Genomic DNA, 144,179 nt, shown 5'->3' with positions numbered 1-144,179 from the left:
GAATGCCTACAATATAGCTTTTAGAGCAGTTTGTGGTCAGTGGTCAAGCCCACTAGGGAAAAGGTAATTCTGGATTGGGCGTTGTGTAATGAACCAGATTTGATTAGGAAACTTAAGATAAATAAACTCTTAGGGGGCAGTGATCATAATATGATTTTATTCACCCTACAGTTTGAGAGAAGGGAAGCTAAAATTGAATGTATCAGTATTACAGTTAAGTAAAAGTAACTACAGAGGTGTGTAAGAGGAGCTGGCCAAAGTTGATTAAAAGGGGCACCAGCAGGGATTTATTTATTTATTTGTTGGGGTACAGCATGAAATAGGCCCTTCCGACCCTTCAAGCTAAACTGCCTAATTTAACCTTAACCTAATCATGGGACAGTTTACAATAACCAATTAACCTACTAACCGGTACATCTTTGGACTGAGAGAGGTGTTACGTACCCCGTAACTGGGTCACTTAGCAGCAAAGATAGAGAGGTCCATTGAAGTCTGATGGTACTATTTTTAACAGTATTTATTGATAAAATACACAAAAATAATATCAATGCAAACATACAGATAATATACGTCGTCAATACTAAATCTAAAAGCGCGGGTATAATAATAATCAATAAGAAATAGCTCTATCGTTGTCTAGGGGATAATGTATTGTCCAATGGAAATATAAAAGTCACTCAAGTTCATTCAAGCTGCAGCTTTTGGTTGGAGAGAGAGACGGAGGTTTAGAACTTGCCCGGTTTTCCGTTTTATGATGTCGATCCTTCGAAATGGCGTCGGTGGTGATCTCTTCCTTAGCTAAGCCACCTTCCGTGGTAGGGCCTCAATCCCGGGGCAACGGGAAAGGACACACATGGGCCTTCCACCGGCTATTGCTATTAAACGCTGTCACGGAACTTCTAGCGTTTCTCCTGGTGCGTGTGTAGGGCTGTTCCCCAGTCCCTCTTTTATCCTGACTCACAGGGTCTCAGATGTCAATCAGGGTGGAATGATGCCATCCCCCCAACCAGCCCACGTTGCCTGAGGGCTTTCCATGACGTACAGTACTCAATACACAATTCCATCTCCAAAAGACAATGACCTGTTCCGTGGCTTTGTATCGCCGGGGCCAGGACATTCCAAACATCTCTCTCTCATTTCCTGGGTCTCCTGACCTGACTTAATAGCGATCTTGCGATTCTCAAAAAGGAGGGGGGGGGGGGGGGCACAGGCGTAACAGAGGAAACTGTGGCATCCAGAGGAAACCCACACATTCCTCAGGGAGGATGTACAAACTCCTTACAGAAGATCCTGGGATTGAACTCCAAACTCCAAAACCCCAAGTTGTAATAGCATTGTGCTAACTGCTACGCCACCATGGCACCCACCAATGACTGCAGAACAGTAATAGCTGACATTTTGTGGGAGTAATTCAGAAAATGCAAATTAGTTTATCCCAGAGAAGCAGCATTCTAAAGGAAGGATGGGAAGACAAGGGAAGTCAAAGCATAAAGGCAAAAGAGTGGGCATTCAGTATAGCAAAATTTAAAGGATTGTGAAGCTTTTAAAAACCAACAGAAGACAACTAAAAGAAATGGGAGAAAAAATATAATATAAAGGTAAGCTAGTCAATAATATAAAACAAAATGCCAAAAAATTTTCAGACATAGAAGGAGTAAAAGAGAAACAAGAGTAGATGTTGGGCCGCTGAAAAATGACGCTGGAGAGGTAGTAATGGGGGCAAAGAAACGGCATATGAACTGAATAAGTATTTTGTATCAGTCTTCACTGTGGACGACATCAGCAGCACGTCAGAAATTTGAGAGTGTCAGGGGAAGAAGTGAGTGTAGTTGCTATTACTAGGGAGAAGGTGCTTGGAATGCTGAAAGGTCTGAAGGTAGGTAAGTCTCCTGGGCCAAGTGGACTACAGCTCGGGATACTGAAAGAGGTAACTGAAGAGATTTTGGAGGTATTCTGGAATCACTAGATTCTGGAATGTTTCTGGAGGCTGGTAAATGACAAACGTTGCCCCACTCTTTAAGAAGAGAAGAAGGCATAAGACAGGAAATTGTAGGCCAGTTAGACTGACTTTCGTGGCTGACAAATGTTAGAGTCTATTATTAAGGATGGTACTTAAAGGCACATGATAAAATAGGCTGAAGTCAGCATGGTTTCCTGAAGGGACATTCTTGCCTGACAAACCTGTTAAAATTCTTTGAGGAACTAACAGGCAGGATTGACAATGGACAGTCAGTGGATGTTGTTTACTTGGCCTTTGATAAGGTGCTGAACACGAGGCTGCTAAACAAGGTAAGCGTTCCTGTGTTACAGGAAAACTACTAGCAAGGACAGAAGATTGACTGACTGGCAGAAGACACAGAGTGGGAATAAAGAGATCCTATTCTGGTTGGCTGCGAGTGACTAGTGGTGTTCCACAGGGATCATTGTCAGGTCTGTTATTTTTCATGTTATATGTTAATAATCTGAATGTAGAATTGATGGCTTTGTGGCTAAGTTTGTAGATGATAACAAGATAGGTAGAGCAGCAGGTAATGTTGAGGAAGCAGGGAGTTTACAGAAGGACTTGAGCAGATTAGGAGAATGGGCAAAGAAGTGGCAGGTAGAATACAGCAGAAGGAAGTGTATAGTCCTGCATTTTAGTTGAAGGAATAAAGGTGTAAAGTGTTTTCTAAATGTAGAGTGAATTCAGAAATCAGAGGTATAAACTGATTTGGAGTCCTAGTGTAGGATTCCCTGAAGGCTAACTTGCAGGTTAAATTAGTAGTATGGAAGGCAAATGCTATGTTCACATTCATTTCAAGAGGACTAAAATATAAAAACAGGCATGTAATGCGGTGACTTTATAAGACATTGGTCAGAACACATTTGGAGTGCTATAAGTAGACTTGGGCACCATAATCAAAGAAAAGATGTGCTGGCATTAGAGTATAGTTATGAGAATGATCCAGGGAATGAAGTGGTTAATATCTGGAGTGTTTGATGGTTCTGTGCCTGCACTGACTGAGATTAGGAGACTGGGGGGTGGCAGGGGGGGTGGGGGGGGGGGGGGAGATCTCATTGAAACCTGCCAAATATTGGAAGACCTAGATAGAGTGGACGTAGAAAGGTTGTTTCAAATAGTGGGAAAGTCTAGGAACAAAGAGCACAGGCTCAAAATAGAAGAATGTCCCTTAAGAATAGAGATGAAGAGAAATTTCTTTAGCCATGGAATGGTGAATCTGTGGAGTTCATTGCCACAGATGGCTATGGAGGCTAAAGCATTTAAAGTAAATTTGATACTTTGACAAACCTCTAGATGTGTGGTGGAGAGTATATTGACTGGTTGCATCACATACTGGTATGGAAACACCAATGACCTTGAATGGAAAATCCCACAGAAAGTAGTGGATACAGCCTTGTCCATCATGTCCCAGCCCAATTAAGCTCATCTACACAGAGCACTATCACAGAAAAGCAGCAACATGGACTCCCATAACCCAGGTCATTATCTCTTCTTGCTACTGCCATCAGGAAGAAGGTACGGAAACCTTAGGACTCACACGACCAGGTCCAGGAACAGTTATCACCCCTCAACCATCAAGGTTTTGAACCAGTGTGGATAGCTTCATTCAACTTCACTTGTCCAATCACTGAACTGTTCCCACAATCTATGGACTCACTTTCAAGAACTCTTCAGCTCATGTTCTCAATATTTATTGCTTATTTAATATAGTATTATTATATTTTCTCTTTTGTTTGTTGACTTTTCCACTTTGGTTGTTTGTTCATCCTTTTGGATGAGGTCTTCCATTGTTTCTATTATGGTTCTTGGATGCACTGAGCATGCCCACAAGAAAACAAATCTCATGGTTGTGTGACGACATATATGTACTTTGATAATAAATTAACTCTGAACTTTCATGTTATAAAATTCACAATATATATGTGTTGCCTCTGAGAGTTATTTGAATGTGTATACTGTTCAAGAAAAGTAATTTGAAACTGTACTGCAATGTTATTTTATTGCTGTAATGTAATTTCTAGTTATCATGGAGCATGAAACAACAGTCATCATGGCCACCATCAGTTGATGACCAATCAGAATATTCCCATTGGTCCATCACTATACTTCAAATCATTGATCCAACAATAAAATTGAAATCTACTGAATTGTCAATTTGTCATTATCTGCAAAGAACTGTATGTCAGTCACAAAAGTCAAGTTTAATAATAACCTATGAAATTTGTTGATAGCATCACAAACATTGATTTGACTTATTGTTATTGAATTTGTTGGAGAATTTAAATTGATCACAACAGTCAGAAACTGGTTGAGAGATGAGCAATAATCCTTTGCGGTGTGTGAGATCTCAATCTATGCATTGGAATATTTGATAAATTAAATGGTTATGATTTCTTACTATTTCTATGTTTTAAAAATTTCAAATGAAGGTGAAACAGGAGAAACAATTCTTGTCTCAAAATGTGAATAATAAGCAAATTGGAAACTCAAAGATGAAAAGCTAAATAGGTTCATAGTCTGTCATCAAATTAATTGTCAATGCACCATATACCATAAATAAATCTTGTCTTGTGATGCCATGACTAAGACTATTCTGTGTTAGAAGCACGGGTAGAAAAACATCTTGCTGTGTATCTTCAGCAAGTTTTTCTCAAGTGATCAAAAGCCTACACTTATGAGGAGTCTTGAAGAAGAGTCTCAGCTAAAACCCTCAACTATTTATTCATTTCCATAGATGCTGCCTGACCTGCTGAGTTCTTCTAGCATTATATGTGTGTTGCTTTCGATTTCCAGCATTTGCAGACTTCCTCATGTTTATGAGAGGCAAGTTGGCAGTTGTTAATTCGGAAACTAATTGAAAGTATTTGACAGTAGAAAGGTAATTTCCACCATTTAAAGTAATAGTACTTGATTTGCAATACATATGTTCTTTTAAAACATAAAAAGCAACAGGAAACATGGACCAGTTATGGATTAGTGCAAGGGTGCCAAAAAAAGCAGGAAATCTGAGGAGTGGGGGACATTTTGGATACTTGCAATCTCAAGAAAATGATAATGAAAGTTAAAATACATTATCCGGAGTAAACTAGTAAGAAACTTGGAGATTCATTCAGTCTGTAAAAGGAAAATCACTGTTAAGGACACAATTGAGTTCCTTACAGAAATGAAATTATTTATAGTAGGAAATAAGAAAATGCCAGAGGTACTATCAAGTTCAAGTTTATTGCCATTCAACAAGACACATGTATACAGCTAAATGGAACATCATTTCCTGGAGCAAAGGTGCAAAACACAGTATGTATAGTCACACACAATGCATATAGTTGCATGATTCTGTAATTTTTATTTAAAAGTTTTGTATGTGTATTCATGGAAGAAGTCACAAAAAGATTCCCAGAAATAATGGAGAAGGTAGAATCCATTTCAAGCAAGACATAAATGAGTATCATTAAACAAATATCATGGGAGAAGTTAATGATCTGGAAAAACAATTACATCCAAAGATCTGATAATCTGCAATTCAAAGTTTCAAAAGGATTGGCTACAGATAGAGTGAAAGTTTTGGTTAACAGCTTTCAAAATACTCTAGATTCTGAAATGGTTCCTATAGATTAAGATTTCAAGCATGAATCTATTGTTTCCACAGTCCTTCAGTAATGGATTAGATTCTTAATAGAGACTGATAGTTTTCTGGATATTAAAGAATTTGAGAGAAACGAGGATAGGACTACGAAAATATTAATTGAATTTGAAGATCAGCCATCTTACTGAATGGCCTACACCTGTTTCCTTATGTCCTTACGTTTTTCCAAGTCTTTGAATCAGGCTTGATTTTTTTTTGAGGAGTTTGTAAGATGTCCAAGGCACCATGCAACTTAAGAGCTGTAAATGAACTTTTCAGAGCTATCACTTAAATCTAAAATATTCAATATAAATAAAGCTTATAATTAAAAGTTGTTAATGAAACTATCTATTTTGCTGTTGTAAACAAGGACAAATCATTAGCACCATCTTACTGTAATAACTCTTGATTATTTTCACTTTCAGAGTATCGTTATCAGTTAGGTTGCACTAAGAAACACATTATTTTTGGTGTATTGCATCATTACATAATTGGCAATTAAGAGAGAATATTACCCATTTCAAGATAACACTTAAAAATGAAACTATTCTATGTAACTTTTTTTTTAAAAAGCCTAAGATTTTTCAAGGGAAATCAAGATTTATTCTCTGTCATGGAGTGGAAAATATCATAAAATAAACAAGGAAGCTTGGCCTGGGCTACATTTTTCCAGAAGAACAGAAGAGCTTCCGCTCTGAAATATGTGGGTATTTAACTCTCACAATGTTGATATATTTCCCATTCATGATGTTCTTTCTTTACCAAGCACAGTAGGTGATTAAGAAAGGCTACAGAGGTGTGGAAGGAAATGTATATAGTAAAAAGCATTAGAGTACTTATTTTGTCTCAGTAATAGTAATCACAAGATATAAGAACAGGATTAGACTATTTGGCCCATATAGTCTACTCCACCATTCCACCATAAAAGATTTACTATCCCTCTCAACCCCATTCTCCCACATTTTCTCTGTAACCTTTGATGCCCTGACTAGCCAAGAACCTATCAACCTCCGCTTCAAATTTACTCAATTACTTGGCCTCCACAGCCATCGGTGGCAATGAATTCCACCAATTTATCAACCTCTGACTAAAGAAATTGCACCATATTTCTGATCTAAATGCCCGTCCCTCTTTTCTGAGGCTGTGCCTTCTGGTCCTCAATTCACCTACTACAGGAAACATCTTCTCCACGGACACTCTGTCTTGGGTTTTCTATGTACGATAGTTTTCAAAGAGACTCTTCCCACCAACCCCCCATTCTCCTGCACTCCAGCGAGTACAGGCCCAGAGCCATCAAACACACCTCATATGTTGAGCCTTTCATTCCCAGAATCATTCTTGTGAACCTCCTCCAGACTCTTTCCAATGACAGCACATCTTTTTTTAGACAAAGGGCCCAAAACTGCTCACAATACATCAAATGATATCTGACCATAGCCTTTGCATTACATCTTTGCTCTTATATTCTAGTCCTCTCGAAATGAAAACTAACATTGCATTTTTGTCTTCCTGACCTTCTTTATCATGCATTTTGATTCTTGGATTCAGCCAGATACTTAGCAATAAATATTGTACTGACTCTCATAAAGTCATCAGTGCCCTTTTTAGGATTAACTAGTAAAGCTGAACCCGACAGAACATAAAAAACATAAAAATTATGATATTGTAGTTCAAAAAATGTCAAGTTCTCCTGATATATGGATCCCAGAATATGAGATTGACTTGGCATTGATTTTCAATTTTACATCGTTGTCACTATCAGAACCCATGATTTTAAATAATGTGGCCTGGTGAGACTGAGTGGTGCAAGCAAGCAGGGGCACATCTTCAAACTGCTTATTGAAGTTTCCTCACTGATAATTTTTAACTGAAAGACCAAAAGCTGCAGATATTCAAAACATATAAAGATGAATGTGCTCAGCAGATCAGGCAGCATACACAGAGAAAGGATCAAAGTAAAAGTGCTAGGTATAAAAACAGAAAATACTCAGCAAGTCAGGCAATATTTATGGTGATGGAATCAATGGTTATGCTTTAGGTATAAAAACAGTAAACACTGAAACATTCTGCATGTCAGGCAGCATCTATGGAAAGAGAAACAAAGTCAACTTTCCAAGTAAAAGACTTCATTGAGGTCAAGATTTTTCCATTCTGAAAAAGGATCTTCAATCTGAAGCATCAATTCTGGTTCTCTTTCCACAAGTACCATGTTGCCCACTGGGTGTTTCCAGCATTTTCTATTTTTACTTCAGATTGCCAGCACCTTCAGATATCTGATTTCAATTACATTTTTTAGACCATCCACTTGATATCCTTTAACTCATCATCAAATGTTGACCCTGTTTCTCTCTGCAGATATTTCATGTCTTACTGGCTATCCCCTACTTTTTTTAAACTGTAGTTCTTTGAATTGGGAAAATGGGCAGAATCTCATGAACACATGCAAACCAGCATCCTTGGAAGCCATTAGGATTTTGACCGAATTTTAGTGTGAAATGACAGAAGTTTGCCTTGTGGAGAATCTGCTAAAAATTTCAACTCAAGCTCAACATTGATGGCCACTTAAGGAGTTTTCAAAGAAAGCTCTAATTTACAGGTTTGGTTCTAAGATCCATGTGGATTGTTAACACAGTGTTCAGCTTCTGGTTTGCTGAAACTTGCCAGTTTGTTTTGAGTTAGATGAGGACAAACAGCAAAAGTCTCATCAGCAAACATAAGCAGTCGGTGATCTGATTAGTAGCTGATGAGCTGCTTGTAAGAGTCCAAGCAGAATATGACCAGGGTTCTGTAATATTAAAATTATAGACCACACAATAGGCCCTTTGGCTCTGGCAATATTAACCGTATTTACCAGCAGTTGGTTCATTGCCTACAATTCTTCCTCTAGATGCTTCCTAAATGAGGTGAGAGTACCAACCTCACCACCTTCTCAAGTAATAAGTTCCAAATTTAAACCATTCTCTTCCTCAGGTCCCCTCAAAGCCTCTTACTTTCACCTTAAACCTATGTCCTCTGGTCTTAGATGCCTCTGAATCAGTGAAATGCTTCTGATGATCTACCCATCTGTACTCATAGTTTTGTATAACTAGCAGCCATCAGCCTGTTTTACTATTAGTGAGGTGGTGTAATACATAGGCCATTCACATGCTTTTGCATGTAACCTGCAATGCATTATGTCAACAACATAGAATGCTTAATAAAGCAATATATTTACAATATTACTCAAACATGACTGAAATATTAAATACACAACACAATCCTCCCTCCCAACCCCCCCACATCCTACTCTGCTGCAAGGAAAACATACTCAACCTAAACAGCCTCCTCTCATAACTGAGGAATCCCCGATGAATGTTCTCTGCATCCTTTGCAGTGCAATCATGTCTTTTCGATACTGTGCGGACCAAAACTGCACATATTCCAGGCATAGACGAACCAATATTTTATAAAGTTCTTATAGTTTGTTCCCTGGCTAACAAATACAAGCATTTTATATGGGTACTTCATATGCTGCTACTATCCGGGATCTTTAAATTTGCTCACTAAGGTGCCTTTGATCCTCAATGCTTCTTTGAATCCTTCCATCCTTGGCATATTTCCCATCCAAAGGGCATCACCTCACACCAATCAGGTCTGAATTCCATCTGCCATTGCTGTGACTTCCTAGCTGATCGATATCAATGTCCTGTCTAAGACATTAAGAAGTACCCGATGAGGCGGATAGACAATAGGTGCAGGAGTAGGCCATTCGGTCCTTCGATTTGGTAGTTGTGAGATTTAGTCTTTCTGTTATTTTGCAGAGCTGTTGTGTAGGGTAGATGGTAGTGTAGTTGTTAATGTACTGGTATTACAGTGCCAATACCAGAGATTGGGGCTCAATTCCTGCCGCACTGTGCAGGGAGTTTGTATGTTCTCCCCATGACCGCATGGGTTTCCTCTGGGTGCTCCAGTTTTCTCCCACCTTCCAGAGGGGTTGGGTTAGAGTCAGTAAGTTGTGGGTATACAACTTGCAGGTTGCCCCCAGCTCATATGTAGACTGTGTTGGTCATTGATGCAAATGATGCATTTCACTGTATGGTGTGTTTCGATGTACATGTGACCAATAATCTGTAATCTTTCATCAAAAGATTAAAAAGTTACACTGAAGGTTTTCAGTCCTGTCCTGAGAGCTCTTTCTCCACTCTTAGTTGCGAAAGATCAGGATTACAAAGGGGAATGTTTAATTTTGTTTTAACATCTTGAATCATTTCTTGCATTTGCCTGATAACCTCTTCTCTGACAAAGTTGATGTCAAACTAGCAGTGTACAAAGCCTCTGAGGCTGATGGTCTGATTAAAATTTTGGGTATAATCCTGAGCAAATTCCACATATCTTGGTGATTTAAAGATGTATCTGGAAGCTTGTCTGTGAAATTGTTACACTTGTTTACTCTTTCCACTACTTATTTCCTTGTATTACACCTTTACAAATAAATGTCAGGGAATACTGATGCACCATCAATAACTCTCGGAGACTGGAAGTGAACGATAGGCTTTTATTAACAGCAAAAGGGAGCACGACATCTCGGAGACTGAGGGAAGAGCAGTGCTCCAATCGCCTTCATACAGGGGTCTGTGGGAGGAGCCACAGGAACACTCAGCAGAGGGGCGTGTCCAGACAGATATACATAGTTTACCACAGATACCAACACTGCTGAGAGTGTACTGTCAGAGTGGGAAAATGATGAAATAAAAATTACATTCTTACTGTGGGGATCTTTGGGAGGATATTCCTGACAGTGACTGGGTTGTCATCCCAGGAGTCTTCCAGTGGCCTAGAAAGAACATTGTCTCAGTCCTGCATGAAAGCTCATAGGTGAGTAGTGAACCAAAAGCTGGGCAGTCCTGAGATTCATTCTCCTGCTTAATCCTCAAAGCAGCAATGAAGTAGACAGGAAGGAATGTAGTGGTGACTTTTTATTTCATATAGGCCCTCAGTGCCACGTGCTAGTCAGAGTAGAAATAGGAGGATATTTCAGATGAATACGTGGCTTGAAAAATGGTGCGAGGGGGGAGGGATTCAAATTTCTGGGGCATTGGAACCAGTTCTGGGGGAGGTGGGACCGGTATAAACAGGACGGTCTGCACCTGGGCTGGACTGGAACCAATGTCCTAGGGGGAGCGTTTGCTACTGCTGTTCAGGAGGCTTTAAACTAATGTGGCAGGGGAATGGGAACAAGTGCAGAGAGACAGAGGGGTGTAAAATGAGGGTAGATGCAAAAAGTAGTAAGGTGAAAAGTGAAAATGGCAGGCAGGCAAATCCAGGGCAAAAAGCAAAAAGGGCCACTTTTCAACATAATTGTATAAGGGCTAAGAGTGTTGTAAAAACAAGCCTGAAGGTTTTGTGTGTCAATATGAGGAGCATTCGTAACAAAGTGGATGAATTGAATGTGCAGATAGTTATTAATGAATATGATATTGTTGGGATCACAGAGACATGGCTCCAGGGTGACCAAGGATGGGAGCTCAACATCCAGGGATATTCAATATTCAGGAGGGATAGATAGGAAAGAAAAGGAGGTGGGGTAGCATTGCTGGTTAGAGAGGAGATTAACGCAATAGAAAGGAAGGACATTAGCCTGGAGGATGTGGAATCGATATGGGTAGAGCTGCATAACACTAAGGGGCAGAAAACACTGGTGGGAGTTGTGTACAGGCCACCTAACAGTAGTAGTGAGGTTGGGGATGGCATTAAACAGGAAATTAGAAATGCGTGCAATAAAGGAACAGTAGTTTGTAATGGGTGACTTCAATCTACATATAGATTGGGTGAACCAAATTGGTAAGGGTGCTGAGGAAGAGGATTTCTTGGAATGTATGCAGGATGGTTTTCTGAACCAACATGTCGAGGAACCAACTAGAGAGCAGGCCATTCTAGATTGGGTATTGAGCAATGAGGAAGGGTTAGTTAGCAATCTTGTCGCGTGAGGCCCCTTGGGTAAGAGTGACCATAATATGGTGGAATTCTTCATTAAGATGGAGAGTGACATAGTTAATTCAGAAACAAAGGTTCTGAACTTAAAGATGGGTAACTTTGAAGGTATGAGACGTGAATTAGCTAAGATAGACTGGCTAATGATACTTAAAGGGTTGACAGTGGATATGCAATGGCAAGCATTTAAAGATCACATGGATGAACTACAACAATTGTTCATCCCAGTTTGGCAAAAGAATAAACCAGGGAAGGTAGTGCACTTGTGGCTGACAAGGGAAATTAGGGATAGTATCAAGTCCAAAGAAGAAACATATAAATTAGCAAAAAAAAGCAGCACACCTGAGGACTGGGAGAAATTCAGAGACCAGCAGAGGAGGACAAAGGGCTTAATTAGGAAAGGGAAGAAAGATTCTGAGAGAAAGCTGGCAGGGAACATAAAAACTGATTGTAAAAGCTTTTATAGATACGTGAAAAGAAAAAGATTGGTCAAGACAAATGTAGGTCCTTTACAGTCAGAAACAGGTGAATTGATCATAGGGAACAAAGACATGGCAGACCAATTGAATAACTACTTTGGTTCTGTCTTCACTAAGGAGGACATAAATAATCTTCCAGAAATAGTAAGGGACCGAGGGTCTAGTGAGATGGAGGAACTGAGGGAAATACATGTTAGTAGGGAAGTGGTGTTAGGTAAATTGAAGGGATTAAAGGCAGATAAATCCCCAGGGCCAGATGGTCTGCATCCCAGAGTGCTTAAGGAAGTAGCCCAAGAAATAGTGGATGCATTAGTGATATTTTTTCAAAACTCTTTAGATTCTGGATTAGTTCCTGAGGATTGGAGGGTGGCTAATGTAACCCCACTTTTTAAAAAAGGAGGGAGAGAGAAACCGGGGAATTATAGACCGGTTAGTCTGACATCGGTGGTGGCGAAAATGCTAGAGTCGGTTATCAAAGATGTGATAACAGCACATTTGGAAAGTGGTGAAATCATCGGACAAAGTCAGCATGGATTTGTGAAAGGAAAATCATGTCTGACGAATCTTATAGAATTTTATTGTAACCAGGAAGTTAGACAAGGGAGATCCAGTGGATGTAGTGTACCTCGATTTTCAGAAGGCATTTGATAAGGTCCCACATAGGAGACTGGTGGGTAAAATCAGAGCTCATGGCATTGGGGGGAAGATATTGACATGGATAGAAAACTGATTGGCAGATAGAAAGCAAAGGGTAACGGTGAATGGGTGTTTCTCAGAATGGCAGGTGGTGACTAGTGGGGTGCCACAGGGCTCAGTATTGGGAGCACAGCTGTTTACAATTTACATCAATGATTTAGATGAAGGCATTGATAATAACATCAGCAAGTTTGCTGATGATACTAAGCTGGGTGGCAGTGTGACATGTGATGAGGATTTTAGGAGAATTCAGGGTGACTTGGATAGGCTGGGTGAGTGGGCAGATACTTGGCAGATGACGTTTAATGTGAATAAGTGTGAGGTTATCCACTTTGGGAGTAAGAACAGGAAGGCAGGTTATTATCTGAACAGTGTAGAGTTAGGTAAGGGAGAAATACAAAGAGTTCTAGGAGTCCTTGTTCATCAGTCAATGAAGGTGAATGAGCAAGTGCAGCAGGCAGTGAAGAAGGCTAATGGAATGTTGGCCTTTATTACAAAGGGAATTGAGTACAAGAGCAAGGAAATCCTTTTGCATTTGTACAGGGCCCTGGTGAGACCACACCTGGAGCATTGTGTACAGTTTTGGTCTCCAGGGTTAAGGAAGGACACCCTGGCTATAGAGGAAGTGCAGCGTAGATTCACGAGGTTAATTCCTGGGATGTCTGGACTGTCTTACGCAGAGAGGTTTGAGAGACTAGGCTTGTACACGCTGGAATTAAGGAGATTGAGAGGGGATCGGATTGCAATTTATAAGATTATTAAGGGATTGGACACGATAGAGGCAGGAAATATGTTCCAGATGCTGGGAGAGTCCAGTACCCGAGGGCATGGTTTGAGAATAAGGGGTAGGTCATTTAGGACAGAGTTAAGGAAAAACTTCTTCTTCCAGAGAGTTGTGGGGGTCTAGAATGCACTGCCTCAGAAGGCAGCGGAGGCCAATTCTCTGGATGCTTTCAAGAAGGAGCTAGATAGGTATCTTATGGATAGGGGAATCAAGGGATATGGGGACAAGGCAGGAACCAGGTATTGATAGTAGATGATCAGCCATGATCTCAGAATGGTGGTGCAGGCTTGAAGGGCCGAATGGTCTACTTCTGCACCTATTGTCTATTGTCTATTATGAAGATGTAACTAGTAGAGTGGATGGGGAGAGCCAGTGGATGTGGTATATTTAGATTTTCAAAAGGCTTTTGACAAGGTCCCACACAGATTAGTGTGCAAAGTTAAAGCACACAGTATTGGGGGTATGGTATTGATGTGGATAGAGAATTGGTTGGCAGACAGGAAGCAAAGAGTGGGAGTAAACGGGACCTTTTCAGAATGGCAGGCAGTGACTAGTGGGGTACCGCAAGGCTCAGTGCTGGGACCCCAGTTGTTTACAATATATATTAATGATTTAGACTAGGGAATTAAATGCAGCATCTCCATGTTTGCGGATGACACAATGATGGGCGGCGGTGTTAGCTGTGAGGAGGATGCTAAGAGGGATGCAGGGTGACTTGGATAGGTTAGGTGAGTGGGCAAATTCATGGCAGATGCAATTTAATGTGGATAAATGTGAAGTTATCCACTTTGGTTGCAAGAACAGGAAAACAGATTATTATCTGAACGGTGGCCGATTAGGAAAAGGGGAGATGCAACGAGACCTGGGTGTCATTGTACGCCAATCATTGAAGGTGGGCATGCAGGTACAGCAGGTGGTGAAAAAGACAAATGGTATGTTGGCATTCATAGCAAAAGGATTTGAGTACAGGAGCAGGGAGGTTCTACTGCAGTTGTACAAGGCCTTGGTGAGACCGCACCTAGAAAATTGTGTGCAGTTTTGGTCCCCTAATCCGAGGAAAGACATTCTTGCCATAGAGGGAGTACAGAGAAGGTTCACCAGATTGATTCCTGGGATGGCAGGACTTTCATATGAAGAAAGTCTGGATCAGCTAGGATTATACTCGCTGGAATTTAGAAGATTGAGGGGGGATCTTATTGAAACGTATAAAATTCTAAAGGGATTGGACAGGCTAGATGCAGGAAGATTGTTTCCGATGTTGGGGAAGTCCAGAATGAGGGGTCACAGTTTAAGGATAAAGGGGAAGCCTTTTAGGACCGAGATGAGGAGAAACTTCTTCATACAGAGAGTGGTGAATCTGTGGAATTGTCTGCCACAGGAAACAGTTGAGGCCAGTTCATTGGCTATATTTAAGAGGGAGTTAGATATGGCCCTTGTGGCTAAAGGGATCGGGGGTATGGAGAGAAAGCAGGTACAGGGTTCTGAGTTGGATGATCAGCCATGATCATACTGAATGGCGGTGCAGGCTCGAAGGGCCAAATGGCCTACTCCTGCACCTATTTTCTATGTTTCTATGTTTCTCAGTAAAACTGCACTTCAATAATGGGGAGACTGACTCTTGCAGCAATTGACTGGGCAGCTGTTCAAATATATTAAAAAGTAGTTTGGGTATGTGCACATACACGTACACCAACACACACAGGCCTGGTTGCTGTGGCGACGGGGGGGTTTGATATTTTCCTGGCTCAGAGCTTGCCCAAGTTACATTCTGCTTTAAGATCAGTCTTGTAGCTTCTATGTTAAAGAAACCTGCAGTGGAGATTCAGAATGCTGCTGGGTTTCTGCAGCTGCAGCATATGAATCATACTGCAGTGATTTTGCTGTGTGACTCATACTGCAGTTGTGTGTAATTTCTTTTCACCAAGCATGGTCGTGTAAAAGGTTCCACATATTATGTAATTATTTTCCTTTGTGACAAAAGGGAACATTCTGATTTTCCAGAATGTTGTGAACAGATGCTGCTTATTTATTCTAGGCACAGTTCTAATGAAGGAGAAAATACAGAAGAGTTATGAATGGACAAAATTTTCTTTATGCTATGTGATAATTGAGATGGAAGATGACATGCTGTTAATACAGTGTGACTTCTGGCCAGACAACATTTCATTCTAGCATTCTATGAAGGGGGAAAAAAATTCATTGGGTTGAGTTTGGAAAATTAGCTGACAAGCTCACACTCAAACAATAAACTCTGTGGCTCAGCAAGCTAAAGCCTTGTTGGACTCAGTTGAGTGAACATGCTTATCTTGCAGACCCAGCATAACAACCATGGAAAAAGTAGTCTGTTTGGATATCGTAACAGAAAGCTTGCACAAAAGTTTGCTTCAGATCAATATCCTACATCACTGAAAGGATTATACAATTAAACCAATCACTATCTTATTGACATTAATAATAGATGTGATTACTATTAAATACAGCAGGAAGCCAGGCAAAGCACAAGAAACCAGGTTTGGTGGTACTGAGAGTTTATTAGGTTTGTGTGGTTGAAGGAAATTTGAGAGATAAAGCTGGTTACCATAATTAAGTTTACATATGAAGAAAGGATGTTCAACTTATCAGAAGATCGCGTTTAGGTTATGGATCATGTTTATCAAATGATCACTGGATTAACTGGTGACAAATGTTCGAGAAGGTTTCAATAACGGTCAGGTTGAAAGGAAATCATGCCTTACAGCGACATGCCATTTGATTACAGCAAATTGTTCTTAGACTAACACAGTAGGGATTGGAATAGGGCTGGAGATAATTGAAACACAAAGCAATGGTTTCAGATTTCCCATTGTTGAAATATTCTAAGACTGGAAAAAAGTTTGACAATTTTAAGAGTCATGGTGCAGTGAAGAGAAACTGTTTGCAAGTTCACCCAAATACCATTCTAATTACATTGCAGTCAACCCATGGGCAGAGCTTTAACTCCTCTGGGAGTGGGCAATCAAAACTTATTGGGAATTAAGTTTATGAAAATTGGAAGTACTTGAAAACCCAACAACTATCTGCGAGCTTCTGCATTCAACCCAGACATACCTGATTACAATAGGAAAGTCCTTTGGAATTTCAGTTGGGTGTGCAAGCATATTCCGTGCTTCCTGGAACTAGTTAGTGAAAGGAAGGGAAAAAAAATGTAGTGTCATTGGACAGAAATGAAATCAACCCCACAGCTGCTTACTTGATAGATTGAAGGGCTTCCTTCACTGAGATTATGTTAGGAAGCTAATTAAAAACCTCTGGAGAAATTTTGCTAGGTTCTTTTCAATTTGGAGCTAACCACTTGATCACTTTACTCATCTCTGCAGCTACATCATAATGGGTGCTGATGTAGGGGCACTCTGAATCAGAGTAACAGGGTTAAAAGCAGCCGTAAACACTTTGCATGCAGGCAGCTGAAAAAGAGATAGAATATTAACAAAGAAGTGAGAACTGTCATACAGAGTGTGATGAGGAAGCAATACAATGTCTAATGCCCTGGTTAAGATTACTATTGCTATACCATAAGGTATTTTATTTTAGCAGTTTGTTGTAAAGGCTGTGTACTATGGTAAGAGTGTTTTGGCTTTGGCTAAAGATAAGGGGGCATGTTATCCAATTTAGGAATGTTGTGTCAGCCAATCAGGAGTGGGATGGCATGGAACATTCTCAAGAGCCATACGGGAAAAGTTTTCTGAAGGACAGTAGTCTGGTTTGGTGTCTTTTGGCTGGAGGTGCGGAGAGAAGACCACCAGGGAAGACACTTGGAGGATCCCATCTGATGGGGAGAGCCTATTCCAATGAGTGTTTCATAGGACCGAGGACTCCAAGAAGGGAATTTCTACCTGTGCTTGACAAGGAGAACTCAGCGCATGAATAAAGCCTCTCCTAGATACTACAGAAAAAAGTTCCAACATTTATGTGCACCTTTAGACTGGTTTAACTGTAATGGGCCCTTCTATTTTTCTTTACCTTTCTCTGTTAACTGATAAAGTTGAAAATTGGTAAATATACTTCCTTTATAATTTTATGCTGGTGTATGATCTGTTATCTCTGGGCTACCGATAACTGTGAATGCGAGTATACACAGCATTCACTCGAAGTGAGGTTCCTTTAATCGGAACATCCTGACGTTCCTGTTTGGTTGAACCCCAGAACATACTGATCCTAGATGCGTTTATGAGAGCCGCCCCTCTCCCCACTGAGTCACATGGCTGTCAGCAGAGTCAGCTAACGAGCCAAGTTGGTGTCCGAGTCCCGGTGAGACGGTTGCAATTGCAATGCATGATAAATATAGAAAAATAAATGGAATTACAGTAAGTATATATATTAAGTAGTGCAAAAACAAATTAAAAAAGAATAGTGAGGTAGTGTTCATGGGTTCAATGTCCATTTGGAAATCAGATGGCAGAGGAGAAGAAGCTGTTCCTGAATTACTGAGTGTGTGCCTTCTGGCTTCTTTCTGTACCTCCTTCCTGATGGTAACAAAGAGAAGGTGGTATGTCCTGGGTCATGATGATGGAATCTACTTTTCTGAGGCATCACTCCTTGAAGATGTCTTGGATACTACGGAACCTGGTACCCATGATGGAGCTGACTAAATTTCCAATTCTCTGTGGCTTACTTCGATCCTGTGCAGTAGTACCCCTCCACCCCCATACCAGATGGTGATGTATCTGTAGAAGTTCTTGAGTGTTTTAAGTGACAAACCAAATCTCCTCAAATTCCTGATGAAATATAGATGCGGTCTTGCCTTCTTTATAACTGCATCAATATGTTGGTACCAGGTTAGATTCTCAGAGATCTTGGCACCCAGGAACTTGAAATTGCTCACTCTCTCTACTTTTGATTCCTCTATGAGAATTGGTTTGTGTTCCCTTGTCTTACCCTTCTGAAGTCCACAATCAGTTCTTGGGTCTTACTGACGTTGAGTGCTGCAACACTACTGGTATATCTCACTCCTGTGCGCCCTCTCGTCACCATCTGAGATTCTACCAACAATGGTTGTATCATCAACAAAGTTATAGATGGCACTTAAGCTAAAACCTAGCCACACAGTCATGTGTATACAGAGAGTAGAGCAGTGGGCTAAGCACACATCCCCGAGGTGCACCAGTGTTGATTGTCAGTGAGGAGATGTTATTACCAATCTGTGCAAATTGTGGCCTTACGTTTAGGACTCTTAAAATTGCCAAAACACTTAGCTACAGAAGCTTTGCATCAGATTAAAGTTGCAACATACTTAAGACCTCTTGTACTTTGTACACGAACTTAAGTAATGGTAGTCAAAGTGACCTTATCATTCATTTTTAGTTTGAATAGAAGTAAAGTTCAGGTTATAAAAGATACATTGTGAATTATGATGCTTAAGGGATATAACTTGTTTTATCATTTAAGCAGCAATGGTCTCACATCCTTCTTCCATATGCACAGACAGAAGACTGGCACAGTGCCATACATGGAGACACTTGGCTTAATTATTTGGTCCCTGACAAAATAACTGTGTCTCCTGTTTATCTGGTTCCTTCAAAAATAATCTGGCATTTTACATAAAATATGAAGAGGCACACTAGGATGTGCATTTACATTCTGGCCCCACACCTAGCTTTGACTTTCTTCTCAGGTTCACAGGAGGTTCAGCACTGAGTTTGACTCATAACCTCTCTCAAATCATTATATATTGAAAGTTCTTTTTGAAAGAAAGACTCGTGATGAGTAAACAGACAAATATTTCTTTTTTTTGTTTTTTTTTACTATTAATGGAGCATTAATTTTTTGTTAGAGTTCTGAAAGCATTGGGATAACACTGTTATTCAGCGTTCTGCATGATGAGCTGATGACATGAGTTTAAAGTCCATTATGATGCCTCGTGAATATAAATTCAATAAATTAATTATGAACAAGATACTATATTCATAGTGGTGACCATGAAACATCAGCCTGAAGTGCTGATTCATGAAGGACCTGGCCCTGAAATATTCTCATGGCTACCGTCAGGCAGCAACTGCAGAAACCTGAAGTTCCACAGCACCTTACTCGAGAACAGCTATTTCCCTTCAATAATTAAGTTCTGAACCAACCTGCACAACCCTAGTCACTGCCACAGTATATCAACACTATTGACCACTTTGCACGAGAATGAACTTCTTTTTGCTCTAATTGTACAAAGTGTACTTTTTATGGTAAAAGTTTGTATAATTTCCATTAAATTAATATTTTTCTTGTGAATTCACCTCTAATTCAGCGTTCTGTGCTGACTCAATGAACTAAAGACGTGTTTTTGTACCAGACCTCCCTATGATTTAATGTCGTCTCCCAGGATAAGGAACTCTAGTCTTCCTGTGTAGTCCACCCTCTATCTCGATCCTGACCAGTCACTATGGTTGGTTCTCAACTATCCTTGGACTTGGCCTCACCTATGGACGGACAACAAATGCCAGTTATGCCAGCAACATCCAAACTGCAAGTGCAGTACAATTGAATAAATGGCATACATAATGAGCTATACTGTAAATTAGCAGGAATAGGTGGTGAATTAACCATCAAAACTTGTTCAGGCACTGAATGGCTCAGTGTGTCTGATTATAATCTCAACTCTGCATCCCTGCCTACCCCTAGCTAATGCTTTTTTTAAATTATCATGTTATCAAGAATTTATATGCCTCTGCCTTAAAAAAAATTTAAAAGTAGTCTTCCTCTGCCCTTTGGTGAAAGAAGTTCCAAAGACTTATGATCCTTAGAGAAAATTTGCTGCATCTTTGAATTGAACTCAGCCCAATAAATCACAGGTATATACCTCCCCGCCATTGAGGTTACGTACATGAACCACAATAGGTGGTCAAAATCTGGAGTAACACACAGACAAAATGCCAGAGGAACTCAACAGGTCAGGGAGCATCTGTGGATGGGAACAAACAGTTAACATTTTGGGTGGCGACCCTTCATCAGGATTGGAAAGGAAGGGGGAAGGAGCCAAAATAAGAATGTGAGGAGAGGGGAAGGAGTACAAGCTGGCAGGTGATAGATGAAGCCACGAGAGGGGCAAAGTTGGGGAGGAGAGATGATGTGAGAAGCTGGGAGGGTAGGTGGAAGATATAAAGGGCTGATGAAAAAGAAACCTGATAGAAGAGGAGTTTGGGCCATAGGGGAAGGGGTACCAGAGGGAGTTAATGGGCAAGTGAGGAGAAGAGAAAAGCTATGAAGGGGAGCCAGAATGGGGCATAGAAAAATGAAAAGGGGAGGGAGAAATTACCAGAAATTATTAGAAATCAATCTTGATGGTGTCAGGTTGGAGGCGAACCAAGTGGAATATGAGCTATTGCTCCTCCAACCTGAGAATGGCCTCATCGAGGCAGGAGGGGAGCCCATGTACTTGAAGTCGCTAACATTCCAGCCAAACAATCTTCTCATGGAACCCCTCAGGCAGTAAGTACAGAAGCTTCAAGTCCCACAGCACCATGTTCCAGAACAGATATTGCCCTTCAACGATTCAGTTCTTGAACCAATTTGCACAAACCTAACCAATACCTCAGTATATATACGCTGTACATTATGACTATTTTGTACTACAATGGTCTTTTTTGCTTTAATTATGCTTTTTCTTGTATAATTTTGTATAATTTCCATCTAATTTATGCTTTTTTTGCTTGTGAGCATGCATCTGATTCAATTTTCTTGATAGTCTGTGCTAACTTGATGAACCAAAGTTTATGTTTCTATACTAGATCTCTTTAATTCATGTTTCTCTCATGTACATTGTGTCTCCAATGCTATGTGCCCATGATACTGTGCAAGTAAGCTGCATCTATGCTTACATGTACATGTGCATATGACAATAAACTGGTCTTGACTTGATTAAATGTTTGACACACTTAACCTTTTAAGCTGCGATCCTGGTTCTAAATTCTCATGTAAGGGGAAACAGCCTCCTCCATATCTGCCCAGTCAAGACCCCTCACAATTTTGTTTCAATCACATAACTTTTCACTCTTCTGAACACCAGCAGATACAAACCTAGCCTGTCCAGTGTTCCGTTTAAAGGTGACAAGCATGTTCCAGGTATCAGTCCAATTAACCTACCCTGAACATATTTGCACTATTTTCTTAAACAAGCAGACTGTACAAGAAACTCCAGGTCAGAGTTTTTTTTTTAATAGGACATCCTTGCTTCTGTTTGTATCACCTCTTGCATTGAAGGCCAACTTATCATTTGCCTTCTTAACTGCTTGCTGGGTCTGAATATTTCCATTCAGTGACTCAAAATCGAAAGTAAATGCATTATCAAAACATGCAAATGTGACCTTTTGCTACCTTGAGATTCATTTCCTCGCGGGCATTCACAGTAGAACACAGAAGTACAATAGAATTTTAAAAACCACTATGACTGACAAACAACCAACATGCAAAAGAAGATGAGAGAGACAGAGACAAAGAGAGAGAGAGAAAAGAAAAAAAACTGAGAGCATGAGTTGTAGAGTCCTGAAAGTGAGTTCATAGGTTGTGGAATCAGTTCAGCATTGAGGTGAGTGAAGTTATCCACACTAGTTCAGGACCTGATGGTTGAAGGGGGATAACTGTTCCTGAACCTGGGGGTGTGGGACTTAAGGTTCCTGTATCTCCTTCCCGATGATAGCAGCAAGAAGAGAGCATGGCCTGGATGGTGGGTGTCCTTGATAATGGAATCTGCTTTCTTGGTCCACTACTCCTTGTAGATGTGTTCAATGGTCGGGCCGTTATCCAGATTCCTTTGCACAACAATGTTTACTTACCTATCACTATTGCCGTAGTACTCTGCCTTTCTGTTTCTCCTATCAAAGTAGATAATGTCATATTTATCTATGTTATAATGTATTTGTCCACTCACATAACTTGTCTAAATCTATGAAGGCATCATTTGCATCTACCTCATGACCACTCACAGTTTAATTTTGTTGGAAACTTGGAAATACTTATTTAGGTTTGCAGCGTGAGGAGTTTATTTTTCTCCATTTTTGTTTAGAAGTTTTACATCCAGTTTTCTCACCCAAAATAGATATATTTTGTTAGTAGTTCTTCTTCAATGCATAGTGAATATTACCCTTAGTCCCATGTACTTTAAGTTTGTATTCTCTTATGTGGGACTTGTCGAAAGCCATCCAAAAATCTAAATCTCTGATTCTCCCTCATTTATTCGGCAGGGCCAATGGCCAATGGCCTAATCTTGCTCCTATATCTTATGGTCTCAAGAGCTGTCATGTGCTTATCAATATGACTTCACTTTCAAAATTGATATTGACTTGGTCTCTTCCTATTGATATTTTCCAAGCTCCTTGTTATACAGTATATCCCTTATAATAGACTATTACTGATGTCAGGCTGACCAGTCCATAGTATTGCATTTTCTCTCCCCTTTTTAAAATAAATATTGTGGTTACATTTGGCATCCACTATTCTGCAGGGACCATTGCCTAATTTATAGATGTTTGGAATATGTCAATCAATGTATCCATAGTCTCCTTACTATTTCTCTGAAATGCAGATGATCAGATCCCAGAAATTTATAAGATTTCATGCACAGGAGTAGAGTTGCATGTAAAGATTATTCTGCACATCTTTGGATTCTGGTTTAGACTTTATAATAAACAAAAATCCATTTTGCAATTTTTCATATCAATATCATGGTTTGCTTTGAATACCACAATTAGACCATAAGACCATAGGCTATAGGAGCAGAATTAGGACATTGTCATTTCATAATAGCTGATCCTTCCCCCTCTTGGTCCTCTTCTCTCCATATCCATTTATGCCCTCACTAATCAAGAAACTATCAATGTCTGCCTTAAGTATACCCAATGACATGGCTTCCAGCCACCTGTGGCAACAAATTCCACACATTCACTACTCTCTGGCTAAAAAAAAAAAAATTCCCCTCATCTCCATTCTAAATGGACGTCCCTTTATTCTGAGGCTGTGTCCACTGGTCTTAGACTCCCCCACCACAGGAAACATCCTCCCCACATCCACTCTATCAAAGCCTTTCAACATCCGATAGGTTTCAATGAAATCTCCCCTCATTCTTCTGGCATTTCAGCGAGTACAGGTCCAGAGCCATCAAACACTCCTCATATGATAAGCCTTTCAATCGTGGAAACATTTTCATGAATCTCCTTTGAACCCTCTCCAATATCAGCACATCCTTTCTTAGATACATTCGGATGACTATAGTACTTTTATATAGAGTTTGTGTTTTCTGAGAGGTGACTCAATTAGAATATTAAGCAGCTAACCCATATACCTTGGCAAGATTATTGTATTGATCGTTGGCCAACTTTGAGTTTGTTGAGCTCAGTGGACTGACAGCAAGATACTACAACTGATCAGCTTTAATTTTCCTTGACTGGAAGTGGGAGAAAATAGAGTAGTTCTCCATTCCCCATTGCTATACAGCAATCTTTGTTGAAAGTGTTTATGTTCAAACATTGTTTGAGGTCATTTTTGGGCTCAGCATTAATATCCTCATTGGTCAAATACTAAACTACTTGCATTATTAAGGATGGGTATGAATAATGGAAACAGGGATAGGAAAGTGGAGAATACCTCATGCTTGCAAATGTATATGTCAAAGGGTCACAATCCAAAAAATGTAACCAGGCATTATAACTACAGGGCAAAGCCATGGAAAATACAAGCGATCTCTTGTAAAGAATTATTTTTACCTTTATAATAGCTTTGATAAATTAATACGTATCTAATATGAATATTTATTTTTGAGGAGATCCTGCATCCAATATGTTGATGATGAAACCTTGAGAGGGAAGGGCCTTGCTGTGGTTTCTATCTTACCCTGACATACAAATTTCTAGCCATCTGGGGTTAAATTGTAATTATTTCCTCTGTACTGCAGCTACAGTACCTTAGTGGAAAAATGACATTTATGACCTTCAATAGTAGCAAATGTGCAGCAGAGATGTTATTCACAGAGTTTCTGCTTGTGATTTAAAACTCTTGAAAATGTTGCTATGAAGAAAGACTAGTATTAAAACCAAACTGTTTACTCAGAAAGCAAAAATAATGTTGAAAATGGATTCTAACTTAAGTATTAAGTTGCTGATTTGTTTTTGCAAGTGAAATTGGTTTAGCATGATAAAAGTGAAATATCTAAGTATGTTAAGGATCCTTTGAATTAAAAATAGTTTTACCCCATAGCTTGGAGAATAGCAATGTGTCATTTTGTTTTGTTGATCCTTATGCCTGGAGTAACAAAAGAAGCAGGAAGCAAATGCAAGACAAACTTACTGATTTGGATTAAACTTAATAATTAACATTAAAGGATAGATAGTTTTTTTTCTCAACCTTATTTTGTAAAATAAACATGAACTAATTTGCAGGAGGCAGTTTAAATGTTTCAGCACAAACTAGATGGGCCAAAGGGCCTGTTTCTGTGCTGTACTTTTCTATGACTAATTATGTTGACCAAGTATACACAAATTTCTTGAGTGTCATTATGCATTACAAAATTTAAAGTAAAATTATCTATCAGTTAACATTTTTGTTAAGTGGCGAATTGCTGCTATTCAGATAAATGTAAATCACTTCTCTAAATTTAAGGAGACTATTATATGTCCCTTCACATGCAGTTCAAACTGTTAAGAGTACTGCAGTCTTAATGTAACATTTGCATCTTGCACATTCACTTCAATCATGTTGGTGCTTTGGCATAGATTTCTGGTGTGTTCTGCTGCAGAGAGGGATGTAGCTGCAGTTACAAAAATGAGCACCTTGTTTATCTTCCTTTACATTTTAGAAAGTGGAAACAATTTCATTACCAGCGAGGCCACATATTGGTGGGTCACAGAGCAAGGGTAGCAGCTTGTGCACTAGCAGCTGGAGCATGAACCAGAAATCTCATTAAAGTAAGCTGCTTCTATTTTTGCCTTGTGATAGAGCTTTAGAGTCTGATCATTTTCACTAGGTCATTACAAATGCGGCGCTTTCTAACTTGTGCATTATCTCTGAGAAACAGAAAAATATAGTGGGACCTACACCTAAACAATTATATGTATTATTGATGTACCAGATAGCATTTGTTTCTATTCAAGCCGTTGTAAAATGCAGACTAGCAACATTACAGTGAAAACCTGTTATATTCAACTTGTTATTTTAAATTATTAAAATATTTGAGCAAACATTGACAGCGCTTGAAAAAGATGTTGACTGTTTCACGTAAGGATGACTGTCCTACAACTCCACCAGAAACTACTTGCTAAATTGTCTCTGGGTGCAGAAGATGCAGCGTTTGCAGATTTTGCAAATTTTCTACCCATTTTCAGGTATGCAACAAACACTATTAAGCAACTGTATCAGGATTTGTTACCTAGATAGCAGTGCTATATTTTGGATGGAAAACTTTTCAAATGGGAAGCAGAGTGCCAGAACAGTTAGTGGATGGGTTCTGAAGAGATGTTGCTAAGACCTCAGACAAAGTCAGTCAGGAACCAAAAGGTTGAGCAAGGTATGACTGATGTCCTGAGCTGCATACACTTCAATGCAAGAAGTATTGTAGGAAAGGGGGATGAGCTCAGGGATCAACACAATGATCATAGCCAGCAGTGAGACTTGGTTGCAGGAGAGGCAGGACTGGCAGCTCAATATTCTGAGGTTCCATTGTTTTAGACACGACAGAGCGGGAGGGATTAAAGGAGGAGGGGTGGCATTTCTAGTCAGGGAAAATGTCACGACAGTGCTTAGTCAGGACAGGCTGGAGAACGTGTCTAGTGAGGCGTTATGGGTGGAACTGAGTAATAAGAAAGGTATGACCACATTAATGGGGTTATATTACAGACCACCCAACAGCCAGAGGAACAAATTTGCAGAGAGATCAGAGACTATTGCAAGAAACAAATGTTGTCATAGTAGGTGATTTTAACTTACCACATATTGACTGGGAATCTGATATTGTAAAAAGGACTAGATGGGACAGAATTTGTCAAATGTGTTCAGGATAGTTTTCTTAATCAGTACGTAGAAGTCCCAATGACAGAGTATCCAATACTTGATCTGCTATTGGGGAATGAGACAGGGCAGGTGACAGGTTTGTGTTTGAGAGGACTTTGAATCTAGTGATCATAATGCCATTAGCTTCAAAGTAAATATGCAGAAAGATAGATCTGTTCCGAGGGTTGAGATTCTAAATTGGAAAAAAGGCCCATTTTGTTTGTATCAGAAAGGATCTGGCAAGTGTAGATTGGGAGAGGCTGTTTTCTGGCAGAAGTGTACTTTGTAAGTGGGAGGCCTTCAAAAGTGAAATTTTGAGAGTACAAAGCTTGTATGTGCCTGTCAGAATAAAAGGTAAAGATAAATAAAAGGTGTAAGGAATGTGGGTTTTAAAGAGAACGTGAGGACCTGGTTTTAAAAAAAAGAGGCGCATAACAGGCATAGGCAGGTAGGAACAAATGGGGTGCTTATGAAGTGTAAGAAATGCAAGAGAATGCTTAAGAAAGTCAGGAGGGCTAAAAGAAGGCATGAGGTTGCCCTAGCAGACAAACTCAAGGAGAATCCTAGGGATTCTACAGATATGTTAAGAGCAAAAGGACTGCAAGGGACAAAATTGGTCCTCTGGAAGATCAGAATGGTAATTCATCCATGGAGCCAAAACAGATGGGGGAGATTTTAAATAGATTTTTGTATCTGTATTCAACTGAAGAGACAGACACTAGAGTCTATAGAAGTGAGGCAAAGAGGCATCAACTTCGTGGATCCTATACAGATTACAGAGGTGGTGTTTGCTGTCCTGTAGAAATCAGGGTGGATAAATTCCCAGAGCCTGACAAGGTATTCCCTCGGACCCTGTGGCAGGCAAGTTGCTGGGGCCCAAGCGGAGATGTTTAAATCATCCTTAGTGACAGGCGAGGTACTAGAGGATTGGAGGACAGCCAATGTTGTTCTGCTGTTCAAGAAATACTCTAAAAATAAACCAGGAAATTATAGGCTGGTGAGCCCGACATCAGTAATAGGAAAGTAATTGGAAGGTATTCTGAGGCATCGGATCTATAATTCGTGGATTGATTAAAGATAGTCAGCATGGTAGGTCAAGTCTAACTAATCTTTGAGGAAGATACCAAGAAATTTGATAAGTCAAAGTGGTGGATGTTGTCTACATAGACTTTAGTAAGGTATTTGACAAGGTCCCACAGGGGAGGTTGGTCAGAAAGGTTCAGTTGCCCAGGGTTCAAGTTGAGGTAGTAAATTGGATTAGACATTGGCTTTGGGGAAGAAGCCAGAGAGTGGTAGTATATGATTGCCTCTCTGAATGGAGGCCTGTGACTCATGGAGAGCCACAGGGATCGGTGCTGAGTCTGTTGTTGCTTGTCATCTATATCAATGATCTGGATGATAACGTAGTTAACTGGATCAGCAAATTTGTCGATGACACCTAGATTAGGGGTGTAGTGGACAATGAGGAAGACTATCAGAGCTTGCAGTGGGATCTGGACCAGCTGTAAAAATAGGCTGAAAAATGGCAGATGGAATTTAATGCAAACAAGTGTGAGGCATCGGACTTTGGTAGGACCAATCAGATCTTACACGGTGAACTGAGGAGTGTGGTAGAACAAAGGGATCTGGGAATACAGGTCCACAATTCGTTGAAAGTGGTATCACAGGTAGATAGGGTTGTAAAGAAAGCTTTTGGCATATTGTCCTTCGTAAATCAATGTATTGAATAGAGGAGATGGGATGTTAAGTTGAAGTTGTATGAGACATTGGTGAGGCCTAGTTTGGAATATTGTGTGCAGTTTTGGTCACCTACCTGCAGGAGAAATGCAAATAAGTTTGCAAGAGTACAGAGAATATTTACAAGGATGTTGCTGGAACTTGAGGAGCTGAGTTTATAAGGAAAGACTGAATAGGTTAGGACAATGGTTCCCAACTTTTTTTTAGCCCAGTGCCCCCCTAGAGCACCTTCATACTTGCCAACGCTCCTCTTAGGCACAATATACTTCCTGGTGCTCCTTAGAGTAAAGACATATCTACCATAGGCTAGCATGAGAAAAATGATTCTGCTTTAAATTTTTTTTTTGCCTTTAAACTGTGCTTATGCAGTACCTGTGCACTGTGCAGCAGCTTAAATATCAATGTGATCCTTGAGCTAGATGGTTTTTAGCAAGAGTTGAAATATCTGGTTCAAGTTGTGACAGCAAAAGCCTTAACGTGTAACATGTCCAAGTGGTTTCTGTTTTTTGGGAGTTCGTGGTTCACTGCACTGAAGCCTCTTTCAACAAGGTAGGAGGATAGAAATGCAATGAAGAGCAGTTTGGCTCTTCTCTAAAGACTAGGAAACTTTGTATCACACACAAAATGCTGGAGTAACTCAGCAGGCCAGGCTGCATCTTTGGAAAAGAGTACAGTCGACTTTTCAGGCCAAGACCCTTCAGCAGTATGGGTGTGTGTTACTTGGATTTCCAGCATCTGCAGATTTCTCTTGTTTATGATAGGAAACTTTGTATGACACATATCACAAAAGCTGACATTTTTGAAAAACATTTTAGCTTCTTTTTCACTCTGAATTTTGCTATTTTCTTCCTGCAAGCTCTCTTCCTGTTCTTCCACCTTGCAAAGAAAATGATTAATTACCCAGTCTGGTATTTCCAGATCATTCAAATCCTTAAATCAATTCTGAAAATCCTTCTTCAGTGACTGCACGTGTGAGCAGTACTCTTGCAAATCACCATCTGTGAAAGACAGTGCCAAACTTTCCATGCAGGGAAACTGAGAGAACATTCTTCACCCAATGTTTGTTTATATATATTTCCAATCTTCTGATAAAAGTGGACACTGCACTTTTTGCCTGGATTAAACTGAAATTCTCACCCTTCAGTTTTGTATTTAGAATGTTCATTTTGTGATTCAGATCGGCTAGGTATGCCACATCTCCACATAGAAGTTCAATCTTGTTTCCTAAGCTCTTGTCGACTTTGAGCAAAAATTCAACTACTATGTTAAAAAGATCAAAGGAATGTTTTAAGCAGCAGCTTTTTGACAGACAAAGCACTTCAGTGTGAAGAAGCAAGCATTCAAACTCTTCATTGTTATCTTGGCATAACTGGCAAAATATTCTGCTATTTAATGAATGAGCTTTAATTTTGTTGATAGCAGATATTACAAGAGACGTCCCTGAAAAATCACTGGCTGAGGTTTTTGGCTACAAGATGTTGAGGATAAATTACACAATGGATTGCAAACAGACTTGGAATTTCATTTTTCATAAATGCCACTAAACCAGTATGGTGACCTGTCATATATGGTGGCCCATCTATTGCACAAAAAATCACATTCCTTATTGGAGCACTTTTATCCTCAATATACATTTTGAGCTTGTCATAGACTGATTCTCCGTTGATCTTTGCTTTCAACGTTTTACAAAAGAAAATCTCTTCATAAACTTTTCCATTTTTGATAACCCGTACATATGCCATTAGCAATACCTCATTGTCTCACACAGTTGACTCATCCAGTTGTATCCCAAGTTCCATTGATGCACTTTCTGTAGTTTCTGTTTCTTAGCAGGATTAGAATTCAAGGCATCATTGCCTTCAGACTCAGAGATCACATCTTCCGTATGTATCCATCAATACTGGGGTAAATTAAAACAAAAAATTAAAACAAACTGGGAATGTCTTTCAGATGTTGATGATGGCGATGAGTTGACATGGATGGAATGATGATAGCAGCACACAAAGGAACGGTGAGGTGAAGATGAAGACGATCATAATAGCGAAAGTTACATTAACAAGGATTCAGATTGGAATCTGAATGTTAGTTGGGATAGAGCTGGTGCTCGGAAAGCTACTTTTATACTATATCAGTTAGCACAATTGACCAGTCACGCAAGGTCTCATAATCCCCAAAAATGTTCCTTGACTGCACGTATGAAGCTGAGGTCACTTCAAATGCCTTAAGAGGAATCCTCGGGGTCGGCAGGTTTACCGATTGGCCCTGTATCACTGTTTAGTTCCAGCCAGCGCTGTATTGTTCTGCGACCTGTTTTCCATAGATCTATAGAGAATGTTGAGAGGGTGTACTTGACTTCTCAACAGTTAAATTGCATGAACTCCTTCCATGCCACAAGTCAAGGGGAACTGTTGAACACCCTGTTTGCTAATTTATGCATCCCCAATAGTGTCTGTCTGGTTGGTAAGGTTGGATGAGATTGCCAATTTCAGATGTGTTGTGGTGACAAGTGCTCACTGCCTGCAGAACTATGGTTCATCCTGAGTTCCAATGCTTCATCCTTTTTTTTTGGAAGTGCCTGCCCTACTAACGATAGGTCAGGTCTTGCACCTCTGGTTAGGGTGCCACTTACTACACCCCCTCAAGAATCTTGAATATCCTCCGATGACTTCTATTTCCCCTAAACCCCCCCTTAGGACACATAACCACAACTGTTGGGAATCACTGGGTTAGGACTTTATTCCTAGGAACATAGAAGATTGAGAGATTTAATAGAGGTATTCAAAATAATGGGAGATATAGATAGGGTAAATGCAAGCATGCTTTTTACACTGAGGTTGGGTGGGACTACAACCAAAGGTCATCGGTTAAAGGTAAAAGTTTAAGGGAAAACCTCTTCATTCAGAAGTTCGTTAGAGTGTGGAGCAAGCTTCCAGCACAAATGGTGCATGCAAATGTGATTTCAATGTTTTAGAGAAGTTTGGATAGGTACATGGATAGTAGGGATATGGAGGGCTATTATCCTGGTGCAGGTTGATGGGAGTAGGTAGTTTAAATGGTTCAGTACAGACTAGATAGGCTGAAAGGCCTGTTTTTGTGCTGTACTTTTCTATAATTCTCACTATTTTTATTTCTTGACATTTTTGTTGAATTTGGATATAGATCTGAAAGCACAAAGGAAAGCAAAAAATTAGCATATTAAATAAAATTAATTACATGAAAAGAGGAAAACCCAAGTAGAGAATAGCTGACAGGACAGAAAGAAAGTGATGTTTATGTGGTTGTGAATGTGCCAGGTTATCAGTGTTATCCCGAAAAGAAAGCATTACATATATATATTCCTTATTCTCAGAAATATCCCCATGATGTTCACAAGTATTGGATTATGCTGAAGTGATTGGCATGTTGTTATATGGACAAATGTTGCTGCTATGTCATACTTAGTGCAGATTGGCTGAATCCCAAGTAATCTGATTATATGGTGCTGGTTGAGGAATGTTGAACACAAAAATTTCTTCCTCTTTGGCTCAGACCCCAGAGGGGTGTCATGATGTGCCCTAGCAACGACTGAACCCAGGTGTGGAGGAAAGGCAGAGTCTACCACGGTGAGCTCTGGCAACAACTGAACCCAGGAGCAGAGGAACAGCAGACTCCATGTAGAAACAAGAGGTTATACTCAGGAATACCAACAGAGCATTGGTGGCACAGCCAAGCAACACTGCAAGACAGATCATTCTCAACAGAGTACTCCGTCACAGTGCTAAACAAGAAACCACTTTAAATGATCACAGAATGCGGAAAACCCGTGACAGTCACAATTAGCTTGACAAAGTTAAACAAAGGACTTAATGACTCTAGTCAAAACAGTAATTAGTAAATACCAGTTCTTGAGAAGCTGAGAAGCCTCAGAGGCCCGAAGGGCTCATGACAGTACCTCCCTCCCTAAGGCCAATACCTGACCACCCAGGGAGCCCTGAAGCTCTCTAGACAGGGCTGGACAATTCAAAACAGTGCATCTAGCTTGGGAGCTTTGAATACTATGGGAGACCTTACAAACTTTGTTGACACAGAGAACTTCTGAAAAAAATCTTGAACATAGTTTCAGTACACTTGGAATGTAAACTTGGGACAGATACCGAGTAAAGAAGGCATCCTTGCTTCCAGCCAACCAAAGTGCAAGCCCCTGTCGTACCTCCACTGGTTATATTGAAGGCAGGGTTCTTGCGTCACAGTGTGCACCGGCAACCATAAGACCCAAAGATACAGAAGCAGAATTAAACCATTTGGTCCATGGAATCTGCTCCACCATTTCATCTTGGCTGATACAATTTCCCTTTCAGCCTCAATCTCTTGCCTTCTCCCCATATCCCTTCATGCCCTGACCAATCAAGAATCTATCAATCTCTGCCTTAAATATACATAAAGACTTGACATCTACAGCAAAGAATTCCACAGATTCACCACTCTCTGGCTAAAGAAATTCCTCCTCACCTCCATTCCAAAAGGACGCCCCTCTATTCTGAGGCTGTGTCCTCTGGCGACCATAGGAAACATCCTCTCCACATCCACCCTATCAAGGCCTGTCACCATTTGATGTGTTTCAATGAGGTCACCCCTCATTCTTCTGTATTCTAGTGACTACAGACCCAAGACCATCAAACACTCTTCATATGACTTGCCATTCATTCTTGGAATCTTTTTTGTGAACCTCCCTTGAACCTTCTTCGGTTTCAGCACACCCTTTTTAAGATAAGCGCCCCAAAATTGCTCACAATACTCCAAGTGAGGCCTCACCAGTGCTTTATAAAGTCTTGGCATTTCTAGTCCTCTTGAAATAAATGCTAGCATTGCATTTGCCTTCCTTACTACTAACTCATCCTGCAAATTAACCTTTTGGGATTCCTTGCAGAAGGATTCCCAAATCCCTATGTGCCTCAGATTTTTGTATCCTTTATTTTCTTCTACCAAAGTGGATGATCATACACTTCCTGACACTGTAGTCCATCTGCCATTTCTTTGCCCATTCTCCTAATCTGTCTCAGTCCTTCTGTAGCCTCTCTACTTCCTCAAAACTACCTGCTCCTCCACCCATCTTCATATCATCTGCAAATTTTGGAAAACGCTAGTTGACCTCACCTCCATGTGCATGCTTTTATTTAATAGATATGTAGTTGTACAGGCAGAACAAATTGGTGATGAGTACGAACCTGAGTGTCAGTGAATATCAGCAACTGCACTGACAGTTACGAGATGACAGAATTTGGAGGAAGGGCGAGAGACAGCGAGAGGAAAGATTGAATCAGTACAGAGAAGGCCGTCATGGACGCCAACAAAGGGATGCGTGAACAAATTTACCTGGTACAGTGAGAAATGCACAACTGGCAAAGTTAAAGTGAAAATAATGTGATGATGGCCTTAGTCGGGAAAACTGATGAATTCGATAGTCCTAATAAGGATTGGGAATTGTATATTGAGAGGGTGCAACTGCATTGGAATTTGAATGGCGTGGATGCGGAAAAGTACAGTATCTAGGTTTCTTAGCTTAATGAGTGCTAAAACATAGTCTCTTACACAGCTTAATAACCCCTGCAAAGCCAGCAAGCAAGATCTTCAATAAAATTGTTGCAATTATACAAAACTCGAGTTCAGGGCTCAAATGATTACAAAATCACTTGAGCCCTAAGCTGCTAGTAATAGCAGAGAGATTTAGATTTCACAAAAGAAACCCATCAAAGGATGAAAGCATTTCTGAATACATTGCAGAACTATGCAAACTTTCCCAATACTGCGACTTTGGAGATGGACTTTCTGATGCATTAAAGGACAGGCTTGTATGTGGCATGAATAGACAAAGCACTCAAGAGGCTACTGACAGAAAGAGACCTAACCTTAGAACGGGCTTTGACCATTGCAATATCATTGGAGACAGCAGAAAATAATGTGTCAGAATTACAGAAAAAGTGTTTAGAATGTGAAACTCACACAATGTCCCTGAGTGGTGCAAAAAGCCATTATCGATGTGGCAAATCCTCTCGTGATGCAAATGACTGTTGGTTCGAAGAAGAAGTTTTCAGAAAGTGTCACAGATATGGTCACATGGAGTGTGTAAGTCAGACAAAAAGCACAACTAAAGAGAAAAAAAAGAGTGAAAAGATTCCAACACAAAACTAGACAAATGCACAAAGTGACTGAATTTGAAACTGAAACAGACAACACAGAGTCTGACAAAAGTGAGCTGTTGTGCCTAGAACTGCATTGCATTATTAAAGCAGATCACAAAATCATTCAGATCACACTAATTGTGCCTGATGTAAAACTGAAAATGGAGCTGGATACAGGATCAGCTTAGTCTGTAATTTCCGAGGCTGACTACAACACTGTTTTCTAAGCTACCATTAGAAAAAACCTAACTGATGCTAAAGAACTACACAATTAAGAGTTACACAAGTAAAAGAGTGTATCCCAAAGGCAAAGTGAAAGTAAATGTGATGTACAGAGGCAAAGCACAGCAGTTAGAGTTTTGTACAATGGACATTTACAAAATGGAGAAGATAACAGCATCTGTTAATCATAAGCTGGAACAATTTGATTCATACTGGGAAAAATGGTTTAACTACATAACGCCTCATAGGCCTGATTTTATTCTCACAAATCAATGAATATGTTGTAAAAAAAAAGATCACTCCTTACTTGTACATAGTTTTTCCCTTTTGCTTGTTTTTTTTCTTTCCACTCTTTTCTATAAGTGTATACCTTAGATAAATACTTTGTGGAGATTTGTGATATATATGATATGTATGTACAATGTCTGAAATACATCTTATGGAAATGTTTATTTGATGATGAACTTCAATAAAAAAATAAATTACAAAAAAAGAAAACTGGAGGGCCAGCACTGTTTGGATGTGATTGGTTGAGAAAAATCCAACTAGACTGGCACTCAAATAAAGCTCTCACTGTGGCATCAACAGGCATCGGCAGCCCAAATGGCAGCACTAACCAGAGACTGGCACAGCTGCTTAATGCTAATGAGAAGGTGTTTGAGAAGGGGATTGGTAAACTCAAAGGCATGAAGGACAGAATTGAACTGGATGAAGCAGCAACACTAAGGTTCCATAAAGCGTGTCCAGTGACTTATGCACTACATCCTAAAGTGGATGCTGAACATTAGAGCTTGGAGGCATCTGTCATCCTCTCCAATGTTGGGTGGAGCAAATTGGGCCACACCCATTGTCCCAATGATCAAGAAAAAGACTGGAGCTTCAAAGTGAGTATCAACACTGTGCTGCATACTCTGCAGTATCCCCTGCCACAAATTGAAGACGTTTTTCCATCTTTGACAGGCGGGGAGAGATTTTCAAAGATTGACTTGTCACAAGTCTATCTGCATATGGAGATTGTGGAGTCAAGCAGGAAGTTCCAATAATTAACAGTCACAAGGGACTTCCAGTTGAATTGTCTTGTCTTTGGTGTCACATCAGCTCCAGCAATTTGGCAAAAAGCAATGGACTAAGTGCTCTAAGATATTCCAGGAACAGAATGTTATCTTCATGATGTCATTGTGACTGGCAAGAATGATGAAGAGCACCTCCAGAGCCTTGGTAAAGTGCTTACCAGGCTGAGTGAGTGTGGTCTGAAAGACAGAGTAATGTCAGTTTTTCAAGAATGAAATCTCACATTGTGAACATATCACTGACAAGCAGGGCTACATAAGTCACAAGAGAAGACTGAAGCAGTGCTACAGGCACCCAAAATGGAAAATCTGTCACAACTCAAGTCATACTTGGGCCTTGTAAACTACTACCACCGGTTTCTCCCAAACATTGCTACAGTGCTGCACCCATTGAACACACTGTTCTGGACAGGAGCAAAGTGTGAATGGTCAGAAAGTTGTGAAAGAGCATTCAAAGAAACAGACTAATAACATCAGATGACCTGCTCACCCATTATGACCCATCACTGCCCATCAGACTGTGGGCAATGTGTCCCCTTATGGCATTGGAGCAGTTTTGTCACACATTATGAAAACTGGATCTGAATGCTTGATTACATTTGCTTCAAGATCACTGATGAGTACAGGACACAACTACGCACAGATCGACCAAGAGGCTGTTAGTCTAGTTTGGGGAGTAAAGAGTTCCACCACTACCTTTACAGACAAAAGTTTACTCCAGCGACAGATCAGCAATCCCTTATGTCTACTTTCAATCCCAGGTTTCCTAGGAGCCCACACTTAAGACAGAGTTCAAGTGTACCAAGCAACACAGCAATGCTGATGGGTTGGCACGTCTTCCACTGTTGACAACTGAAGAGAAAACACCTTCATACAGTGACCCAGCAGAAGTGATCCACACAGCACTGTTGCATCAGTTGCCAGTAACAAATTCAGAAATACAAAGAGAAACAAGGAATGACCCGACATTCTCAAAGGTTTATGACATCACCATGCAAGGATGGCCAGCTCATCCTATGGTTCCAGAGTTCTCAGTGAGACAAGACCAACTGTCAGTATGTCAATGAACCCTGATGTGTGGATCTCGTGTTGTGGTTCCCTCTAAACGGCACACCAGAGTGTTAGACAATCTGTATGAAGGATACCAGGGCACAGTCAAGATGAAGAGTCTCACCAGGAGCTACATGTGGTGGCTGGGAATATATTAGCAGATTGAAGACTTGACCAGAAGCTGTTTCGTATGCCATAAAGTTCAAAATGCACCCCTATAGGCACAGTTACATCTCTGGGACTGGCTGTCATCACCATGGCAAAGAGTGCATATTGACTTTTCTGGGCCATTCATGAACTCCATGTTTGTGATGCTCATTCGAAGTGCCCTGAGGTCATATCAATGACGTCAACCACTGTAGGAAAGTCAGTTTCTGCACTGAAGACCAACTTCTCCAGAAGTGGCTTACCAGAACAAATTGTCAGTGACCATGGACCACAATTCACGTCAGAAGAGTTCAAACTAATCATAAAGAAAAATGGCATCAGACATTTTGAGTCAGCCCCTCTCCACCCAGCGATGACTGGGTTAGCTGAAAGGTTTATCCAAACCTTCAAGAAGTCCATTAAAGCTAAGGAGATGGAGGTCACTTCTCCACTGCACAAGGTGGATAACTTCCTCTGTGTATCAGAACTCTCTTCATGTGACGACAAATCAAACACCTGCAATGCTATTCATGAGCAGGAATTTGAGAGCTTGTATAGACCTCCTGAAACCAGATCGGAGGAGGGAAGTGCAGAATAAACAGTTCAGCCAGTTGCCAAGTAAATCAACAAGGAGCTTTGTGGATGGACCAGAAGTTCTAACATGTGATTACTGAGAAGACAAGTAGACACACAATAGGATAGCTACAAGAACTGGACCTCTGATGTACACAATGTTGGAGATCATACTTGGAGACGTCATGTGGACCAGATAATGGATTCTCAGCTGAAGAACACACACAAGTCAACTGCATCCTATAAGATGGACACATTATAGTCATCAGAACTGCCTCTCAGTGATGATCATATCACTAACAGCAACATGACACCTGCAACAGAGGAAGTTGTCTTTGCCAAATCACCCCTACCAAACCTGATGCCACTCCACAGGTGCTATCCTGAAAGAAACAGAGCCTCACCCTCTTTTGAATCTTTAATATAATGAAGTTAATTATGGAATGTTATTGTGAAAAGCATGTTTACATGAATATGGTTTGTAAAAGGGAAATTGAATGTTTTGTTACATATACGGTTATGTTACATTAATCTAAAGTGGGAGGAAGAGTAATGGTTGGATCTATTTCTTTTAGAGCAATGACTCCGCTTAGCACTACTTACTGACCCGTGCACATTGATCTATTGTTCTCTCACTGCAAAGTGAATACACCAGTTAACCTCACCTCTGCATGTGTGCTTTTAGTTAATTGATATGTAGTGCTACGGACACAATAGTTCCCAACTCAGACCTCAGTGGAACACCACTAGTCTCAGGCAGCCAACCAAAAAAGGCTCTGTTTATTCCCGTTCTTTGTCGCCCGCCAATCAGCCACTGTTTTATCCATGCTAGAATCCTTCCTGTAATACCATGGTCTCATAGCTTGTTAAGTAGCCTCATGTGGCACTTTGTTAAAGGCCTCCTGAAGATCCAAAAACACATCGACCAATTCTCCTTTGTTTATCCTGCTTGTTATTTTTTCAAAGAATTCTGACAAATTTGTCAGGTAAGATTTTCCCTTGAAGAAACTATGCTGACTATGACCTATTTTATCATGTGCCTCCAAGTACCCTGAGATCTCATCCTTAATAATCAATTCCAACTACTTCCCAACCAATGCGGTCAAACTAACTGGCCTATAGTTTCCTTTCTTCTTTAAAGAGTCCACTTTAAATAATCATAGAATGTGAAAAGCCTGTCCCAATCACAATTGACTTGACAAGATTAAACAGGGAAAGCACCAGGGCTTAATAACTCTAGTTAAGACAATTAGTAAATACAGATGCTCGAGAATCCTAGCAGCCTACAGCAAGTTGCAGAGGCCTGCAGAGCTCATGACAATGGGGTGTTCATCATTTTATTTGAGTAGTGCCTCAACAACTTGAATATTCGGCTTATAAAAATTTTGAATTCTTTCCCTCAAAATTCCCTCAAAAGAAGCATTTCTTTCTAATAATACCCAAAAATAAATTTCTAGACAAAGGTATTTTCACTTTTAGCAAAGACTTTAATAATGGGTCTGCAGATATAACAAGGCATGAACGTATTTCATTTACTATAAAACTAATAAGATCAGAAGAAAGTTTACTTTGAACTTGCTATGATAATGAGTAGTTTAGGCAACTGAAATAAATGTTATTTAAAGCTAGGTAAGTATATTGGGGAGAAATGAATAAAATATTGTGCTGTTAGGATTTGGTGGAGGAGAGCAGTAAGACTTACTTGGAATAAAAATGAAGGCAGAGTTGTTTGGTTAAGTGACCTACCTGTTCTAGTGCTTTAACTACTATGTGGATGTATGATAGTAGAGAGCTAAAGAAATGAGGAGCCGTGGTATGATTGAATGGAGTAGCAAAACCTGGGGCCTGAATAGGTGCCGTTTTCCTAGTTAAACCATAAAAACAAAGAAACAATTTTAATCTCATGATAGATCTGAAGGATGGTGCTTCTGGTGATATTGCCATCATTCAATAAACCTATATTTTGCTCAAGCTCCAGCTCTTCTGAGGTAAATGTTCTGACCTAGAAACATAAGGAATAGCAAGAGAACTACTTGAAAAACACTATGGCCTGGAGCTCCCACGCGATTGCTTTGTTTTTCAATGCAGTTTGCAACAAATCACTCAAACCAATGCCAAAAAAATGCAGAATTACCAGTGCAAATTACAACCACCATAAATTGAGTCTCTGCAATCTTTTGCATTAATTTAAAGAGTTAGTCCTGTCAACAAGATTAGCTATGCCCCTAGATCAAATTAATCACCATTCTAAATTACTACTAATTGCACATGTTTCTGGTCTTTCAAGGACTCTTGATGATTCAGCTGTTCTATGCCTCCAAGCAGAGATGACATTAATATGTTTTTCCCCCCAAATATTTAAGTACTTAATAAATAGTTTACCAATAAACTGACAGAAGGGTTTCCTCAATTTACAAATGTTTGATTTATTAATTTTTGTTACAATTTTAGTAAGTCATGCAATACCTGTATTGTTTGCAGACTAAACTCAAATGTCTCTGAACAGTACTTTCAAAAGTAATTCCCACTTCGATAAAATCTGATTACTCATAGTAGGTAAAGAATTTGACTACAAAAGAAACTGATTTTTTTGTACTGAATCCAAATTATGTTGCACCATGTACCTCTCTTAAACATTTAATTAACTTTTAAAAAAAAAATAGAAATTGGTGATGCAAAACAGTTGAATGTGGAGATTTTAAGTTCTGCAATATTGAAATGAATGTGCAATCTTGCACAAATTTTATTTTGAAGTGTTGCAAAGATTCAATTTCTGATTATGCCTAACACAAACTTTATTCCGTAACTGTTAATTCATGAGTGATTGAGGCATTATATACTACAGTGTCTCCTGTATATAATGTCACACTGTTCATTAACAACATTGAGTACAAAAATAGGAGAAGCTATTTTATCGCTACTATGGCATCAGATAAAAAACATGAAATGTGAGGATTACCTTAAATCTGCTTTTGAATATAACATGCTGGCCTTTGATTGCCAGCTATTAATAATGCCCAATCCTTTAATTATTTCCCTGAGTGAATGTACTAGTTAATTAAAGTTTTGGATTAATAAAGCATTTGATATATACACAAATGTACAGTAACATCTTCAAAGATTTCATGCAGCCTCAAATGCATGGAAAATGGAAGGCAATGATAGTGTGATAGGAAACAAAAATGGGGCATTGGGTGCCCATGTGCTAAGAACTGTGTGGTATTAAAGACAAAAGACACACCATCACACTGTGATTAGAAACCAAACAGTTTAAATATGCTTCTTTAAACTGTCCTTCTAAACGACAGTTTGGTTGGGCAGATGGATTCATCTGGATTTAGCACTCCAATCAGAAAGTGCATCTGCACTGAGCAGTTAAAGATGCTGAAAGATCAGGCTGTAATAAATAATCTGCGTGTGCTTCCACTATCTGTCACATTTCCAGATGCAGCTCGGCATTCACAAAGATTGAATTTAGTGCTCTGCACCACCCTGATGGTAGTTAAAGTCCAAGGATAGATATCAATAATTGCTAGAGGAAGAGGATTTTTTCAAAGTACAGATGGGCTAAACCAGGTGAGGGTAGCTGGGATCCTCCAACCCCAGTGAGATAGGGATATGCCTACCCTAGCATGCGAAGCCATTTCCGGCAGACTGGGCAGATGAGATCAACTACAAGATCCAATAGCTAAGAAGGTGGTGTTGCAATATTTGTGGAGAGCGAAGGGCATGACAAGGTGCAGAAGGCATCATGGCTATCCACTGCAGCCAAGAAATCTCCAGTCGAGATAATTTTTCGTATCTGTGGACCAAACTTTTTGTGGCCAAGAGAGTGGAACTGCCCCAGAGTAACGGCTTTTTCACTATAAAACTCTTTCCGCACAGGTTTTTCTCCATGCAGCTCTTTTTCCAGATGAGCTGCACAGATAAACAAACAGAAATTATGGACAACCAACACATTTATCAAGCCAAGTTTCCATCAAACTCAATATATAAGTTTGCTGATGACACCGCAATTGTAGGCTGTATCTTGGGTAATGATGAGTCTGAGTACAGAGAGGAAATTAAGAACCTGGTGGCATGGTGCGAAGACAATAACCTATCCCTCAACGTCAGCAAGACGAAGGAATTGGTTGTTGACTTCAGAAGGAGTAGCAGACCGCACGACCCCATCTACAATGGTGGTGCGCAGGTGGAACAGGTCAAAAGCTTTAAGTTCCTCGGGGTGAATATCACAAATGACCTGACTTGGTCTAACCAAGCAGAGTCCACTGACAAGAAGGCCCACCAGCGCCTTTACTTCCTGAGAAAGCTGAAGAAATTCGGCCTGTCCCCTAAAACCCTCACTAATTTTTATAGGTGCACTGTAGAAAGCATTCTTCTAGGGTGCATCACAACCTGGTATGGAAGTTGTCCTGTCCAAGATCGGAAGAAGCTGCAGAAGATCGTGAACATAGCCCAACACATCACACAAACCAATCTTCCATCCTTGGACTCTCTTTACACCGCACGCTGTCGGAGCAGTGCTGCCAGGATAATCAAGGACACGACCCACCCAGCTAACACACTTTTTGTCCCTCTTCCCTCTGGGAGAAGGTTCAGGAGCTTGAAGATTTGTACGGCCAGATTTGGGAACAGCTTCTTTCCAACTGTGATAAGACTGCTGAACGGATCCTGACCCGGATCTGGGCCGTACCTTCCAAATATCCAGACCTGACTTGCACTACCTTACTTCCCCTTTTCTATTTTCTAATTATGATTTATAATTTAAATTGTTATTATATTTACTTCGATTTGTACTTCAGGGAGCGCGAAGCGCAGTATCAAATATTGCTGTGATATTTGTACGCTCTAGTATCAATTATTTGGTGGCAATGAAGTACAGTAAGTATGCAACCTTGACACTTGTTTTCTTGCAGCAGCGAAACAACGAAACACAACAGAAGCCATTAAAGACCCCACACACAGACAGTCAAACACTCAATGTGCAAAAGAAAGAATAAATAATTCAAACAATAAAAAGGTGAACAAATATCACTGTAGGGTCCCAGCCACGGAGCCCGTTCATCACCAAGCTCAGTGAAGCTGGTCCAGGAACCTGATGGCTTCAGGCCACAGCCGCAGAGTCAGTTCAGTGCTGAAGCGAGCAAACCTTGTGGAATAGTGAGCTGAACACCGGTCCATCCTTCGCCCTTGGCCTTGACACCTTGATCAAATCACACAAAATGGTTTAAAAAAATAAACCAAAACACATGGACCACAGCTGTGGAGCCCGTCCTGCACCTTCTGCCCGGCGGTAGCAGTGAGAAGCGAGGAAGCCCAGTCAAATGCAGCCAGACTGTGCTGAAAACCTGTTCACTTTCTGCTCGCAGCGTTGATGATTTTAATATTGCTCGATGCTTTAGCTGATGCTGAGTAATGGTGCCGACAATGGGCTTATCTTCTATCACCCCGTGATGGCTACACTCGAGAGTCTAGAGGGCCGATCCATCAGGAGATCGCAAAAGCACCAGATCACTTAGTCAGTTCAATAGAATATCCTTTAGAGGGAAATTACAGGCTGCAGCAATCTCAGTTCAGAAGTACATCTACTAGAGCTTCTAGTAGTTCTGGAGCTGTCTGCAAAGCATCACCGTTGGTTGCTGACACCATCATTATTTCAAATGTTTAAAAAATAATTTCCTCACCTTTTTGGTGGTAGTAACATCTACACCAGCAAAACCTTTTTCTGCCCTGGTACTTGCTTAACCAAAGATATTAAAACAAGGGGGCTAAAGTCTGCTTAGTTGGCTAACAATATACCTGATATTGTCCGAGGCTAGTTTTATTAGCTTGTCCACAATAATAATTGATTTCTACTTTGGTTCAATAAGCTTGTTCTCTGGGTGAACCTACTGGCATTTCAGAGTGAAAATGAGACCCCAGGAACTACTAACAAAAGAAAATCTACAGATGCTGGAAATCCAAACAACACACACAAAATACTGGAGGAAGTCCTGATGAAAGGTCTCGTCCGGAAACATCGACTGTACTCTTTTCCATAGATGCTCCCTGGCCTGCTGAGTTCTTCCAGCATTGTATGTTCCCCAGGAACTACTATATCTTTGACTATTTTTAATACAGATTAAATAATGCCAGAAATTAGTAGTAGGCACCAATTTGCAACATTCATGAATTTGAAGAAGTATTACAGAATACCTTTTGAAGACTGTTGTGTTGCCATGCTGTTCTTAAGGCAAAAGACGTTTACTGTACTGATACTAGAAATTGAATCAAATATATTTTTTAAAAAGTCAAGTTTAAGTTTGCTTGTCTAATTCAGAAATAAGTACATACATTTTTATATTTACTTATGATATGGTGAGACACCATTTATCCCAGAGTCAATGCCAGCTCTTGAAATGACCATCGAACCCATTCCACTGGTTATTTCATTATTCTCTCAGACATTCTCTCATTAAAAACACAGAAACATAGAAAACCTACAGCACAATACAGCCCCTTCAGCCCACAAAGCTGTGTTGAACAGGTCCTTATCTTAGAAATTACTAGGCTTACCTATAGCCCTCAGTTTAATAAGCTCCATGTACCTATCTAAAAGCCTTTTTAAAGACCCTATCATATCTGCCTCCACCACCGTTGCCGGCAGACCATTCCACATACTCACCACTCCCTGTGTAAAAAACTTACCCCTGACATCTCCTCTGTACCTACTCCCCAGCACCTTAAACTTGTGTCCTCTCGTGCTAGCCATTTCAGCCCTGGGAAGAAGCCTCTGACTATCCACATGATCAATGCCTCTCATAATCTTATACACCTCAATCAAGTTACCTCTCATCCTCCATTGCTCCAAGGAGAAAAGGCCGAGGTTCCTCAACCTGTTTTCATAAGGCATGCTCCCTAATCCAGGCAACGTCCTTCTAAATCTCCTCTGCACCCTTTCTATGGCTTCCAGATCCTTCCTGTAGTGAGGTGATCAGAATTGAGCACAGTCCTATATAGCTGCAATATTACCTCTCGGCTCTTAAACTCAATCCCACGATTGATGAAGGCCAATGCACCGTATGCCTTCTTAACCACAGAGTCAACCTGCGCAGCAGCTCTGAGTTCCTATGGACTCGGACCCCAAGATCCCTCAGATCCTCCACACTGCCAAGAGTCTTACCATTAATAGTATATTCTGCCATCATATTTGACCTACCAAAATGAACCATTTCACACTTATCTGGATTGAACTCCATCTGCCACTTCTCAGCCCAGTTTTGCATCCTATCAATGTCCCGCTGTAACCTCTGACAGCCCTTCACACTATCCACAACACCTCCAACTTTTGTGTCATCAGCAAACTTACTAATGCATCCCTCCACTTCCTCATCCAGGTCATTTATAAAAATCACGAAGAGTAAGGGTCCCAGGACAGATCCCTAAGGCATACCACTGGTCACCGACATCCATGCAGAATATGACCCGTCTACAACCACTCTTTGCTTTCTGTGGGCAAGCCAGTTTTGGATCCATAAGCAATGTCCCCTTGGATCCCATGCCTCCTTACTTTCTCAACAAGCCTTTCATGGGGTACCTTATCAAATGCCTTGCTGAAATCCATATACACAACATCTACTTCTCTTCTTTCATCAATGTGTTTAGTCACATTCTCAAAAAATTCAATCAGGCTCGTAAGGCACGACCTGCCCTTGACAAAGCTATGTTGACTATTCCTAATCATATTATGCCTCTCCAAATGTTCATAAATCCTGCCTCTCAGGATCTTCTCCATTAACTTACCAACCACTGAAGTAAGACTCACTGGTCTATCTCTACTCCCTTTCTTGAATAAAGGAACAACATCTGCAACCATCCAATCCTCCGGAACTTCTCCCATCCCCATTGATGATTCAATGATAATCACCAGAGGCTCTGCAATCTCCTCCCTCACCTCCCACATTAGCCTGGGGTACATCTCATCTGGTCCTGGTGACTTATCCAACTTGATGCTTTCCAAAAGCTCCAGCACATCCTCTTTCTTAATATCTACATGCTCAAGCTTTTCAGTCTACTGATCTTTTTCCATAGTGAATACTGCAGTAAAGTATTCATTAAGTACTGTACCTCTGCTATTTCCTCCGGTTCCATACACACTTGCCCACTGTCACACTTCATAGGTCCTATTCTTTCACGTCTTATCCTCTTGCTCTTCACATACTTGGGGTTTTCCTTAATCCTGCCACCAAGGCCTTCTCATGGCCCCCTCTGGCTCTCTTAATTCCCTTTTTAAGATCCTTCCTGTTAGCCTTATAATCTCCAACATTACCTAGCTCTCTGAACCTTATGATCACTATCTCCAAAATGCTCTCCCACTGAGAGATTTGACACCTGACCAGGTTCATTTCCCAATACTGTACCAAATCAAGTACAGTCTCTCCTCTTGTTGGCTTATCTACATATTGTGTCAAGAAACCTTCCTGAATACACCTAACAAACTCCACCCCATCTAAACCCCTTGCTCTAGGGAGATGCCAAATGATATTTGGGAAATTAAAATCTCCCATCATGACAACTCTTATTATTACACCTTTCCAGGATGTGTTTCCCTATCTGCTCTTCGATATCCCTGTTACTATTGAGCGGCCTATAAAAAAAACCCTGTAAAGTTATTGACCCCTTCTTGTTCCTAACCTTCACTCACAGAGACTATGTAGACAATCCCTTCATGACATCCACCTTTTCTGCAGCTGTAACACTATCTTTGATCAACAGTGTCACGCCCCCACCTCTTGCCTCCCTCCCTGTCCTTTCTGAAACATCTAAAACCTGGCACTTGAAGTAACCATTCCTGTCCCTAAGTCATCCAAGTCTCTGTAATGGCCACCACATCATAGCTCCAAGTACTGATTCACGCTCTAAGCTCATCCGCTTTGTTCACAATACTCCTTGCATTAAAATAGACAGATCTCAAACCGTTGGTCTGAGCGCATCCCTTCTCTATCACCTGCCTATCCTCCCTTTCACACTGTCTCCAAGCTTTCTCTATTTGTGAGCCAACTGCCTCTTCCCCAGTCTCTTCAGTTCGGTTCCCAACCCCCAACAATTCTAGTTTAAACTCTCCCCAGTAGCCTTAGCAAACCTCCCTGCCAGGATATTGGTCTCCCTGGGATTCAAGTGCAACCCGTTCTTTTTGTACAGGTCACACCTGCCCCAAAAGAGGTCCCAATGATCCAGAAATCTGAATCCCCGCCCCCCTGCTCCAATCCCTCAGCCACGCATTTATCCTCCACCTCATTCTATTCCTATACTCACTGTCGTGTGGCACAGGCAGTAATCCCGAGATTACTTCCTTTGAGGTCCTGCTTCTCAACTTCCTTCCTAACTCCCTGTTGTCTTTTTTCAGGACCTCTTCCCTTTTCCTACCTATGTCATTGGTACCAATATGTACCACGACCTCTGGCTGTTCTCCCCCGCACTGCAGGATATCTTGGACGTGATCTGAAGCATCGCGGACCCTGGCACCTGGGAGGCAAACTATCTGAGTTTCTTTCCTGTGTCCACAGAATCGCCTGTCTGACCCCCTGACTATAGAGTCCCCTATCACTGCTACCATCCTCTTCCATTCCCTACCCTTCTGAACCACAGGGCCAGACTCTATGCCAGAGGCGCGACCACTATTGTTTCCCCCAGGTAGGTCGCTCCCCACCAACAGTCCTGAAACAGGAGTACTTATTGTCAAGGGGTACAGCCACAGGGGTACTCTCTAGTACCTGACTCTTCCCCTTCCCTCTCCTGACTGTGACCCACTTGTCTGTCTCCCAGGGCCCCAGTGTGACTAACTGCCTGTAACTCCTCTCTATCACCTCCTCACTTTCCCTGACCAGATGAAGATCATCGAGCTGCATCTCCAGTTCCCTAACGCTGTCCCTTGGGAGCTGCAGCTCAACACAACTGGTGCAGATGTGGCCGTCCGGGAGGCTGGGTAAGAAAGAACTTCTAATATTGAATTCTTTCATATGTTTTCTTTTATATTGTAACAAAGCAGGGCCTTTCAAACAGCATCAGCATTCAGAATGTTTCCTTTGAATCAGCACTGGATAAAGTTGCTAAGTCCAAAAAGTTGCTTTTCTGTACATCATTGATAACATCAGGAGCTTCAATTTAAAGATTTGGCAAGTCTAAAATTATGGATCAGCAAATATTGAGGTTTGATTGTGTTTTCAAAGTGGTACTTAAAATGAACTATGTCCAGCCTTTGAGGTCACATCCCAAGATTTAAGCATGTTTTGAAGTTGATAGTTCAATACAATGCTGATCAATGTCTTGACACTAGACTTAGAAATTCCATCCATCCAGATGAATAATGGTCATGATCATGCTGTGTGGAAACCTGAAAACTTCTGCAGGCTCTAATACTTCTGAGGCAGTGGGCTTCATACTTGTCTCAGTGATAGCAGGTACACCCGAGGGAACTGGGAAAGCGGAGGAGGAGTGTAGTGGAGTGTCCAGCTTGCTGTAAGGTATTAATTGCTGTAAAGTCAGACATCATCTCAGACTCCAGGTCAAATCCAGTGAGTTCTCAGATGTGGTTCTTGTGTTAAACAGACTGCAGTGCTCGACAGTCCATCTTCAACGTCTAGATTTCTTGAAATAATTCATGCACTGCAAGGCATAACTGTCATAAGTATACAATAAATGTAATGAAGCACGTCACAAAATAACTCTTATGATGTATTCATTAAAGTTTCAACAAACCTTTGGAGAAATTTTGCCTGTGCTAGGATAGACTGGGTTCTACAATTAATGGGATCTATTTTTCCAGTTACTGACTGTGCCAAGGTCACATACTGCTTTCTGGGGTTGGAAGTAAAACAGAAGTATTCAAAAGGCAAGTCATTTGGTTGTACTAGTTATGTTTTTAAATGTTACATAATTCCATTCTGCAGATACACAGTACATTCTTTGTATTCAGAGCTTTTTTGCCTAATACTAGATGAAAATACTTTAATCTTAATTATTTTACCGTGCAGAAGGATGTATATATTTTATTTCCATTAGAGTGGAATAAATGTCAATCAGGACCTGATAAAGAGCCTCCGCCTGAAGCATTGACTGGTTCTCTCTTTCTATAGGTGTTGCCTGACCTGCTGAGTTCCTCCAGCATTTTGTGTGTGCTACAATAAATCATATGATGTACTGATTTAAGTTTTCAACAAATCTTCGTCATAACAAAAAAACTATTAACTGTGTCTCTGCTGGAGTGTAGAGTTCTATAAGGATATATTGTTCCATTTACAATCATATGCTGTTTTTTGCAGATGGAGGATGGGAACATTAAAAAGGAATATTGTGCCCCCAATGCTTCAATGTTAGTGTTTTCAAATATTTCCTTCATTTCCTTTTCACCTTCATTCCTATTTCACCCAACCCTTTCACCCCAGAGGCTCTAGTTCCCTGTGTCTCAGTGTTACACTAAGTAAGCTTAAAAGAAAAAAATACTGAATATTTAGAGTGTAACATTAAAATCTATATATTCCTTGAATGAATCTCTTATATCTCTGCTCCACAATAGTAACATTCATGTTCCATGATGAATATGTAATGCATTCTTAACAAGTTACACTGAATCCCAATAATAGACTTCTCTTTCAAACCCCTGTCCAAAATGTGAATATGCTATTCCAGGAGATTCTAGGTCAATAATTTTCCAATAACTATAATGGGAATTTGCTTGTAATACTGGCTTGTAATTATAGCACCTTTAAAATAGAAAATTATCCCTAAGGGTTATAGAAGTGTCATCAAGAAAGATTTTACCACTTAGTCACATTTAGTGCTATTCAGCAAATAATTAGAGAAATGGTCAAAGAGAGAAATTTTAAAAATGCATCACAAAAGAGGAAAGAGAAGTAGAAAGGTGAAAAGGTTTAAAGAGTGTGAGCTCAGGGCAGCTTAAGGAATAGCAAACAATTTGTATGCAGATTGAATTTGTAAAGAAGCCAGAAATAGAGCACAAACATAAAGAGAGGGAGGAGTTCAAGCCACAAAATGGCTTGAAAATAAGGGAGAATATTTTGGAAAGAATTCATTGTTTAATCAGGACCCAGTGTAGATCAGTGAGCATAGGAGGGCAGTCAATGTAAGTTAAGATAGAGGCACATTGGATAATTACAAGCTTACTTTAATAAAACAGTATTTTTTCCCAATAGACATTTTAATGGAGATATTTTCTTTATTATTAATATGTACCTAGCAAATATGTTGAAATTAACTTTTGTGAAATATAGGTATATGAGATGTGACAGGAAAGATGAGCTCCATTTAAAATTTCTGATTGTTTAATATGCAGTATTAAACAGACTGAAATTTCCTAACTTTTATCCTCAACTAACTAGAAATTAGTTAATTTTTTTTTCCTAGAAGATATAGGAACCCTGTAATTTGTCCTTGGGATAAGCCAGCATTCTCCTTTTCGATTGCCTTGTCAAGCAATCCTTCAGCAAAGTGCACATATTTAAGAACTGGACTGGGTCAACTGCAACGTTCTTCTCCACTTCCCTCACAGCTGTAACTTATTGCTGGCTCTCAAAACCTGAAGAATAACCAGCTGAACAAAATATCAGAGCTATGCCACCATCCCCTGGGGCATTGAGGCCAGCAGGACAATACACCAAGAAAAAATATTTTACTTATTCAAGGAGTACATTGAACATGCAAAGCCATAGAAGAAGTAAATAGCTACCATAATATATATTCCCAGCACACAACTTGGGGAATGGAACTGAATAACATGAACGTACGAAAAGAATACAAATATTACACAGAAACATAGAAAACCTACCGCACAATACAGGCCCTTCAGCCCTCTGCTGAACATGTCCTTACTTTAGAAATTACCTAGGGTTACCCATAGCCCTCTATTTTTAAATTGTATTTTTATATTGTAAAACAGAACAAAATTGCTGGTAATACTTGACAAGTTGGAGGCTGCTGTAAAGAGCAAAAAGAGTTAAGTTTTCATACTAACGTCCCGACGAAGGGTCGCGGACCAATATGTCGACTGCTTACTCATTTCCATAGATACTGCCTGGCTTGCTGAGTTCCTCCAGCATTTTGTGCGCGCTGCTCTGGATTTCCAGCTTCTGCAGATTTTCATGTTTGTAATTTACTAATGTTTGTAAGATACTAATCGTTTTGTATCTGAATTGCAAAATGTTTTAAACTACAAAGAAAGGGCGGGGGAGAAGGAAAAGAATAAGAGGGAAGATTTGAGATGGGTGGAAGGTACAAGATTAAATGCAATGATTGGAAACATGAAGGGTAACAAATTCTTTATTCAGATGATTGATTACTCTTTCATCAATATTTAGTAATCCCTTTCTTTCAGTAACTGACTCCTCATGGGATCTCAGTTCCCACAGGCAGCAGGTGCACTCAGATGTATTGCTATATGAAACATGCTCATCAGCAATTGAAGGCATCACTGCCGACTTGATTGTGACTAACTCAGCCAACATTAGCACAGACGCATGCTCAAAACAAGTGGAAGTTTTAACACAAGTTTTTTCCTTCCTAACCCAGTGATTGAAGCCAATTGTAATGTTCCTACTTCCATCCTGTTTGAGATACTAATCTGCAGTCCATTGAGAATAGACTGATGTTCCTGGCCCATTTAATATGGATGCTTACTATAATTAGGGAAACTTGAAAAATACCCTTGAAGTGTTCAGGATTTATTGCCCACGTAATCTGTAACCCCAGTTGTCTTTGACAGAAAATAAGTTACTACCAGCCGCAACTTACTTGAAATTTGCAATGTCATGAGCTATTAAATCTACAGTTGTTCATAATGTCCTTGAATGCATTACAGTTTTAACCTTCCTTTTTAATAATGTATACAAATTTAATTTTCCTTTGCCCTGAGTTTAGCTGATGTTAATTTACCAGTTTTCTTTCCTGAAATAACTGGTTCCATTTGCTGGTTGCTAAGGTTTGTGAAAGCACATCCCATTTTATGCAGAGAGAAAGATAACTTAGCTTCAGAATCAAGAGATAGTACTGTAAATAATAAAAGTATAGTCTTCAAATATGATGGGGGATTTAGTTTCTGCCTATCTTCTCTATCAATTCCTTTATTCATCTTACATGTCCTGTTAGAGCACTTTACTCAAGGGAATACAAATCTTGACTTTTCAATCTGTTCTCATAATGTAACCACAGTATTATATTCTGGTTAATCTGTGCTGGACCACCTCCAATGTTAATGTCCCCTTTGGAGTGCTGTAATTCTCGAGCTAAACAGTACTTTAAATGGGTCTGAGTGTTCCACAACTGTTGTATAACCTTTCAGCCCCTTACAGTTCAGTATTCATTGGCCTTTATAATCATATAATACTTGTTGCCAAGACTCTTAGTGATATTTCATTTTCCAGTCTTAAATCTCTGTTTCTTCTCAGTTCCCAGGTTCTCATGATTTGGGAAATACTATGATTTATTTCTCTTAGGTCTGAAGTCAACATCACCACCATTGCTTTTCAAAGCATTGTTATGGCACAGAAGCAGGGTGGGTGGGTGGGGGGCGGGGGGGAGGGAGTTGGAATTCAGCCCATTCAGCTAATGCCAGCTTTTAACAATCTAGTCAATCTTGTTCCCTGATGCTTTCCACATAGCCCACAAAATGATTTTCATTGAAGTGCCTTTCCAGTTCCCTTGAGAGCCCTGTTTGATACATTTTTCCTCTCCTTTATACAGGCAAATCTAGATCATAATTACACTCAGTACAATAAAAATGCTCTTGAATACTTTTCACTAATTTAAAAATCTATAGCCCACAGGTGCTTATGTGCTGATAGATACAGCCTCACTATTCTTCCCTAAACCAGCCATGATCAAATTTCCTCATCCTTTTATGGAAGAGCAAATTCAGAGGTCATGGAAGATCAACTAATACGTTATAATTCCTGATGAAAGTGCAGTCTCCTCTATGTTAGGGAGTCCAGAGGACGTGTGACTGCTTTGTGAAATATATTCATTCAGTCCAAGACTGTGACCTGATTACCAGTCATTTTCATTCTCCATCTCACTGCTGATTTAACATCTATCATGGCCTCCAACGATATCCAGTGAAGCTCAGTGCAAGGCTGAGCAAAAGGACTTCTGCTTAGAATTCATGCTTGAACGCATTAAATAACACTTTTTCAATACACCTCAGAAATTTCACCACCACTGAGCATTTTATGTTTAGGCAATCACAATTAATATTCGGGAAATAAAAATCCCCTTGTACAATAACCCTTTTTATTGTATTATTCTGGTATCTATATATCTTTCCTGTTGACTGTTGGGAAGTCTCTAATACACTGAGCAAAGTGACACTCTTTACTCCTAATCTTTATAGATATGACTTCGATGAAGGTGCTTTCCACAGCAACATCTCTCAATACTGAAGTACTGCTTCAGTTTAGAAAGGAGGATGCAAAAAGTTGGCATTGCATTGCATAGTGAAATGCCACCTTTTTTTTTTAAACATCCTCCTGTCTTGAGTATTTTATGCCTCATGACGTAGAGTTCAAAATTCAAATTCAAAGTACATTATCAAAAAACATACAAATTGTACACCTTGAGATTTGTCTGCTTACAGGCAGCCACAAAGAAACCCAAAGAATCCAACTGGAAAATAAAAAGGACAAGGACCACTGCGCAGAGAAAGAAAATGAAGAGCACAATCATACAAACAGTAGAAGCAAGCAACAAGATTCCAAACCAGACCGAGTCCCCAGAGCAGCCAGAGTCAGCCCAAGCCTTGGTCTCAGTAACACAGCAGGCAGAGCTGTCCACCGCTGAGAGATGAATGAGCATCAAGGGAGAGTAAGTGAAATCAACCCAACACTTGGGCTTTCCAGTCTATCTGGAACAATTTCTCAGTGATGGCAACAATGTCCTATTTAAATATAAACGGCATATTGAGTTCAAACTTACTAGTTAGACTTCATGCATTAAAATAAATGTAGATTATCTTTGAATTTTCCTGATATGCACTTGCAATTTCCTCATCATTCTTTTAAAGTATAAAAAAAATCAAATTTATAACCTGTATTTTGGGTCACATTATAAAATGCCTGACTGCTTTTTGCATTGCCCATGAAACCAATGCTGACTCAGAAACTAGGATTTAGTGACCATGTGCCAATCGTAATGTCATCTATTATTTAGAAGTTATTCCAAAATTATCGTGTCCTTTCATTTTATTTCCTGCTCATTGTACTGAAATGTGATCCCAGTGGAAGAAGAGGATCATTTATAAATAGAAAGATATTCTAGGAGGAATAAAATGGAATCTGTTGGCAAAACTGGAGAATTGTGATGTTTGCATTTGATAAAATGACTTTGGTATCTAGGTTACTGGAAAAGCAAAGTTTGGGTCCACTGTTCAAATGTTCATACAATACCAGCTCTAGCCTGAAGGAAAACAATGCAGTGAGGAAAATAAGCTCTTTAATGTTCACTAAGTGCATTTACTAAGTGACAAAGTCACTAAACCATTTGACATGGCAATACACTTAGTGGCTACTTTATTGGGTACACCTGCTCATTAATGCAAATATTTAATCAGCCAATCATGCAGCATCGACTCAATGCATGAAAGCATGCAGTCATGGTCAAGTGGTTTAGTTGTATTTTCAATCATGTAGAACTGAAATAAACTGCACTATGCAACCAAAATTCTGGACCCATAAACTCAATGAATTCATAGTTCTTATTTCTGTACTGTAATTAAATAATATGACAGGTGAACACAGAGAAATCTAATCCATATTCACTGACAATCCTGATGAAATATTTGCTGTCAATCTACTCTATTTTCCTCCCAAGGCTGTCTTAGGTTGAAACCAGAATTTTAAGAATAGTTATATTCAACTTGACTCAGAAGTTCACTTGTCCATACCAAACATCAGAATGGAGAATAAATGGGATCAAAGTGACTTTGAGCCTAGAATGATTGTGGGTGCCAGAGGGGGTGGTTTGAGTATCTCAGAAACTACTGATCTCCTGGGATTTTCAAGCACAATAGTCTCTAAAGTTTAGAGAGAATTATGCAAAATATTAAAAACATCAAGTGAACAGCAGTTCTGTGGGTGAAGACGCCTTGTTCATGAGAGGGGTCAGAGAATGGCCAGACTGGTTCAAGCTGACAGGAAGGCAACAGTAACTCAAATAACCACATGTTACAATGGTGGTGTGTAGAAGAACATAAGCGAACACAGTACATTGAGCCTTGAAGTGGATGGGCTACAGCACAGAAAATCAAGAACATACTTAGTGGCAACTTTATTAGGCACCTAATAAAGTGGCTACTGAGTACTTTTTCCACGTAATCCTAAACAATAATATGATTTACAGACTATGAAAGTTGGGGGTTGGGTGAAGCAGGAAGGGAATGGTTAAGAGAAAAAAATAGAAATGGAAAAAATTGACTCAGATGCTAAAGTTATACACATGGAAAGGGGCCATGAATGGATGTAATCACAAGAATGGAAATCTTAACATTGAAGTAGTGAGTTATCATGAGACAATGTTGATCAATGAAAGCAGATATATTCAAATATGATTTGGTATGTTGCAAGTGTCAGCAGGAGAAGTTTATTGAGAGCAGAATGCAAGGCCATCAAGGAAACTGATTCAATGATCATCTCCAGAGGTGGCAGAGGCATGATTGAGCACTTGGGTCATATTTGCATTGCAGGAAAGACTGAAGCAAGTTACCTTGCGGAAACAGCAGTAGCTCTCTGCAGTGCACAACACTGAGTCAAGATGAATATAATAATTTTTAAAAATCTGGCTTCAACTTATGACAACCATGGGGGGAAAATAGAGTTGATTGCTAGCAATTAGAGTTTGTCAGGATTGGCAGTGTATATGGATTAGCTTGCTCAGTGTTCACTAGTCATGTTATTTACAGTGTAGAAATAAGAATTATCAATTCATTGAGTTTAGACCAGAATTTTGGTTGCATACTGCAGTTTATTTTAGTACTGTATGATAGAAAATACACTAATTCAAGGCAGTAACAACTATTTATGGTTCATCTTGTATCATTCCAAATATTCAGCATTTTCAATGGTAAAGTGTATCGTGAGCTTCCAGTGCAATTCTTTGCTAGATCTCTACTGCTGTCCCACCAAGCTTGCATCCTTTCATAGCCAACTACCCACTCACACATGTTCCTAATCACCCAATGACTGACTGACCCAATGCAATGCCCCCCACCAACCCCATTGATTCTTTGGAAACTGGTCTTGTTTTACTGATATTCTACATGGGTGTGGGCATCAAGCCATGGTGTCACGGGAGTGGGGGCTGGTGCACATCAGGACTCTTATTCTGTGAATGGATTCTTGTGTACAACTCTTGGTAATATGTTTTAGCACCTTGATGCCCATAGTAACACTATCTCATTTGGCTGTATTCACAAGTATTAATGAATGGTTGAATGACAATTAAACTTGAATTGAATTACATAACCTGTTGAAGGATAAAATGAAGTATGCATTCAGTAGGGCCTACACTCTTGGTACATTGACCAAACCATATAACACACCAATAATGATGCACCAAAATCTCTAGGAGTTCTGGTCACCGAATTATAGGAAAGATATCAATAAATTAGAGAGAGTGCAGAGACGATTTACTAGGATGTTACCAGGGTTTCAGCACTTAAGTTACAGAGAAAGGTTGAACAAGTTAGGTCTCTATTCATTGGAGCGTAGAAGGTTGAGGGGGGATTTGATCGAGGTATTTAAAATGTTGAGAGGGATAGATAGAGTTGACGTGAATAGGCTGTTTCCATTGAGAGTAGGGGAGATTCAAACGAGAGGACATGATTTGAGAGTTAGGGGGCAAAAGTTTAAGGGAAACACGAGGGGGTATTTCTTTACTCAGAGAGTGATAGCTGTGTGGAATGAGCTTCCTGTAGAAGTAGTAGAGGCCAGATCAGTTGTGTCATTTAAGGTAAAATTGGATAGGTATATGGATAGGAAAGGAGTGGAGGGTTATGGGCTGAGTGCGGGTAGGTGGGACTAGGTGAGATTAAGAGTTCGGCACGGACTAGGAGGGCCGGAATGGCCTGTTTCCGTGCTGTGATTGTTATATGGTTATATTATTTTCAATGTATATTAACTTCATAACTGATCATTTCCATTTAATGCAGAATACACCTTCAAGAACAGTAACTCTAAAGTGGCAACAATACAATTTTTCACTATTAAAAATTCAATACAATACTACAAGTAATCATGAATTAAAATTTATGATGACCAAGTATAAGTTTACCAGGGTATTATATTTAAAGGTCTATCTATTTAGTTGTCCAGTCAACATTTAACATTTAGCAGATTCTTATCTATATAACATAACAAATACTTGGTGGAAAATGAACTTCTTCAGGAACCTTACCCTATTCATAGTTTTTTTTTAAAAATTAGTTAGTTTGGTGCAATCTGTCAAGGAACGTAGAGGAAGCTTGACCCAACCGCAGAGCAGCAGAGAATTTAGCAGTGAGCAATAACTTTAATAACCAACTGCAAAAAAAAAGCACAAAGGGCCATTAAACAAAAGGGAACAGATACTAAACTCAGACAACAAGGTAACTGAAGACTGGGAGTAACTGGTTGAGGCTGGTTGGTTCAGTAAGTGAACAAGGGCTGGGGATGAGAGCCAGGTTCAAATGGAAATGAGTGATAGGTGATTCCTGTTCACAGGGCTAGACGGGGAGATGTCTGCCTATGCAGGCCTGACACAATCTATTTGTACTTCATAGGAAAATGGAACAGCAAATGAACAATTTAAAAGGCAAGTCCATTAGCTTGGATACTGACAGATAGCAAAAAATGTAATCATGAGAAAGTCAATACATTAACCATTTATATCATTATAGGTAGAGCAGCTGTGGCTTTGAAATAATTATTCATTTGAAAGTGGTAAAAGATGTTCTTTCCTTTCATGTCATGCTAGTACTACATTATAGATCAGTTTATTGTGACCCTACCTTTTGAGTATTTGTTCATGAGCTACTTTTTAATAATCCCAGAGATTGCTCAGAAACAGTCCAGGCAGCAGCTCTTTACCATCTATTGTATCTGAGTACAATTACTGATCAGTCAGGACATTGAGTTTAGGAGTTGGGAAGTTATGTTTCTGTTACTGGTTTGAGGCAGCACGTGAAGTATTATGTACAGGTTTGGTCACCTTGTAATAGAAAATATGTTAGTAAACATAGAAATCTACAGTACCTTACAGGCCCTTTGGCCCACAACATTGTGCCAACCATGTAACCTACTCTAGAAACTGCCTAGGTTTTCCCTACTGCATAACCCTCTACTTTTCTAAGTTTCATGTACCTACCCAAGAGTCTCTTAAAGGACCCTATTGTATCTGCCTCAACCACCATTGCTGGCACTGCATTCCATGCACCCACCAGTGTGAGAAACTTACCTTTGCCATCTCCCTTGTACCTACTTCCAAGCACCTTAAAACTATGCCCCTTGTGTTAGCCACTTCAGACCTGGAAAAAGCCTCTGGCTATCTGCACAATCAATGCCTCTCATCATCTTCACACCTCTATCAGGTCACCTCTCATCCTCCGTCACTCCAAGGAGAAAAGGCAAAGTTCACTCAACCTATTCTCACAAGGTACACTCTCCAATCCAGGTAACATCCTTGTAAATCTCCTCTGCACTCTATAGTATCCATATCCTTCCTGTAATGAGGTGACTAGAACTGAGCACAGTACTCCAAGTGGAGTCTGACCAGGGTCCTATAAAGCTGTATCATTACCTCACAGCTCTTGAACTCAATCCCACAATTGATGAAATCCAACACACCATATGCTTTCTTAACAGCACTGTCAACCTGTGCAGCAGCTTCGACTGTCTTATGTACATAGAGCCCAAGAGTTTGCTGATCCTCCACACTGCCAAGAGTCTTACCATTGTCTTCAAATTTGACTTACCAAAATGAACCACTTCATACTTATCTGGGTTGAACTCCATCTGCCACTTCTCAGCCCAGTTCTGCATTCTATCAATGTCCCACTGTAACCTCTGACAACCCTCCAGACTACCCACAACATCCCCAACTTTTGTGTTATCAGCAGACTTACTAACCCACCTTTCTACTTCCTCATCCAGGTCATTTATAAAAATCACAAAGAGGTGTCCTGGAACAGATCCCTGCAGAACACCACTAGTCACTGATCTCCATGCAGAATACAAACCATCCACAACCACCCTTTGTCTTCTGAGTGCAAGCCAATTCCAGAGCACAAAGCAAGATCTCAGGATCCCATGCCTCCTTACTTTCTGAATGAGCCTTGCATGGGGAACCTTATCAAATGCCTTACTGAAATCCATATACACTACATCCACTGCTTCATCTTCATCAATGTTTTGTTACACCCTCAAAGAATTCAATCAGGCTTATAAGGCATGACCTTCCCTAGATAAACCCATGCTGACTATCCCTAATCAGATTATGTCTCTCCAAATGCTCACAAGTCCTGCCTTTCAGTATCTTCTCCAACAACTTATCTGCCACTGAAGTAAGACTCAATAGTTATAATTTCCTGGGTTATCTCTTCTCCCTTTCTTATACAAGGGAAAAACATCTGCAACCTTCCAATCCTATGGTACCTCTCTCGTCCCTGTTAGTGATGCAAAAATTATTGCCAGAGGCTCAGCAATCCCCTTCCTCACTTCCCACAGTAACCTGGGGTATATCTCCAGTCCTGGTGACTTATCTAACCTAATACCTTTCACAGGCTCATGCACATCCTCTTTCTTAATGTCTATAAGCTCAAGCATTTCAGTCTGCTCTAAGACATCCCCACAATTGCCAAGGTCCTTTTCCCTGGTGAATACTGAAGCAAAGTATTCATTAAGTACCTCCGCTACATCCTCTGGATCCATGCACACATTTCCACTAGACCAGATTCATTTCCCAATACCAGATCAAGTACAGCCTCTCCTCTAGTTGGTTTATCTACATATTGCATCAAGAAACCTTCCTGAACACACCTAACAAATTCCACCCCATCTAAACCCCTTGCTAAGGAGATGCCAATCAAGATAGGAAAGTTACAATCACCCATCACAACAACCTTATTATTATTACACCATTCCAGAATCTCCCTCCCTATTCACTCCTCACTGTCTGTTATTATTGAGGGGTCTATTAAAAAAAAAAACACCCAGTAGAGTTACTGCCCTCTTCCCATTTCTGACTGACACCCACAATGACTCAGTGGACAATCCCTCCATGACTTCCTCCTTTTCTGCAGCCATGATACTATCCCTGATTAGTAATGCCACTCCCCCACCTCTTTTGCCTTCTTCCTTGTCCTTTTTGAAATATCTAAAGCCCAGCACATTTAGCAGCCACTCCTGCCTCCAAGACTAAAAAAAAGTGCAGAAAAGACCTACCAGGATGTTGTCTGTACTTGGGGTCTTGAGTTACAAGTAGTTAGATTCAGACTTAACCCAGAAGTGTTACCCCCTACAGGGGTAACAGAGGAGAACCCAAGTGCAGGACACTGGCACATCAACTCAGTTGGGGAGGCTGGCATAGACCTGAACATAGAGCAGGAAACCAGAGGGATCTTGACAAGGAGACAGGATTCACAGGGACTCTTTAGAAACTAGAGCAGAACTTAGAACTAACAGTTCTGATCAAAACAGGGAACAAAGTATCACACAAGAATTGACCAACAAACTGGCAACCTGTGATAGTGTCATCCTCGTATTTATTTCCCAGTCTCTGATGAACGCCAGGTGTATGATTATTAGATAACTAGCAGCAATTGATTGAAATTGGGGCATGATCAGGGAGATAGAAGTGTTAAAGGGGAATGGCCAACCGGAACCATGACAAGAAGCCTAAGGGGTGAATTCATGGAGGTATATAAGATCATGAGACATATAGACAGGCTGAAAGCATATTGTCTTTTACCCTAGAAGTGGGCCAAAATAAAGGGCGTAGACATGATATCAGGAGTGAGAGCTGCTTCTTCACGCAAACTGTGGTTTGTATTTGGAATGAGCTGCCAGAAATAGAGGTGGAAGTGGACACATTTGCAACATTGAAAAGCTATCTAGATAAGGATACGGATAGGAAAGATTTGGAGGTCAATGACCCAAACGTGGATAGACCGGACAAGCTGGCTGGGCAACCCAGTCAGCATGGATGTGATGGGCTGAAGGGCCTGGTTCCATGGTATAGGACTCTCGGATTCTCAGCATTCTGAGCAGAATTAATTCACTTTAAAAATGTGGGGTGGGGGGGGGTTCTTTTCACTACAATGTTTAGCAAAATTAAATATTCTGTGAGATGCACAGTAGAAACATAAGAATGTGCTTTTGTTAGATACTAAAGACTGCAGGATTACATGAGGTATGAGGTATCTGATAATTATATGTAACTTGTCAACAATTTGAAAGAAAGCATTTGTGATGGCCTCGCCGGATAGTGTTTGTGCATTGTACCATGCTTCATTTTAGCCTGGTTTTCATTTACTTTGGATTCTGAGAAGACACTGTCCACTGAGTAATTCCATCCTATTAATCTCACTAAATCTGACTCCATTCTCCCTGCAGTAAAGTGACAAGAAGCTTTTGATTTCCCTGTCAAAATAAGCAAATCATCTTCTGCAATGTGAATGCTTGCAGTCAATTTATCAGTCCCATCTCCCAGAATTCAATCTAAACAAATACGGGTGTAAAAACATACAATAATCAGGAGATCTGAGTTATAATCCTGCTCTCAGTTGTCATTCTTTTTTTCAGCCTTTTTCCTCTCTCCTCTATTGCAACCAGCAGCTCATAAAACAATCTGAAAATAGGTCATTAAAAAAACTCCAGCCATTGGTTTATTCTTTAGTTCTGCAGCTGAAAAGGTGGTAAACGAAAATAAATAAAATAAAAAATGTAAGGTTGCAAAGAAAGAAAATGCATTGACAAACATTGACTGAAAGAAGTCTAGGTTGACACTGTGAAACAGTCAATAGAGCAGCAACCTCACAATGTCAGCAACTGTGTTCAATTCTGACCTCCAGTGCCCATCTGTGCGGAGTCTGCATGTTTTAGCATTTCCTTTGGGTGCTCTGGTTTCATTCCACATCACAAAGCCACACGAATTAGTAGTTTAATTCACCCCCCCACCCCCATCTGTAAGTGAGTGGTAGAGTTTGGAAGAAGTTGCGAGGAATGAAAGCAGAATAAATGGAATGAGTTCGGAAGAAAGTAATTTGGTGCTTGCTGGTCAATGTAAACTCAATGGTTTGAAGGGTCTGTTTCCATTATCTATTTCTCCGTCTCTTCCCCTCCTTTCCCCTCCCCTCTCCCCATCCCTCTTTCCCTCTCCCTTTCTCTCTTCCTTTCCTCCTTCTCAATGACAATTTCACCTTCTCAATTTCAATCTCAATTTCAGTCTCATGTCTCTCTCCCCATCTTCTTTTCTCTTTCTTATTCTCCCTCACTCACTTTTATATGTTGATGTCTACAAAGTATTTCTAAACTGTGCAAAATGTCATTAGTATTACAAATCATAAGTATTTGTCTGAAGAATAATGCCCACAGAGAATGCCCAGACAGCTGATACATGAGCACAAAGGTAGACTAAAACTAATGTAATTTGTGTTCATGCCGTCTCTCAAAACAGACTGAATTTTACATTACAGGTACAAAGAGTGACGGACCATTGGGATTTAGATGTAAGAATTATGTGGAAACTGAACTTCTTTAACTCAAAATTTTACTTTAAATCTGAAACAGTCATCTGGAATTTATTTCAACCGCACATCTTCGGATTCATAGAATCTTAGAAAAGTACAGCCCTCCGGCCCATCTAGCCCTTGCCAAAAACATTAAAATTGCTTACTCCCATTGATCTGCACCAGAACCATAGCCCTCCATATCCCTACTATCCGTGTAGCTATCCAAACTTTGCTTAACGTTAAAATCGAGCTTGCATGCACCACTTGATGTTGGCAGCTCATTCTGCACTGCCACGACCCTCTGAATGAAGAAGTTTCCCCTCATGTTCCCCTTAAGCTTTTCATCTTTCACCCTTAACCCATCACCTCTGGTTGTGGTCCCACACAACCTCAGTGCTTGCATTTACCCTATCTATACCCCTCATAACTTTGTATATATCTATCAAATTTCCTGTCAGTCTTCTATGTTCCAAGAAATACACTCCTAACCTATTCAATTTTTCCTTATAACTCAGGTCCTCTAGACCTGGAAATATCCTTGTAAATTTTTTCTGTACGCTTTCAACCTTGCTTACATTGTTCCTGCAGGTCGGTAACCAAAACTGCACACAACACTCCAAATTAGGCCTCACCAATGTCTTATACAACTTCAACAAAACATCCCATCTTTGATACTCAGCACTTTGATTTATGAAGACCAATGTGCCAAATGTTTTCTTTATGAAACTGTCTACCTGTGACATCACTTTTAATGAATTAGGGACCTGTATTTCCAGATCCCTTTGTTCTACCACACTAATCTGTGCCCTACCATTCACTGTGTGAGACATGCCATCCATGGTTGGTCCTACCAACGTGCAAAACCTCACACTTGTCTGCATTAATTTCCATCTGCCATTTTTAGCCCATTTTCCCAGCTGATTCAGATCCCTCTGAAAGCCATGATAGCCTTCCTCATAGTCCATTACACCCCCCAATCTTGGTGTCATCTGCAAATTTGCTGATCTAGTGAATCATGTTATCATCCAGACCATTCATATAACTGACAAACAAAGGAGCCAGCTCCAACACCACTAGTCACTGGTCTCCAGTCAGAGAAGTAACCATCTACTCGCACTCTCTAGCTTCTCCCACAAAATGTCTTGTCCAATTTACTACCTCATCTTGAAAGCTGAGCGACTGAACCTCCTTGACCATGCAGGCCCTTGTCAAATGCCTTGCTAAAGTCCATGTAGACAACATCAACTGCCCTGCCTTCATCTATTTTCCTGTTCACTTCCTCGAAAAACTCTATAAGATTGGTTAGACATTACCTACCACACATAAAGCCATGTGAACTATCCTTAATCAGTTTATGCCTATCCAAATACTTATATATCTGGTCCCTTATAATACTGTCCAATAACTTTCCCACAGGTGATGTCAGACTCACCGGCCTATAATTTCCTAGTTTATGTTTAGAGCCTTTTTTAAGTAGCGGAGCAGCTTTGGATATCTCCAATCCTCTGGTACCTCTCCTGTCACCAAGGATGATTGAAATATTTCCGCTAGGCCCATGGCAATTTCTGCACTTGTCTCACATAGGTCCAAGGAAACATCTTGTTAGGCCCTGAAAAGTTATCCACCCTGATTTTCCCCAGGACACCCATACCCCCTCCTGTGTAATCTGTATAGGGCCCATGAGGTTGATTCCGCTTTGCCTAACTTCCAGAGACTCTGTGTCCATCTCTTGAGTCAATACAGATGTAAAATAATTACTTAACATCTCTCCATCTCTTTTGGCTCCACACATGGATTGCCACTCTGATCTTCCAGAGGACCAATCTTGTCCCTTGCAATCCTTTTGCTCTTAACATATCTGTAGAATCCCTTAAGATTCTCCTCCACGTTGTCTGCTAGGGCAACCTCATGCCTTATTTTAGTCTCCTGACTTCTTAAGTATAATCTTGCATTTCTTTTACTCCATAAGCACCTCATTTGTTCCTACCTGCCTATACCTGCTATGCACCCCCTTTTTTTCTTAACAAGGGGCTCAATGTTACTTGAAAACTGACATTCTCTGCATCTGTTATCTTTACCTTTTATTCTGACAGACACATACAAACTTTGTACCCTGAAAATTTCACTTCCCATTTACCAAGTACACCTTTACCAGAAAACAGCCAGTCCCAATGCACACTTGTCTGATCATTTCTGAAACCATCAAAATTGGCCTTTCTCCAATTTAGAATCTCAGCCCACTTTCCTTTATACAAATTGACTTTCAAACAATGGCATTACAATCACTAGATGCACAGTGTTCCCCTACAGAAACTTCTGTCACCTGCCCTGCCTCATTCCCTAATAGCAGATCAAGTACTGCCCACTGTCTCATTGGGACTTCTATGAGCTGATTAAGGAAACTTTCCTGAACACATTTGACAAATTCTATTCCATCTAGTCCTTTTACAGAATAGGAGTCGCAGTCAATTTGTGGAAAGTTAAAATCACTTACTATAACAACCTTGAAACTGTCTGCGATCTCTGCAAATTTGTTCCTCAAACTCATTTGGAATGGTGGTCTGTAATATAGCCCTATTTATGTGGACATACCTTTCTTATTTCTCAGTTCCACCCCTAATGTCTCACTAGATGAGTTTTCCAACCTGTCTTGACTGAGCACTGCCGTGATATTTTCCCTGACTTGTTACACTACCCCCTCCTTTAATGCCTCCCTCTCTGTCGTGCCTAAAACAATGGAACCATGGAATACTGAGCTGCCAGTCCTGCCCCTCCTGCATCCAAGTCTCACTAATATCATAATTCCAGGTGTTGAACCATGCCCTGAGCTCTTCCACCTGTCCTATGTTACTTCCTGCATTGAAATATACACTGCTCGGAACACCAGTCGCACCATGCTGAACCTTTTGATTCCTGGCTTTGTCCACGGTCTTACCAACATCAGTCTTCACAACCTCTCCACTAAATGTTCTTACACTCTGCTTCCCATCCCCTGGAACTCTAGGATTGTATTATGTTAGTGGGTTTTCAGATGTTGAGAATGTATAAAAATCTTGCTTTCTTATTATATTTAATTATTTACAAACCCTTTATACTTTTATCCCCACTGCCATTCCAGCAGAGAGAAAATACACATGCTCATAACTAACCCTCTTATTATTTTCTTTTGGTTTGCCACTACCCAAAACTAAACATATGATTTATTTATCCCACCTCAGTGACTATAGGACAACCTTCTAACGCTATTGCATTGAAATAAACTAAGTTCATTGTCCAGTTCTTCTACCAGCTGGGAAGATTTCAGGGGAACAAATAACACCACTTGCAATGTTTTGTCTACACTAAACGTGCAAAATAAATCCAAGTTGTTTGGTGAGTGAAAATCCCAAAATGTGACAAGTGTGAAATTAATTGTTTTCTAGATGTTTGGCTTCCTCTGAAGTCAAGCTTATCTCTGTGCCTGTGAATCAGAAGACTTCTGTGTTGAGGTCCCACTGCAGTGACTTGAACAAGTAACGGTGGCTAAAGCTTCCATCTGTCATTGGTCAGAGTACATTGCGCTATCAGAGATACCGCTTTTTAGGTGAGATGTTAAACCAGCTTGTCCTTGGCACAGGTTGAAGAAGACCGATGTCAAGGCCAATGTCAGCCAACACTATTATAACAAGTTTGTAGGCTTTTATTTCGTTACCATTTGCGTGATCTTGCTGTGAGTAAAGTGGCTTTTGTATGTCCTTACATAACCCGAGATATCCTGTTAAGAAAGTCGCCCAATCAAATATTTTTAAATGTTATTTCTTCATTCATGTCCCCTGTTCCTCACATGTAGTCCTGTTTACCCCAACCCCTCAATACTTCTGTTTCTCATCTTGTCCAGCCTTTAACTAATTGAAACCTACAAGCATCACCCTTTTCTAAAAACTACCTTTGTTGACGATTGGTGTTAGGTCATTTTAGCAGAACCAACCCCACTCTGTCACACCAGGTGCCCTGCTACAGAACATTGAGTCCTGACGAAGGGTCTCGGCCCGAAACGTCGACAGTGCTTCTCCCTATAGATGCTGCCTGGCCTGCTGTGTTCCACCAGCATTTTGTGTGTGTGTTGTTGACAAAACATTCAGTATTGCTTCTCAGTGACTTGAGTGCAGAGTGCAAATAGGAAACCCGACCCATGTTTCTCACCTGCCAGGCAGGGGAATAATTATACTCTGTCTCTACTGTAGCACTTTTTTCAAGGACCATGAATGTATAATTGTCTCACATTTCATCACTGTGATTCTCCTGGCCAGTGCCTGTCCTGATCACATTACTGAGACTGCCCTAGACAAGGTCACCAATAACATTTTATATGATGTACTTAGCTTGTATTTCTCTTTGACTTTTATGGTGCATAACAGCATCTAATCCTTATATTTGTATTTATATCTCTCATGCTTCCATTTTATCTGTTCCAGTGACAGAAGCTCCAAGTTATTCAAATGGCAAAAGCATCTCATTGCACAAAAATGTTATAAAACAAGAAGAAAGAGAGCCAAGTTACGCTGGTTGCAGACTGGATGTCAAAGTGTTCAGTTATTCACAATGAGATATCCTGGATATACAGGTTGTGCATCACAAGTTCAGGACTTGCAGAATGACTGCTCTCACTTTCATTGTCACCATGTTCCACTGCTGGACTCCAGGCTATCTGAGTCTCTCCAGCAAGCTTCTGAGGAACAGCTTCTCTTATCCAGGCAACACACACAAAATTCAGGAGGAACTCAGCAGGCCAGGCAGCATCTATAGAAAAATATAGAGTCGACATTTCGGGCCGAGACCTACATTCTGTGCAAGTTTACATCGGCAAAAGGATTAGAGACCCCACTTTTTTAAATTGTAACATTAGATACGCCAAATAGGAAAAGGTTTATTCTATTTGATTATTTGGTTATTTTTGTCTTGCTTTATTTACTTATGTATACTAATAAGATTTGTTTTTCCAAGAAGTAATTAAAAAATAAAATTATATTTTTCAAAGGTCTTTGAATACAAGATGAGCTCCTCCTCTGGCTTTGTGTTTTGTCAAACCTTGTTAAGACATTTACGGGGAAGGAATCTCAGGACTAAGATTATCTTGCACAGTACTGTATTTGTCAATGAGGAGTGGAGAGTGCATTTGTAAATCTGGTGGGAGCAAAGGGTGTTGGGAATGGTGAGGGTAGAGCACTGCTGGAGGAGTGTGGGACAGGAAAGAGTGCCAAGGGTCGGGGGGGGGTGGGGGGTAGCATGAGTGTAGACACACCCAGCCCTGAGACAACTGGCAACTTCACTTTATTGCAAACAAGTGGTTTATTGATCATTACCGAATGTCTTTCTAGTGCTTCCCACTCCCTTCCCCTTTTACCAACCACGATTCCCCTCTCCCTGCCCCTTTCCCACGCTCAGACCACAATGGAGGCCCATATCAGAATCAGGTTTATCACTGCTCACACATGATGAAACTTGTATTTATTTTGCACCAGTGCATAAGTAGAAGCGTTGGTGAACTTCCTTGACTGTCTAGGATGTGTTCTGGGACCAAGAGAGGTTGTGAGTGATGTACACTCACAGGAGTCTGAAACTATTCACAGTTTCCACTGCTGTGCCGCCTATGTACAATAAAGGGGAGGGGGTGAGTAGTGTGAATTCTTCTGAGGCCGGAAACTATTTCATTTGTCTGGTTGATATTAAAGAAGGTGTTATTTGCCTGGCATTAGACCTTGAGCTCTTCCACCTCCTCATCACTGTTGGTGATGACTCCACTGTTGTCGTGTCATCAATGAATTTGACGATGGGATTGCTTGAGTGTTTGGCGTTGTAATCACGTGTGAGCAGAATTTACAGTAATGGGCTCGGCACACAGTCCTGGGGGCACCGTGTTGAGGATGATGGGGAGGGAGGAGTGGTTGTGCACCCTGATTATCTGAGGTCTGTTGGTCAGGAAGTCCGACACCCAGTTGCACAGTGGTGCATTTAGACTGAGGAATAGGAGTTTGTTCACCAAGGTCTGTGGGACCGTGGTGATGAATGTGAAACTGAAATGCAGAAACGGCATTCTGACATAGTGTCCTTGTTGTCTAGGTGTGTCAGACTCAGGTAAATGACAGACGCTACGTCATCTGTCATAGAGCAGTTCTGTCAGTAAACATATCGGTAAGTATCCACTGTGGCAGGAATGGAGTTCTTGTTATATGTCATTATCAGCCATTCAAAGCACTTCGTGATGAATGTCATCAGTGCCACTGGGCGGTGGTCATTTATTTCTGAAGGTATAGAGTTCTTCATTACAGGGATGATGGTGGCTGATTTGAAGCATCTGGGGACAGCAGCCTTGATGAGTGAAGTGTTGAAGTTACCCGTGAAGATATCAGTGAGCTGGTGTTCAAACTCCCTGGGTACTCAGCCTGGGATGTTGTCTAGTCTGGCAGCCTTAAAGGGGTTGACTCTGTACAGAGTCCTTCTCACTTCTGCTGCTGTTAAGACAGTGGCTGCCCACCGGGAAGGGGGGTAGCTTTCACGGCTGGCATTGTTCATGTCTCAAAGCATGGATAAATGTTGTTTAGAGCATGGGGGGGGGGGGGGGGCAGGGTGGTATTATTGGTATGGTTGATGCTGCTTTTCCTTGATACCCAGCCACATACAACAGAATGCTGTCACAGGGAGGCAGCTTCCATCATCGAGGACACCCACTACCCAGGCCATTCTCTGTTTTAGCTGCTGCCATCAGGGCAAAGGTACAGGATGCTCAGGACCCACACCACCAGGTTCAGGGATGGTTATTAACCCTTGACCATCAGGTCTTGAACCAGAGGAATAACTTCACTCAACTTCACTTGCCCAGTCACTGAAATGTTCTCACAACCTATGGACTCACTTTCAAGGACTCTTCATCCCTAATTCTCAATTATTAATGCTTATTTATTATTGTTATTATTACTACTTATTGTATTTGCGCAATTTATTGTCCTTTGCACACTGGTTTGTGCGCCCTGTTTTGGCGCAGTCTTTCACTGATTCCATTGTGTTTCCTGGATTTACTGTGAATGCCTGCAAGAAAATGAATCTCAGGATTTTATATGGTGACTTTTGTGTACTTTGATAATATATATATTTATTTGAACTTTGAACTTCAGAGATGTTCCCAATTTGTGCTTAGGCAGTTTTTCCCCTCTTGATACCGAAGGTGAGGTTCTCCTGTCTACTCTGAGAGCTGTTCTGTCATTGGACTTCAAGGCAGTGTCCTGGGCTTTTAGTAGGGAGCTTAGTCAAGGCTTCTGGCTGGACTGTGAGATGACCGTCCCTGAGGTACCAATCTTGTCTAAGCACTCACTGATGTAGCCGATGACAGATGAGGCATAGATCTGTACCTACCCCATTTGTGGCAGTCTCCTTTAACATCTGCCTGTTGGTCTGTTCAAAACAGTCTTGAAGCATATTGGGTGCCTCATTAGGCAATAAAGTCTTCTTGTCTGCTTTTTCCGGGAGACACCAAACAAATTCTGTAAGATTTTGTTTAAATCTTACCAGAATATAGACGATTCTGTCTCCATCCAATAGCCCATCAACATTCCTCCCTGTCAATGAGAGTTGAACCCAGTGATATATAATCTTGGTATTCCGATGTCCATGGAACCGGTCGTACAGCCTACTTTGGTTTATGAGAAAGATAACCTTCCTCCACCCCCAGAGCATTGTTTCAAGCTTGCTTAGCAGTATGCAGTGCATAGAGGATCAATCAATTATTATTCTCAGATTAAGGTTAATTAAAATGGATATGCAATTATAGCAATTTATTTAATGATTGTCAAACTAGATGTTTCACAAACATTCACAATAGAGCATAATTTAGGTTTACATTTTAAATATAGTCAGGCTTCAGGCAGCTAACTTGCCAAGAGTCCGTGCCAGCCTGCTCTGCTTTGGGGGGTCACTCCTCACTAGCATTAGGCGTTTTGGGCCTGTGTTACCAAGCCAAGTCCAGACCCTGTCGATACAGTGTGATCTGGCCAGATTCCAGCCCAAGAGAAGTCCGGTGGGAGGATCACATTCCCAGACCCACACAAATTCAAATTTTCTAGGCTTGGGCTGTTGAAACTGTGCAGTGTTAGCATGGTGCATGCTATGCCATTACTGTTCTGGAATAGCAATTAGGCTCCTCTGTGCATGTACTAAGATCATGATTTGCATTTTAAAAGGTACTACAGCATGACTTGGATTTGATCCTCTCTTACACATCTGGATACCACTGGCATGAGCAGGGATGTGCAATTATCTCTGGGCTGAAGGCCACAGAGTTTTACTTTGAATACAAAGTCTGCTATTTTACAAATGTTTTGATCAGTCTTAGGTTCTTATGAAACACACACAAAACGCTGGAAGAACTCAACAGGTCAGGCAGTATCTATAGAAATGAATAGACAGTTGACGTTTCGGAATGAAACACTTCTTCTGGGCTGAGAAGGATTGGAGAAGATGTCAGAACAAAAAGTTGGAGGGGTGGGAGGGGAAAGAGGTTAGCTGGAAGGTGATAGGTGAAGCCAGGTGGGTGGGAAAGGTCAAGTGCTGGAGAAGAAAGAATCTGATAAGGAGAGGAGAGTGGGCATAGGAGAAAGGGTTCTTATGTTTCTTTATAAATACTTATCATAGAAATTGCAAGTAGAATGAAAGGAATGGAAATGCTAGAATTGCTCAGCAGTCCAGGCAGCCTGGAGAGAGAAAGAGTCAATTTTTCATTTCACTTTATTTCAGATCTCCAGCATTCACAAGCTTTTTGATATTGTACGTAACAAATGTACTTCAATTGAGGTAAAAACTTGAAACGTTACCCAACTCTCAAATGTTATGCCATCGGCCCCCTCCTTTGTGAGAATCTCAAGAACCCTAGTCAGGGGGGGGGTCAGCTGACCCAAAAGAGGAAGAGACGTGCTGAATAGACACAGGAAAATGGGAGAGAGAGAGAGAGAGACCACGTTCTCCCAAGAAGCAGAATAAAGGTGACATTGACTATTGTCTCATGGAGACCACGTGAAAAGCCCTCGGGCAAAGTGGGCTGGTTGAGAGAGAGATCGCATTACCTGCAACTTGATTGACACTTGCGATCTCGTGAAGAAGTATAAAGGAGGGTCTGAGGGGGGGAAACCCTCAGACGCACCCAGGAGACACCAAGGAAGCACGATACCGATTCCCGTGGGAGCGGGGAGCCATTTTGAAGGAAGCCACGTGCGTTAGATTCCGAATTTTGAATCTGTGGCTAGAACCAATGAAAGACTGCTTTTAATTAACAACGGGGAAGTCTGCTCCCCTGATTCCAAGGATTTGCTCTGCAAAGACAACGGGCAAGTGTTCATCTTTTCTAAATCATCTCTTTCTCTCTACAACATGAAAACCCCAGCGGTTCCCAAAAGGGAAAAGCCTGCAAACTTCTGAGTGACTCTTTATATTTCAATTGGACTCAGTATTACCCCTAGACAACTATAGAGCTTATTTCTGATTGATTATTATTACACCGGTGTTTTAGATTGAGTTTTGACGATGTATATGATCTGAATGTTTTGTATTAACCATACGTTTGTGCCCTTTTTGAATAAAACATTTGAAAATAGTAGCATCCGACTCAGCTGATCCATCTATCTTTGCTGGTAAGTTACCTGGTTACGGGGTTACGTAACACAAACAACTGTAATAATTTTGAACGGTCAGTAAGCTAAAGTTTATTTAGATGGTTTGACATACAGTATAGTACATTAGATGTTGGAAGCACTATTTTACGTGTCAAATAAAAATAAAAGATGATGTAAATGCTCAGGTCAGTAAGCTTATTAGGAAGAAAAATATACAAAACTGCTCATTAGCCAATTAATGCTTAAATATTTAATAAGCATGACCAAATGATATTTCTGATGACTTTCAAACAACCAATGAGCAAGTCAAGAAAGAAACTAACAAAGGTGCCCAGAGATATTGTTAGATGATCCAAAGTTTTCCTTCATTTCCGTATCTTGATTTATTCATCAATGATTTTTCTGTGAGTCCGTGTAATAGATAAATAGATAGATACTTTATTGATCCCAAAGGAAATTACACTGTCACAGTAGCATTACAAGTGCACAGGTATACAAATATTAGAAGAATTTATTAGAACATTTATTAAATAATTTAATAAATTGATTAGAACAGTTGGGATCTTGGGCTTCATATGCAGAGGCATGGAGTACAAATGCAGGGAGATTTTACTGGAACTTCATAAAGCACTGGTTAGCCACAGATGAAGCATTGTATCCAATTCATTTCATCATAATTTAGGAAAGTTTGGCGTATCTGAGAAATAGTTGCAGGAATGAAGGATGTCAGCTTTAAGATTAGACCGGAGAAGATTCAGTTGGACTTTTCTTCTGTGTACAAAAAAAGAATGGGAGGAAATTTCAAACACAATAATGTCTGCAGATGCTGGAAATCCAGAGCAACACATGCAAAATGCTGGAGGAACTCAGCAGGCCAGGCAGCATCTATGGAAGAGAGTAAACAGTCAACATTTCAGGCTGAGACCCTTCTTCAGGACACTTCAGGGAGGAAATGTGACTGAAGATCACAACTAATTTTGATGGACTTAAGCAGAAAAAAACTTTACCCATTAGTTGCTGGATCAAGAGTGAGGTGATCGGTAAATATTAGGGGAGTTGGCAGGGATCTGTGGTGATGCATTATTTAATGCAGACAATGATTATGACCTGGGCTTGATTATGTGTCAAAGCAATAGAAAGGGAATCAAACAGTGCTCTTGAGGGAATTGGTTAGGGAATTGCATGACAGAGTGGGGGAATGAAACTAACTAGATTGCCCAACAAAGAGCCAACATGAACTTCTAACAAACAAAAAAAAACAAGTGACCTCTTACTGTGCCATAATGATCATATATCCTGCTCTAAATGCTCAGAGTGAAGCAGCATAAAAATGCATTGGCCAATTGCAATTAACTCTACCCAATTATTTTATCAGTGTTATTTTGACAAAAATGTTATGTGAAATGTTTATGAAAGGTCTGAAATATTCATGCACTTCACATTTAAAGTTCAAAGTTCAAAGTTCAAAGTACCTTTATTATCAAAATATGTATATTTTATACTACCTTGAAATTTGGTCTCCTTACAGACAGCCAGAAAACAAAGAACCCAAATAGAACCCATTAAAAATAAAAGAAAGCCATTGAAGAGAGAGAAAAGAAAAACAGATCATACGGACAATAAAGCTAGCCAACATCATTCAGAACTGAAGTTCACAACGCCAGGCATCACTGCAGCTGATTCAGAAATTTGCAGAAGCTGATTCTGAAGGCCTCAATCCATCACAGAGTCAAGCAAAGCCCGTGGAGCAGTGAGTAGAACTGGCCCATCTCTCGCCTGCGACCCCAAAACCCAGACCACTTCAATCTGGCCCTGTGCTTAAATCATCTAAACCTCGTATTGTTCTTCGCCCTTAGGCTCGGGCTCCAGTCAGTTTCCAACCTTTCCATTTCAGCTCGGCTCTTAAATCGATCAACTTAGTACTAAAAGTTGATCATTCATCAAGTCATTGTGTCATTACTTGATATAGATTGGAAAATTTGCATTATTTTGTGACTTAGAATCTCAGGTGAGAAGAAACTCTTTAATGCCATGCCTGTGCCCAGTCTTTGAAAGAGCTCTCAAAATATCCCACAAAACCCTGAAAGTTAGTTCCCTTCTGTGGTGAACTAGATATACCTGTCTGGACTGCTCCTGTGGCTCCTCCCACAGACCCCTGTATAAAGGCGACTGTGGCCTGTTGCTCTGCCTCATTCCCCAGGATGTAGTGTTGTTCATTCTTCCAGTCAATAAAAGCCGATACCTCGCTTCCTACGTCTCAGCGTCAGTTATTGATGGTGCATCAATTTTATTGACTGGAAGTTAAAGCATGGAAACCATTTTATGCCCGGAACGTTTGGATTTGGACCCCCAGGACCCTGAAGCAGCTCTTGCCTTTGAACTCTGGCTTGCATGCTTCCAATCATACTTGGAGGAGGTTCGTGCAACTGACCCCGCTGTTAGGCACAGACTTCTCCTCTCGAGAGTCGCCCCAAAAGTTTATTCATTCATCAGGGACCTCTCGACCTACAAAGGGGCGCTTGACGCTCTCAAAAGACAGTACCTGCGGCCGGTGAACGCAGTCTATGCCAGACATCGCTTGGTCACCCGAAAACAGCGGCCTATGGAGTCGACTGCTGAATTTCTCCGAGCTCTACAGGCACTCGTGCGGACTTGTGACTGCAAAACACTCACAACGGAACAGCATGCGGAACTCTTGGTCCGAGACGCCTTTGTGACTGGAATTAGGTCAGTGTATGTGCGCCAGTGGCTGCTGGAAAATGCTGATCTGACCTTACGCCCAGCTGATACGTTGGAGGCTGCTCAGCTCTACGCCGATGCGGTCCAGCCGCGCGATTCCCCGGTTCCTGCGAGCGAATTCGCCAACACCGCTGCCAGTCACGGTATCACGAACTCCCCGACCTCGTCAGGCAGTAAACTTTGTTACTTTTGTGGGCTTCGGAAACATTCTAGAAACAGTTGTCCAGCTGCGGGAAAAAGGGCCATTTCGCCAAGGTCTGTAAGTCTAAACCGCATGCGGGGTCGAGCAGCGCTGCGTCTGAGACCTGGGGGACGCCATCTTGCATGCCCGGATGTGAACAACCATCTTTGCCAACGTCACCATGCCCCGCCCCTACCTACCCGTGTGCGACCTGGGAGCCACCATCTTGCATGCCCGGATGTGAGTGGCCATCTTTGCCGGCGTCACCATGCCCCACCCCCGACTCGCCCCGTTCAACTTTGGCCACTGTAACCCTCGACCAAAGCGCTCCGCACCAGCTCGCAAGGTCGATGATGGACATCCTGGTGGAGGGACACAGGACTAGCTGCCTGTTTGACACAGGCAGCACTGAGAGTTTTATTGACCCAGACACAGTGCAACGCTGTGGACTCGTGACACGGCCGGTATGTCAGAAGATCTCCTTGGCTTCTGGGTCACATTCCACAGACATCCGGGTGGGTTGTGTAGCGACATTGGTGGTGCAGGGCACAGAATATCGGAACTTTGAGTTCCTGGTCATGCCTCGACTGTGCGCACCTGTGCTGTTGGGGCTCGACTTCCAGAGCCATCTCGAAAGTGTGACTATGGCATATGACGGGCCCCTCTCACCACTCACTGTCAGGAATCCTCAGTTTGGTGGGACTTCGCCATATACTCCGTTACCACACGCACATACACACCGAGCCACACATCCCACCCAGCACCATGCCGATAGTTGTGCTACTGACACTACTTGCAGCCTCTCCACCCTCAAGATCCCTCCCCCATCGCTGTTCACCAACCTGACCCCCGACTGTAAACCGGTGGCGACTAAAAGCAGGAGGTACAGCGCAGGGGACAGGGCCTTCATTCATTCAGAGGTGCAGCGGCTGCTCGGGGAGGGGATCATTGAGCCAAGCACAAGCCCTTGGCGGTCCCAGGTGGTTGTTGTTCGGACTGGGCAGAAAAATAGGATGGTTGTGGACTATAGTCTGACCATCAATAGGTTCACGCAGCAGACCACTACCCCGTACACTCCACGGTAACTATGAACCCTGTACCCGAGGTGACACCGTGCACACCGTGCCACACCCAGACTCCTCACGACGCTCATGTACCGGGCATCTCGTACGCGTCTATTCCGGGGGCCTCACACACACGCGAGGGATCCCTGACACCTCCAGTTGGGTCAGAACCAGCCCACTCTCCGTCTCCGGTGCAATCACCACCTCCGGCACCTGTGCCATCACCACCTCCGGCACCTGTGCAATTGCAGCCGGAGCTACGTAGATCGCAGCGAAAGATTCGACCACCTGATAGACTTAACCTGTAAATATACTTGGGGACTCTTTTTAATACAAAGGGGGGGTGAATGTGGTGACCCTGCTGACTGCTCCTGTGGCTCCTCCCACAGACCCCTGTATAAAGGCGACTGTGGCCTGTTGCTCTGCCTCATTCCCCAGGATGTAGTGTTGTTCATTCTTCCAGTCAATAAAAGCCGATATCTCGCTTCCTACGTCTCAGCGTCAGTTATTGATGGTGCATCACCTTCAAAGATACATTCAATTTTCTTCCAATAGTTAAAAAAAAGTTTAATTACCATTTCAAGTAGTATATGTGTTTGAGTTTTAATAAGCGTCCATTAAAAAAAATTCTCCTTTGGCATTTTTGGCATTAAGTCTCCTCTTACCCTATTTTAGCTATTAAGGAGGAAGTGGGAGGAAAAGTGTTTTGCACAGAAAGCATGCAGGAATGACCTGGATATAATGTTATTAAAAGTTTAAGAACCTCAACTGAGTGATCAAAGTTGCTGAACAGAACAGTCATCTATGTCCTAACAGTGTCACGGTCCCGACCATTAATTCCCCATTTTCTCCTCATTCCTTTTGATTGTGCCATGGTTCTGACTGCTAATTCCCCACTTTCTCCTAATTCCCTTTGATTTGAGGCACACCTGGTTTTCATCAAGACCTGCAGTGTAAGAACCCTGGCTTTGCACCCACTAGTTGCCAGATCGTTGGTTTTGCCAGTGTGGTAATTAACGTTTCCCGGCCGCTTAGGATTGTCTGTACTAAGTTTTGCTTCAGTATCAAGATTTACCTGTGCAACTAAGTCTCTCCGAGTCAAGATAAGTTTTCTAAGTTCAACTCCATTTCCGAGGTTTATCTGTGAAACTCTGTCTCTCCGTGTCAAGAAAAGTTTTCTAAGTTCAACAGTTCGGTGGTTTACCTGTGAAACTCCATCCCTCCATGCTAAGAACAGTTTTGTCTGCCATTTCCCTTTCTACGTTCCATATCAAGATAAGTTCTGCCTGCCTCCTGCTTCCCTGCACTCCCTCCTGTTTGCTGTTCAACGCTCACGCCTACATCTGCATCCTACAATCTCCATGCCTGTGTCCTGCGTTTGGTTTCACCTTGTTGATGCAACAGAACAATCTAGCCACCATGGACCCAGCGGACACAAATACCCTTCAACAAGCCCTCGTCAGCCAGGGTACCTTACTGGGACAGCACGACCAACTCCTCCAGGAGGCCATGGAGCCCCTCCGTTCGCTGTCTTCTCACGACTCGCAGATCGGTGACCAGGTGGACCGTGTATTCACTCATTTTACACCATCCACTCCTGGAACCCTGTCTAACCAGCCCAGACAGCCTGTAGCGGCAACCCCCTACGTGTCAGCAACACCCCCACCAAGAGAGCTGACATACCTGAACTGGAGTACTATGCTGAGGATTTGGGGAAGTGCCAGGCCTTCCTTCTTCAGTGCTCCTTGGTGTTCGAACAACAGTCATTCACGTACTCCACGGATAAGTCAAAGATTGCTTATATCATGGGGAAGTGCCTTAGCGTGGGCCACAGTTGTTTAGAATAATCAACCAGAGATCTGCTCTTCTTTCACCACCTTCATTGCGGAAATGTGAAAGATCTTTGACTACCCCGTCCATGGTAAGGAAGCCGCCAAGCATTTACTCACTCTCCGTCAGGGTTCACGCAGTGTTGCTGAATTTTCCGTGGAGTTCCGGACGTTAGCGGCCAACTCAGGGCGGAAATACCTCCAAGGGGTATTTCAGAATGGTCTTAGCGACATGGTGAAAGATGAGTTGGCGGCAAGAGACGACACTGACAGCTTGGATTCCTTGATCTCCCTAGCCACCAGATAGGACAATCATCTCCGAGAACATTATAGAGAAAGAATTGGTCGTCCACCGCCTTTGGCCACTCCACGGCACTCATTACCACCTCCCGCCAGAACAAGCCTCTCTCCTCCTCCTGCTCCTAGAGTAGCTCCCAGCCCGGCCGTTTTCACCGCTCCGGGAGAGGAACCCATGCGGTTGGGACGGAACCGCCTTTCCCCCACAAAACGACTCCTGAGACTGAGAGTGGGTGAGTGTCTATATTGTGGCCAGTCCGGCCACTGCCGTTCTACCTGTACCCTTCAACCAAAAGGGAAGGCTCACCAGTAGAAAGGGGGACCTGGTGAGCCAGACAACATTCCCTTCCGTTCCCCGAACCTGGATGCAGCTTCAAGCCACTTTGCGTTACAACCAACAGTCCCTGCCTCTGTTAGCACTAGTGGACACCAGCACTGAGGGAAACATTTTGGATGAAAACCTAGCTTTCCAAACTGGAATTCCATGTGAGCCGTTGAGTACCTCCTGGGAAGCCCGGGCACTGGACAATAGACTATTAGCCTGAGTCACACACTGCACAGAACCCCTGCCTTTTCTCCTCTCCGGAAACCATCGGGAACAGGTACGATTCATTTTAATTTCCTCTCCTCAAGCTCCTACAGTTCTTGGTTACCCCTGGTTAAGCCGTGATAACACCCACATTGACTGGTCCACCTGGAAGATAGTCAGCTGGAGTTTGTTCTGCCATTCCACTTAGATAGATAGATAGATAGATAGATAGATAGATACTTTATTCATCCCCATGGGGAAATTCAACTTTTTTCCAATGTCCCATACACTTGTTGTAGCAAAACTAATTACATACAATACTTAACTCAGTAAAAAAAATATGATATACATCTAAATCACTATCTCAAAAAGCATTAATAATAGCTTTTAAAAAGTTCTTAAGTCCTGGCGGTAGAATTGTAAAGCCTAATGGCATTGGGGAGTATTGACCTCTTCATCCTGTCTGAGGAGCATTGCATCAATAGTAACCTGTCGCTGAAACTGCTTCACTGTCTCTGGATGGTGCTATGTAGAGGATGTTCAGAGTTATCCATAATTGACCGTAGCCTACTCAGCGCCCTTCGCTCAGCTACTGATGTTAAACTCTCCAGTACTTTGCCCACAACAGAGCCCGCCTTCCTTACCAGCTTATTAAGACTTGAGGCGTCCCTCTTCTTGTCTACAATCAGCCCTTTCCCCAGTGGAGGTCACCGCGACCTCGTCCGCCTCTGAACCCCCTGACTTATCCAAGGTTCCAGTAGAGTATCACGATCTGGGAGAAGTGGTTAGCAAACAACGGGCTCTTTCCCTGTCTCCACATCACCCTTACAATTGTGCTATTGACCTTCTCTCCGGAGCCTCTCTACTCACCAGTCGGCTGTACAACCTGTCCTGGCCAGAAAGGGAAGCAATGGAGGCTTACCTAAATGACTGTCTCACAGCTGGCATTATCCGACCCTCATCTTCCCCTGTAGCCACAGGTTTCTTCTTTGTGGGGAAGAAAGACGGCTCACTGTGCCCCTGCATTGACCACTGTGGCCTGAACAGCATCACCATAAAGAATAAGTATCCACTGCCCCTTATCAACTCGGCTTTCAAGCCCCTTCATGGAGCCACAATTTTCTCTAAGTTGGACCTACGGAATGCCTATCACCTGGCCAGGATAAGCGAGGGAGATGAATGGAAAACAGCTTTTAACACCCCCTGGGTCATTTCAAATATCTGGTCATGCCATTCGGTCTCACCAATGCCCCTGCCGTCTTCCAAGCCCTGGTGAACGACATCCTTAGGGACCATATTAACCGTTTCATTTTCATTTATTTGGACGACATCCTAATCTTCTCCTGCAGTCTTCAGGAACACACCCACCATGTCCGTCAGGTTCTTCAGAGGCTTTTGGAGAACAAACTATTCGTTAAGGCAGAGAAGTGCGAGTTCCCTGCCTGTTCCGCCAATTTCCGGGGGTACATCACTGAGAGCGGGCAAGTGAGAGTGTGTCTCAAAAAGATCTGGGTGGTGGCAGAGTGGCCAAAACCCATGACTCTCAAGCAACTCCAGCGATTTCTGGAGTTCACAAACTTCTACCGTCGCTTCATCAGGGATTACAGCCGGGCGGCAGCGCCTCTTACTCGACTCACCTCTCCTGCAACCCCTTTTCACTGGACCCCGAAGTGGGCTCAGCCTTCTTGGAGTTGAAGAGGCGTTTCACCTCCGTTCCCATCCTGGTCCAACCTGACCCCTCTTGCCAATTCATTGTGGAAGTTGACGCTTCTCACTCTGGGGTAGGAGCGGTCCTCTCCCAACGCTCCGGCCCAGACCAAAAGCTCCATCCCTGCGTCTTCTTCTCTCACTGTCTATCCCTCGCCGAATGGAACTACGACGTTGGGAACGGGGAGTTGCTGGCCGTCAAGCTCGCTTTGGAGGAGTGGAGGCACTGGCTGGAGGGAGCTGAGCATCCATTCATCGTCTGGATGGACCAGAAGAACCTCAAATACATCCAAACCGCTAAATGCCTTAATTCCTGCCAATCCCATTGGGCATTATTTTTTGGCTGTTTCAAATTCACCCTCACTTATTGTCCCGGTTCCAAAAACAGGAAGCCAGATGCTCTCTCTCATCACTATCTCTCCAAGGAGGGCCTTCCCAACCCCGAGACCATCCTTCCACCATCCTGTGTGGTGGCTGCCCTCACCTGGGAGATCGAATCCATAGTCAGAGAGGCCCAACAGACTCAACCGGACCCAGGCAATGGACCCCCCAATCACCTTTTTGTGCCTGGCTCTGTTCGGTCTCAGGTTCTCCAGTGGGGGCACACTTCTCGTTTCGCCTGTCATCCTGGAATCGACCGAACTCTGTCCTTTCTGAAGCAACGTTTCTCGTGGCCCACCATGGAGGCTGACACTCGCTCCTTCGTCTCTGCCTGTACTGTGTGTGCCGGCAGAAAAGCCTCCCATCGACAACCTGCTGGGCTGCTTCATCCCCTGCCTGTCCCTGGCCACCCTTGGTCCCACATAGCTCTGCATTTCGTTATTGGACTACCCCCTTCACATGGGAACACTCACCGTGGTGGACCACTTCTCCAAAGCCATGCACTTTGTAGCCCTTCCCAAACTCCCTACAGCCCATGAAACAGCCGACCTCCTTATCCTTCCCGTCTTCCACCTTCATGGAATTCCCTCTGACATCGTCTCTGACCGGGGTCCCCAATTCATCTCTCAAGTCTGGAGATCCTTCTGTCAAGCCCATGGAGCCTCAGTAAGTCTGTCTTCCGGTTTTCACAGACTAACGGTCAAACGGAATGAGCAAAACCAGGATTTGGAAGGAACACTGCACTGCATATCCACCAACGACCCATCATCCTGGAGCACCCATCTCACTTGGGTGGAGTACACCCACAACTCCCTGGTCAGCACCGCCACCGGAATGTCTCCCTTCGGATGTTCCCTGCACTATCAACCCCCTCTGTTTCCTGCCCACGAAGACGACATCGCTGCGCCTTCAGTTCAGGCCCATCTCCACCGATGCTGCAAGGTCTGGAAGGATGCACGCGCGGACCTGCTCCGCTCCGCTGACCGCAACCAGAGGATTGCTGATCGCCATTGAATTCCTGCACCCAACTGTCGACCTGGTCAGAAGGTTTGGCTCTCTTCAAAAGACATCCCCCTCAAGCATGAACCCAAAAAACTCGCCCCTCGTTACCTGGGACCATTTGAAATTGAGAGCATCATCAACCCCTCGGTGGTCAGACTCAACCTGCCCAGATCCATGCGCATTCATCCCACGTTCCTTGTCTCCCAACTGAAACCTGTATGTCAGCCTTTTGTGCCCTCCTGCTGGACCTCCGCCACCCGCCCGGATCATTGACGACTACCCAGCTTACACCGTCCAGCGAATACTGGATGTGCGCCGCTGAGGCAGGGGTCTCCAGTACCGAGTCGATTGGGAGGGATATGGTCTTGAGAACTGCAGCTGGATTCCCCGCTTCTTCATCTTGGACCCTTCCCTCATCCAAGATTTCCATCGCGACAATCTGGACAAGCCTGATGGTTCGCCTGGAGGCTCCCGTTGTGGGGGGGGGGGGGGGGGTGCTGTCATGGTTCCAACGTTAATTCCCCATTTTTTCCTAATTACTTTTGACGACGGTACACCTGGTTTTCATCAAGACCTGCAGTGTAAGAACCCTGGCTTTGCACCCACTAGTTGCCAGATCGTTGGTTTTGCCAGTGTGGTAATTAACGTTTCCCGGCCACTTAGGATTGTGTGTTCTAAGTTTTGCTTCAGTACTGAGATTTACCTGTGCAACTCAGTCTCTCTGAGTGAAGATAAGTTTTCTAAGTTCAACAGTTCTGAGGATTACCTGTGAAACTCATTTTCTCCGAGTCAAGATAAGTTTTCTAAGTTCAACTCCAGTTCCGAGGTTTACCTGTGAAACTCTGTCTCTCCGTGTCAAGATAAGTTTTTTTAATTCAACTCCAGTTCCGAGGTTTTCCTGTGTAACTCTGTCTCTCTGTGTCAAGATAAGGAATCCAAGTTTACTCCGGTACCAAGGCTTACCTGTGTAACTCCGTCTCTCCGTGCTAAGAAAAGTTTTGTCTACCGTTTCACTTTCTATGCTTCGCGTCAAGGTAAGTTCTGTCTGCCTTCTGCTTTCCTGCACTCCCTATTGTTTGCCGTTCAACGCTCATGCCTACATCTGCATCCTATCTCAACCTCCGTGCCTGTGTCCTGCGTTTGGTTTTGCCTCGTTTGATGCAATGAACAGTGCTGTTACACATAGATCACTCATCAAACAGCAATATTCATCAGCCACCGTTTTATATAATGACTTCAGACTCTGTCACAAATAAATCTGCTGCAACATTTACCAGCATTGAAGTCTGAATTGGAAATTCAAATGTACAGGAACACAAGAAGCTTCAGGGAGTTGTGGACTTAAGCCATTATGTTCCAGGCACATCCTTCCCATCATCGGTAGTATATACAGGAGGCACTGCCTCAAGTAGATAATACTCACTATCCAAGATAATTACCATCCAGGCCATGCCATCTTCTCATAGCTACCATTAGGTAGGAGGTGCAGAGGTGTGGAGCCCTGCACCAGCAGATAAAAGAACAGCTACTTCCCTTCAACCATTCGGTTCCTAAGCCAACTGGCGCAACCCTAAACACTCCAATTTAGCAACACTATGGCCAGTTTCATCACTTTGCACCAAAATGGATTCTGTATTTTTGTTCTAATTATGTTCTTTCTTGTGAAATTGTGTTTTTATGTTTACATTTGTTTCAGGTGAATGTTGCAAGTACATTTTTCATTGCCGTTGTGACCTATGTGCCTACCTGTACATACGGCAATAAACATTGACTTTGATTGATACATGCATGCTTTTAATTATTAGTAACAACAGGATTATCACTTCTACAAATTGACATATGCACCCTAATAGACACCTGCTCACAGTCATGTTGGAGGCCCAGGAAGGCCACAGCAAAATTTCTCAAATTATTTGAGGCAACAAGGTTCAAGTGACTTCAAACTTCCACAGCAAGGTGAAAAAAATAGGCTGCTGCATAGTCCTTCCAATTGACTTTAAAAACTGAGGATGCCTTTAAAAAGCAGCTGGGTGGGAGAGATCAGTCATTTCCCCTCGCTGTTCAAACTAGATTTCTTGTTCATGCTTAACAGTGCATTATCTGCAATGACCGAGCCCAGTGTTGCAGGGTTAACCTCAAGCCATAATTACACGTGGTACAAGTAAGCCTCTGGCCTGCTCCATATATTACTGATCTGCAAGGGTATGCTCGTAGGCTGTGCAATTCACAGACGCATTCCAATTGGGCAATTGTGATTCATATATCAGTACTTGAAGTGCAGAGAAGAATGTCATACCAGTATCCAATTCCTAAGTCCATTCTCCAAACTCTCTACATAACTCTCACTTGCTCTTATCCTGATGAATATCTTCTTCGGGTTTTAACACCCTGCTTAAGATATAGGCCTAAATTAATCCAGCTGATCATGGTTTAGCTAAACATCCTTGTTTTTACATTCCATGCCTCTGGCTGCCTAGTTGCATATTCACATAGCAGGAAAGAAATTAAGCTGCCATTGAGTTTTACAGTGTGCTGGTAAGTAAGTGCATAATGCTTTGGTATGAATAGGTTAACTTGGCAATGTTAGTGATATAACCATCGCCCCTGCATACACTTTCTAAATTACTACCATGGTTCTCCTGCTCTCCCAAACATTTCTGAAATTATGCCAAACTCTTGCCAGTAGCATTCAGATTACTTTGCCTCTCCATGTTGTTTCACCCAAGCTGCTATTATTCCATGTTAGCTATATTAAATTGCCATTTTGTCTGCTCATTTCACTAGTCCATTTATATCCTCCTGAAGTTCATTACAGCCCAGTCAATTTTGTTATGTTGTCAGGTTATGAATCATTCATGAACTTTTGCATTTTACTTCCTACACCAAGTCATTTGTGCATGAGTGCAATAGTTGATCCTACTGTATACCATCCTCTGTTAAAAACAGATATCCAGTCGCCACCATTCTCTCAAAATCAACTTTAATATGACCGGCATGTGTCACAAGATTTATTGACTTTGCAGCAGCAGTACAATGCAATACATAATAGAGAAAAAACTGTGCATTACAGTATTGAATAGTTAAATAAGCGGTGCAAAAAAAATTAGTGTGGTAGTGTTCATGGGTTCAGTGTCCATTCAGAAATTGGATGGCAGAGGGGAAGTGTGCCTTCTCACTTTCGTACCTCCTTCCTGATGGTTGCAATGAGGACAAGACATGCCATGGGTGATGGGGTCCTCAATGATGGACACCACCTTTTTGAGGCATCCCTCCTTGAGGATGTCCTGGAAACTACAGAGGCTGGTGCCTATGATGGAACTGACTAAGTTTACAACTCTCTGCAGCTTACAGTACTTCGATCCCTGTCTCCATTCTCTTCTTGCTATCTCTATTATCTTTCCAACTTTATTACTTTTATTTCTTTAATTATGTGCGCCTCTATTTCATGGATTAGTTTGACATATAACACTTCACTAAGTAGTCATCAAACCCCATGTGTTCCATATTGTCCCACGCTGTATAATTACACACATATTAATTCCATTTATATTCTTACCGAGTGAAGATTACCATGTACGCTGAGGAAGAACACACATTGAATTTGAGATACTTTATTAATACACTAATTCTTGATTAATTCTTATTGATGTTGAAAATAATTTGCATATTTAGAGGTCAATGAATTTTTTTGGTTAGTTTTATTTAATTGTATAATCTACACACTTATGTTTATTTCAGGAATATCCAATGTCAAGTTAATTTCATAAAATTCCCTGAAATTATAACATTATAAATAGTCTTTTGCCAAAATAATACAGTCCCATGATATTGTAGATGATATACTGTATATCGACATAAACTGGGTCACTAAACAAAGACAATGGAACTTGCCTGGTCCAAACATGAGCACTTTAATTTATGGTTTTGAGTACCTGTTTGTATTTGGAAAAGAATGAGGTCTTGTTAAAATGTTCAAATATAACTTTTTTGGACTTATTAGAATATTTTGGCAGAGTCAAATTTTTCATAAAAATACCAGAGAAATATTCCATCTGATTCAAACTAAGGTGATTATCGACCAGGATTGGAGGGCTTGAGTTATATGGAGAGACTGGATAGGCTGGCCTTTGTCCCCAGAATGTAGGCGACTGAGGGGTGATCTTCAAGAAGTATATAAAATCATGAAAAGATAAATAATGTGAATGGTTACAAACTTTGTCTCAGGTTAGCAGAGTCTAAAATTAGAGGGGCAGCTTTTCTACACAAAAGGTGGTAAATATATGGAACAAAATGCCAGATGAAACTGTGGAGGCAGGTGCAATTACAGTATTTAAAAGATTTCAGTTAGGTACCTAGATAGGAAATGATTAGAGGGATATGGTCCAAAAGCAGCAAATGGTACTAGCTCAGACAACCTTGGGCAGAATGGCCTGCTTCTGTGCAGTATAATTCTATTTACTTTACACCTTTGTCACTTCCCACACCTATATAACCATATAACAATTACAGAACGGAAACAGGCTATCTCGGCCCTTCTAGACCATGCCGAACGCTTACTTTCACCTAGTCCCACTGACCTGCACTCAGCCCATAACCTTCCATTCCTTTCCTGTCCATATACCGATCCAATTTTACTTTAAATGACAATATCGAACCTGCCTCTACCACTTCTACTGGAAGCTCGTTCCACACAGCTACCACTCTCTGAGTAAAGAAATTCCCCCTCGTGTTACCCTTAAACTTTTTGTCCTATAACTCTCAACTCATGTCCTCTTGTTTGAATCTCTCCTACTCTCAATGGAAAAAGCCTATCCACATCAACTCGATCTATCCCACTCATAATTTTAAATACCTCTATCGAGTCCTCCCTCAACCTTCTACGCTCCAAAGAATAAAGACCTAACTTGTTCAACCTTTCTCTGTAACTTAGTTGCTGAAACCCAGGTAACATTCTAGTAAATCTTCTCTGTACTCTCTCTATTTTGTTGACATCCTTCCTATAACTCGGTGATGAGAACTGTACAGAATACTCCAAATTTGGCCTTACCTAATACTTTCTCCCTGTCTTCCAGTTAACATTGCGACGTCTGAAATAAAAGCATCTGCATAGGGAGTCCAGCATCCGGCAAGTGAATGATATGTTTTCCTTAACGTAGCCTACGCAGAGTAACTTTGAGCTCAGAACTAGAGATGTTGGTCTTGTAGAGGGTATTTACATTGATTTGAGTGGACTTGGAGGATTTTGCTGAGTCAATATTGGTGGTTCCTTTTCAATGGCTTGAGGTGTCTGCAGTCGATAGCCTAGACCTCCGAAGTACGTAGTGGGACAGCAGTCACTGCTGTCGGGGAGACCATGAATTTTGTGCTAACTTTCAGGTGTTGATTTTCAAATATCCTTTCATGGCGCTAAAAGGCAAGGATGGGGGCAAACCCCTCAGTGCCTCCTTGAAAGAATGAACTCTAAAGCTCTGCTGGTGAAAAGAGTGCAGCCCCTCGAAGATCACCCACACCCCCTACCCATCGGATCCCTTCTGCCACAACTCCAGACGAGTCTACATTTCTCTCACTGACCTCATCAGACACCTCTGATCCCTTAAATCAGAGTGAGAGCAAATCATGTTCGACCCACAGGGGCTGCCCCGGATAGAGATAGCTCAAATTATTCTGTGAAGATATAGGTGAATGGAAGCAAATTAAGATTAATCTTTGCATCAGAAGGCTACAAACTTTCAAACTGAGGTCCAGCTGTGTAATCCAGTGAGATTAAATTCAGGAATACAAAGGATAATTACTAAAGTCACAGACTTCTGTTCTCTGCCCTGCGAGGTTGCTGATCATAGCCCTAGAATCAGCCGGAGGTAGATGCAGTACAAAAACTAGAAGGCCATACATTGTTTTACAAAGGGCTTCCTAGCAAGTTAGTAACTGTACTTTCTGAGTGTGCATTAGAAAATATTTCATTAGAATTAATTTGTAAGGTGTCTCAAACCTTTCCATTTGTTATTATTGACACACAGACTACATGAATGTCATTTCACTTTATGCTCCTATGGAGAGTCATTCAAAATTAAATATAAGTGAGCTGTGGATTGTGAACAGATTAATTATTGAAGATATACTGGAAGATGGTGTAACAAAGTGGTTCATGTAAATACAGCAGCTCTCATTTGAAGGTTGAGATCAAATAACTAAAATGTTTACTTTCCCTTTGGAATGTTTAATTAAAAATTTCTGAAACTGATGTTGTTCCATCTGTAATTTTTAGTTACATTTATATAATTATTTATTTCGGCAAAAACGTGCAATTTTGCTGAAAGGGTGATAAAAGCACATTCTATAACATGTTCCGGAATAGAATTAGCTAAATACTTTGAAATAAAAATTTGGAAGAATGTACAGGGAAAGAGCAAGTTTGCTTCTAATCAGCTATTTTTTTTCAGAGAGCCAGTACAGGTACAGTGGGCCAAATGGCCTTCTATGAAACTGTATGATACCAGGGTAAGAATTTGTCAATGCTAACATTAACCGGAGAACTCAGCACATACATCTACTCCCTTTGTGATGAAAATTCATCCTTTTCTTTTGTCCCCTATTATCAAATGTCAGTCTACCAGCTCTGATGTTATTAGTACGTGTCAGTCACGTTAAAGAAATCGTAGAGACAGTACGAGGGAAAAAAAAGTTTTATGATCTTTGTTATTTAGAATGTGAAATACTAATGGAAATACATACAATTAAACAAAATATTTTAAAATCGCTTAGAGTTGTGACAGGATTACTGTACATGTACATAAAATCAGTTTTATGGGCCAGATAGTTTGCTAAGCAATAGTTTTATCGTAACAGAACATAAAAAAATTAGAAATGAAGTAGATTTTCAGGGCTTTTCATAACGGAATGACTTGTAATTATCTTCAATTCATGTACATTTAAGTGATTTTTTTTTATTATTACAGCAAAGGCTTCGGCAGCTCCACTTCAGACATTCTGAATCAGCAAAAGTAGATTAGAGTTTTAAAGCACTTTTTCACGAAAATAGAAAATCACTTTTAGCCACAGAATAATGATGGGATCACTGGGGGATTAGCTGTCATTACTACTGCAAATATCCAGATCTGAGATTCTGTCTGAGAATATTGCAATACAATTGTGTTCCTGGATATCCTGACTGTTGAAGCACTAACATTTTTGTAGGAAAATACTGTATAAATAATATAATTTAAAGACCATTGAATAATTTCAATTAATTCTCTATTTATTTTCCCATGCGCTCATTTCAATATATCTATATAAAATTATGAGAAACATAGATAGTGTACGTAGCAAGAAATGTTCTTCCATGGAAGAAGTACCTAAGACCAAAGGGCTTAAGGTATGGAGTAAAATGGTTTGAGGGAATGTGAGGAAGAATATTCTCAACAGAGGTTGTTGAAGACCGGACTGCTCTGCATGAGAAGGTAGTAGAGGTAGGTGTTCTCATGACATTTTACAATCATCTGGTTGAGTACTTGAATTGCCAAGACTTAATAGGTTTTGGATCAAGTCTTGTTAATGGTATTACTATAGAGAGGTTTTGATGGCCAGCATAGATACGATGGCTTAGAGTGCCTGTTACTGCGCTGCATGGCTCTGAGTTTAACATATCCTACAATAAGCAGCAAAATAAATTCAATGTGGCTGTAGTTCAGTGAGACTTTACCTGCCCACTTGTACGTCAGGTGAGAATTTCCAACCTGGTTTCATCAGCATCTGATGAAACATCAAGTCAAAGTTTCCTCACACACTCCTATTTAAGTCACAAGCCTATAAATTGTGTCAGACGTTATTTTGTGAAGTGAGTGCTATTAAACGTCAAGGACTTGTTGAGCACTCTCAACCATCATCATCAAAAACCCTATTCTAAAAATAAATAACAAACCCACAAATAGCTGAAGCAGTATTGAATTGCAAGCTGGTTTAAACAATCATTGAAAACGATCACATTTCATTGTTGCCTTTAATCCAAGATCAGCTTGTAACCTTAAAAAAAATATATACATCAATGAAATGTGAGAAATGTATATTTGAAGAACTGTAAAGAAATTATGAATCCCCATTTCCCAAGCCCCAGTTAGACCTCTGACATCTGCAGCCCAAGGAACACGGTAGGGAAGTGGTTAGCACAACATTTTACAGTACCAGCAACCTGGGTTCATTTCCCACCACTGGCTGTAAAGAGTTTGTACGTTCTCCCCATAATTGCGTGGGTTTCGTCTGTGTGCTCCTGCTTCCTCCCACACTCCAAAGATGTACCAGTTGGTAGGTTAATTGGTCATCATCAATTCTGCCGTGATTATTCTAGGACTCAGTTGGGGTTTGCTGGGCAGTACAGCTCGAAGGGCCAGAAGGCCTATTCCACACTGTATCTAGATAGATAGACAGAGAGATATGTAACCAACTGAACCCCGCTTGGACCCTTAATACCTTATGCCTCTGTTCTGCCTCACTGTGGGTGTCCTCTTTCTCCCCTGGAGACAATAGAAAACACAATAACATGTACTTTGCGACTTGAGACTACCAAAGTTTATAGAACAAACTCAGGGGTCAGCTCACTTTACAGAAACTACTTATACACATTTTAAGTGATTATTTTGTGAAACTCTCAAATCCTACATGCAAAATTCAGATCTCTGGGATACTTTATTTAAATCCTGTTATTTTGCTTGCTTTAAAGTGTTGTGGAGCTATTGATTTTAGAAAATTTTTCACCTTAATCACGATGATAGTACGCTGGTGAGACCCAACATAGATTGGGGGACTGCTTTGTTAGGAACTTTCACTGCATTCACTAAAAAAGGAGGGATTTCTCAGTAGCCACCTATTTTAATTCTGCTTCCCAATCCCATTCTAATTCCAATATAATGGTCCATGGCGTCTTCTATGGTCAAGATGAGACCATCTTCAGGTTGAAGGAGCAACATTTTATATTCCATAAGACCATAAGACACATGAGTAGAATTAGGCCATTCGGCCCACTGTTCACCATTCAATCATGGCTGATTTATTATCCCTCTCAACCTCTCTTTCCTGCCTTCTCCCCATAACTTTTGATGCCCTTATTAATGTCAATCTCTGCTTTAAATATACCCAAGGACTTGGGCTCTATTGCCTTCTGTGGTAATGAATTCCACAGATTCACCACCTTCTGTTTAAAGAACTTCCTCCTCATCTCTGCTGTAAAGGGATGTCCTTCTAATCTGAGGCTGTGCCTAGACTCCCCTGCTGCACGGAGCATCCTCTCAGTGTCTGCTCTATCTTAGCCTCTCAATATTCGGTACATTTCAGTGTGATCCCCCCTCATTCTTCTGAACTCCAGTGAGTTCAAGCCTAGAGCTTTCAAATGCTCCTCATCCATTAACCCTTTTATTCCTGAAATCATTCTTGTGAATCTCCTCTGTACACACTCTAATCCTTTCTTAAATAAGGGGCCCAGAATTCCACACAATACTCTAAGAGCAGACTGACCAAATGTCTTTATGAGGACCCAGCCTCATTACATCTTTGCTTTTATATTCCAGTCCTCTCAAATGAACACTAACATTGCATTTTCCCTCCCAACCACTAACTCAACCTGCGCATTAACCTTTAGGGAATTCCACACGAGGACCCACAAGTCACTTTGCAACTCTGATTTCTGAATTTTAACCCTGTTTAGAAAATAGTCTGGTGGTTGCATCATGGCCTGGTATGAAGACACCAATGCCCTAGAATGGAAAATCCTTCAAAATGTAGTGAATATAGCCCAGTCCATCACAGGTAAAGCCCTCCCCACCACATCTACACAGTGCATTGTCCCAGGAAATCAGCATTCATCATCGCGGACACTCACTACCTAGGCCATGCTCTCTTCTTGCTGCTGCCATCAGGAAGAAAGTACAGTAGCATCAGGCCCCACAGCACCAGGTTCAGGAACAGCTATTACACCTCAAACATCAGTCTCTTGAACAGAGTGGATAACTTCACTCACCCCATCCCTGAACTACGGACTCACTTTCACGAACTTCTCATCTCATGTTATCAATTTTTATTGCTTATTTATTTATTTATTTATTTGTTTGTTTGTTTGTTTGTTTATTTATTTATTTTGTATTTGCAATGTTTGTTGTCTTTTGCACATTGGTTTTTTGTTTGTCCTTTTGTGGTTTTTGATTCTACTGCATTTCTTGGATTTATTGAGTATGCCCACAGGAAAATGAATCTCAGGGTTGAATATGGTGACATATATGTACTTTGATAATAAATTTACTTTAAACTTTGAACTTAATAATACCAACTACACTCAGTTCTGTCTCCTGCCATTTTTGAATTTTTGTCATTCTGCAGGTGTCTTCCACAGTGAAGACTGACACAAAATACTTAGTGAATTTGTCCCTCATTACTGCCTCTATTCCATTCAGATAGCATCCAACCTAATGGCAAGAACAGGTAATTTCATTCCCTGTCTCCCTTTTCTCGTTTTTTCAAAATCAGAAGCAGAATCAGGTTCCTATGCCGTGAAATTTGATGTTTTGCGAAATGACGGTGGAGTGTGGCACTATTCAACCATCGGATCTATCTTACAACAATACACCTCCTTGACACTATCTGAAATTCTGCTGACAATAGCTGTGTCATTGGTGAAATTTCTAGGTGGTATTTGCTCAGTGCCCAGCTACACTGCTATGGGTATTCTATTCCCCATTCTGGCTTCTCTCTTACCCGTCTCTTCTCCTCTCCTGCCCATCATCTTCCTCTGCTCCCTTTTTTCTTATGATCCACTCTTTCTCCTATCAGCTTCCTTCTTCTTCTTCAGCCCTTATCTCTTCCACCTATCACCTCCCAGCTTCTTACTTCATCCTCCCCTCCCCAGCCCACCCACCCACCTTCCCCCTCACCTGGTTCCATTTATCCCCTTTCAGCTTGAGCTCCTACCCCTCCCCCACCTTCTTCTTCTGTCTTCTGCCCCTTCTGGTTCAGTCCTGATGAAGGGTCTCATCCCAAAATGTCAACTGTTTACTCCTCTCCAGTATTCTGTGTGTGTTGTTTGATAGTGCACTGAATTGTCCACAGCCAAGTTCATGGGGGGGTCCAAACTGAAGAGGCCATTTGAGGCCATGTGGCACTCAGGATTTGCAACTGGGAAAATTAATAGCAGATTAAAAACTAATGCAGGCATTTCCATAAACTTAGAACTAAAATAGGGTAATACAGTTCACAATGAAGACTGTAAGCTGACCAGAGGTGAAATTACAAGACTGATGTTTAAGCTGACAAATTGTTCAATTCAACAAGCAATGAATTAAGTACAATTCTGAGCTACAGTTATGTGCTAAAGTCTGAGGTACATGTATATAACTAGGCTTGTACAGTATTGAGTAATTTTACATATTGCACTGTATAGCTGCTGCAGCAAAAAAGACAAATTTCATGGCATGTGAGTGATGACAAACCTGATTCTGAAATGGGTCTGTATTGTGGACTGAGAGTGGGAAGGGGGCAAGGAGAGGGGAATCATGGTTGGGAAAAGTGGAATGAGTAGGAATCACCAGAGAGACGTTCTGTAATCATCAATAAAACATTTGTTTGGAATCAAATGACCTTGCCTGGGCTGGGTGTGTCTGCACCCGCACCGCACCCCCTCCACCCCGGCACTCCTTCTCTGCCACCTGTTCCACACCCCTCCCGAGGCACTCCACCCTCACTATTCCCAACAGCCTTTGCTTCTACCAGATTTACAAATTTGGTCTCTGCTCCATGTTGACAAATACAGTACTGTGCAAAAGTCTTAGACACCCTGGCTATATGTATATGTGCCTAAGACTTTTGCACAGTACTGTACATCAACTGTAATGTGTGGATATATTTCTTTAGGAGCAATGGCTCCCCTTAGCACTACATATTGATCTGTTGACTGTGCATGCGCATTGTTCTCTCTCCCTCTCGTTACGATGTGAATACACCAGTTAAACCCATGTCCCGCGTGCATGCTTTTATTTAATGGACATGTAGTTTTGCACAGACACAACATCACCATTAGTGAGTTACAAGGTGGAAATCTGGAGGCCATGTCCGATAGGCCTTCTGAAGGGATAAGAAAGCGAACAATATAAAATGGCAGATCTAGAACTACTTCATTCTAAATGAGAGGAGGGCAGAGGAGGTATTTAAAGGGAGAGTTTCGCAGGCGGTCGGGCTCATTCAAGTGGCCCAGGGAGCAGGCCACAGTGACGAAGTTTCTCGCAGGTGTTTAAAAGTACAGAAGGGACTGGTGGGCGGGTATTGTTTGGAGTAGACTAGTGGTGAGAGTAGGAGTGTCAGGCTTCACTCAAAGGAGGCTTCGACTCGGAAGAGGTGCTGGCTCTGGGCAAGTTTCTGTTAAAGTTCCTTTTTTTCCCCTTACCGTACCTAGTGTAGTAAATGGCTGTTGTGTCTTCTTCATGCCTGATGTTGGAGTCCCGGGGGACCCAGAGTCTCCCAGGGAACTATATTTGCGAGAAGTACATCCGGCTGCAGCTCCTTGAAGACCGTGTTAGGGACCTGGAGCAGCAGCTGGATGACCTTCGGCTTGTACGGGAGAGTGAGGAGATCATCGATCAGAGTTACAGGGAAGTAGTCACTCTGAAGCTGTAGGAGGTGAGTAGCTGGGTGACCGTCAGGAGAAATGGAAATGTGAGTAGGCAGTTAGTGCAGAGCACCCCTGTGGCCATTCCCCTCAAAAATAAGTATACAGTTTTGGATACTGTTGTGGGGGATGTGTAGGCCTCCATTAGTCTTGATAGACCATGGATTTGTGCCTTGGAAAGTTTCCAGGGCAAGGTTTTTTTATGGCAGAGCGGCAGTTGCCCAAGCTGCAAGTCTCCCCTCTCCACGCCACCAATGTTGTCAAGGGAAGGGTATTAGAACCCATACAGCTTGGCACTGGTGTAGTCGCAGAGCAATGTGTAGTTAAGTGCCTTGCTCAAGGACACCCACACAGCCTCAGCCAAGGCTCAAACTAGCAACCTTCAGATCACTAGACGAACGCCTTAACCACCTGGCCATGCACCAACACCTCCCAGGGGAATGCCACTCAGACTGGGTTACTGGCACTGAGCATCGGTCTATGGTACAGTAAGGAAAGAGGGAGAAGAGGGGAACGGTAGTGATAGGGGACTCAATAGTCAGGGGAACAGAGAGGAGATTCTGTGGACATGAATGGAACACTGAATGGTATGTTGCCTCCCAGGTGCCAGGGTGAAGGATGTCTCGAATTACATCCACAGCATTTGGAAGGGGAGGGAGAGCAGCCAGATGTCTTGGTACATACTGGTACCAGTGTCATTGGAAGGAAAGGCAAAGAGGTCCTGAAAAGAGAATTTAGAGAGCAGAGAAGCAGGATCTCCCAGGTTGTAATTTCTGGATTGCTGCCTGTGCCACGCACCAGTGAGGGTAGAAACAGAATGATTTGGCAGATGAATGCGTGGCTGAGAAACTGGTGCAGGAGGCAGGGCTCCAGGTTCTTGGATCAACTGGGATCTCTTCTAGTGGAGGTATGACCTGTACAAAAGTGATGGGTTGCACCTGAACTTGAGGGGGGCCAATATTCTTGTGGGCAGGATTGGAAGAGCTGTTGGGGAGGTTTTAAACAAATTTGGCAGGGGTGTGGGAATGAAAATGAAGGGACTCAGGATAGGACAGTTGGTAAAAAAGCAAAGACAGCGTGCAATCAGACTGCCAGGAAAGGGCAGGCAGATGATAGGACAAAATTGCAGCCAGCAGGGTGAGTATCAGTGCATTAGGGATGCAAAATCAAAAAGGGTAGCAAATACAGCACTCAAAAAGTGTTATATCTCAAGGCATGGAGTATACTACATAAGGTGGAAGATCATGTTGCACTTTTACAGATTGTCAGGTGTGAAGTTATGGCCATCAGTAAATCATGGCTGAAGGATAGTTGCAGTTGGGAGCTGAATGTCCAGGGTTACATGTTATATTGGAGGGATAGGAAGGTAGGCAGAGGGGGTGGTGTAGCTCTACTGGTAAAGAATGGCATCAAATCAGTAGAAAGATATGACATAGGATCGGAAGCTGTTGAATCCTTGTGGATTGAATTAAGAAACTGCAGGGGTAAAAGGACCCTGATGGCAGTTCTGTACAGACCTCCCAACAATAGCTGGGAGGTGGACTACAGATTGCAGTAGGAAATAGAAAAGGCATATCAAAAGGGCAATGTTATGATAGTCATGGGAGATTTCAACATGCAGGTCAATTGGGAAAATCAGGTTGGAAATGGACCTCAAGAGTGTGAGTTTGTTTAATGCCTATGAGATGGTTTTTCAGAGTAGTTTGTCATTGAGCCGTCTATGGGATCATGTAAAAACACAAAATGCTGGCAGAACTCAGCAGGCCAGACAACATCTATGGGAGGAGGTAGTGACGACGTTTCGGGCCGAAACCCTTCATCGGGATCATGTATACTGGATTGGGTGTTACATAATGAACTGGAGGTGATTAGGGAGCTTAAGGTAAAATACCACTTAAGAGGCAGTGATCACAATATGATTCAGTCCAACTTGAGATTTGAGAGTGAGAAAGTAAAGCCTGACGTAACAGTATTTCAGTGGAGTAAAGGAAATTACAGTGGTATGAGAGAGGAGCTGGCCAAAGTTAATTCGAAGGAACGCTGGCAGGGATGACAGCAGAGCAGCAATGGTGAGAATTGCTGGGGAAAATAAGGAAGGTGCAGGATAGATGTATTCCAAAAACAAATAAGTAATTAAGTGACAAAATAGTACAACCATGTCTGACAAGGGAAGTCAAAGCTAATGTAGAAGCAAAATAGGGAGCATACAACAAAGCAAAATTTATTGGGAAAGTAGAGGATTAGGAAGCTTTTAACACCTAAAGAGAGCAGGTAAAAGGATCATTAGGAAGGAAACGATATCAAAGTGGATAGGTAATTTTTTTTCAAGTCTGTAAAAAACAATAGAAGAGATAGGACCGCTAGAAAATGAGGCCGGCCACACATGAGGCTGCTTACCAAGTTAAGAGCCCATGGTATTACAGGAAAGTTACTGGCATGGTTAGAGCATTGGCTGATTGGTAGCAGGCAACGAGTGGGAACAAAAGGATCCTTTTCTGGTTGGTTGCCAGTGACTAGTGGTGTTCTGCAGGGACCACTTTTTATACTCTATACCAACGATTTGAATGATGGAATAGATGGCTTTGTCATCAATTTTACAGATGATATGAAGATTGGTAGAGGGGAGGGTAGTGTTGAGGAAACATGTGGGCTGCAGAAGGACTTAGACAGATCAGGAGAATGGTCAAGAAAGTGGCAAAGGAAATACAATGTTGGAAAATGCATGGTTATGCACTTTGGTAGTAGAAATAAATGTGCAGACTATTTTCTAAACGGGGAGAAAATCCAAAAATCTGAGATGCAAAGGGACATGGGAGTCCTTGTGCAGAACACCCTAAAGGTTAGCTTTCAGATTGAGTTGTTGGTGAGAAAGGCAAATGCAATGTTACCATTCATATCAAGAGGTCCAGAATACAAGAGCAAGGATGTGATGCTGAGGCTTTATAAGGCACTTGTGAAGCTTCACCCTGAGTAATGTGAACAGTTTTGGGCTCCACACCTTAGAAAAGATGTACTGGTATTGGAGAGGGTTCAGAGGAGGTTCACAAGGATGATTCCAGGAATGAAAGGGTTATCATACAGGGAACGTTTGATGGCTTTGGGTCTGTACTTACTGGAATTTAGAAGAATGAGGGGAAATCTCATTGGAATCTTTTGAATGTTGAAAGGACTTGACAGAGTAGATGTGAAAAGGCTGTTTCCCATGGTGGGGGAGTCTAGGACAAGAGGGCATAGCCTCAGGATAGAGGGGCATCCATTTACAACAGATGCAGAGAAATTGCTTCAGCCAGAGGGTGGTGAATTTGTAGCATTTGATACCATGGGCAGCTGTGGAGGCCAGGTCATTGGTCATATTTAAGGCAGAGATTAATGGGTTCTTGATTGGACTCAGCATCAAAGGCTATGGGAAGAAGGCTGGGGAGTGGGGCTAAGGAGGGGAAAAAAAGGATGAGCCATGATTGAATGACAGAGCAGGCTTAATGTTCTTATGGTCATATATGTTGATGCTAACTAATGTCTGAAACATCTTGGCACAACAAATTTCTTGATGCAGTATTGGAAGAAGGTCGTTGATAAATTAAAGAACCATTTTGAGGCTATGATCATAAAATTACACGGCCATGCATGCTTACATGGTCTTTTTTAATTGGTTCCTATAATTAATGAATCTTCAGTGACTTTGAGATAACTTTAAAAATTGTGTTGCCTTTCGTGAAATCAGTTACACTGCATGCTCTTCACTTGGTTAGTGATTTTTATAATTACTTGTTTTATCCCTATCTTCTGAAACTTTTGTATTTTGTGGTGATTGTGTTAATAGATCAGCAATTTTACTTCTTACAGTGGTCATACACTAATAAATCCAGGGGAGATGTCTTCTGCTGAGCTAGCAACCTGAGATTTGCTAATACTTGCTTTTTTAGTATTTTCTGCTGTGTGGGTTTCACAGTTGGATCATCCAAAAGATCAAAAGCATCAAACAACTTACTAGCAAAAGTTATTCAAGCATTTGCACTGACTTGTGTGTGAGTTAGAGCAGTGGAATGTACAGTTTTCAAAGAACATTAACATGGTTTATAAGATTTTGCTTGTAATGATTGTCAATTAATAAAAATATGACACAAACCATATTTTAAAGGCAATAAATAAATGTATGTTTGTGTTGCCATTCGTAAAGTTCAAAGATTCCTTTCCGGTTTTAATAACAGATTCTGAATCAACACAATGACTAAATCCATGAGGTAACGTTGGAGCTCTATAAAACTCTGGTTAGACCACACTTGGAATATTGTTTTCAGTTCTGGTCACCTCATTATAAAAAGGATGTGGAAGCTTTAGACAGGATGCAGAGGTTTATCAGAATGAAGCCAAGATTAGAATGCACGTTTTATGAGGATAGGTTGAACCAGATAGGGCTTTTATGCTTTGGAGAAAAGAAGGATGAGAGCGAGGTGACTTCATAGAGGGGTACACTGCCCCTGTGACTACAAAACCAAAATACTACGATGCTTGAAATTTGAAGGAGAGCAGAGGATGATGGAAAGACTCAGCAGATCATACAGCATCTGTGGAAAGAGTAATGATTAATGTTTCATATCAGGGACACCAAACTGAAATGCTAAGAATTTCTTTCTGCAGATGCTCCTAGTATTACCAGTACCTTCTGCTTCTATTGTAGGTTGTGAACTGTTCTCTGAGCATTTAATCACTAAGATTGCCTATTTCCATTTTGTGAGCCCGTCTGACTTTATTGGGACCTCATCTACCATTGAAACACTCATAAATACCTTAAATACTTTTGGACTTGATTATTCCAACTGACTGGCCTCTATGGTTCTACTTTTTATAATCTTGAAGTCGTCTTGTTTGTTTTGTCCCATTTGCCCAATACTCAGTGCACATTGACAAGCAAGGCCACAACTTTAAGATTCTCCTACTTGCTGTCTAGGCAGTTCATAGAATCTTTAAAACCAGTACTTAAACTTTTTCATCACTGCACACCTCAAAAGTATTTGATTTCTTTCACTTTCGGTTTCTAGGTCACATGTGAATTTCATTGCTTCACTATAAGCTGATGTGCCTTTTGGTTGCCAAGGGTCTACAACTGCTTTCCCAAGCCACATCACTTCTTTACTGTTGTTTTCCATTTCTTATCATGAATCTCTTTTCTAACTTTTATTATCAACCTTCTTGTATAATGATGTGAATTAGTTTCAGATTTGAGAGGCCTCATGTGAAGTGCCTTAGGGTGATTTAATTCATTAAATGCACTATATAAACACAAGACCAACTCTCTCACTAGGCTCATATACAAACTTGGCTTGTTAGCTAACTCTGCGAACAGCCATGTGACTCAGTGGTGAGAAGGTTACCTTCTATGAGCAATAAATGTCTAGGGTCAGTATGATTTGGGGTTCAAACAAACAGGAAAGTTGGGATGTTCCGATCAAGGAATATTGATTGAAGTGAATGCTGTGTAACTACTGCACACACACAATTACTGGTCGCCTGGAAATTACAGATCATACACCAGCATAAAAATATAAAGAAAGTATATTTACCAATTTTTCAACTTTATCAAACAGTTAACAGGAAATGCAAAGAAAGATAAAAAGGCCCATTACAGTTAAACCCGTCTAAGTATGCACGTAAACATTGGAGCTCATTTCTGTTGTAGTTGGGTGTATCGTTTTACTCACAGCGCTGAATTCCCATCACCAACCACAGGTAGAACTTCCCTTCTTGGATTCCTTCATCTTGCTAAGCACTCCTTGCATTGGGGTCTCCCCTTCAGGTAGGATTCTCCAGACATCTCCCCTGGTGCACTTCTCTCCACATCTCCCACCAAAAGATCCCAAACCTGACTATTGTCCTCCAGAAATCTCATCCCACCCAGCTCTCTAGAACTTTCTCTTGCATCCCACTGGACAGAAAGTTACAACACATACCAAGACAGTCCTGATAGGCTGACACAACATTCCTAAGTTGGGCAACATGGCTCCTTGTCTTTAGCCAAATCCAAAACACTCTTACCAGCAGGACACACTGCTTTTACAGCAAACTGCTAAGATAAAGTACCTCACAGAATTGTAGTGGAAATCTTACCCTGGGCATTACCTTCCCCACCCCCCACCAAAAATAGTCATATCCTCATGACAGTAAACCATTATTAATAACACAGTACTCAAATTAATTTTGTGAGTTCAGGACTTCCAATCCATTTGTAAATGAGGGTAACACATCTCACTATTGGGGTGGACCCAACACTGTTTCCCTGGTGCATCATATGCCAGTCTATCTGGAGATTTCCTGACTCTCTGAGACCTCCTTAACTCATCTTCAGATTCAGCCATTCCTTACGACTGTTCCTGCCTACTGGGGGATGCCTGCTCCTGTCTATCGTTCGTACCCTCTGGCAGCTGAGGTCCCCTACCATCTGACTGAACTCAGCTTCATCCCCAATTATACTGAAGTCCAGGTTCCTCTCATTGTCTCTTATCATCTCTGACTGTCCACTGACCTGTCTTTCCAGCTATATCTGAGTCAGGGCTGGGAGACTCAGACATCTCCTCATCAATTCTTGAGGGCTTGCATACCAGACTCCCATTTCCTCATCCTCTGAGTCTATACAGTACTCGGTGGTTGATTCCTCTTCAGAACTTTCCACTGAAATCACACGATTGTCAGCTGGTTGCCTTTCTGTTCTCCTCCTCGGTGCAGAGTTCTCCTACTCGGTGGAGTTTCTGTGTCAGGCTCTGGGTCAACACATACTTCCTGCCCTCGAGGTAGAAGGTTATTCTGCTGGAGAATTTTGACAGGACCATTTCCATCTTCTGGCTTCATCAGGAAAACTGGCAAATTTGACATCTGGCTCTACACTACGCAAGGCATAGAAACGCAGCACTCAGCCAAATGATGCTTCCCTGGTAGCACCAAACTCTTGTCTCCTGCCAGCAGTTGAGAGAACCTAATCTTTTGATCCTATCTCCTCTTGTTTTCTTGGTTTTGCTTGGTAGCAGAAACTGCTGCTAGGTCATAGGCTTTTTAGAGTACTTTCTCATTTCAGACATGTACTTGAGATACGTCTCCTGTGGCGGGTTGTCACTGCCAGCTCCAAAACAAAGATCTACAGGTAATCTCACTTTGCGATCGAACATGGTATCTGGTAGATTAATTCTGTGTACAGTTGTAGCAGTGTACCAAATGCCCAATATGCTGACTCCACTTGTTCTCTTTGTTGACATCCATGGTTCCAAGCATGTCCAGCAATGTCTGGTTGAACTTTTCAGGCTGACGATCACCCTGAGAGTGGTATGTCGGGGTCCTCAATTTCTCAACTCCAGGCATGCTCAATAACTCCTGTATGAGCCAACTCTCAAAATCCCTTCCCTGATCACTGTGTATCCTTCTGGGAGGCCAGAATGAGCAAAATATGTCTTCCATAACACTTTTGCAACTGTGGATGCTCTCTGTTCCTTCTTGGGGAAAGCTTGAGCATATCTGGCCTGGTGATCTGTGAAGACCAAGACATCCACAATATTACAGGAATCAGGCTCTATGGAGAGGAAATCCATACACATTAACTCAAGTAGTCCTGTACTTTGTAAATGAGATAATGGAGCAACTCTTGTAGGCAGTGTCTTCCTCCGAATACATCAGATGCACGACATACAGTACTCTTCAATGTCAGGCTCCATTCAGGGCCAATAAATCCATCTTGGACCAATCAGTAGGTCTTGTCAAATCCCAAATGACCTGAGTCATCATGAAGTGACATTTAGTATATTCCTCCGGTACTCTTCAGGCAAAACCAACTGGGAATGCCGAGGCTTGTCTGGAGGAGACGTGACCCTGTATAAAACATTGTTCCTCATCTCCAGTTTGTCCCATTCCCCCATCAGTAGGGGTATGGTAGGGGGTTTTGTCTGCTCAACTTGAGCCATATCCCCTTTGACAACAGATGACCAAATGGCACCTGTACAGGGGTCGTCTCGCTGGGCTGCTGCCAATTCCACAGGACTCAAGGCAGTCAACTGCTTCGATATGCAAAGCGGTCAAGTTACAATACGCTTGTGGAATGGCACAACTAGAAGCTCCCGAATGATCTACAGCTCTACTATGCCATAGCCTTGCTTCTAGTTTCCCCACTGTGGAAAACTGGCACATTGCTTTAATACCAGAAGCTTGAATGCTTTCCCTCTCCCCCTCCAACCTCTGTCTACTTCTGGCACCTCATGTGAACGCTGGGAAAGCACATCTGTATCAATGTTCCGACCACCTCTGGCCAATATTTAAGACTGAAATCATAAGCAGAAAAAGCAGCCAACCAACAATGACTTGTGGCATCCAACTTTGCCGAGGTCAGGATGCAAGATAGTGGATCGTTATTGGACCTCACCTTGAACTTGGCACCGCATAGGTAGTCACTTAACTTATCCACCACAGCCCATTTCAATGCCAGAAACTCCAAATTGTGCATAGGGTAGTTTTGTTTGGATGGTGACAGACTCTGGCTGATGAAAGCTACTTGTCTGAACCCTTTACCTTGGTCTTTATGTAGAACACCGCCTAGTCTCTCATGGCTGGCCTCGGTATGCAGTACATACAACAGCTGGGGGCTTGCAAAGGCCAACATGGGTGCTTAAGTCAGCAACTCTTTCAGCAGCTGAAATGCCTCTTCACACTTTGCATCCCATCCTTCCCAGCCAGCTTCCGAATGACTAAGATAAATCTTGCCTTCTTCTCCTTTCGTTCTCCTCCATTTATTCCCCGCAAGGGTGGGTAACCACACAAAAGCTGGTTCAAAGGGTGGCTTGCTATTGAGTAGTCCTTCACAAAACTCCAGTAGTGTCCACAGGATCCAAGGAATGATCGTATAGTGCTCACATTCTTGGGCCTTGGCCTTGTGGTCACCGCCTCTATCTTGGACAGATCTGTAGTCGCTCCATCCTAAGTGACTATGTGCCTGACACAGTTGACTGACGTCTTACAGAACTGGCACTTGTCCAGCTTTCAGGTGGTCTAACACCTTCATTACCCTCGTCTTTTGGACATGAACATTTGAGATCATTCAATTACACCAGTACCTCAAGCAAGTTCATGTCCCCAACAGTCTTCTCCGTGACACATTGAAAAGTAGAAGGTGCTCCTGATATGCCTGGGGGCATTCTTTCAAACTGAAGTGGACAAGTGAAGTCTGTCTTCTCTTTATCAGCTTCACTCTTGGATATCTGATAATACCCACTCCTTAGGTCCAACACACTGAACCACTTTGCTTCACTCAGGCAGACCAGCACATCTGCGATCCATGGAACAGTATATTGGTCTAGGACTGTATGTCTGTTCAGTGTCCGATAATCATCACACATTCGTACCTTCCCATTCTTCTGCCTCACCACCACTATGAGTGATGCATTGGGACTTCTTGACTCTCTGATAGCTCCAGCTTCCTCCAGTTTTGGTAGGTGCTGCCAAACATCTTCCACCTCCACTAGTGCTAACTGTCAAGACCGTTCTCTGAAAGGAGTGTCCTCCATCGCTCTAATAGTGTGGTGAGTAATCTTGGAGCATCCACCAGGAAGGCCTTGGCATTGGGCATTCCGGAAAACCTGGAGTTTCCTGCCACTCTAGCTATTTCCCCAGAACGTAACACAATGGATTTGGACTAGGTGTACTACACAGATCCTCATTTATACTCATCATCCTGCTTAGGAGGAACTTGCATCTTCTCAAAAGCAACCTCTGAACACCGGGTAAATTGACAGGGTTTTCAAAAATTTCTTCCCTCTCTCTTTTGGCAGGCTTCTACGAGCCTTCTCACGATGGAAGGATTTGTTCCCACAAGAATGGAAGCTTCCCCTTTTTTCGACCGGATCCGGACAGACCAACACTAATGTACCAAGGATCTCAGCTACTCCAACATCAGCTTCCGAAAACTCCAGCTTCAATAACAAGTAACCATCGTATGGGTAATCATCAATACCAAGGCCCCAAATTTCTAGGGCACTGAGTGGCATCAATGGTAAAACCATCAAATGCTCGTTGTAAAAGGATCTGTACAGCAGAGAAACCTGAGAAGCTGTGTCAAGTGTGGCTGTAGCATAAATCCGTATGGATACTCAAGAGCTTGGTCCCACACAGCCTTCAGGAACAGGGCCTTGCACTTTAGTATTCCTGTTGATACACTGCTTGGAACATGTTCTCACCGATACACCAGTCCATTCCCTTACTGGGTCCCTTCGAAGATTTCCAACTTTCTTTTCTGTTTAAGCAACCACTGGGTTACTTTCCATAGGTTTTCCTGTCCTTCACACTCTCTTTGAAATGTTCATCCTCTCCATGGTTGTAACAGAAAATACTGCACGCTTCTCTCATCAAAAGACCCCTGTCAGCAGCATCCCTCTGATTAGTACGTCCTGCAGATGGGTCTGGTTCCTGTCGGACTTGTCGTGCTTGGTTGCAGCACTAGCCAACGTCAACCGAGATACCTCGGCTTGCAGGTTTTTCACTACATTCTGCAAAACCCCCACTTGTGTGACATCAGGGGTCACTTCAGCTACTGAGGACTTTGCCCTGTTGATGAAGGCCTCCCGCTCCTCCATTGTGTTTTCCTCCTCTTTTACTTCTTTGATCAACTCAACAAATGGGGGAGGGGGCCGTATCTCGTGAGCCATTCGAATGCACAAAGTAATCACGTCACATGATAGCGCAGCGTGTCATTCACAACTTGCCCCATCCTTAATCGATTTCTCTCATCCAGCTGAGTGGCCCCTTTAGGGCACAAGCAATGCAGCTGTCTCTCTAGCCTGAAAATGTAGGCAGGAAGTTTCTCCCCTTTCTCCTGGAATGTGTGCCTGAACCTCACCAGAGGCTCCGCTGGGCTGTCCGTCGTGCCAAAGATGTTTTCTAACGCATGCATGTAGTCCATGGTCATGACCAGCAGGTTTTTTGCCTTTAAAGACCTCACCACCTCAGCAGCCTGACCTTCCAGATTCTCTACCAGTTGCTGTTTTTTCATTTTATCTGAGCACTGCCATTCACCGAGTAACTGAGATGTCTGCTCCGCCCAAGTCTCATATTCCTCCTCCCCATCAAGAGTGGCCATGACCCCAGAGAACACTGTCAGCCTACGGTAACTGGCTCTCTGCAGGTACACTTTGGCATTTATAGAACAGTGATATCATAGCCAAAACCAGCTCAGAATTTAAATCAGCTGCTGAAGGATCCATTAGAACTTTCACAACTCCTTTCGCAGAACGGAGAACAACTTGTTTTTAAAGTCTTCACCCTCAGTTACGATCCCCCCTTCTTTAAAAATATGGACTGTCCATGGCCCCGCCTCTCCGGCTGCCCCCTCCTATTGGGCAGTGCAACTTCAGTCACGTCACCGGTGGCCGGAACTAACATGACATCTTCACCAGCTGATTGGTCAAATCGCCACTCAACCGGCATAACTTCCTCCAATACCTTTTCAGAACTCAGCACTTTAAGTAGCAGTTCACTGTGAACTTGAACATCCACCCAGCTCCGAACACAAGCATTAATTGTGCATAACCTCTTTGAATTGTACCAAACCTTAATCCCCGTGGCAGCCGTAATAAAGTACCTTAGTTATGACAGAGCTCACTTTCCACAAATGCTAGGTTAAATAAACACACAAATAAGCCCCAAAATCAATCCTGATACAGCATTCACAGAGCATTCCGAACCCGGACGAACATTCCATAAACACAACCCTCTCACCGGGCTCGTATACAAACTTGGCTCATTAGCTAACTCTGCTAACAGCCACGTGATTCAGTGGAGAGAAGGCCCCTTTTCATAAGAAATAAACACCTAGGGTTGGTATGATTTGGAGTTCAAACAGACAGGAAAGTTGGGATGTTCCAATTAAGGAACATCGATTGTAGTGAATACTGCTCTTGGACAATTCTCGGTCACCAAGAAATAACAGATCATACATCAGCATAAAATAATAAAGAAAGTATATTTACCAAGTTTTCAACTTTATCAACAGGAGAAGAAAAGAAAGATAAAAGGGCCCATTACAGGTAAACCTGTTGGAGTATGCACATAAACATTGGAGCTCGTTTCGGTAGTAGCCTGGTGTAGCTTTACTTGCAGCAATTCCCATCACCAACCACAGGTAGAACTTCCCTTCTTGGAATCCTTCATCTCGCAAAGCACTCCTTGCATTGGGGTCTCCCCTATGGATAGGATCCTCCAGGTATCTTCCCTGGTGTTCTTCTCTCCGCATATCCCACCAGAAGACCCCACACCAGACTACTGTCCTCCAGAATTCTCATCCCACCCAGCTCTCTAGAATCTTCTCTCACATCCCACTAGGCAGAAAGTTACAACACGTACCCAGACAGTCCTGATAGGCTGACACAACATTCCTAAGTTGAACAACAAGACTCCTTATCTTTAGCCAAATCCAAAACACTCTTACCAGCAGGACACACTGCTTTTACAGCAAACTGCTAAAATAAAGTACCTCACAGCATTGTAGTGGAAATCTTACCCCAGGCATTGCACACGTTATTACTGAAAGAAGATAAAGCTAATCTAATTGGAGTGAGAGGCTCAAGAAATTAGGTCTTGGGCTTTGTTGGAAAGTTTTACTTGTCAGGAGATGGGATTTGGAGCGAGAGACTTAAATGAGATATTTGTTGGGAATTGCTGGTAAATTTCACTGAACAGGATCCTAAAAGAGGCACATTTGGAAATTGTTAGTAAATAATTGATTGGGTAGTTAGCAGCAGGCATGGAAAGAATTTGTGACCAAGCAGAGCCGGCATCTTGGAGTGAGCCAGGGTTAAAGTAGAGATAAAGTTTTGCCTCTAGAAGCTTCAGCATGAAGAAATGGAGGTTTAGGTAAGGTCTCTTTCTTTCTTGCTACACAGGTAGGGCAGTGGCAATAGCAGCCAAGGGAGCTCATCATGCAGGAAGTGGGAAGTTCCTGGTGGCTACACTTGCAGGAGGTGCATCTGACTGTAGCTCCTTACAGAGCATGTTAGGGAGCTGGATGAACTGCAGATCATTTGGGAGGCAGAAGGACTGATTGGCAGGAGTTGCAGGGAGATACTTTCACCTAGGCTGCAGGATGCAGGTAGCCAGTTGATCTTCAGGAGAGGAAAAGGGAATAGACAGGAGTGTGACATGCTGTGATTGCCATTCCCCTCAATAACAAGTACACTGCTCTAGCTCCAGTGCAGTACATTTATTATTGAGGAAAACAACGATGGGGTTTCTCTGCACTGCCTGCCTATTTGTTGAGGGGAGTGGATACGAGGGGTGGGGGAATGACGTACCAGAGGGAAGCAGGAGCAGTCAGGTCATTTGGAATTGAGCCTGGCTCTGTGTCAGACTCAAAGGGGAAGGGGAGAGAAGAGGATAATGGTAGTGATAGGGTGTTCACTGTTCAGAGAAACAGTATGACAAGAATGTCACTATGTTGTCTCCAGTGTGCCAGGGTCAGGGATGTCTCCACTCAAGTCCCCTGCAAACTCAAGGGGGAGGGTGAATAACCAGAATTCATGGTACACATTGGTACCAGCTAACGGTTAGGAAAAGTAATGAGGTGAATATAGGGAGTTAGGAAGAAAGCTTAAAGCAGGACCTGAAGCGTAGTGATTTCTAAATTGCTGGCTCTGCCATGCACTAGTGATGGTGAGAACAGGGGAAAACTGGCAGGTAGAGTTGTGACTGAAGAGTTGCTGAGTTTCATATTTGTGGATCATAGGGATCTCTTCTGCAACTGGTACGACATGTAGAAAAGGGACAAGTTGCACTGAGCTCCAGAGGGACCAATGTCCTTGTGGGCACGTTTGCTAGAGCTGTAAGGAGGGCTTAAATTAGTTGGTATGGGATGGGACCAGTGTGAGAGGTCAGATAACGGAGAAGTGAGAGTAAAGGTAGACACAATATGCAGAGAGACTGTGAGGAAGTATAGGTAGTGGAGAGAGCCCAAATCCAGTCTGCTGGATTGGTTTAAAGTGTTTATTTTGATGCAAGAAGTATTAAGTTGAGGGTGGATGAGCTGAGCACATGGATTGGTGCATGGAATTATGATGCTGTGGTCATCAGATACTTGGCTGTTGGACGGGCAGGATTGGCTGAACATAGAACCTAGAAAAGTACAGCACAGGAACAGGACATTGGGCCCAAAAAGTTGTGCCAACCCAGCTGAAAAGCAAATCAAAAAACACCTAAACAGCAATTCCTCCTCTCTACACCATGTCCATATCCCTCCATACTCCTAATAAACAAAATGCTGGACCAACTCAGCAGGCCAGGCAGCATCTATGAAAAAAAAGTACAGTCGACTTTTCAGGCTGAAGCTCTTTGGCAGGTCTGGAGGGAAAAAAAGCTGAGGAGTAGATGAGAAAGGTGGGGGGAGGGGTAGAGAAACACAAGGTGATAGGGGACACCTGAAGGGGGAGGGATGAAGTAAAGAGCTGGGAATTTGATTGGTGAAAGAGGTGAAAAGCGGGCAAAGAGATAAGGCGGGAGAGGGAAAAGGGGATGGGAAATGGTGAAGGGGGGGGGGTTGGGAGGCATTACTGGAAGTTTGAGAAATCAATGCTCATGCCATCAGGTTGGAGGCTACCCAAACAAAATAAAAGGTGTTGTTCCTCCAAACTAAATGTGGCCTCGTCACAACAGTGGACATATGGGAATGGGAGGTGGAATTAAAATGGGTGGCCACTGGGATATCCCATGTTTTCTGGCTGATGGAGCGTAGGTGCTCGACGAAGCCATCTCCCAATCTACAGTAGGTCTTCACCATTTCCCATCCCCTTTTCCCTCTCCCTTCTTATCTTTGCCCACCTTTCGCCTCTTTCACCAATCAAATTCCCAGCTCTTTACTTCTTCATCACCAACTCAACCTGCAAGATGGAAACAGGAAGGGAGCAATCATTCTATTGGGAGTATTCTACAGGCCTCCCCAATAGCTAACAGGACACTGAGGAGCAAATAAGTAGGCAGATTTTGGAAAGGTGCCAAAATAACAGTGTAGTTGTCATACATGATTTCAACTTCCCTAATATTGATTCCCACCTCTTTTAGTGCAAAAGGGGTGGAAAGAATCTCAGATGGAGATGAGGGGGCGTACAGGAGCAAGATATGTCAACTGGTGGAGTGGTGCCGCAGCAACAACCTTGCACTCAACGTTGGTAATTGTTGAGTTACCAACAAGAGCTCAAAAGAGCTGATTGTGGACTTCAGGAAGGGTAAGATGAAGGAACACATACCAATCCTCAGAGGGATCAGAAGTGGGGAGAGTAAGCTGTTTCAAGTTCTTGGGTGTTAAGATCTCTGAGGACCTAACCTGGTCCAAACATATTGATGTAGTTATAAAGAAGGCAAGGCAGTGACTATACTTTGTTAAGAGTTTGAATTTGTTGGTATGTCAACAAATACATTGAAAAACTTCTATTACTGTACCATGGAGAGCATTCTGGCAGGCTGCATCACTGTCTGGTATGGAGGGGCTACTGCATAGGACCTAAAGAAGTTGCAGAAGGTTGTAAATCTACTCAGGTCCATCTTGGGCACTAGCCTACGAAGTACTCAAGACATCTTCAAGGAGCGGTGTCTCAGAAAGGCAGCATCTGTTATTAAGGATCTCCAGCACCCAGGGCATGCCCTTTTCTCACTGTTACTATCAGGTAGGAGGTACAGAAGCCTGAAGGCACACACTCAGTGTTTCAGGAACAGCTTCTTCCCCTTTGCCATCTGATTCCTAAATGGAAATTGAACCCATGAACACTACCTAAATTTTTAAAATATTTAGTATTTCTGTTTTTTGCAAATTGTTTAATCCATTAATACTTATACTGTAATTGATTGATTTATTTATTTATTTATTTATTGTTTTGCTCTTCTTCTATGTTATGTATTGCATTGAACTGCTGCTGCTAATTTAACAAATTTCGCGACACATGCCGGTGATAATAAGCCTGATTCTGATTTTGATTTGTTAGGTGTGTCCAGGAAGGATTCCTAAGACTGTATTTGGACAACTCGATTAGAGGTGAGGCCATACTGGATGTGATACTTGGTAATGAACCTGGTCTGGTAACAGACCTCTCAGTGGACAAGCTTTTCGGAGAGAGTGAACATAACTTCTTGGCCCCTTAGCACAGTCATGGACAAGGATAGAAGCAAACAACATTGGAAAGTATTTATTTGGGAGTGTGTTAGTCATATGCAGTCCTGTTAGGCATGAACTTGAGAGTGTAAATTGGAAGTGATGTACTCAGCGAAATACACAGCGGAAACGTGGAGGTTGTTCAAGGAGCACTTACATGAAGTTCTGGATTGATTAGTCCCACTGAGACTTGGAAAGGATGGCAGGGTAAAGGAATCATGGTTAATCATTTAGTTAAGAGGAAGAAAGTAAAAAAAATTGGGCAGGGCCCCTGAGAATTATAATGTAACCAGGAAGGTGATTAAGAAGGAACTTAGGAGAGCTAGTACAGTGCATGAGAAGGTCTTGGTGATTAGTATTAAAGAAAATCCCAAGGTGGTCTACATCAATGTGAAAAACAGGAGGATGATTGGAGTGAGGGTAGAACTGCTCAGGGATAAAGCGGGAAACACATGCCTGGAGTTGGTGGAGGTAGGTGATTTCCTTCGTTAATAACATGCTTCAGTGGTTGCCAAGGAGGGGGGTTTTGAATGTGAGGTTAGCATAAAACAGAGAAATGTAAGGTTAAGAAAGAGACAATGTTGGATCTTCTGATAAGCTTTAGGATAGATACGTTTCTAGGCTTGGACAGAATATACCAGGTTTCTGTGGGAATCAAAGGAAAAGATTGCTCAAACATTGACAATCTTTGTGTCTTCCCAGACATTGGAGAAGTAAGAGTAGGATCAGAGGATTGGAAGTTGGCAAATGTTGTTCCCTTGTTCAAGAAAGGTAATACGGATAATCCTGGGAATTACAGACCAGTCAGTCTTACATCAGTGATGAACAAACTGCTGGGGAGGGCTCTTAGTGTCAGAATTTCAAAGTTCAAAGTAAAATTTAGTATTAAAGAACATACTTGTCACCACATACAACCTGGAGATTATTTTTCCTGCGGGAGTATTTAAGAAACCTAAAGAACAGTAAATGTAAACAGGATCAATGAACAACAAACTGTGCAAATGCAAATATAAATAAATAGCAATAAATAACTAGAGCATGAAAAAACAAGATAAAGAGTCCTTAAATGAGATCGTCGGTTCTGTGAGCACCAGAAATAGAATGAGTGTAGCTATTCTCTTTTGTTCAAAAGCCTGATGGGTGAAGGGTAGTAACTGTTCTTGAACCTGATGATGTGATTCCTGAGGCACTTGTACCTTCTACCTGATAACAGCAGTGAGAAAAGACCATGGCCTGGGTGGTGTGGATGCTGCTTTCCTACGACGATGGCATTTCATGTAGACGTACTCAATGGTTGGAAGGGTTTTACCCGTGATGTACTGGGCCGATATCAATACCCTTTGTAGGACCTTCCACTCAAAGGCATTGGTGTTCCCATACTAGGCCATAATGCAGCCAGTCAATACACTTTCACCACACATCTATAGATGTTTGTCAAGGTTTTTGATGCCATGCTAAATCTCCACAGTCTCCTAAGGAAGTAGTAGTGCTTTAGTGCTTTCTTTGCATTTGTATTTATATGATGTGTCCAGGACAGGTCCTCCGAGACAGTGACAACCAGGAATTTAAAGTTACTGACCCTCTCCAACTCAGACCCTCTGATGAGGTCTGGCTCATGGATCTCTGGTTTCCCTCTCCTGAAGTCCACAATCAGCTCCTTGGTCTTACTGACGCTGAGTGAGACGTTATTGTTGTGACACCACTCAGCCAAAGTCTCAGTCTCCTTCTGTATGCTGATTCATCTCCACCTTCGATGCAGCCCTTGACAGTGGTATAATCAGCAAACTTGTGTATGGCGTTGGAGCTGTACTTAGCCACACAGTCATATGTGTAAAGAGAGTAGAGCAGGGGGCTAAATGCACATCCCTGTGGTGAATCTGTGCTGATAGAGATTGTGGAGGTGATGTTTTTGCCAATCTGAACTGACTGGGATCTGCAAGTAAGGAAATCCAGGATCCAAATTGCATGAGAGGGTATTGAGGCCCAGGTCTTGGAGTTTACTGGTTAGTTTTGAGGGGATGGTGAGACTAACCGCTGAGCTGTAATTGATAAAGAGCATCCTGATGTATGCATCTTTGAGTGTCTGAGACAGAATCTGCTGTGGACCTGTTGCTTCAGCACACGAATTGGAGTGGATCTAAGTCGCTATTCAAACAGGAGCTGATATGCTTCAGCACCAACCTCTCAAAACACTTCATCACCGTTGATGTGAATGACACTGGGCAACAGTCTTTGAGGCAGGTTACCGTGCTCTTTCTGGGCACCAGTATGATTGAAGCCTGCTTGAAGCAGGTAGGTACCACAGACTGCTGGAGTGACAGGTTGAAGATATCCGTGAACACACCAGCAAGCTGGCAAGTACTTGGCCAGGTACCCTGTCTAGACTGGATGCTTTCCTTGATTCACTCTCTTGAAGGTAGCCCGCACATCATCTTCAGACACTGAAACCACAGGATCATCAGGAGACATGGGGGTGCAAGATGGTTCTTCCCTGTTCTGGTGGTCAAAGTGAGCTCATTTGGAAGCAAGGCTCTGCTGTCCCCCATTTCACTAGATTTAACTTTGTAGGAGGTTATGGCATTCAAGCCCTGCCAAAAGCTGATGAGCATCCCTCATTGATTCCAGTCTAGTCCGGAATCTCCACTTTGCCTGAGAGATAGCTTTCCGGAGATCATACCTGCACTTTTTGTAGCATTCTTGATCTCCAGACTTGAATGCCTCTGATCTGGCTCTCAGCAGATTCCGGATTTCATGGTTCATCCAGGGCTTCTGACTGGGGTAAACCCTAATTGATTTTGTGGGGACGCACTCATCTACAGCTGTTTTAATAAAGTCTCTAATGACTCTGGTGTAGTCATTCAGATCCTCAGTTGAGTGCTTGAACACAGCCCAGTCCACTGACTCCAGGCAAATCCAGTAACCATCCCTCTGCCTCCTGTGACCACCTCTTAGTTGTCTTGATCTCTGGAGCTTTGTTTTTCTGGCTCTGACTGTATGTAGGTAGCAAGAGTACAGCTAAATGGTCCGATTTACCAAAATGCCGTCTTGGGAAGGAACGATAGGCATTCCTTTCCTAATTAAAGGTATTTACAAGCATTTGGAGAAGCATGGTCTTATTAGGGATCATCAGCATGACTTTGTAAAGGGCAGGTCATGCTTTGTGAGTCTAGTTGATGTTTTTGGGGAGGTGACAAAACAAATTAGAAGCTGAGCAGAGGATGTGGTATACACAGCTTTTAGAAAGATGTTTGACAAATTAGACTCATCCAGAAAGAATGAGGCATGGGATCCAGACAAACTTGTCTGCATGGATTTGGAATTGGCTTACCCACAGAAGGTAGACAGTGGTCGTATAGGGAACATATCTGCCTGGAGGTCAGTGACTAGTGGTATTCCACAGGTATCTATTCTAGGATCTCTGCTCTTTTTGATGTTTATAAATGATTTAAATAAGCAAGTGGAAAGGGTGGACTGGTTAAGTTTCCAGATGACAAGAAAGTTAGTTGTGTTGTGGATAGTGTAGCAGAGAGTTGTAGGTTATAAAGGGACACTGACGGGGTGCAGAGTTGGCAGAGAAATGGAAATGGAATTCCATCCAGCAAAATGAAATGCACTTTGGAAGGTCAAACTTGATGGCCGAGTACAAAGTTAATGGCAGCTTTGTTAAGAGCCTGAAGAAGTAGAGGCTTCTTCGGGTCTAAGTCCATGGATTGCTCAAAGCTGCCGAGCAAGTTGATAGGGTGGTTAAGAAAGCATATGATGCATTGGTCTTTGTTAATAGGGAAATTGAGTTAAAAAGCCATAAGGTAATGTTGCAATTCAATAAAACTCTGGTTCAATCATACTTAGAGTATTATGTTAATTTCTGGTCGCCTCATTAGCAGAAGGATGTGGAAGCTTTAGAGATGAGATATCCCAAGATGAAGCCTGGATTAGACAACACATCTTATGAGAAAAGGTTGATTGAATTTTGGAGCAAAGGAGGATGAAATGTTACTTGATAGATGTAAATAAGATTATGAGAGAGATAGATGTCTATTAGATTACAAGGGACACTAACACTAATTGGGGTTGTGGGGTTGCTGGGGCAGCATGACTTGAAGGGCCGAAGAGCCTATTGCACATTGTAACACTAAATAAGTAAATTTTTAAAACTCAAATAGGCATATGGGAGCATGAAAATGGAGTGTCTAGGAGGGAAGGCTTAGATTGAATGGAAAATCCTACAGAAAGTACTGGATTCAGCCCAGTCCATTACAGGTGCAGCCCTTCCCACCACTGAGTGCATTCACACAGAGTATTGTCACAGGAAAGCAGCATCCACCATCAGAGATCCCCACCACCCAGCTCATGATCTCTTCTCGCTGCTGCGTTCAGGAAGAAGGTAGATGATCCTCAGGACTCCCACCACCAGGCTCAGGAACAGTAATTACCTCTCAACCATCAGGCTCTTGAACCAAAGTGGATAATTTCACTCAACGTCACTTTCCCATCACTGAACTGTTCCCACAACCTATGTACTCCTCATCTCATATTCTTGATATTTATTCTTCTTATTATTTCTTTTTTTCTTTTATATTTGCACAGTCTGTTGTCTTTTGCACACTGGCTGTTTGCCCTGTTGAATGTAATCTTCCATTGATTCCATTTTGGTTATTGGTTTTACTGAGAATGCCTGTAAGAAAATATCTCAGCGTTGTACATGGTGACAGATATGTACTTTGATAATAAATTTACATTGAACTTTGCTCATTAAGTATTGGTAGGCACAACACTGTGGGCTGAAGGGCGCATTTTGTGTTGTACTGTTCTATAATCTACATTCTATATTCCAATTATGGGCAATTATTTAAAGCTACTGTTTTTTGAAGTAAGTAATCACATGGACATTTTAATGCATTTATCCAAAGTAATGTAACAACCTTGGGCTTCTTTGCACAGTCAGACAATTTGTGCTTAAAATTGTAATATTTTAATTACCATCTTTTGATATAACTGCTCATCTATCATGATAAGACAACTATGAATAAAAACTTGCTGAAAATTCTGAAAATTGCTGACAATTTGACAGTGTTTGCTTTTACCTGGTGTAGCCTTTTCCTGTCTGTGATAGAGCAACAATAAATAGAATTAATAAACTGTGACAAGTAAAAGCAACCTGGGCTTTTTTCCTTTCCACAGCACTTCTGTCTCAGCAAATGTAACTCATATCTACTCTGTTTTATTGGACCATGAAGGACACTTGAGTCATTTTCCTGAAATGTGCTGATTTTGTTCCTTTTGTACATTAGTTCTGTTATCAAAATTAATAACTAGATATGGAAAAGAAACTTCAAGAATGGCTTACAGATGTCCTAAAAGAGAAACAATATTAAAGTGGGGATTATAGAAAATGCAATAATTATGGGGTCTTTCAATTTTCATATAGATTAGGTAAACAGACTGCAGAAGTTTGCATGATGAGTTCATAGAATGGACTCTGTCATAAAACCAATTAACGGGCAAGCTATTTTAGATATTATCTTGTGTATTGAGACAGAAAGTTAATAATCTCATCATGCAGGATCCCTTAGGAATAAGTGATCACAATATAATAGAATTTTGCACTCATTTTGCGAGAGATGTGAATTAATCAGACGTTTTTGTGTAGCATTTAAATAAAACCAATTACATTGAATAAAGTGGATTGGGATATTGGATTAGAAGATTTGCCAATGGTTTAATAATGGCAAAACTTCAGCATTATATTTCTTAATTTTATAGGATGATGCATTCCATTGAGAAATAAAAGCACTGCAGTAAATGAGGACCATCAAGATTAATCATAGAGTTTAAGGATAGTATAGATCATAGAGTTTTAGTACAGATCAAATTTAGGAGCTTATGATGGTGTCATAAAGAACAGTACTTCTGAAATATGTTAGTCTTTTAGAAACCACAGTGGATGATCAAAAAGTTGTTTCAGGGAGTGTAGATAGAATACCAGGGTAAATGTTAGAACTTGTAGGATCTTCAGGTACAAAAAAATGCAGGTCCATTAGAGGCAAGGGCAGGGGAAAATACAACAGGAGAATAAAGGAACTTCAGAGCCATCAAACAAATAATCATTATCTCTGCTTGTCCTTATTGATGCAACTCTCTGCCATCCTTGAAGCCTACTCTTAGCTGGAGCACCTCAACAGGAATGGTCTTCCACTGGGAAGCTGGCCCCGAAATGATCTGCAAGACCTTGTGGAGTGCAAAGCTCTTCACTTCCTGCAGGGCGGAAGTCCACAGCATAGAACTTCAAATATTTATAAATGACTACCACTTTATTATTCAGACTCAGTGGGCTTGATATGTACTGATGTTTCAAAAACAATGTCATTTTTTGTTTACGCACTTGATCAGATAATTTGTATGGTCAGTTAGTGGGGTTTGTCCGTGAAATAGGGAAGAAATGGAGGAGGGGTTGATTTAAGCTTCAAACCGGTTCCCATATTGGTTTAGAGGTTTGGTTCATTATCAGACAGGCAATGAATGTCCAGGGTGACTACAGACCAAGAAAACGTTGGAAAGCTGCATTTGGCCAGGTTATGCTATGGATGGGGCTCAGATTCATAGACTGGAGGAGGGTGGAGTGAAGAGAGGACTAGTGATGTGATTCACGAAGGAAGGCATAGGGAGAGAGGGCTTTCAGTCACTAATCCTGATCAGTAAAATGGGGTCCAAAGGGTGGGCTGAGGAGAGCTGGTGAAATGTCCATGTCATTTTGGAGAGGGCAAACTGTTCTATAAAGGCATACCTTTCCAAGGCTGGCCATCACAGAGCTGTGTTATCCTTTCCAGGACAACGGAACACTATAACAATGATGGACCTTTCACACTCTCCCAATTTCCCAAACCTTCAAAAGCAACATATGTCACATGAGACAGGTAATGAGAACTGGACTTCTGGATGACAAAAATCAGCACGTTAAATCTATTGCTTGTTTGGTTATTGTTTGTTTGATTCATTTATTGACACAGAGTGTGGAATAGGCCCTTCTGGCCCTTCAAACTGCGCTGCCTAGCAATCCCCCGATTATTCCTACCCTAATCACGGGACAATTTACAATGACCAACTAACCTACCAGTTGGTATGTCTTTGGACAGTGGGGGGAAACCCACGGGAAGAATGTACAAACTCCTTACAGGCAGCGATGGGAAATGAACCCGGGTCGCTGGTACCGTAAAGCGTCGTGCTAACCCGATATGCTACCGTTCTGGAAGGTGGGATCCCATCGAGAATTAACTGGGGGCCAAGATTCCCCAAGTACTCAGCAAGTTGCAGAATGCCCCTAAGTGGCTATCTGTCCCATTCCACCTTTGATGTTATCATTCATTTTACTTCACCCTGACCTCTACTCTGTAATTAGCTGCCTGTGCAGCATTAAGCCATCATTATTGCTTGCAAACTCCAGTGGAAGGAGACTAGGTGCAATGTGCTCATGAGCTCTGAGCTGTGGCAGTGCTGACATAATGAAGATGTATAGTGACGAGAAAGGAACAAATGTTAGAATGCAAGTACTTTGACACAGAAAGGACGCTCTGTCTAAAAGCTGCTCGGATGATCGAATGCCTGCGTGCCAAAGGTGTGTGGGAATAAATTAAGAGATAAGAACTAGATGGCACTTGATCTGAGCTCGGGCAAATCCTGCGGCTTTAGCTTTTTCCCTCTTCCTGCAGTCTGCGGTTCAGCCATGATGTTTATTTTCCAAGAAAACTGTGGCTTCATATTTTTGCCTTTCTGACCCATGCCCTTGGATTGTGTTAGGTAGGCGTAGAGTACGACTGTGATGCTGTAATGTGAAGGAAAACATGCATTGTAACAAATGTGTGCCCAACCTGGAGACTGACACTTATGAGGCTGACTCCAGGTTGAAAGGTTCTGAGCTGCGTTATGCATTTTAATTGTGTTCCCTGCTGAGATCGGAGTAAACACAGGATGCAGTGATAGAGCTGTAAGTTTATGTGACCTCTAAATAAGAACAGCCTGATAGATAACATATTTTCCATCTTGGCCCATCTCTGTAGTACTTTGCACGGTGTAGGGTACTCTAAGTTTGCCATTTTCCTTATTAGATATATCGTATATCTATAGAAATGATAGCTGGTTATTTTGATACACTGCAGACAATGCCTAGAATGCTGAACTTGGAAGCAACCTCCTGCAGATATACAATGCTGTCATCCTCCAAGTAGGATATCCTGCATGTACTAAAAAGGACAGTTCTCTATTTCTCCACTACCATAGCATCATGTCCATTTTAGATATTAAAGAGGAGTTTGGAGCTAAATTGGAACAGTTTTTTTCCTCCCAACAGATTCCATTTTGACTCTCTGTGCTGGGATGTTTATTTTTGGCTTCTTCTTTTCCCCATTCTGTAGATTTTAGCTCAAACGTGTTTTTTTTAAAAAAATTAACTATTATATACAAAAAGTGCTTAGACACAATTAATATTGCAAACTTTAATTCTTACTTTGAGGATGTCAAGGGAGCTTTGAGTTGGGAAAGTGATCATATAGGAGCAGAATTAGGCTATTTGGCGCATCAGGTCTGCTCCGCCATTTCATCAAGGTTGATCCAATTTTCCTCTTGGTCCCAATTTCCTTTCCCGTATCCCTGACCAATCAAGAACCTATCAACCTCTGCCTTAAATATGCATAGACTTGGCCTCCACAGCTGCCTGTGGCAAAGAATTCCACAGATTCACCACTTTCTGGCTTAAGAAATTCCTCCTCATCTCTGTTCTAAAGGGACATATCCCTCTATTCTGAGGCTGTGTTCTCTGGTTTAGACTCTCCCACCATAGGAAACATCCTCTCCACATCCACTCTGTCAAGACCTTTCACTATTTGATAGGTTTCAATGTGACCCCTCATTCTTCTGAATTCCAGTGAATACAAGCCTAGAGCCATCGAACACTCTTCATATGACAAACCATTCAATCCTGGAATCATTTTTGTGAACCTCCTTTGAACCTTCTCCAGTTTCAGCACATCCTTTCACAATACTCCAAGTGAGGCCTCACCAGTGCTTTATAAAGTGTCAGCATTACATCCTTGCTTTTATATTCTAGTCCCCTTGAAATAAATGCTAACTTTGAATTTGCCTTTCTCACCACACACTCAGCTGCAAATTAACCTTCAGGGAATCTTGCGCAAGGACTTCAAGTCCCTTTGCACCTCATCTTTTGTATTTTCTGTCTATTTAGAAATAATCAACCCTTTCATTTCTTCTACCAAAGTGCATGATCACGTGCTCCCAAAACTATATTCCATCTGCCATTTCTTTGCCCATTCTCCTCATCTGTCTAAATCCTTCTTTAGCATCTCCACTTCCTCAAAACTACCTGCCCCTCCAGCTATCTTCATATCGTCTGCAAACTTTGTAAGAGAGCCATCAATTCCATCATCCAAGTCATTGACATATAATGTAAAAAGAATCAGTCCCGATGTAGACCCCTGTGGAACACCACTAGTCACTGTTTGCCAACCAGAAAAGGCTCCCTTTATTCCCATTCTTTGCCTCCTCCCAATCAGTCACTGCTTTATCTATGCTAGAATCTTTGCTGTAATACCATGGACTCGTAGCTCGTTAAGCAGCCTCATGTGTGGCACCTTGTCAAAGGCCTTCTGACAATCCAAGTACACAACATTAACTGATTCTTCTTTGTCTGTCCAGCTTGTTATTTCTTCAAAGAATTCCAACAGATTTGTCCGAACTGTTTCCAGAAATTCCAGTCATTGCTGCTCTGCCATCATCCCTGCCAGTGTTCTTTTCCAATCAATTCTGGCCAACTCCACCCTCATGCCTCTATAATTCCCCTTACTCCACTATAATATGGATACATCTGACTTTAGCTTCTCCTTCTCAAACTTCAGGGTGGATTTGATCATATTATGAATACTGCCCCTAAGGGTTCTTTTACCTTAAACTCTCTGATCAATTCCAGTTCATTGCACAACACCCAATACAGAATAGCTGATCCACTAATGGGCTCAACCATGAGCTGCTCTAAAAAGCCATCTCATAGGCAGTGTAGAAATATCCCCTCCTGTAACCCAGTACCAACCTGATTTTCCCATTCTGCCTGCATATTGAAATCCTCCATGACAATTGTAATGATGCCTTTTTGGCATGTGTTTTCTATCTCCTGCTGTAATTTCTAGGCCACATCCTTACTACTGTTTGGGAGTCTGTATAAAACTACCATCAGGTTCTTTTTACCCTTGCAGTTTCTTAGCTCTATCCACAAAGATACAGCACCTTCCAACCCTGTGTCACCTCTTACTAATAATTTGAATTCATTGTTTACTGACAGAGCAACACCACTCCCTCTGCCTTCCTGCCTGTCCTTTTGGTATAATGTGTATCCTTGGACATTAAGCTCCCTGCTATAACTTTTCAGCCATGATTCAGTGATGCCTACAACATCATACCTGCCAATCTGCAATTGTGCTTCAAGTTGGGCTTCCTTATTCCATACACTGTGTGCATTTAGATACAGCACCTTCAGCCCTTTATTCACCCATTTTGATTTTGAGGCACCATGCTGAACTTTTGATTCCTAACTTTGTCTGAGGTCTTAACAACATTTGCCTCCATAACCTCTCCACTAACTGATCTGGAACTCTGGTTCCCATCCCCCTGCATCTCTAGTTTAAACCCCACTGTGCAGCATTAACAAAACTTCCTGCTTGGATATTTGTCCCCCTCCAGTTCAGATGCAAACCCTCCCTTCTGTACTGGTCCCATCTTCCCTGGAAGAGAGCCCAATGACATAAAATCTTATGACCTCCCTCCCGTACCAGCTCCTTAGCCACTTATTAAACTGTATAATCTTCCTAGTTCTAGCCTCACTAGCATGTGGCACAGGTAGTAATCCTGAGATCACAACACTTGAGGTCCTGCCCTTTAACTTAGCACCTAACTCCCTGAACTACCTATGCAGAACCTTGTCACTCATCCTACCCATGTCATTGGTGTCTACATGAACCACGACTTCTGGCTGTTCATCCTCCCACTTAAGAATGCTAAGGACTCGATCTGAGATATCCTGGACCCTGGCACCCGGAAGGCAACATACCATCTGGGAATCTTGTTCTTGCCCACAGAACCTCCTGTCCATTCCCCTAACTAACAAATCCCCTGTCACCACAGTGTCCCTCTCTTTCCTTCTTAGTCCCAGACGCAGACTCAGTGTCAGAGACCCGACCACTGTGACTTTCCTCTGTTAGGTCATCTCCCCCCGACAGTATCCAAAGTGATATACCTGTTGTCAAGGGGGATGGCCACAGGGTTATCTGCACTGGCTCCTTAATGCCTTTCCCCTTCCTGTCACCCAGTCTCCTGTGTCCTGCACCTTGGGTGAAACTACCTCTCTGTATGTCTTATCTATCACCCCTTCTGTGCCCCGAATGATCTGGAGTTCATCCAGTTCCAGCTCCAATTCCTTAACACAGATTGTTAGAAGCTGCAAACTTGAGGAAATCTGCAGATGCTGGGAATTCAAACAACACACACAAAATGCTGGTGGAACACAGCAGGCCAGGCAGCATCTATAGGGAGAAGTGCTTTCGACGTTTCGGGCCGAGACCCTTCGTCAGGACTAACGGAAAGGAAAGATAGTAAGAGATTTGAATGTAGGAGGGGAGGGGAAAATGTGAAATGATAGGGGAAGACCGGAGGGGGTGGGGTGAAGCTGAGAGCCAGAAAGGTGATTGGCAAAAGGGATACAGAGCTAGAGAAGGGAAAGGATCATGGGACAGGAGGCCTAGGGAGAAAGAAAGGGGGAGGGGAGCACCAGAGGGAGATGGAGAACAGGCAGAGTGATGGGCAGAGAGAGAGAAAAGGGAAAAAAACTAAATATATCAGGGATGGGGTGAGAAGGGGAGGAGGGGAATTAACGGAAGTTAGAGAATTCAATGTTCATGCCATCAGGTTGGAGGCTACCCAGCCGGTATATAAAGTGTTGTTCCTCCAACCTGAGTGTGGCTTCATCTTGACAGTAGAGGACTTCAAGTAGAGACAGTAGAGTCTTTCCTTTCAGTTAGTCCTGACGAAGGGTCTCGGCCCGAAACGTCGACAGCGCTTCTCCCTAAAGATGCTGCCTGGCCTGCTGCATTCCACCAGCATTTTGTGTGTGTTGCTTGTTAGAAGCTGCAGCTGGATGCTCCTCGCGGTTGTAGTGGTCAGGGACTCTGGAGGTCTCCCACATCCCGCAAGAGAAGCATTGCACTGTCCTGCCTGTCATCTCTACTGTCCAGGCGGAGCAGTCAAGATGAAGCAAACGGAAAAACAATCTTTCCTTTCCTTTGCTTTCTCTGAGTGAAGCCTCTCTTTGCGGAAACCTCAAAGAGCTAAAGCCTTAAGATCACCACTCTGATTGTGTCTACTGAGATGCCGACCGCAGCAAAAATGGCTGCTGCACCTGCCCTTGCCTTCCTTTAATTTGCTCCTGCTAATGCCAATTGGCCACTGGTCAAAGCTCTGTTATGCGGTCGCAAACTGCTGCTGCCATTTACCCTAGGGCAGTGGACCTGATTGAAGTCCCCTCCCCTCCTCTCCGAACTTCTGACGTCTGGATTGGTGCTGTTACTTACTATAGACTTACTTCCGAACCGGGCTGATTTGGAAAGATCAGGAATGGGCTGGAACGTGGCTTGTGGTCCGGGCCTAGAGCATATAGATGCGACAGGGCCCGGGTACTAGTGCGAGGAATGATCTGATGTTTGGATGATTTTGAACGTTGGGCCGGATGGATTGAAAAGGCAGGGTGTCGGCACCAGAGGCGAGGGTCGGGCCGGTTCTGCTCGCAGCCCCGCGAGGTTTACTTCGTTCTTCGTTGCGCCGAGGCTGTGGGCCTGCTCAGGCTGCACCGGGCTCTGTGTCTGCGGGCTCCACGACGTTTACTCCGTCATGCACCGAGCCTACGTCTGCTCTAGCAGTTTCATGCTTCATATCTGAGGAATCACTTTTGTCTTAAATGCTGCTTGCTTACTTCTATTGCTTGCACGATTGTTTTTTCGATATGCAGAATGGGCAGTTTTCAGTCCTTTTTTTTAATGGATGCTTTTTGGTTTCTTTGTTTTGTGGCTGCCTGCAAGGAGATGAATCCCAAGGTGGAATACTGTATACATACTTCGATAATAAATGTATTTTGAACTTATATCTAGAAAGTGCACGAATAGGAGATATGCCTTAAACTACAGTGTGTTTCTTAAACTTACTGCTTGAGTTACATAACTCTGATATTTGCTACACAAATAGGACTTAGTCTCTCTATTTTGAAAAATCTTCCAAATTTACATCCTAATTGCCATTAATTTAACTGCAGAAACTATGGTTGGAAGTTCACAGCTCAGTGTCACTGTAGTAATTATTAATGCAATGTCCATCACCTATACCAGTCTAAAAGGAGAGCAATTTAAACTCCTCAGTATCATCCCTCAGTGTAGCACATTATAGTTGAGGATTTCAAGAAAACTGAGTGTTCCTCTTACATCCTTATTCATCTTGTTGTTTCTTTCACTTAATTGCTGATGGTTAGGGAGAAGTTCCAGCCAGGCATTGGAGCATGTAGTGAGAGATGGTGAAATGACCGCGGGGAGACGAATAACCAGGAGGTGCGTAGCCAGCCAAGTAGGGAGCATGTCAGAAAGATGATCGGAGATGACAAATGCTTCGAACTCCCAGTCAGGGACAGGTTCATTAATGAACACAGGAACAGGCCAATGTTAATTAAAGAACCAGTCCTTACCTGTTCAATGTGGGTCTCAAAAGTAGAGTAGGATTTCATGCATATTAAAACGTGCCTTGAGTGCCTTTTGACATCACAGCTTAAACTCTGCAGACACCAGGTGCTTGACTATAATAACTGCAAATAAATACAAAGGACTGGGCTGGGTTTTGAAAAAACACTCTTCACGTGCTATACTTACTGGTTGTTTAAAATTAGAAAATCAATATTTTGGAACATATTTGTCTAGAAGCCCCAAGTAGTGGCAGGGTATCTCTTTAATTTTAACCAGTAGCTAAATGACAATTAGGAAGGATTTTTTAGAAATTTAAGAGTCTACTAGACTGTTATATGGAGGAATTTAAGGTGGGGGGTTATATGGGAGGCAGGGTTTAAGGGTCAGTACAACATTGTAGGTGGAAGGGCCTATACTGTGCTGTACTATTCTATGTTCTATTCGGATGATGTTCTTGAAGGTCCTCCATCACCCTGGACACACCCTGCTTTCTCTGCAACCATCAGGAAGGAGGTACAGGAGCCCAAAGGCACACATTCAGCAATTCAGGAACAGCTTCTTCCTCTCTGCCTTCCAATTCCTGAATGAACATTGAGCCCGTGAACATTTGCTCACTACTTTATTTAACTTATTATTACTATGTTTATTATTATTATTATTATTATTATTATTACCAAGTGTGTTTTTAAATGTTGCTGCTGTAATGAAATAATTTCCCATTCAGAATCAATGAAGTACTTATAATAATAATTATTATTTTATTGTTTTTATTTTTATTTTGCATTACTTAATTTAACTTACTGTAATTAAGTTTCTCCCCCTCTATTACTATGTGTTAGGTTGTATTGCGGCCGTAAAGATAAATTTCATAGCACACAGCGGTGATATTAAACCTGATTCTGATTCTGAAGTGGCTTCAGCACAGATTGGTGTACAAAATGGCTCATAGGGTGACTGAGTTTTAGACTGAGTTGCAAAATTGACATTTAATGAAATTTCTTCTGTGGTTAAATAGAGCCAGGATTTAAAAGAACTAGAATCTCTGTGGGGGAAGAAAGAATAAAATACTCTATGTCTGCCAATGGGTCTGAAGGGGAAATTACTCCTGGACAAATTCATTGGGAGTGTAATTGACTGGAAGGAAATAAATGTGTATGATTAATTTCAGATCAAAAGTGTAAAAAATTATGGCATTGCAGATCAGCAATACTTTTGACATGTTTTCAATTTAATTTGGTACATGATCAGTCAAAGTGGGTGGTGAACTTCAATTTTCAGCACAGGGTGGTGGATGAAACCAGATAAAAACTGTCTGCAATGATAAGGAAGGCATGACTCAGTAGCATCAGCTTAATAAAAACACTTACCGTACTTTCCTGAACTTAGTTTTATTTTTGATTTGAAATGTTGATTATTTTGAGATTTTTGTGTTCTAGGCTCGCCAGCCCAGGGAAAAAATAATTTCTAGATTGGCCCTGTTAAGCCCTGTAAACATTTATATCCTGTGTTTTGATGAGCTTATCATTCGTTGGTGCTGCTTTCTGCACTTGTGCTGAGCTCATCAATGTCTTTAACTTTGCCTCCAACTTCTCTCTGACAACTTGCTCTTGCTTTCTCAATCTCTCTGTCCCCATTTCTGGAGACAGACTATCTACTAGTAGCCTCTATAATGACTCTCACAACTATCTCAACTATAGCTCTTACTACCCTGTCACTTGTATTTCCTACCCTCAGTTCCTCCGCCTCCACTGCATCTTTTCTCAGGACGAGGCTTTCCACTCTCGAACACCTGTGAAGCCCTCCTTTCTCCAAGAATAAGGTTTCCCTTCCACCACCATTCATGCTGCACCCACCTGCATCTCTTCTACTTCTTGCTCATCTGCCCTCACCCTATTCTATCACTGACATAACACAGATAAGGTTCCCCTTCCCTTACCTACCACTGCACGAGCCTCCTTATTCCACACTTTATTCTCTCTGACTTCTGCCGTCTACAACAGGATGCTACATCTCCCCCACCCCTCCAACCTCTGCTTTCTATAGAGATTGCTCTCTACGTCATTCTCATGTTTTACTCAACCCTCCATGCTGATCTCCCTCCTGGTACCTACTCTGCTAGCATGACAAATGCTACACCTGTGCCTACATCTCCTCCCTCAAAGCCATTCAAGTCCTTCCAGGTGTGCAAGACTCTTAGGGCCATCTACTGCAGTTGGTGCTCCAGATGTGGCATCCTCTATATTGATGAGATCTGACCTAGATTTGGGGACCACTTGTCTTCCATTGCCATAAAAGGCAGGATTACCAGGAGGCCTCCCATTTTCATTCCAGCATGTCATTTTATGGCCTCCTCAACTGCCATGATGAGAAGCCACACATCATATTCTGACTGGGCAGCTGCCAACTTGAACACAAGTTTGGGGAAATATTTCCACCTCCGCTTCTCTCTTTATCCATTCCCCATGCTGGTTCCCCTCTTACCTCTTCTCTTCTCACTTGCTCATGCCCTTCCTTCTTCTCTTTCCTCCATGGTCTGCTCCTATCAGATTTCTTAGCCCTTCACCTTTTCTACCCCCCCCCCCCCCAGCGTCCTACTTTCTTCCCCTTTTCCCCTCATCTACCTTCACCTATCACCTGCCAGCTTCCCCTCTCATCACCTTCTGCTCTGCCATTTCCAGTCCTGGTGAATCGTCTCAGCCCAAAATATCAGCAGTTTATTTCCCACCATAGATGCTGCCTGCCGTGCCGTGAACCTCTAAGAATGTGTGTGATATGGGTATATTACACCTGGTTCCTAGTACCATTCCTTCAGACATATCACTATTGACAAACTCCCAGGCTGGAAATGTTACATTCCTTCTTCACCTTTCCTGCCTATCCCCTCCCTGCTTCCCCTCCCCCACTCCTTGATCTTTCCTCTGATTAGTTTTTAACCTGACACCTACCAGCCTTCTCCTTCCCACCCTTCCCCCAGCTTCTTTATAGGGCCCCTGCCCCCTCCCTCTTCAGTCTCGGCCCGAAATGTTGACTGCTCGTTTCCACGGATGCTACCCGACCTGCTGAGTTTCTCCACTTTATTGTATCTGTTGCTGGAAATGTTTGTTCCCAGTTTTCTTGACCCCCACCCCTAACTTTATTTAGTTATCTCATGCAGGACATTAGAGAAGGCAGTTTGAACATCCAAATGCACCACATCACTGGTTGCCCTGATTTAATCTACTAATTAAAAGTTCAAGCATCATTTCTTTTCATAGATCTATTATTACTCTCCCCTGCGATATTATTATTATTTCATTATTACAGTTCCACAATGGTAGATACTTGCACTTCCAACATCAGGCTAACCAATCTGCAGTTCCCCCATTTTTTCTGACACCTCTTTACTTGAATAGTGCATTTACACTTCCTGTTTTAATTGGAGTCTGGAACCATTCTGGAATCAATGGAATCAAGGCACCCTCCATCTCCATGGCCACATCTTCCAAAATGTTGAAATGGGGATTAAAATAAATAAATTCTCTATGTTTCGTACCAATATCTTTTGAACTGCTTATTTTTCCTGAATCTAATTTCTTTCAGCCATTCATTCAGTCCAGTATTCTCAAATTTCTGTCTCTTTTTCTGTGAAGACAGGCACAAAATTTTTGTTCTGTTTCTCAAACGAGTGCTTAAACTCTGCAAATTATCCTGTTCTGTATTGCAAAAGATTCTCAGCATAAGTTTTAATAGTATTCAGATCATCATCACAGTTTAAATGTGGAAAGTTGCACTCCTGTGGAAATGTGGAAATCGCTGATTTTGAGAGGTCGAGAATGTGCTTCTTTGGCAGTGAAATCCAGATCCGATGTGAATCACTGGGTGATGCATTCTAGGCCTGGAGTGATTTGCTGCAGCGAGTTCTGGGTCCTAATACAAGGTACAGTATGCTGTTTGGACAATCTGAATGCTGGCTTAGAGTGGTGAACTACAAATACCTGTTTGGACACGCCCCCCGCTGACTGCTCCTGTGGCTCCTCCCACAGACCCCGGTATAAAGGCGATTGGAGCCACAGACCCTTCCTCAGTCTCCAGGATGTTGTGTGGTGGTCGCTTGCTGCTTGTGCTTTCTTCCAGCCAATAAAAGCCTACCTTAACCCACGTCTCCGAGAGTTATTGATTGTGCATCACTCAGATAGACTGGAAAGGCAGGATGTTGAGAGTGGGTGAGGTTGGATCGCTCTAAGCACTGAGCCGATTAGGAGAGGTTGAGAACGGCTTTTCTGACAGCGAAATCTAGGCTTGGAATGATTCGTTGTGGTGGGGTCCAGGTCCTAGTGTGAGGTTCAGAAAATTTAATCACTGGCCCAGGTAGCCTGGGGGCTCCTCTCTCCTCAATACTGGGGCTGTGAGACTGGCCCTGCTGTGAACTTTGCGACAACTTGCCCAGCTAATATGAGGCTTTGAGTCTTGGTTCTTGGTCCTCCAAAATTTTTCCGCACGGAATTTAAACTGGAGGTGGCGGAGGGTGGACTTAAGAAGGAGATTTTTGAAGAAGAAGAGCTGTTTTAAAGTTAATTGGGTTTGATTGTGTGACTATGATAGGATGAAGATTATTCCATGCTTTAATTGTGCGGGGGAAGAATGAATTGCTGTACACATCTGACTTGGTACTTAGTATTTCAAATTGAAATGAGTGCCCTCGTCTGCTCCTAATAGGTTTGGGTTTGGTGTAGGATTGGTCGTCTATGTCAAGCTGACCATTTAACATTTTGTAAAAACAGGTCAGACGGTGTCTGACAGGTCTGACGTCTATCTTGGAGAGAGTTCCACTTTAATGAATTCAACAGTTGGGTAACACTCGCTTCTCTCTCATAGGTATTTGTGACAAATCAGGCTGCCTGTCTGTGGACTCTCTCGATGGAGGTAGTGTTTTTGTTTGTGTATGGGTCCCATGCAGCAGCTGCATATTCCAGATGTGGCCAAACAAGGGTGAGGTACAACTTCTCCTTGACAGAAGTTGAACAATGATGAAAATTGCGTCTCAGAAAATTTAAGACTCCTGTTGCATTCACTGTTGCAATGATGCGTCTGACCATTCCAACGCAGATCATTCTGGATTTTGATACCAAGATACTTGATCCGTTTGGTTTCTTCAAGGATGACACCAAGGATTTCATATGACGTTTTCCCTGGTTTTCTCTTCCTGATGACACGCATGGTTTCACATTCATGGCCTACTCTGAGCATCTCCGGGGATTTGGATCTTCGGACTCAGTTTGGTTCGGAATGCTGCTGTTGTCACTCACTTCCATTGTTTACGTGATTTGTTTTGATTTTTTTTTCTCTCTGGGCATTGAAGTTTGGTCTTTTTTTAATTGAAATTTTTTTAAATTAAACTTCTTTGAAATTAAATTTTTTAAATTAATTTTTTTTTAAATTTCATGTTCCTTGCTTTGCGACTGCCTGTTAAGCAAACAAATCTCAAAGTTGTCTAATTTATACATTCTTTGACGATAAATGCACTTTGAATCTTTGAATCAGCTCTTGATGAGCATCTTCCAAAGGGTAGCAGCATCAAAATAACCGTCCTACAAGAGGATGAGAAAGGTAGAGGACAGGAAGATGCCCAAGTTTCCTACAGTCCCTTCTTCCCTCTGACTGTAGCGCCTACGTTTACCTATCTACTGATTGTATTTACATACGCCTGTCTACAGTCTCTTGTCACACCTGGTCAACTCTCACTTGATTGCCTAACAACATTTTTTCATCATAGTATTCAGCTGAGAACATCATGTTAGTATATTTAAAAGAGCTGTAAGACCTCCGATACTCCATGACTCAGAACTGCCATGCCATCCCAAAATAAATTTGCGGTGCATTAAAATTATGATGCTGGTGGTGCTATCATTTTTGAAAAGAGCACCTGCTAGTGTTTACAACCCCTGTTAAATTAAACAGTCATAGAGTGATTGGACAACTCTTTCAGTAATACCTTCTCTCATTAGCTGTGGCCCTAGGTAGACCTCTTCCCCCATCACAATATCATCAAGAGGCCTAATGGCAGTCAGTATGCGTCATTGTGCTCCATCTCCTCAGCAACAGAGTGGAATTACATGCACGGAAGCTTCATCAAGTATCCCTGGAAAACTGGCATTGAGCCATTAGTGCTGAACCTGTGTAATGTAGTGCCTTTGGGCAAATTTAAACTAACAATCAGGAAGAAGTCTAAGTTTCTGGACTACAGTGACATTTTTAAGCAGGTGCATTTTATTCGAACATTATCGGCTTAGCGCCTGGTATCGTCTTTCATCTCCAATAATTTCCTTACCACCCAGTTAAATGCCCGAGTGAGGGGCAGAATCTGCAGGTTCACAAGTAAGTGGATCTCAGCAAGAGTCCGTGCTATCCGAAGGAAGTGGAAGTGAAAGAAGTCAAACGTGAGGATATCCCATTCCCGTCCTCTCAATCTTCAATGACTTTGTTATCTCCATTGAAGAGTCTCCGTTGTTATCTCCATGCTGACCTTCACAGCTGCTGCTTAATCTCCCTAGGTTCAAGCAGATCTGACCCTGCTAATGAGACAGTACTGGGGCTTTTGAAGCACTTACCCACACTGATAAACGCTTTAACACTGCTTCCTTTTCCTTTCTCCGTGGTCTTAATGGTGTAACTGAAGTAACAAGCCTGACTACATACAAGAAGGGAGTCATGCCGTATCACATTCTACTATGTCACCAGTCATTTGCTTTCCATCTGAGAAAGGAGTTCACTAGGAGACTAGTGAAACAAGAACAAAAAAAATCTAGAAAACAGTAGGCAACATTGGATGAAGTTCATATAACTTTACCCATCTGTAGCATTAGCATGTTGTATTTAGAATAACCGGATATTTTACAATTTATACATTTGTAGAACACAGAACTGTACAGCACAGGAACAGGCCCTTCAGCCCACAATGTTGTGCCAAATTAATTACATTAGTAATCAAGTGCCCAACTAAATTAATCTTTTCTGGACACACAGCGTCCATATCCTTTACTTCCTACACATTCATATGCCTATCTGAGTTTCTTGAACACCTTCATCGTATTTGCCTCCAGCACCAATTCAGCCACTGCATTCAATGCACTATCATTCTCTGTGCACAGAACCTTACCCCACCATGTCCTTTGAACTTATCGCCTCTCACCTTAAACACATGCCCTCTGATATTAGACGTTTCAATCCTGGGAAAAAGATACTGGTTGTCTATCTATGCCTTTCCTAATCTTATAAGCCTCTTTCCAGTAACCAATGGGCCTTAGACCCTTGATGAGATTGAGCTTGCCTATCCAAGCTAATGAAGATTGGACCCAGCAGACCGTGCAGTTTGGCTCCACAGGCAGACAGGAAGGCGGACTCAGCAAGGTGCTGCGGATCACACTTGGAGTGTTACGAGTCACTACGGACGTCGTGGTCATCCACTGCATCTGACTCCATCTCTAGCCGTCTTGCCACTGAGTACGGGTGGTCTCAGATGAGTGAGTGAGGTCGACACTGTGCACCTCTTCCTCACTTTAAACTAAGTCTTTGCACAAGTCACTCTCTGTCATCCATCCTTCCCATCACTTCTAAACTAACTCCTGTGGCGACAGGCTAGCGACGAGGCGGCAGGTGTGGGTACACTGACAGCCATAGCTGCAGAATGTAATATTCTATATATGTTCTATCTATATAAACCTACACATTGACAGCTCAGACTATAGAGCTTTTATCTGTTGACATGGGACAGCAGTGGGTTTCGGCAGCCACCTGAATGAATGAGTAGCCTTTGTTAGGAATACACTGCTCACCTCCATGGTATGAGGAAGGGGCTATAAAAAGTGCTCCAAACATTGTCTGTTCTATTTTTTCCCTGGTCAGTTTATCGGGGCTGGTAGGGACCCTATCACCGCAGTCAATATACATCAGAGAGAAAATTAATGACTATTCCTTTCACCCTTGGTGCATGGAATGTGTGCATACTGATGTTACAGTCGATGTTGACAAGCCTCAGATAGGGAGAGAGTTAACCAGATCTCACATGGTTATCACAGCCATGAGTAAGGCCCAACTTGCAGGAGAGGGCACAGGATACACATTCTTTTGGAGTGGAAGAGGAAATCAAGACCGACGTGAGGCTGGGATTGGATTTGCAGTTAAGATGGAGATCGCTGGCACTCTTGCTCGACTTCCAAAGGGCATGATTGACTGGCTCACAACCATGAAACTACCCCCACCACATTATAGGAAGCACGCAACTATTGTCTGGGCTTCTGCCCCAACTATGACCAACCCTGATGATGAACAACAAGTTCTATGATGAACTGCTCTCAGTTATTGTCACTGTTCCCAAAGCAGACAAGCTCATCATCCTTGATGACTTCAACGCAAGAGTAGGCTCTGTCATCACCTCTTGGGATGGGGTCATTGGGAAATACAGCGTTGACCAATGCAACAGCAATGGTCCGCAACATGAACTGTTGATCACCAACACTGTCTTCCATCTCCCATCTGTAACAGAACCTTGTGGATGCATCCCTGCTCTAAGCACTGGCACACAGGACCTCGAGGGTGGTAATCTCAGGATTGCTACCTGTGCCACGTCCCAGTGAGGGTAAGAATAGGATGCTCTGGAGGATGAACACATGGCTGAGGAACTGGTGTAGGAGGCAGGGTTTCAGATTTCAGAATCATTGGGACCTCTTCTGGGGCAGGTGGGACCTGTACAAGAGAGACGGGTTACACCTGAACTACAGGGGGACCAATATCCTTGCAGGGATATTGGGGGTGGAGTTTAAACTAGATTTGCAGGGGGATGGGAACCAGAGTGCCAGAGCAGATAGTGGAGTGGGGGTGAAAATAAATGATGTTAAAGGTTCATGCAAAGTCACAAACAGAAGGGTTGTGTGTGGTGGTAATAATCTTCTGAGGTGTGTCTATTTCATTGCGAGGAGTATTGTGGGAAAGGCTGACGATCTGAGGGCGTGGATTGACACTGGGAATTATGACATTGTAGCTATTAGTGAAACTTGGCTACAAGTGGGCAGGACTGGCAGCTTAATGTTCCAGGGTTCCGATGTTTCAGACATGATAGAGGCAGAGGGATGGAGGGTGGGGGTGGGGGTGGCATTGCTAGTCAGGGAAAATGTTACAGCAGTGCTCAGGCAGGACAGATTAGAGGGCTTGTCTACCGAGGCCATATGGGTGGAGCTGAGAAACAGGAAAGGTATGACCACATTAATGGGGTTGTATTAGAGACCATCCAAAAGTCGGCGAGAATTGGAGGAGCAAATCTGCAGAGAGATAGCAGACAACTGCAGGAAACATAAAGTTGTGATAGTAGGGGATTTTAATTTTCCACATATTGATTGGGACTGTTAAAGATCTAGACGGGTTAAAGTTTGTAAAATGTGTTCAGGAAAGTTTTCTAAGTCAATATATAGAGGTACCAACTAGAGAGGATGCAATATTAGATCTCCTATTAGGAAATGAGTTAGGACAGGTGACAGAAGTATGTCCAGGGGAACACTTCGGTTCCAGTGATCATAACACCATTAGTTTCAACTTGATCATGGATAAAGATAGATCTGGTCCTCGGGCTGAGGTTCTAAACTGGAAAAAGGCCAAATTTGAAGAAATGAGAAAGGATCTAAAAAGCATGGATTGGGACAGATTGTTCTCTGGCAAGGATGTCGTTGGTAAGTGGGAGGCCTTCAAAGGAGAAATTTTGAGAGTGCAGAGTTTGTATGTTCCTGTCAGGATTAAAGGCAAAGTGAATAAGAATAAGGAACCTTGGTTCTCTAGGGATATTGGAACTCTGATAAAGAAGAAGAGAGAGATGTATGACATGTACAGGAAACAGGGAGCAAATAAGGTACTTGAGGAATATAAAAAGTACAAGAAGATACTTAAGAAAGAAATCAGGAGGGCTAAAAGAAGACATGAGGGACCTTTGGCAGTCAAGGTGAAGGATAATCCTAAGAGCTTCTACAGGTATATTAAGAGCAAAAGGATAGTGAGGGATAAAATTGGTCCTCTTGAAGATCAGAGTGGTCGGCTATCTATGGAATCAAAAGAAACGGGGGAGATCTTAAATGGGTTTTTTGCATCTGTATTTACTAAGGAAACTGGCATGGAGTCAATGGAAATAAGGTAAACAAGTAGTGATGTATTGGAACCTATACAGATTGAAGTGGAGGAGGTGCTTGCTGTCTTGAGGCAAATCGGAGTAGATAAATCCCCAGGACCTGACAGGGTATTCCCTCGGACCTTGAAGGAGACTAGTGTTGAAATTGCAGGGGCTCTGGCAGATGTATTTAAAATGTCGGTATTCACAGGTGAGATGCCAGAGGATTGGAGGATAGCTCATGTTGTTCCGTTCTTTAAAAAAGGCTCTAAAAGTAATCCGGGTAATTATATGCTGGTAAGTTTGACGTCAGTAGTAGGTAAATTATTGGAAGGAGTACTAAGAGATAGGATCTACAAGTATTTAAATAGACAGGGATTTATTAGGGAGAGTCAACGCGGCTTTGTGCATGGTAGGTCATGGTTAACAAATCTATTAGAGTTTTTCGAGGAGGTTACAAGGAAAGTAACCTTGTTACAAGGAAAGGTTAGTTAGGAAGATTCAGTCGCTAGGTATACACGGAGAGGTAGTAAATTGGATTAGACATTGGCTCAATGGGAGAAGCCAGAGAGTGGTAGTGGAGGATTGCTTCTCTGAGTGGAGGCCTGTGACTAGAGGTGTGCCACAGGGATCAGTGCTGGGTCCATTGTTATTTGTCATCTATATCAATGATCTGGATGATAATGTGGTAAATTGGATGAGCAAACTTGCTGTTGATACAAAGATTGGAGGTGTAGTGGACAGTAAGGAAGGTTTTCAAAGCTTGCAGAGGGATTTGGACCAGCTGGAAAAATGGGCTGAAAAATGGCAGATGGAGTTTAATACAGACAAGTGTGAGGTATTGCACTTTGGAAGGATAAACCAAGTTAGAACATACAAGGTAAATGGTAGGATACTGAGGAGTGCAGTAGAACATAGGGATCTGGGAATACAGATACGAAGTTCCCTAAAAGTGGAGTCACAGGTAGATAGGGTCATAAAGAGAGCTTTTGGTACATTGGCCTTTATAAATCAAAGTATTGAGTATAAGAGTTGGAATGTTATGGTGAGGTTGTATAAGGCATTGGTGAGGCCGAATTTGGAGTATTGTGTGCAGTTTTGGTCACCGAATTACAGGAAGGATATTAATAAGGTTGAAAGAGTGCTGGGAAGGTTTACAAGGATGTTGCCGGGACTTGAGAAACTGAGTTACAGAGAAAGGTTGAATAGGTTAGGACATCAAGATGGCGGCGCGACGACGCAGGGCGCAGCGGCCACTCCAGTAAGGAATATCCGTTATCTGTAAGTAGGGGCCGTGCACAATCCTGATTTGACTGAGACGGATGTGTGAAGCACGGAGGAACATCTGGCGAAACTTCTGACATGCCTGTGCTGCTGACGCTGCTACTGAGCGATCGGAGAGATCTCCAGAGAGGAAGGCCCCGAATCCTCGGCTTTGCCTGTTGCTTGGTGGCCGGAGCCGGGGTTGAAGCACTCGGCAGAGATGGTGCTCGGTGCTCGGTGTCGGAGGGCTGGTCGGAGGCACGAAGTTGTCGGAAGTTTTCGGACGGACTCACAGTTGGCTGTGCTCGGGTGCTTCCAGAGGCTGCATCGGGAAGTTTTGCCACGTTGGAGGTTTCTTCCTTCTGCCATCTGCGTGAGATGATGGGCTATCTGGGACTTTGAGACTTTTTTTTTACCGTGCCCATGGTCTGCTCTTATCAAATTATGGTATTGCTTTGCACTGTTGTAACTGTATGTTATAATTATGTGGTTTTTTTGGTCAGTTAGTCTTGGTCTGTCTTGTGTTTATGTGATATCATACTGGAGGAACATTGAATTTCCCCTTGGGGATGAATAAAGTATCTATCTATCTATCTATCTATCTATCTATTCCCTGGAGCGTAGAAGAATGAGAGGAGATTTGATAGAAGTATACAAAATTATGATGGGTATAGATAGAGTGAATGCAGGCAGGCTTTTTCCACTGAGGCCAGGGGAGAAAAAAACCAGAGGACATGGGTTAAGGGTGGGGGAGAAGTTTAAAGGGAGCATTAGGGGTGGCTTCTTCACACAGAGAGTGGTGGGAGTGTGGAATGAGCTGCCAGATGAAGTGGTAAATGTGGGCTCACTTTTAACATTTAAGAAAAACTTGGACAGGTACATGGATGAGAGGGGTATGAAGGGATCTGGTCCGGGTGCAGGTCAGTGGGACTAGGCAGAAAAATGGTTTGGCACAGCCAAGAAGGGCCAAAAGGCCTGTTTCTGTGCTGTAATGTTCTATGGTTCTATCCACCTCTACAAGCGAAAGGAAAAGTAATGTACCTGCATCAGCTATTGTGGAATATCCTTTGCTGTCTTTCACAGGCAAGATCTTTGCCAGGCTCCTTCTCAACCATTTCACATCAGACCTTGACCGGGGACTCTTACCGGAGAGCCGGAAAGAGCAGCGGACTATCGAACTGGTGTTTGCTGCAAATCAGCTGCAAGAGAAATGTCAGGAACAAAATGCTGACCTGTCCTGCGCTGTCGATCTTCTCAGGCCTAGACACTGGTAGCAGAGAGGGACTCTGGTAGATCATGGCGAAGCTCTGCTAGCTTTATTTCTATATTTGATATCTCTTTTTTTCCCTTTCAAGTTTCTTTTGAAGACCCTGACCTGGAGTTACTCTCTGACTTTGGTTCTTTGCGGGAAAGGGACCCGCTCTCGGGGCCTCACGACCGGCCACTTTTCAATATCCCAAGGGCACGGCCTGGAGGACTAGCATGCCTTCAGGGTGCCGGATTTTCATGGCTCTGGAGGTGGGGCGGATTCAAGGTCGGTGCCGCTGACTGATGCATCGTGGGAGAACACGGAAGATCAGAAGCAGCGGGCTGGCTGCTGGCTGTGTGCTCGGAAAAAGCGACGCGACAGACTTTCAACACCATAAATCAGTGAGTTGTTTTGTTATGTCTCCCCCTCGCTGTGAAACAGTGGCACTTCTTTTTCTCTTATTAGGGAGAGAGAGAGAGAGAGAGAGAGAGGGCGAGAGAGAGCCTGTGGTATGTCGAATACCGGGTGAAAGAGTAGTCTTTGGGGTACTGCAGGTCTGTGTCTTTATTGATGTTTTGCTGCACACGCGTGCTTGGTGGGGGGGTGGGGGTGCCGATGCTCTTTTGCTGGTGGGGCGTGTCACTGCCTTGCTGCTGCTTGTGTGTGGGAGGGGGCTTTGGGGTTCTAACATTTATTCTTTGGGGCATTCCTCTGTTTTTGTGTATGTTTGCAAAGGAAAAGAATTTCAGGATGCATATTGTATACATTTCTCTGCCGTTAAATGTACCTCTAAAACCCATTGAAGTACGGATGTCCAAGGAAATTCATCACCATCGTGCAGTAATTCCATGATGGCATGCAAGCTAGAGTTCAGGACAATGTTAAGGCATTCCCCCCCCCCCCCCCCACCTTCCACGTCTCAAACGGGCTCAAGCGGGGCACCAACGCTATTCAGTCTGGCGTCTTCCGCCATGTTGACTGATGCCTTCGGAGATGGTGGCGAAGGCATTGGCATCAGATTCTGCTTTGATGAGAAACTGTTCAACGTCAGGAGGCTCCAGGCAAAAATTAAGGTTATGGCAGACCTCATCAGAGACTTCCATTTTGCCGATGACTGTGTCCTCAGTGCTGGTTCAAAGGCTGGTATGTGTGTCGACATGTTTTCTGATGTGTGTACCAACTTTGGGCACACCATCAACACAAAGCAGACTGAAGTAATGCACCAGCCAGTTCCCGGGGAATCATACATTGAGACAGATTTAACAATCAACAATCAGAGATTCAACCCAGTGAACAGGTTCATGTACCTTGGCAGCACACTGTCCCAGAACACCGTCACTGTTGAAGAAGTAAAGATCAGGATCGCCAAAGCAAGTGTAGCCTTTGGCAGACTTTATACCAACATCTGGAACAACGAGGCATAAGTCTACAGAAGAACATGAAGGTGTATAGGGCCACAGTACTTCCCACTCTGCTTTACACCTGCAAAACATAGGCTACCTACCAACAGCATGCCAAGAATGGGATTGAAGTGATTGCTTTGAGAACTAGCACAGACTTGATGGAGTGAATGGCCTCTGTTAGGGAGTATTCTGGAGTTACGTGGATATAACAGACATTAATTCTGCAAGAACGAATTTTCATTGTAAATTGCACACAATAAGTTAAAAGCTCAGGCTGGCCCATGGACTAAGGGATTGCATTTGCATCAACCAGACATTAAGACAATGGGATTGTGTTAATTGTCCTGCATCAATCCAGGGAACTACAGCTTTAAGTAATTTGCAGCATTATAAAAAAGTTCAAGGAATTGTCCCAGCACAGGTATTTGAACATTCAGGTGTCTCCCACTGCAGATATGCAATTCACAGGAAGCATTTTCAGTCCAAAGTATTCAAATAAACAATTGTCATTGTAACTATTGAACTGAACTGAATCATTTAATGATTATCATCTTCAACATTATGTGCCATTTTGTATGACGTGGATGATCACAGTCTTCATGAGCATAATTGTCTTGGCAAATTGTTTTACAAAAATGGTTTGCCATTACCTTCTTCTGGGCAGAGGCTTTACAAGACTCTTCAGAGACTATCTGCATGGCATCAGTGGTCGCATATCCAGGGCTTGTGATATGCACCAGCTGCTTGTAGGACCATCCACTGCCTGCTCCCGTGGCTTCACATGACCCAAGGGTGACCTGCAGGCTAGTGGAGGGAAGAAGCGCCTTACACCTCCTTTGGTAGAGACATATCTCTACCCTGCCACCTATTGATCTTAAGGGCAAAAAAATGTGGTGTACCTTCGAGTGTATGAGACTCCAGAGGGATGTCTGCTTGTGGTGATCAATAAAGAGTTCTAGATCACCAGATTCAGTGTCTCTCTGGTGACTTCAGTCACAGTCACAACACCCTCCTTCCATGTCTTGGGAAAATAAGAAAAATAAAATAGGAAATATTATCATCGAATATTACCTTGCTTTAGGGCTTATTGAGATTGACAGAGCAGGTGATATGCCTCTAGTCTCTGACAAAATATTGACTAGGGAATGAAAATCAAGACAGAATTTACTTGTAAGCTTGTAATCATTGAATGAGCAGGTCCGTAAAGTGTGTCACATCACATGGAAAAGCTGTATTCGATGCTGGAATGACCGATCTTACACATATTAACTTGAATAAATATTTGAACACATTCTACTGCCATGTTCTTCATCAAATGCTGATGCCATCTAACTGAACTTACTTCATATTGAAAGATGATCAAATAATCCAGAGCAATACACTTGTGTTATCATTGTTTGACTGTTTTACATGTTATAAGCCTCTTACAAAATCTGAAGAAAAATATATTTATTTATGGAAGTGAATAACAATAATTATAACGTCCAGGTGCTTGCCTGTTTTGCAAAGTCTAAACTGATTCTTTTGACTCAGAATTATTCCCAATAGTATATATAAAATCATCCACAGAAAAAGTAGTTTGAGCTTTCTATACCATTCAAATTCAATGAATACTGACAGAAAATGCTGGTGGAACGCAGCAGGCCAGGAAGCATCTATAGGGAGAAGCACTGTCGACGTTTCGGGCCGAGACCCTTTGAAGGGTGGCCTGCTGCGTTCCACCAGCATTTTCTGTGTGTTGCTTGAATTTCCAGCATCTGCAGATTTCCTCGTCTTCGCTCAATGAATACTGAAATGCTTTTCCCCCTATACTGAGAGAATACTTCTGAATGAAACTTCATCTCCACAGTGATTTGTCTCCTTTTTGGCTTATATGATGTGCTTTCATTATGCTATGGAAATTTTACTGATTTTTTTTTTTAGTTTGTCTAATGCACATAAATGTGCCATCTTAGCTCAACAGGAAGCTCTCCCAACTCTGAATCAGAGGTTTATTGATCCAGTCTTGCTTTGACATTCAGGGACTCTAAATGATCGACTCATGAAGTGAAGAACAGGGAGCATTCTTGATGATTTGACAGCCATTTCCCTCATATTTAACATGCTGCTTGTGTGATTGAGCTGTGTACAGGTTGGTTGCCACCCTGGCCCGTCGAGAGAATGCCAACATTCTAATATCATAGTGCCACAGTCATAAATATCATGTCATCATGGAAAACAGCCCTACAACTCTAATTGTCTATATTGACCAACGTGTCTGTCTGATCTAGCTCCATTTGCCTGTGTTTGACCCAAAACCTTCTCAACTTGTTCTATCCCCATACCTGCTTAAATGCCTTTTAAATATCGTAATTGTTCCCATTTGTACAGCTTCCTCTGGCGGTTTGTTCCATATACCCACCATCCCCTGTGTGCAAAAGTTCCCTTTCAACACTGCTGAAATTTTATTGAATTAATATATTGTGAGTTTGTATCTCACACAAGAAACCTGAGCATTTAATCTAAAATGATTCTTCAGCATTAAGTGAAAGGAGCCCTCTACCCTGTCTTCTGGATTAATATGAGATCCCACCTTCTCTCTGATGGATATAAAGGGAAATAAATTGGTTAATGCCTATGTAAAGGATCAGGCTGGTTATGAATGACTGCCTGTTTTCAAAAGTATTTGATTTCCTTTTTCATTCACTTCTTTGAGCAGCCAGTTTAAAGCAGTATGTCCACTCACTAGCCTGTTTTACACTCCTCACGCTGACTAATTTTACCATCAAGCGATTGTACCTGCTTGATGTTTTTTCCTTCAACCATCTGGCATCTATCTGAAGAGAGAATGGAACTTCTTTGATTTGGTTACATGCCAGAATGAGGGGCATGTAGCCAATGCCCCAAGGGGAAGGGTACAATCCAAGCAAACTACAATATCCAAAAGAGAAAGAAATGTAGTTGGATCTCTGCAAAAATGAACTTTATGGGATGTTGAGATTTTACTCAGCAATGTATGCCAAATTGCATGATGTCCTTAACAAAAGAACAGATGGCAATCTGCAAGACACTGCTAATATCCTCTGCTTTCATGGTGGTTGTCTCTATTGCAGGTTTTGACCCTATGTTTCTGCGCAGCCTTTGGCAGATTTCAGTAAGGGCCTGCTTTGTGAATTGCAGCCATTTTACGCATTGTTCCTTGCTAAGGTGAAGCCAGCAGAATTAATTCTTGAACAGCTTGGGCAACCATGGCCTCATGCCATAAGTCTAGAGGCTCATCTTCTCCCTCCCCATTCTCAAATATGTCCTAATGTCCGTGAGGTCTCACCATGTTGTATTCCAAGGTAAAGTAGCTGCAGACCAATGCCATCTTTGTAAGGGTTTAGAGACATGTTGCTTTCCAGACCATCAAGTCCATGCCAGGTTTCAACAATCCCTCTACACCTAAACTAATCCCATTTTACCCTCCCCACAACTTCCCTCAGATTCTACCACTTGCCTACTGTTACGAAAACCCCGTAACCAGGTAACTTACCAGCAAAGATAGATGGATCAGCTGAGTCTGATGCTACTATTTTCAAACGTTTTATTCAAAAAGGGGCACAAACGTAAGGTTAATACAAACATTCAGATCATATACGTTGTCAATACTCAATCTAAAACACCGGTGTAATAATAATTAATCAGAAATAAGCTCTATAGTTGTCTAGGGGTAATACTGAGTCCAATTGAATATTAAAGTCACTTAGAAATCTGCAGTCTTTTCCGTTTGGGAACCGCTGGCATTTCACGTGTTGGAGAGAGAGACGACTGGTGAGAGAAAGAACACTTGCCCGTTGTCTTTGCGAAACAATTCCCTGGAATCAGTTGTTAGCTAAAAGCGATTTTCCTTTGGCTTCAGCCACAGATTCCCGATCCGGAATCTGACGCACGTGGCTTCCTAAAAAAATGGCTTCCCGCTCCCATGGGAATCGGTATCATGCTTCCTTGGTGTCTCCTTGGTGTGTCTGAGGGTCCTCCCCTCAGACCCGCCTTTATACTTCTTCACGGGATCGCAGGTGTCAATCAAGTTGCAGGTAATGCGATCTCTCTCTCAACCAGCCCACTTTGCCCGAGGGCTTTTCAGGTGGTCTCCATGAGACAATAGTCAAAGTCACTTTTATTCTGCTTCTTGGGAGAACGTGGTCTTTTGCACGTCTCTCTCTCTTGGGTCAGTTGACCCCCCTTAACTAGAGTTCTTGCGATTTTCACAAAGGAGGGGGCCAACGGCATAACACTACCTACTGGGGCAATTAACCATTGCTGATTGACCTGGCAACTGCAGATCTTTGGGATGTGGAAGGAAAGTGGAGCACTAGAGAGCCTCCATGCGGGGAAAGCATACAAACTCACCACTGGAAGGACCAGCTTTCAACCTTGAACCCAGGGCTGTTGAAGCTGTGAGGGAGTGGCTCCATGAGCTGCACTACTGTGACCTTCAGATTAATTTATTGTCACATACACCAAGTTCCAATGACATTCCTTGCTTGCATACATCTCAGAGAGTAAATGGTCAACATGGTCATAATAAACACATCAAGAGAACGATGCAACAAAATGATACTGTCTTTTTCTGACTGCACGCAACCAGTGTGCACAGAAAATTAAATTCAAAAACATGAAATAAAATGAGAAATCACAGGAAATTCAAGAGTGTCAGGGGGCAGAAATGAGTGCAGTTGCTATTACTAAGGAGCAGGTGCTTGGGCAGCTGAAGGATCTGAGGGCAGATAGGTCACATGGACCAGGTGAACCACACCCCAGGGCTCCGAAAGAGGTGGCTGAAGAGATCGTGAAGGCATTTCCAGAATCACTAGCTTCTGAAATGGTTCCGGAGGACTGGAAAATTGCAAATGTCTGTCCACTCTCCAAGAAAGGAGGGAGGCGGAAGAAAGGCAAGTTAGCCTGACTTCAGTGGTTGGGAAGATGTTGGAGTCCAATATTATGGATATGGTTTCAGGATACTTGGAGGCACACGACAAAATAGGCCAAAATCAGCATGCTTTCCTTGAGGGGAAATCTTGCCTGACAAATCTGTTGAAATTCTATGAGGAAATAATAGGCAGCATAGACAAAGCAGTATCAGTTGATGGTGTTTACTTGGATTTTCAGAAAGCCTTTGACAAGGTTCAACCATGAGGCTGCTTAACAAGATAAGAACTCATGATACTACAGGAGAAATACTAGCATGGATAGAAGATTAGCTGACTGGCAGGAGGCAAAGAGTAGGAATAAAGGGATTTTTTTTGGTTGGTTGCCGGTGACTAGTGGTGTTCTGCAGGGGTTGGTGTTGGGACCCCTTCTTTTCACATTATATGTCAGTGATTTGAATAATAGAATTGATGGCTTTGTGGCCAAGTTTGAGGGCAATACAAAAGTAAGTGGAGGAGCTGGTAGTACTGAGGAAGCAGGGAGTCTGCAGAAGGGTTTGGACAATTGGGAAAATGGGCAAAGAAGTGGCAAATGGAATACAGTGTTGGGATGTGTATGGTTATGCACTAGGTAGAAGGAATAAAGGCTTAGGCTATTTTCTAAGCGAGCAGAAAATTCAAAAACCAGATGTCCAAAGGGATTTTGAAGTCTTTGTACAGGATTCCCTAAAGGTTAACTTGCAGATTGAGTTGATGGTTAGAAATGCAAATGCATTGTTAGCATTCATTTCGAGAGAACTAGACTATAATTGCAAGGACATAATGCTGAGGATTTATAGGGCATTGGCCAGACAGCGCTTGCCCCTTATCTTAGATAAGATGTGTTGGCATTGGAGAGTTATTGTTCCTGCGCGTGCCAGTATGGAGTTTATAAGTTCTCCCTGTGACTGTGTGGGTTTCCTCCAGATGCTCCAGTTTCCTCCCACAGTCCAAAGACTTACTGGGTGGAAAGCTAATTGATCATTGTAAATTGTCCTGTGATTAGGCTAGG

This window comes from Hemitrygon akajei, chromosome 15, assembly GCF_048418815.1.
Source record: "Hemitrygon akajei chromosome 15, sHemAka1.3, whole genome shotgun sequence".
Classification (NCBI taxonomy): Eukaryota; Metazoa; Chordata; class Chondrichthyes; order Myliobatiformes; family Dasyatidae; genus Hemitrygon; species Hemitrygon akajei.
This window is presented reverse-complemented; position numbering follows the sequence as displayed.